The following is a 144,179-nucleotide window of genomic DNA, read 5'->3' as shown; positions in this document are numbered from 1 at the left end:
GTCTACCTTTTTTAGGTAGTTTGTGTGACATACATCCAGTCTTGGTCAATAAACTTGTCATAATTTTATTTATTACATCATACACATATATAAAAGATGGACATTGAAAGGAGAATCTACAAATACAAACTGACTGGGTAAAAATGAAGTGCAACAGATGGTATGTGGTCCCTTTAAGTATTTATATACAATGGAATGCACATGGATTAAGCTAATGCCAGAAAGGACCTCAGCATTGGAGTCCTTTTTACACCGTGTGTGGACATTAAATACACATAGCAATAGTATCAATAGCCGCTGAGGTATATATCATGATTGGCCACTAAGTTATACACATTGCCACAACAGCTCAAAGAAAGTGCTAGAAGTTTAAAGTTACCATGTGGTCCAATATATGTCTCCTATCCATTAAAGTAATAGCATTGATACACACACATTGGTGACTATAACAACATAGGTTCACATATATCCTATACCATTATATACAGGTTTAATAGCACTGTGGCTTACCCATGTTGACAATATAGGAGGTATACAAGTTGGGACAGGCACTCACTCCCCAGTACCTGATGCGCTTTTCGGCTTTGCAGCCTTCGTCAGGAGGTGTATTCATGAAGGGATTGTGGGTTATTTATATGCCGGCATATAGTCATTCAGTCCAATAGGATCGCACCACTCTATAATGGCTAACAGGGTCTGCAGCAGAGAGTAATGTGTGGCATCTGTTCGTGATGCACGAGTAATAGAGTCACATGACCTGTTCATAGCCTGTATTACTACCTCATGTTATACCATACTTGAGATTATCTGTATATATGCACTGTACAGTTTGTATTCTAAGTGCCAATTATTTCTTTCTATAGTTTCACCTTTCCTGTCTTTCCCGTCAACTTCCAATACAGAGGTTTACCACGTCACAAGCCTTTTTCTTAAGAAGACAGGGGGTTTAGCTACATGTCTATTACACACCTCAGTCATGTGTATGAGGACAGTATAGCTCATTCAGCATTAGGATTGCCCTTTAATCTAGCACTGTCTGTATTATCACTTAGGCTGGGTTCAGACCGCATCAAAATCCGGCTCAAAAAAACGCCTCCCATTGAATTCAATGGGTTCCTTTTTCCGCGAGCGGTTTGTTCCTGCTTCCGGGCATTTTTTGATTTTCATTTTTGACTCCCCCTTTCCCTTCCAAAGCCCATAATTTTTTTTATTTTTCTGCTCCCAGAGCCATATAAAATATTCAGAATGGGGTGGATTTGAAGAAAAGTGCATTTGTGCGACTGTTACGGGCTTCGTTTATTCAGGGTTCACTGTAAAGCCAAAATGTCATGTCACCTGGTATTCTGTGTTTCAGTATGATTCTGAGGATACCAAATTTATATGGTTTTATTTACATTTTAACACCTTAACAAAAATCCAAAACTGTGCCAAAATAAATTTTCTTCTAAAAGTCGCCAAATTCTGACACCCATAACTTTTTATACTTCCGTGTACAGGGATGCAAGATGCGTTATCTATTGCTAAAATTTTGGGCTATGTTTGACTTTCTCATCACTTTTTATTACATATTTTGTGAGTCAAGATGGCAAAAAAATTGTTAATTCTAAAGTTTTTTTTCAGGATTTTTTTTTTCCAACGTTCACCATGCAGGTTAAATGGTTTAATTTTATATAACAGTTTGCGATGAACGCGGCGATACAAAATATCTAGTGACATATGTAGTGTTTTATACTGTGTTTTATGTTTTTATACTGCATAAGGGAAAAGGGGCATGTTACTGGGGGTTATTTATTTTTTTTATATTTGTTAATTTTGAGAACAAAAGTAAATTTGTACAGAAGTATATCCCTAACCTGACAGCCTGCATAATTGTTCCGGCACACAGGATCAGAAGACTGAATAGGCAGACTGCTTCTGAGCAGGTGACATTTCCGTGATGTAATAGAGTGTCATGATATGGGAAGTTAGCCCTTTCCATGATGTACTGTTATGCCACTGTGTGGGAAGGGGTTTTAAAAAAAAAAAACATGTCAGGTGTTTTTTCCACCCTAAACTGATAGTCATGCACTAATTTGAACCCTCTGCATCATGACTGACATGTCCCTCACTGTCAGAAGTCAGACATGTCTAATAGCTGGTCGCAGAGGATATATTTAGCACAATGACTACATGACTAATTGACTAGTTAAGGTATACATATGCTGATCTAACTTGACTTTCCAACAATAGAAAGCTTAGTCAAGGCTACTGTAAGGTCATTATTTGACCTGTGTAGGTTGGAAAAACTGCCTGATAGATTCCATATAATTCGCAAGAAACACGTGAAACCAGCCTTAAGAACTGCATGCCTTTTATATTTGTAGTAATGACTATAACACATTATTATGCATTTCAACTGTAACTAACAGCCATTACATTGAAAACTCCTAGTTTTTAAATTAATGGTCATTTGCATAAAGTTAAAATGCATAGTAAGAAAGATTATGAATGATAATCTGTTTTCCCTTACAGAAACAGCAACAGCAGCACAACTGGGGTATTCCTGCCCCTATGAGCTGTTAGGACAGGTGGAATTTTTAATTACCTAACAGCTTTTGACCTCTATAAGAGGCCGGAAGACCTGCTCCTCCCTTGTGTTAGTAACAAGTATGATATACAGAGCAATCTATGCCAAGAGCTACACACACATACACAAAATCTGTACAATAGCACCTCTTAGGGAGGGAGCCTTGTGCTGCTGTTTGGGCTAAGGGAAAACAGATTATCATTCATAATCTTTCTTTCCCCCTACGCCCAACAGCAGCACAACTGGGGATTTAGCAAGTATTATCTCCCCTAGGGCGGGACCTCCTGGCAGGCTGATGCCAAGATGGAGTGCCCAAATGCTGTAGCATCGGCCGTACGCCAGTCCAATCTGTAGTGTTTGGCAAAAGTCAGCTGTGAGCTCCAAGAGGCTGCAGCACATATCTGCTCTAGAGAGAGGAACCGTGTCTCTGCCCATGACGTCGCCACTGATCGGGTGGCATGGGCTCGTAGGAAATCTGGAACAGGAAGATTCTGAGCCCGTAGGGAACAGCTGATAGCTTCTCTGATCCATCTAGACAGGGTTACCTTTGATGCTTTAGCGCCTCTATTGTGGCCAAACACATTAACCAGAAGATTCTCTGATCTTCGGAACGGTCTTGTACGATCCAGGTAGATACGTAGTGCTCTTACCAGATCCAGTGTGTGTAGCTTCTCCTCAGTGGCAGGGGAGGGAAAGAAGCCCGGTAGGGTGATCACTTGATTGGTGTTCTGAAGTGTGGGTACCTTCGGCAAGAATCCTGGGACGAACCTTAGCTGTACTCTGTCAGGAAAGAAAGTTATGAAAGGTTCGGAGGCTGCTAGAGCCTGCAATTCGCCAACCCTCTTGGCGGAGGTTATTGCCAACAGAAAAGTCACTTTAAATGACAGGTACTTCCAGTCCACTTCAGATAATGGTTCGAAGGGGGGCGCACATAGCCCTTGTAGAACCGCGGCCAGGTCCCACCTGGGGACAGGGGGCCGTACCTGGGGGCGGAGCCTGGCAGCCCCCCTAAGGAACTGTTTGACAAGAGGATCTTGTGATAACCGTGTCTCCAGGAGAGCAGATACAGCTGACACTTGAACCTTGAGGGTGGCAGGTGCTAGTCCTCTCTCCAAGCCGTTCTGTAAGAACTCTAGGACTGCATCTCTGTCTGGATCGCGGTGGCTGCCTGTACACCAATCTCGGAATATCCGGGCGATCCTTTGGTAGCTCTGATTGGTTGCCTCTGCTCTTGAATGGGCTAAGGTACTTAGCACTCCCTGGGACAATCCTCTGTCTGCACGTATGGCGCGGTTAGCCTCCAGGCAGTGAGGTTGAATTTGTCTAGGACCAGGCACGGCCGACTGTTCAGTGACACCAGGTTCCTGACTGGTGGAAGCCTCCAGTAGTTCCCCGACTCATAAGGATAAGGTCGGTGAACCATGCCCTTTTTGGCCAGAACGGCATGATCACTATTGCCGAAGTCTGGTCCTGCCTGAGTTTCGCCAATACCTTCGGTATCATCGGGATGGGAGGGAACACGTATGCCAGTTCGAACCTCCATGGTATTGACAGGGCATCCACAGCCAAAGGGTTGTCTTCCCGGTACAGGGAGCAAAACCTTTCTACTTTGGCATTGTGTTGGGTGGCCATCAGATCCACCTCGGGGAGACCCTACCTCCTGGTCAGGTAGTGGAAGATGTCCTGGTTCAGGGACCATTCGCCTGCGGTCGGCCGGCCTCTGCTGAGTTGATCCGCTAGGATGTTCAGGCGGCCCTGGATATGTACCGCGGCCAGCTGGGAGAGGTTTCGTTCTGCCCAGGAGAAGATCAGGTTGGTGACTTGCATGAGCGAGGGGGACCTGGTTCCTCCCTGCTTGTTGATATAGTGGACTGTCGTCAGATTGTCTGATCTTACTTTGACCGCTTTCCCTCGTAGAAGTGGTGCAAATGACAGAAGGGCTCGATGAACTGCGGTAAGCTCGCGCCAGTTGGATGAGTGCGTCCTCTCCCGCTGATTCCATGTACCTTGAACCGGGGTCTCCCCCAGATGAGCTCCCCAGCCTGTGAGGGAGGCATCTGTAGTCAACAGGGTCCAGGCGGGCTGGACCGAGGACTTCCCATCTCGCAGATGGGTCCACCAGGGCAAGGTTTGCCGGGTGCTGATGGTTAACTGGATTGGCTTCTGTAAACCTGAAGGACTGTGATTCCAGACTCTCAAGATCTCGTTCTGTAGAGGGCGCATATGCCATAGGGCCCAAGGAACTGCATCTAGGGCAGCGGACTTCAATCCGAGGACCTTCATCGCCGTCCTGATGGTGAACTTCCGTGTGGAAGACAAATGATGTGCCCCCCAAGCAATTTTCCTTTTGCGAGGAGAGGGTAGAGAGACCGTCATGTTGAGAGAGTCTAGAATAAGTCCCAGGAACTGAACTCGTGTTGATGGCACCATCACTGACTTCTGCCAGTTTACCAGCCACCCCAGCTTGTCTAGTAGAGCTACGACGGTCTGCACCTGCGTGGTAAGAACCTCCTTTGAATGAGCCTTCAGAAGCCAGTCGTCCAGGTACGGGACTATGAATATGCCTTGAAGGCGCAGGGCGGCAGCGACCGGAGCTATGACCTTTGTGAAGGTGTGGGGGGCGGAGGATATGCCGAACGGGAGGGCTGCGAACTGGAAGTGCGCCTCTTTCCCCTGTATGTCTACGGCAATCCTTAGGAACTTTCGGTGTGCCAGAAAGATGGGTACGTGGAGGTAGGCGTCCTTCAGGTCCAGAGTGACGAAGTGATCTCCAGGGTGCATGAAAGGTAGTACTGACCTTATGGTTTTCATGCGAAACCGCAGCCTGCGGATGAAGTGATTCAGATACCTGAGATCGATGATCATACGCCACTCGCCTGATGGCTTGGGGACCAAGAAGACTGGAGAGTAGACGCCTGTGCCTTGTTCTGCGCGAGGAATCATCTCTAGCACGGCCTTGTCCACGTACTCCTGAATCAATCTCTCCAGATGAAGTTGTTTGGGCCCTGAAGAGGGCGGGTTCTTACCATCTTCTCTGGCGGCTGGGAAACAAAATTAATTTTAGAACCTTCCTGGATCATCTGGATGACCCAGGGGTCCCGAATATTCTGCCGCCAGGCCTCCACATGGTGGGAAAGACGACCGCCCACCCCAGGGGAGTAGGGGGGGGGGAGTAGGAAGGGGGGTGTGTACTGAGAGGGAATTAGAAGGGGGCATTCTTAAGGCCACGAGATGAGCCCTGACCTCTTCCTTTCCCGGATCGCCGCTGGCCTCTTCGAGTGCCTCTTCCTCGAAAGGAGGTACTCCGACCTTCAAGGGGCTGTGGCAGGTTCTTGCTCTTAGAGTCGGCCCAGCCTTCCATGATGTGGTCGAGCTCCCTTCCGAACAGTCGTCCGGGCTCAAAGGAGAGACCACAGAGGCTATTTTTGGAAGTAAGGTCAGCCTTCCAGGGCTTCAGCCATAGGGGTCAGCGAGCCACAGTAGCCAGTGCCATGGATCTAGCCGCCAGACGGGTCTGAAAATGGGTAGCTTCTGTCAGGTGATCCACCAACAGTGTGATGTCGGACACTGCCGCAAGGAGATCATCACGATCCACGCCGGAATCGATGTCCTTGGCCAGGGATGACAGTTCTGCGCGTAAGCCAGTTGCTACCTCATTCGCGACCATGCCCAAAGAGGCCTGGGCAGAGGCGGACGAATATACACGCCTCAAAGATCCTTCGACTCGGCGATCCATGGGGTCCCTGAGGCCCGAGCCGTCCTCTGATGGAAGGATGGAGCGCCTTGATACCTTGGCCACGGCGACGTCCACCTTTGGCGGGGGACCCCTTTAGTTGACTCTCAGAGACGGGAAAAAGTGTCTTGAAGCGTGTGGATGGCGCAAAGGATCTCTCCGGGTGCCTCCATTCGCCCTCCATCAGGCGGAGCATCTCCGAAGAGGGCCTGAAGGTACGAGACCTACGGCTAGAGCCTTCCCCGCCTTCCCGGTCTCTGATTCTTAGGGTCTTGAATACTCTGGACATTTTGTCCAGGGGAAAAATCTCCTTCTCCTCCTCCGTACTAGAAGACGACTCCACATCCCTGAGGCGCAGCTTTTCCAGAGGCGGCAGGGACAATTCGCAATCCAGCCGTGGCCTCTTGGCCAGGGAGACGGCTTCCATTCTTTTCATGGAGTCCTGGACGTACCCCTTCACCCAGGACACCATCTCTCGCATGGGAGTTGTTTCAACAGAGGGGGCCCTGCACCCCTGACAGAAGCGATATTGGGAGTCATCAGGCAGCGGCACTCTACAAGAAGCGCACGCCAGATGCTTCCTTTTGGAAGTAGCCTTCCTTCTAGGCGGAACAGTGGAGGAAGAAGAAGACATTCTGAGGAGGAAGAAAAAGGATACACTAACTACTTACTGCACTCAGAGATGCAACTCTCCAACCTCCCCCCCCCCCGACCATGTCCACCAAACCTTAGTCAATGAAGACAGTTCTACAGCACAGAAATTGACCAGGGAGCTTCACCAACTGATGTGCTTGCAACCGGAGCGACAAGCACTAACTGAAGCTCTAAGGGGACTTAAATAGGCCAGGGGGCGGGGTTTTGCCCGGAGCCCCGCCCAAGGGGTAGGGGCTACAACGGAGCCAGAATCTCATGAAAAAAAAAAAGGGGAGGGGAGAAGACAGGGGGAGGGGGATCTGACCCAGGTATGGTCCCCAGGACCGGGGGACCCCCCTCCTGAACTACCGTGCAATGCTCGTGTCTAGGGGTTGTTCTCTTCCCGTCCGCCGCGAGGCACTGCGCATGTGCGGCGGACCCTGTTAGACGGCGGACCGGAGGAACCTGAGAAAGGTTCCTAGGTCTAGCGTTCCTAGGGGAAAGCCCCGACCCGGCGCCCCAGTCGGACAGGAGCGTGCACGAGCCGGCAGGGTCCCCACCGGGAGAAGAGGACCTCTGCTGAAAAAAGAGGATGTCCAGAAAAAGATCTTCTGCTGTCAGGTACCGGTGGGGGAGAGTAGTGGACCCCTATAGGAGGTCAGAACATCTGCTCCCCCCCTGACCACCTGTCCTGTCCCACAGGACAGAAAAAAACACAAGGGAGGAGCAGGTCTTCCGGCCTCTTATAGAGGTCAAAAGCTGTTAGGTAATTAAAAATTCCACCTGTCCTAACAGCTCATAGGGGCAGGAATACCCCAGTTGTGCTGCTGTTGGGCGTAGGGGGAAAAAATATACTAGTCATTACTGCGATTGAAAAAAAGTATATGCAGTTCTTAAGATGTGTTGATTTAAAAAAAAAAAAAAAAAAAGTAGAACAGAAATAAATAGTATCAAGAGAACATTAGGGCATAGCCACACAGTGTATCAGATTGTAGCTGTTAAGGTCAGTGGCGTAACTACCGTGGTAGGAGTGGTAGCAGCTGCCACAGGGCCCGGGACATTAGGGGCCCGGCGACAGCTGCTACCCCTGCAGGTTTTTTTTTCTTAACCCCTTAGAGACACAACCCAAAAGTGTGTTAAGAACCAGGCCTCTTTTTCAAAACTGACATGTGTCACTTTAAATGGCAATAACTTTGAGACGCTTTAACTTACACAAGTGATTTTGAAATTGTTTTCTCATAACACATTATACTTCATGTTAGTGGTAAACACTAATCAATATTTTTGTATTTATTTATAAAAAAAAATAGGAAATTTGATGGAAATTTGGAAAAAAATAGCAATTTTCAAAATGTGAAATTCTCTGCTTTTCAGGCAGATAGACATACCACCCAAATACATGAATAAATATTATCTGCCATATCTCTGCTTTATATCAGCATCATCTTGATTGTCTTTTAACTTATTTTGGACGTTACAAGGCTTACAAGTGTAACAGCGATTTTCAAGATTTCCAAGAAAATTCCCCAAACCAATTTTTTAGGGACCACTTCAGTTCTGAAAGGAATTGTAAAGACCTATATAATAGAAACCCCCATAAATCACCACATTTTCAAAACTGCACCCCTCAAATAATGCAAAACAGCATTTGGGATGTTTGCTAACCCTTTAAGCATTTCATAAGAATAAAAATAATATGGAGGTGAAATTTAGATATCTAACTTATTTTCACTAATACATTCATTTAGACCTAAAATTAACACATTCAGAAAGGGTTAAAGGAGAAAATGCATCTGGAATTTTATCATGCAATTTCTCCCGTGCACAGAAATACCCCACATGTGGGTGTAAACTGATTTTTGGGCAGACGGCAGTGCATGGAAGGATAGGAGCAACACTGGGTGTTTGAACAGCAGATTTTACTGGAATAGTTTTAATGCGCCATGTCTCATTTGCAGAGCCCTTAGAGTACCAAAACAATGGAAACCCCCCCTCCAAAAGTGACCCCATTTTAGAAACTACACCTCTCACAGAATCATCAAGGGGGATATTGAGTATTTTGACCCTACTGCCGTTTCACAGATTTTGCTAATATTGGAATGTGTAAATGAAAAATGACTAAAATGTCACTTTATCCCCAAAGTTTTCATTTTCACAAGGGGTTAAAGGAGTAAAAGCCCCCCAAAGTTTGTTAAACAATTTTTACTGAACACGGAAATACCCCATATGTGGCCATAATCTGCTGTGTGGGTACATGGCAGGTCTCAGAATGGAAAGAGCGCCATTTGGCTTTTGGAGGGTGGATTTTGCTGGAATAGTTTTCATGTGCCATTTTGAATTTGCAGAGCCCCTAGAGTATCAATACAATGGAAACCCCTCAAAAGTGACCCCATTTTAGAAACTACACCCGTCAAGGAATGTATCAAGGTGTAGAGTGAGCATTTTAACCTCACAGATGTTTCACAGATTTTATTAACACTGGGACGTAATAATGAAAAATTACTTTTTTTCCAATGAATCGTCCATTTAGCGCCATATTTAAAATTTTTACAAGTCGTTAAAGAGTTAAAAGCCCCCCCCACAGTTTGTTACACAATTTCTCCTGAACATGGCAATACCCCATATGTGGCCATAATCTGCTGTATGGGTACATGGTGGAGCTCAGAATGGAAAGAGCACTATTTGGCTTTTGGAGAGCAGATGTTGCTGGAATAGTTTTCAGGTGCCATTTTGAATTTGCAGAGCCCCTAGAGTATCAATACAATGGAAACCCCTCAAAAGTGACCCCATTTTAGAAACTGCACCCGTCAAGGAATGTATCAAGGGGTATTATGATTTTGAGACTAAAATGCTTCCCAAAAATTTAAAATTGAAATTTTTAAAGAAATATGCCATTTCGGTGCCCAATACATTGCACCCACTTTGTGTTGTCAGAGACCTGCACTCCTAAAACTATTAAGGGGCCATCCTGAGGGGCAAAAAATTATATATGTGGGTATAAACTGCTGCTTGGGCACACAACAGGGCTTCAAAAGGAAGGAGCACTGTGCTTTTTAGCTTTTGGGGTACAGAGTTAGAGGGACTTTCTGGGTGCCATGTTGTTTTTGCAGAACCCTGGAGGTGCCAGTGAACTGGAATTCCCCAAGAAGTGACCCCATTTTGTAAGGGCAATTTTAGGGTCTCTGCAAAAGGGTCATGACATCCAAAAACCAAACCGTCTAAGTCTGTGCTCTAAAAACCAAATAAGCCTTCTTTCCTTCTGTATCCGTCTGTGCCCCAATATCAGTTTATACCTTCATATGACATTACATACATTATCTTGGGTACACCAGTGTCATACATGTGGCATAAACTACAGTTTGGGCACACAGCAGGGCGCAGAAGGGAAGGAGCGCTATGCGACTTTTGGAGTACAGATTCAGATGTTTGGTATCTGGACGCCATGTCATGTTTATAGAGCTTGTAAGGTACCAGAAAAGTGGATTCCCCAAAGGAGTGACCCCATTTGAACCCACAAAGAATTTATCAGGGGGTGTAGTGAGTATTAGTACCCCAGACGTGACTGCACAGCGGATGGTGAAGAGGGAATATATAAGCGGTGCGGAGTATGTTGGGAACACCACATTCCCTACTATGTCCCGGTAGCTCCTATGATTGGGGGAGTCACTTTGGGGGTCACTTCTGGTGTATGTTCGCTCATAAGCTGTAAATCTGGGGTGTCTCCTGATATCCGCTTGCACAGTTTATATATTCCCTTCCTGCCGCATAGATGCTATATTTTCTTTATTTTTCTGGTGATGTGGACATATAAGGGCTTGTTGTTTGCAGGATGTGATGCATTTTGTAATGATACCATTTTTGGGTGCCTACAACTAAAAAACAAAACAAAAAACAAAACAAAAAAAAAACAAAACACAATTCTGGTATTGCGTTTTACCTTTTAGATTTTTCACCATGCAGCCTACAGTATAATTAACATGTGACCTTAATTCTGTGGGTCGGTACGATTACGGGGATACCTCATTTATATTATTTTTTTATGTGTTACTAGTTCTGCAGAACAAAAACACATTTGGGGACATGTTAAATATCTTGTATTTGCCGGTGAGACTTGTATCCACTGTTAAATATCCGTACCTGGCCTTGAAATTGTGGGATAGACTTGTGTCACGTGTTGAAGGCCTTATCCACGATAGGAAGAAGTCAGCTTGTTATAAAACAGTGTAGAGGTTTATTAATATCTTGAAGGAAAACACAGGAACAGGGAAAATGTCCAAAGAACACAAATATCAGTCAATTGTCAATAGCTTACATCTTCAGAGAAGTTAAATCATCTGGATATCTTGTAGTTACAGCTTGGTTCATGCTTGTCATCTGGTTGGTGGACTTGGGCTGGTTACGACGTCCATGGATGTCCATCTGCCTGGACCACCCACCCTGGTGTTCCCAAAGACAGACCTCCTGGTCTTCCCCTGGTCTTCCCAAAGACAGACCCAGACATGTGTATTTCTTACTCATTTATATTCATGAGAGTGGGTGTTACCTTCCATCTTGTAGCTATGTAAGGAGATTTCTAAAATAGTGTACTCTAACCGCACCCATGTTCCAAGAATATAAGACTATGATGTCAGTAGAGTGTTAACCCCATGTCTGCTAGAGAATATTGTAAATATATAATATTTAACAGGACATAAATCAATGTTTTTTGCATCGCCATTTTCTGAGAGGCGTAACATTTTTATTTTTTGGTTGACAGTGTTGATTGGGAGCTTATTTTTTGTGGGACAACTTATGCTTTTTATTGGTACTGTTGTGGGGTGCATATGACTTTTTGATCACTTTTTATAGCATATTTTGTAAGGTGAGATGGCAAAAAATCACTACTTCCAGCGGGTTTTTTCAGGTTTTTTTTCCCATCATTCATTGTGTGCATTAAATATTGTTTCCGTTTTATTGTACAGATTGTTACGGACGTGGCGATACCAATTATGCATTGTTTTTATTAATTTTTAGGTTTTTTTTATATAATTCATTTTCTATAGAAAGAAGGGAATTTTGGGGGCTTTATAACTTTATTAATTGGTTTACAACACTTTTTTTTTTTTCCACTTTTTTTTTTTTTTTTTTTTTACTTTTTGTCATCACTAATCCTGTATTATGCTCTGTGAGTCACAGCATGCACGTGTCTCACAGGGCATAACAGGAAGTGAGCTGTGCAGACGGCACAGACTCACTTCCAGAAGACCCAGCAAGGATGAAAGAGGTAAGGGGGGCTCAGGGCAGCCTGGGGTCACTAGCCAGACCACAGGCTTCATAGTATACATACCAGCACCCCCCGATCTTGCCGCAGGGGGTGCCGGGGGGGGGGGGGGGGTGTTGGAAAAGCGCAATACCCTTTGTTTGCGGTGGTTATGTGTGACCATCGCAATCAAAGGGATAAAACCTCCGATCGGTAAAAGCACTGACCGGAGGTTATGGAAAAGGGTGAGAGCTGTCAGTAACAGCTCTCACCCACTTCCGATTCTGCCCGCTCAGCTAGTGAGCGGGCGGAATTACCACGACGTAGTATTACTTCATGGTGCGCTAAGTACCTACTGCCCATGACGTAATACTACGTCATGAGTCACTAAGGAATTAATAGGCTCCTTAATATCCCCATACCCTCAAAGGCCCCATACCTTCCCTACCATAAGTAGAAGATCGGCAGCAGATGCAGGGCTGCAGATGCTTCTTGTAAAAGCTTCCACACACAGCAGCTTCCTGTTCCGCTCCTCCCCTTCCTCCGTATCGGAATGTGAAGGGAGACATCCTGTGCGATGTATCTGCTCTCTTCACTGCTAGACAGAGCTGCACATCCACATGTAAGTATATTTTTGGATAAAATATGTATAGATGTGTATATGTGTTTACATTATGTGTCTTATATACTGTGTGAGTCCTGTATGTGTGTAGATAGGTGTGTGTATATGTTGTATATGAATGTATGTGTGTGAGTAAATGTGTATATGTGTAAGTATATACAGCATATCAATGTCTGTCTATCTATATATATATATATATATATATATATATATATCTCTATCTCCTATCTATTAGAGATGAGCGAGTAGTGTTCGATCGAGTAGGTGTTCGATCGAATACTACGGTATTTGAGATACTCGTACTCGATCGAACACTACAAGCTGTTCGAAGTTTAATGTTCGATGCAGAACCAGCGTTGATTGGCAGAATGCTATACATTCTGCCAATCAACGCTGGTTCTTTACCGAGCACCCCTTTAAATCATGTTGCCCATGACAACCACAGATGGAATAGGCAATGGGAAATCCAACAGTACCCACCCTTAACTGTCATGGTGGATGTGTGTGTGTGTGTGTGTGTGATGTGGTAAGACCTTCCAAAATTCACTTTTTCTGGCCCTTAACGTGAACCCTTCCAAATTAAGTTAGAGGCCCATAAGCTGAGCTACCAGCAGAGATTGAGGCCCTTTAGGTAACTTCTACCTCTTACCAGCAGAGTTTCAGGCCCTTTAACTTAGTTCAGCCTTGGACCAGCAGAGTTTTTTGCCCTTTGGGTGAGTTGAGCCTTGCACCAGCAGAGTGTTAGCCCCTTTAAAATTGTTAGCCCCTGAACCGGTGGTTCCAAAACCATCACTCTCATTGTGTGGGATTGATGCAGTCGATTGGACTGAGGACCCAGACATTGACCTTGATTTTGATTGGGAAATTGATAACATTTTGGCATCAAGTCCTGGGGTAACTTTTATTTAGAGGACCACAAAGGTGGAGAATTGGCTGCAACCACTACTACCGGTAATGGTCCTCTAATATCGGACTCTACATTACCTCTACAAGGTTCTGATCAGGTGTTAATAGTCCAAACAACACGCTCTAGTCCTTTAGATGTAGATCAGAAACCACTTTCCCTTCTAACACCAGATTTAACCAAGCTTCTTCATCATCATCATCATCATCATCATCATCATCCTGCTGAGATGGAGCCACTAAAGGAAACCTTGCCTTCCAAGGCATGTTTTGGAGCTGTGACTGAGCCAAATCTAAACAGAGTCCTTTGGAACTGAAAAAAATTCACCAGCAGTGTTTTTGGCCTTTAGGGTGAGTTGAGCCTTGCACCAGCACGTGTCCCATAACATCAGGCGGGCCCTAAGTTCTGCGCTTTGCACAAAGTTCCACTTGACCCCTGACGCATGGACAAGTGCATGCGGCCAGGGACGCTACATCTCAATCACAACACACTGGCTGAATGTAGTTGAGGTTGGGACCGGGTCGCAAATTGTGGCGGTCTGCCTTGTCTCCCTGCCCAATATTCCTGGCAGGAGTGCTGAAACACCAGACTCCTTCTCCGCCGTTAAATCGACCCCAGCTATGAGCTGGAAATGCTGCAACACTGGCGTGGGGAGATGTCAGCAGTCCGTGCTGAAGCTCATCAGTTTGGGGGACAGACAGCACACTGCCTCCGAGGTGAGGGATGCCATCCTGGATGATATGGCAATGTAGTTTTTGCCGCTGCATCTGTGCCCAGGCATTTTTTCGTGTGTGATAATGACCGGAACTTTGTAGCGGCTCTGGAGCTTGCCAGCCTCCAACACGGTCCATGCCTGGCCCACGTTTTCAACTTATTGGTGCAACGCTCTTTAAAAACGTACCCCAATGTTTTTGAGCTACTGGTGAAAGTGCGGCGCTTGTGCACCCACTTTGGCAAGTCTACACTAGTTGCCTCAATACACTCCAGCCACGCCTACATCTGCCTGAAGCACCGGCTGTTGTGCGAGGTCACCACACGCTGAAACCCTAGATACCATATGTTGAGCAGGGTGTGTGAGCAGCAGAGACCTTTGATGGAGTTCCATCTCCAAAACCCAAGGGTTCATCAAAGTCAGCTCCCTCAGTTTCTCCACCATGAGTGCCCATGGGTGGCAGACTTATGTGAAATCCTATACCATGCTTTCCACTGGACACTTTACAAACTCACTAGAACCTCTATGACAGTGGATAAATAATTCAAAAACTTCTTTCCTCTACATTAATATGGACAGAAACATAACTTTAAAATGAAAGAAACATTAGCATGCGCTCATCACAATTCCTGATTTGACAGCTGTGTTAAGCAGGGTGCAACACAGACCAGGCCCGAGCACCAGAAACAGGTGTTACAATGGCTAGCGGATAATGCTTCCAGCTGCTTTTCCACCAGCCAGTCAGCCACTACTTGCAGTCATGTTCATACCCAAGAGTCTGCCCTTCCTTCCTCCCAACATGCCCAATCTTCTCAACAGAGTCATCCCACCCCTTCCCCCTGTCAGGATACGGAGTCGCCGCGGTCTCCTTGCTGCGCGGCGTCTCCCTGGGAGACGTGTTAGGAGTTCTATTGGGTGTGCTTAGGTCATTAAGGGTTAATCTTTTCCTTACCTTCAGTCTCCATGTCATTAGCCATCAGGTGTGTTCTCTGCTGCTCTTTAAACTCCACCCAGGCATGGATCCTTGCCAGCCATTCACTTTATGGTTCCTGGTCCCCCTGCTCTGTCTGATTCCCTGTCTGATAATATTCGGTCTGTTCTCTTGGTTAATCTGCCCGGCTTGTATTTTTGACTATCCCTTGTCTTTTGATTTGGTACCTTTATTATATCTCCTGGCTCGACCTCTTGCTCGTCTGACCTCGCCTTCTCTTCTGTGTCTTGCTGGGACTTGTGGTCCTCCCTGGTTCCATGCTGTTTTAGTCTTTTGTTTTGCATTACAGTTACACTGTGCTTTCTGTTTAGGTGTGACCCCCGTGACTCCAGTCCCTAGGACTTTCAGGGCCTCCTCTCCCCTTATCCTAGCCGCCGGATAGAAGTGTCAGGAGCCTTGGTAGGTGCACTTCAATTAGGAAGTGCATGGGTCTGCCTCATCTCAGATATTACAGCATAGTTATAGCTGCAGGGCCTGCGACCCCTTTTGTCATTAGTTGCACAGTGTTGCTTTCCCAGCTGTGTCACTTTGCACTGCCTGCCCCTGACTCCAATCCTTACACCCCCTCCCAGGATCTCTTTTCGGGTCCTTTTACTGTCTATCCCTCTGTTGAACCACTTCCCGAATCCCAGGAGCTACCAGACGACTTTGTGTGTCCTGATGCCCAAATACTGGAGCATCCGCCATTTCCTACTCGTTTTGTGGGCCCATTTCTGGGGATCAGTGATGGTGACGAGACACAGTTGCCATCAGGGCAAGCTGTGGTTATGTGTGGTTTGCAGTAAGAGGAGAGTGAGCAATTGGAAGAGAAGTTGGTGGACGACAAGGCCACCGACATGGACAAGGGTGATGTCTAGGGGGGAAAGCAGTGTAGATGTGGAGGCAAGCGCAGCAGCAAAAAAGGTGGCTAGAGGCAGAGGCATGTCCAGAGGCAGCAAGGCCAAAGATTTTCCATGTACTAGCCACTCGCGCAAAACTCGCCCATGTTGGCAGACTTATGCGAGATCTTGCATGTCTTTGAGGAGTCCAACAAGAGGGTCAGCTGTGACAATGTATTAGTGATGGTAACAATCCTGCTCCTGCGTGTGATGGAAGAATCCCTCATCGCCATCAGGGATAACGCATTGTACGTTGAGGAGTCAGGCATAGGAGCAGAACCATCCCAGCAGGATAGTCAGTGCACACTCCTGTCCACTTCACAGCGTATATTGATGGAGGAAGAGGAGGAGGAGGATGACGAAGTGGCAGATGATCTCATTGTCACACAGAAGCCTAGCGGCACCCCCTGGCCAAACTACCACCACTGAGGGGCCTAGTGTCACCAGGAGGGACAAGTATAGGCGCATGTTGCGGGAGTACCTGGCCGACCACAGCCCTGTCCTCTCCAATCTCTCTGCACCCTACACTTAGTGGGTCTAAAAGTTGGATTTGCGGATGGAACTTGCGCTATACGCCTTGGAGGTCCTTTCCTCAGAAAGGGTCTTCAGCACAGCCGATGGCATCATCACTTATAAGCACAGCCGGCTATCAGCTGACAGTGCTGACTTTCATCAAATGAAAAGCCAATGGATAGACCCATCATTTACATGTCCACCAGTGTTAAGCACCCCGACATGAAGTTTCATGTGTGTGCTCACCCTCTACAATTCCTCCTCCTCCTCATACTCCACCATGAGCATTGCACAATTCTGCTCCTACTAGGCTGATTCCCCCCAACTCTGCTTTTTAGAAGCTCATTAGAAGTCATGCCAAGTAACACACTGGCACACATGGCTGACTTCATGTTGGGTTGCCTTTCAAGAGATAAAGGCATAGTTCACATCATGGAGAGCAAACAATACTGGATTTTTGCAATCCTTGACCCCAGTACAAGTAAAAAAAATCTCATCCTTTGTTCTGGTAGGGGAGAGGAAAAAAATTGCAAAAATTATATGTAGATATGGAGGCAAGCTAAGCAGGAAAAAAGGTGGCTAGAGGCATGTCCAGAGGCACAGGAGAGCTGCTTCACAGAAGCCAGGCCTGAGGCAGCAAGGCCCAAGATGTTCCCTCTTCTAGCCACCCAAGAGAAACTTCCCCATCGAGGCCACTTTCCTCGATGGTGTGGAGATTTTTCAATGTATACGTGGAGGACAAATTTAGTGTGGTTTCCACACTTTGCAAGTCTAAACTGAGTAGGGGCTCTGAAAAGAGCAACCTTACCACCTCTGGCATGCGCTGTCATTTGGAAGGCAAGCCCTGGGTTCAGTGAGAGAGAGCAAACGCAGCACAATCATCGGCCAGCTTTGCCAACACTGACTCTTCTACAGTTTCCAGTGCTGGAGATGCAGTCCAGACCACCAGCCTGGACACCTCAATATCTGCCTCTGACACTTTGTGGAGTTCACCCTCATCTGCCCCTTTTCCTGCCTCTGCTCCTCTCGCCTGCACCATCATGCGCCTCTTTCCAGCAACTCCCCATCTCCCAGACCTTTCATCGCCGACAGAAGTAAAGCACAACCCCCCACATGCCCAAGCCTTCAACAGCCTCATATCAAAACTGCTGGCCCTGGAGATGTTGGTGTTCGTGCTAGTGGAGAATCATGTGTTCCGTGACCTGATGGCAGCTGCGGCACCTTGCTATGATGCCCCTAGCCATCACTACCTCACAATTGATAAAACCACACAACTAGGTACCCCCTTCTCCCAGACAGAACTGAAGCTGCGCATCCAGGGGGTAAGAGCCCAGGCCTAACAGCTACATGGGAAAATCTGGACAGCACACTGACCTTTCATATGGTCATCTGCAAGGGGCTTTATATTCAATGAGAGTCAGGAACAGCTCTCAATACACAATCAGGAAAAGAGTGAAAAAATGCAAGATTTCAAAGACAGGATACAAGATTTGTTAATTAAAGTCTATTAAAAAGTTTATTATTGACACAAATACTGCCAGAAATCAAAAGTTGTCTGAAAAGTTGTCTTTAATAGAGATGAGCGAACACCGTTCGATCAAATAGGTGTTTGATCGAATATCAGGCCGTTCGAGGTACTTGATTCCAATCGAATACCACGCGGCAAAGGCAGTAAAAATTCGTATCCCCTCCCACCTTCCCTGGTGCGTTTTTTGCACCAATAACTGTGCAAGGGAGGTGGGACAGGAACTACAACAACATAGGCATTGAAAAAAAATGAAAAAAACCCATTGGCTGCCGAAAACGAAAACGAAGATGGCGCTGACTTCTCTTATAAATTGTCACATGTTTTTCTTATTCTTATTCTTATTCTTATGGTAGAGTTGGAAGGGACCTCAAGGGCCATCGGGTCCAACCCCCTGCGAGTGCAGGTTTTCCTAAATCATCCCAGCTATATGTTTATCTTCAAGCGGAATCTGGATAAACATATAGCTGGGATGATTTAGGAAAACCTGCACTCGCAGGGGGTTGGACCCGATGGCCCTTGAGGTCCCTTCCAACTCTACCATAAGAATAAGAATAAGAAAAACATGTGACCTCCAATTTATAAGAGAAGTCAGCGCCATCTTCGTCACATTTGCGATGAGAGATAGGGAGAGAAAGATCTGCTGAAGGCTAGATAGGTATTACCTTCAAGTAGAAAGGGAAAAACGGAAGAAAAATAACAGCTCTTTTCAGAGCTATATGCTGCAGGGAGAGGAGTCAAGCTTTCCACGGGGTGTCCCCCCAAAACAGGGATACAGAGCAATTCAGTCCAGCTATATACGCTCAACCCAGCTTTGCAGGCAGTGTCCCCCCAAAACAGGGATACAGAGCAATTAGGTCTGGCTATGTATGCTCAATCCAGATATCCATGGTGTATACCCCCAAAACCTAAGTGGGATACACAGAAATTCAGTCAGGCTATATACGCTCAATCCAGATATCCACGGTGTGTACTCCCAAAACCTAGGTGGGATATACAGAAATTCAGTCAGGCTATATACACTCAATCCAGTTTTTCACGGTGTGTAACCCCAAAACCTACCTGGGATACACAGCAATTCAATCAGGCTATATAAGCGCAATCCAATTTTTAAGAGTCTAAGTCAAAGCTAAGTTACACAGCAATTCAGTCAGTCCATATACGTGAAATCCAGCTTTCCCATGCTGTACCCCCCAAAGCTAAGTGGGAGACACAGCCATTCAGTCAGGCCATGTGTGGTCAAACTTGTTTTTAACCCCTTCCCGCCAATGGCATTTTTTGATTTTCGTTTTTGACTCCCCTCCTTCCAAACCCCATAACTTTTTTATTTCTCCGCTCCCAGAGCCATATGAGGTCTTAATTTTTGCGGGACAATTTTTTCTTCATGATGCTACCATTAATTATTCTGTATAATGTACTGGAAAGCAGGAAAAAAATTCAGAATGGGGTGGATTTGAAGAAAAAATGCATTCCTGCGACTTTCTTACGGGCTTTGGTTTTACGGCGTACAATGTGCAGCCAAAATGACATGTCCCCTATATTCTGTGTTTTGGTACGGTTCCAGGGATACCAAATTTATATGGTTTTATTTACATTTTGACCCCTTAAAAAAAAAAAAATCCAAAACTGTGTTAAAAATTTTTTTTTTCTAAAAGTCGCCATATTCCGACGGCCGTAACTTTTTTATACGTAAGTGTACGGGGATGCATAGGGCGTCTTTTTTTGCGGGGCCGGGTGTACTTTTTAGTTCTACCATTTTCGGGAAATGTTATTGCTTTGATCACTTTTTATTCACATTTTTATCAGAATCAAAACAGTGAAAAAACGGCGGTTTGGCACTTTTGACTATTTTTCCCGCTACGGTGTTTACCGAACAGGAAAAACATTTTTATAGATTTGTAGAGCGGGCGATTTCGGACGCGGGGATACCTAACATGTATATGTTTCACAGTTTTTAACTACTTTTATATGTGTTCTAGGGAAAGGGGGGGTGATTTGAACTTTTAATACTTTTTATATTTTTTTACACTTTTTTTTTTTTTTGCATTTATTAGACCCCCTAGGGGTGCTGAACCCCAGGGGGTCTGATCACTAATGCAATGCATTGCAAAAAAAATCATCCTTTCTTTTGCAGGCTGCCTAGACCAGCCTGCAAAAGAGAGAATTTGCAGACAAGCCTGGGAGCCTTGTACAGGCTCCCGGCTGTCATGGCAATGGGACGTCGGCCCTGGAGCATGCTCCAGGACCCAGCGATCCCGGGCAAAATGGCGCCTTTGACCGCGGCGCTGGAGGGGTTAATGCCTCCGATCGGTCCGGGGACCGATCGGAGGCATTAGAGCCGGTTGTCTACTGCTTAAAGCAGTAGACACCCGACGGCTATGGCGGCCGCCCGACTCCCGGGCGGTCGCCATATTTACAGATCCGACATGCGCCGTACTATTACGGAGCATGTCAGGAAGGGGTTAATGCTGTACCCTCCAAAGCTAAGTGGGGACACAGCCATTCAGTCAATCCATATATGTGAAATCCAGCTTTCTCATGCTGTACCCCCCAAAGTTAAGTAGGAAACACAGCCATGTTAGGGGACACGTGCAGGCGCAAGTCGGGGATGGTGAAAAGCTGTGTCAGCAATGTAGTCAGTAAAAGTGAGAAGATAGGCAGGTTTCTCGTTGGCAGTGTGGGGTGAGGGTAAGGTATATAGAGATTTATGAAGTGGGAGACTCGGCCAGAGGGCTGCTTCATGGCCAAGAGATGCATGGCAGCTTGGCGATCTTGTACTGCATGTGCTAGAAGGCAACCTGCCTTATTACCCCATTTGTAAAGGGACCCATGAGCTTTTGCTTATGCTCAAGCAAAGCCTTGATCTTATGGCATGTTGCTATTAAGGTGGTGAGAGTAGAGTGTTGGAGTGATTGTTTATGTTGTGCTTTCAGAGATTTTAAAGTTTGGAGGAGAGATTTAAGTTTTAGGCCAGCCTCTCTCTTAAGTCTAGCATAATGTTTCATCAGGACCCCTTGCAAAACACACTTCAGGGCCTCCTATTGAACTAAAGGGGATGTGGCATTCAGAGTGGTCAATAACAAAATTGGACTTTTTAAGCTCCATAGGGCAGTGAGCATCATGCAAGAGCGATTTTTTGAGTCTCCAAGAGTCAGTGTGTTTCGTGGAAGTGAGTAGGTAAAGAGAGAAGAGCTACTGCTACGTGGTCAGAGAGGAGCATATTACCTATGTTGGCTGAGATAATCCAGTCTGTTGTACAAAGAGTGGGTGTGAGAGTAAAAGGAGTAGTTCTTTGTATCTGGATGTAGTGTGCCCTAGAAATCACACGGCACCATGGAGTTTAAGAGTTTGCAGAACTTAAGAGCACTGTAGGGAATTTGAGATTTACCTGAAGATGAGTCTACAAGTGGATTAATGGTTACGTTAAGGTCCCCATAGAGAATCAAGCGACCACAGGTGAAGGACTGGCGGGCACCCCTTGTGAAGAGGTGACTGAAGAAGGGATTTCTTTGTGGGGGTGGAGCCCAGTCAAAGTCTTCAGCTAGATTTGTTCTGGGGGTCCCCACAGACCTGAGTTGTGGTGGTGTTTGAAGGAGAGTAGGATTCCACTGTGCTTGATCCGTTGCCTTTGGGAGGGTTGGCAGGGAGGCTTAAAGGAGGAGGTACAGTAGGAGGGCTAAGATCGAGTGGGAGAGAGTTCAGAGCAGGTTTCTACACTGCTGCATGCCCAGACACGACCTCGACCTTTTCTTTTTTTAACTGTGAATTGGTTTGCGAGCCTGAGTGGTTAGTTTATGGAAATATTGCAAACCTTAGTCCAGATTGTGTTTACAGTGACTTGTAAAAGTACTCATACCCCTTGAACATTATGTCACCTTTTAATCACAACCTTAAATGTATTTTAAATGATAGACAAACCCAAAGTAGCAGATAATTGTGAAGTGGATGAAAATGATACATGGTTTTCAAAATTTTAATTGAATAAAAATCTGAAAAGCATGTTGTGCAAAAGTATTCACCCTCCCTTCCATATCAATACTTTGTAGAGCCACCTTTCACTGCAAGCCTTTTGGGGTATGTATCTACCAGCTTTGCAAATCTAGAAACTGATATTATGGCTCATTCTTCTTTGCAAAATTGGATGAAGAGCGTCTTTGAACAACAATTTTCATGTGTTGCCACACATGCTCAATGGGATTTAGGTCTGGACTTTGACTGGGCCATTCTATATAAAGGAAAATATCTTTGGACCGTGTTATCCAGTGGATATGAAATAAAAAAAAATTTGGAGAAGTCTTCAGTAGTTGATACCTTTATTAATGGCTAACGTAAAAAAAATTATGACATATCACAAGCTTTCGGGAACTACTAGAATGGTCCCTTCATCAGGCTGGGCCATTCTAACACAAAAATATACTTTGATCTAAAATATTGCACTGTAACTCTGGCTGCACAAATTAGGTTCATTGTCTTGCCATTGTTCCTTCCCAGTCTCAAGTCTTTTGTCCAACAGGTTTTCTTCCAGGATTGCCCTCTATTTAGCACCATCCATCTTCCCATTAACTATGAGCAGCTTCCCTGTCTCTGCTGAAGAAAAAGCATCCCAAACACCCTGCTCAACACCTTGAACACACCATCCCCTGTGAAACATGGTGGTGGCAGCATAATGCTGTGGGGAGACTTTTCTGCAGCAGGGACAGAGAAGCTGGTCATAGTTGATGGGAAGATGGATGGAGCTAAATACAGGGCAATCCTGGAAGAAAACATGTTGGAAGCTGCAAAAGACTTAAGACTGAAAAGGAGATTCACCTTCTAGAAGACAATGACCTTAAACATACAGCCAGAGCTACAATGGAAAGGTTTAAAGCAAAGAATTTTCATGTGTTATAATGGCCCAGTCAAAGTCCAGATCTAAATCCCATTGAGCACCTGTGGCAACATATGAAAATTGCTGTTCAAAGACGCTGTTCATTCAATCTGGCTGAGCTTGAGCTATTTTGCAAAGATGAACTGGCCATAATATCAGTTTCTAGATGTGCAAAGCTGATAGAGACATACCCCAAAAGACTTGCAGCTGTAATTGCAGCAAAAGGTGGCTCTACAAAGTATTGATATAGGGGGCAGAATACTCTTGCATGTCACACTTTTCAGATTTTTATTTGAATCAAATTTTGAAAACCATGTATCATTTACATTCCACTTTACAATTATCTGCTACTTTGTGTTGGTCTCACTTAAAATCTCAATAAAATACATTAATTTTGTGGTTGTAAGGAGACAAAATGTGAAAAAGTTCAGGGGGTATGAATTAGCTAACAGAAAAGAATCAGCCTCTGCTTCACATCTGAAATCCCTGAAGTTGAGGCAAATTGCAGAAATGCTGCTTTTTTGTTGCACATTTTGCAGGTTTTTTTTGTTTTTGTTTGTTTGTTTTTAAGAATAGCTACAAGAGGAAAATAGGAAAATGGAGGGAAATACTATGGGAAGTACTTATACTTTTATGTGCTGCTATCCATTCCTGGCTTTGGTCAAAAAAGCACAGCACAATCTGGGGCAAAGCTTTAAAAGACAATCCAAAAAACACATAAAATAGTTTCTGTCTATGAAACCTAGTTTTCTTTAGCCATTCATGTATTATAGTGATTCATATAGTATTTATCTCATGATTTTAACTGGTATAGTATGAGTAAATGAGTGTAATGTCAGAAAATGCCATTCAATACAAAAATAGTGTCATTTAATATTCTATAATGAATGTGTGAAAGGTTCTACTGAGCAAACGTCATGGAAAGTTTATCATGTAAACTGATAAAGAGATCTTTTGAAATGAAATACTTGGCTAACAGTCTATAACAAGTAGATATTCTTCTAAAATGTAGGAACATTTGCTTACACACTACAAAGTATTATGTGCACTTATATCACATACAGTACATTATCCCCTCCCCCATTTTCTTCACCGTGAGACTTCTGCAGGGAGGTGGCTAGGATATTGCGTTGGACTGCAAATAGCCATTGTGTGCTCAAACTGTAATCATAATACATCGTGAGAACTACTACAAGTTTGTTGTCGGCAACATCACATCTAAAAGACGACTAAATCTACAACTTAACATATTAACAAGTTAAAGTATTAAGTAGATAACAGCTTTCACATAGAGAGATAACCTGTTAATTGAAATTGTATAATGTAAATAAACCTAAGTAAACCTGCATGTTGAAAGCACTGAATGCTAACATATTAATGAGTATTAAATGGAATAACTGACAGGGGTTTATATAAAGCTACATATAGATATGTACCAAAATGCTGCAGATATGCATTGAACTTACATTTTGTGCGATGCCATACAAGACAGATAAGGCTGAGTTCACACAGAGGGAGGCTTTTTTTGGAGGCCGATTTTGAGGTGGATTCCTGACCAAATTCCTGGCCAAAAAACTCCGTGTGAACTCAGCCTAATAGGTGTTAACAGATTACTTTTACCATTTAACAAATTTGAAGTGAATGAACAAAAGAGAAATCTAAATCAAATATTTAATATTTAGTGTGACCATCCTTTGAAGGTGAAGTCCTGGAAGTGATCATATGCCCCTCCCCCATCTCAACATCATCAATTCTGTCTGGGATTAAATGAAAAGATTTGAGCAAGCCTACATCCACAAGAAATCTGTGGCTAGGTTTCCAAGATGATTGGAACAACCTCCTTGCTGAGTTCCTTCAAAAACTCTGTACGGTTGGGGCCCCACGTGGTGAAAACTCCATGGTTCGCCCATGGTGGAAATGCAGAGGTGAAAAATTCAGCGTTTTACAGACACAGCAAAGTGAATGGGATTCTAGCGAATCTCATCTCCACTTTGCAGAAAAATACGCGGTCCGGACACATGCCGATTTTCAAAACTGTTTCGGGTTTAGAAATTGCAGCAGTCACCATCCACCAGTCACATAGAAGTAAATGAAGCAGTGGCCATGCATGCACACCACCTCTCCACTAACATGGTGTATTAATGGCACCTTCGGGCCCCATTCATATCCCAAAGGTTGTATTCCAAGCAATTGGACATGTATCGATTATTCCGTGGATTGGAGATTATTTTTATTTAAGGGTTTTGTTTAAACATGGCAGTGATCGCCAACAAATGATCAAATGCATATTTCTCACCTGATCACATCTTTCATGCTAACATGATAATGACAACTTGTTGGCAATGTATCTCATGTAAATAGGGATGTGTTGTTAACAATATACAAACTGAATGAGAATGAATAATTGTATTAATGATCATTTTCCTCATAATTATTGCTCCATTTGAGTATGCAACCACATGCAGCAGCTCTAGACGCACGCTGAGCACAGCCATATGTAATTCCACTTAATAAAATATAGTTCAAATTGGTATAAAGCCTTTAGAGCAGTGGTGCCCAATACGTCGATCGCGATCTACCGGTTGATCGCAAAGGAAGTATGGGTTGATCGCGTGACATTTTTCTATTTTTAATTTTTTTTAAATTTTTTTTGTTTGAACCAACACAGGAGAGCTGCCGCTCTCCTTGCACTGGTTCAGACGTCTACGTTTGACCATAGGCGGCGTCATCACGCCGTCTACGTTGATACGCAGACGTCTGCCAGAAGAAAAAGTTGCTGCAGCGGGAGCAGCAGCAGCATCAAGGTCAGTAAGTATGAGAACTTTATGTTTGTTTGTTTTATGTTAGGCCCCTACCTGCTGGAGTATTCCCAGCAGATAGCGGCCTATTTACCAACCTCCCCGGACCTGTTCACTGCTGCCCCCGCTTCCCCTTGTACTATAGGCCGCAGCGGGCGGTAGTGAGTAGGCCCGGGCCAGGCCACGATCCCACTACCGCTATTATTATATTCAGGGGTCTTTTCAGACCCCCCAAGTATAATAATCGGAGCCCCGGGGGAGGTGAGAGAACATAATAAACAATGTTACTTACCTCTCCAGGATCCGATGTCAATCTGACAATGCTGCGGCTGAGGCCCTGCCCACAAGCCCCGCCCACAAGAAGTGGGTAGTAGATCTTTTGACTTGGTCATTTTATAAGTAGCTCGCATGCGGAAAAAGTGTGAGCACCCCTGCTCTAGAGGTAATTGTGCCAAGTAGTCTCTAAAAATGCCCATGAAGTGGATGCCCTGCACCTCTGGAAATCAACGATCCATGGGTTTATATCAGTGCATGACGTATAAAGACACCCTCAGAGCCATAAAGAAAGAGGGACATGACTTTGGGATGGGGAACCAATAACTCCTGCAGTTTTTTTCTTTATGCAGTAGTTGTGTCGATTTATACAGGCTGGTTTAGCTTTAAGAGTATATTGGTGTATATTCAGCCTTGGGAGGATATAGTGTTTAGTGTGATACTGTAGAGAGGGAGGAGTTTAAAAATAGATGTAACTTCCTGTCTCATCCATCTTCATCCTCTTTCTCTCACCACAAGGACTGGAGTAAACATGTCTGAAGTATCAGGGAGTATTATACTGGAGTTTCTCACCTCACACAACACTGGTGTGACCACATTCATTTTAGATCACACTACTAGTTTATTATCACTATTCTACATCATAATACCTCCAGATTTATGCAGTCACAGAGTCCCCTCTTGTATTTACCTCACACACTACAGAGATGGCTGATATATCATAGATGACTGTTCATGACTCCTGGGGACTGAGGGGCTTTGAGGGTTGCATGGATTCCACTCAGTATCAGCAGATTCTTGAGAATAATGTTCAAGAATCAGTGACGAAGTTGAAGTTACGCCGGGGATGGATATTTCAGCAAGACAATGATCCAAAACACCGCTCCAAATCGACTCAGGCATTCATGCAGAGGAACAATTACAATGTTCTGGAATGGCCATCCCAGTCCCCAGACCTGAATATCATTGAACATCTGTGGGATGATTTGAAGCGGGCTGTCCATGCTCGGCGACCATCAAACTTAACTGAACTTGAATTGTTTTGTAAAGAGGAATGGTCCAAAATACCTTCATCCAGGATCCAGGAACTGATTAAAAGCTACAGGAAGCGACTAGAGGCTGTTATCTTTGCAAAAGGAGGATCTACTAAATATTAATGTCGCTTTTCTGTTGAGGTGCCGATACTTTTGCATCGGTCAAATTTTGGTTTAATGCATATTGCACATTTTCTGTTAGTACAATAAACCTCATTTCAATCCTGAAATATTACTGTGTCCTTCAGTTATTAGATATATCAAACTGAAATGGCTGTTGCAAACACCAAAATATTTAGAACTAAAAATGATTAAGATTAATAGGGGTGCCCAAACTTTTTCATAGGACTGTAATAGAGAAGATGATATGGGACTTGTATATAACATTTCTAGAGGCTAGTGGATTCCTAATCGGTTTAGTGGCGGTCGAATCCATTTGAGCTATCAAATGGCCTTTTCTGTGGCGGTTGAGGAGTCAGGTGGAAGTTGCAGGAAAGTTATTATGGACTTTTTTTTAACTAATAGTGGAAGTTAAACCTCATAGTGGTGAACAGGATGAGCTTTGGAAATAGCTAGCCTGAAGAATGTCCAGGGGCAGGCACAGTGGTTAAGCATAGGGTTGTTGATGCCCTTAACACTTTAAGTTTTACCCTGTAGTTTTTACAAGTTTTCCCCTGTATGTTTATTTGGCAAAAATAAACAGGCCTTAACTTCAGGCAAAAAAAACACAAAGTCTGCTCGGTTGAGCTGCTAACTAAACACTGGTATTGGGGCACGGGATGGTGTATTTTGGTCCTATTTTTGATGCGGGAAGCCGCCTCAGAATAGGACCAAAATGTGCCTGCCACGACAGTTGCAGCTTCCAAAATGGGCCTAGTCTGTAGGGTGCTGCCGGGAGGCGGACGCCGTGGCTGAATCAGCCGTGGCATCCGCCTGAAGAAAGGGCAGCTCGCTTCTTTTTTCTTATAACAGAAAAAAGAATGCTAGCGGTCTGCATAGATCTCTATTGTGAGGGGGTGGATTTTGAGATGGATTCAATGTAAAAATCCGCCCCATGTGAACAAGCCCTCACTATACGTGTGGCTTGCTTCAGCCACATGGAAAAAACAACACAAACCAAGGGCTGTGATACACACAGGTCTCTTACCAGAGATCAGGCTGTAGAGCCAGAACCTGGCTTCTCCACTCTCCCTGAGGAACTGCCCAGGACTGAAGTCTTGCCAGGCTTTAAAGGCCAGTAATGAGGCCCAGCTCCCACCTGTGCTTGAGAGCTCCTTCCTGCTGTAGGATAAGAAGTGGTTAAAATCACAGCTGAGGTTTAGCTACAGCCCTGTAATAACCTCACTCACCATACATAAGAGAGGACTCTGGGAGAGATACAGCAAGCTTCCAGGACTTTACCTATGACTTTATCACAGTGGGTATAGGGTTGTCAATGGATATACATGGTCAGTTCTAGTTTTTTAGTGGCAGAGGTATTCCTTGAAGAGGTGTTATGCCATACATACTATATACATCTATGTCATGTGTATACAGTTACCATCATAAGTGGGACCCCACATCACATTAGTGGGAAGCTTTGCTAGAATTGCAAGCTGGAGTGTGCCGCCCCTTTATTGCTGTCTGGCCGGATGCTGTACGTCAGACAACTGGGGATCTCATAGTATTCGTGATTCCCAATGCTTTAGCACTTCACCTGACTCCTTTTAGGATTATTTTAGTTCTGTGATTTAAATAAAGTTGTGGCCATTTTGACACACAAAATAAAGTGTTTTGTGTGTTTATTCTAAAGTTAATATGTACTGTAGTTTGGGTGGTTTTAGGAAGGAATGAGGGTCCATCCCATATCCAAAAAGTCATGGGGCTCACCATCCAGTGAATTATTTCTTTTTTTTATAAATTCTTTATTTATGACACAAACTAAACACATGAAAAAACTGAGTGAAAACATTACTCAACAAAATACAAAGACGAAATGGGCTGAGAGAAACAGTAACGACCAGTGGCGTAACTAGGAATGGCGGGGCCCCGTGGCGAACTCTTGACATGGGGCCCCCCTGACACCGAAGATCTCGACTGAGTCCCTCCTACGCATTCCTGCGCGCTCTATTATGTCCCATAGTGTCCCCTGCACACAGTATTATGTCCCATAGTGTCCCCCGCACACAGTATTATGTCCCATAGTGGCCCCTGCACACAGTATTATACCCCATAGTGGCCCCTGCACACAGTATTATGTCCCATAGTGGCCCCTGCACACAGTATTATACCCCATAGTGGCCCCTGCACACAGTATTATGTCCCATAGTGGCCCCTGCACACAGTATTATGTCCCATAGTGGCCCCTGCACACAGTATTATACCCCATAGTGGCCCCTGCACACAGTATTATGTCCCATAGTGGCCCCTGCACACAGTATTATACCCCATAGTGGCCCCTGCACACAGTATTATGTCCCATAGTGGCCCCTGCACACAGTATTATGTCCCATAGTGGCCCCTGCACACAGTATTATACCCCATAGTGGCTCCTGCACACAGTATTATGTCCCATAGTGGCCCCTGCACACAGTATTATGTCCCATAGTGGCCCCTGCACACAGTATTATGTCCCATAGTGGCCCCTGCACACAGTATTATACCCCATAGTGGCCCCTGCACACCGTATTATGTCCCATAGTGGCCCCCACACACAGAATTATGTCCCTTAGAGGCCCCTGCACACAGTATTATACCCAATAGTGGCCCCTACACACAGTATTATGTCCCATAGTGGCCCCTACAGGACTAAATACTGACGTCACCTGCTGACCGCTATACCAGGACAATTGTGGATAAAAAAATCTGGTCATGTGCATTACAATTTAGTAACTCCATGTGCCTCATATTAATAGCAGTTAACCCCATCATGTCCCTCACATTAACCCTTGTGTACATCACCATAAGAGTTACTGATATGTGAGAGACATGGAGGTAATAATAAAGGATCTTCATTACTATTACCCCCATATGTCTCACATATCAATAACTCTTATGGTGAGGCACACAGGGGTTAATGTGAGGGACATGATAGGGTTAACTGCTATTAATATGAGGCACATGGAGTTACTAAAACAAAAGTAATCACCCCAAATGCCTGATATTAATAAGCCTAGTAACCCCAGTATGTACCTGTGTATCTTTAGTTTCATTTCCCTTCTTCCTCTTCTCCTCTTCAGTGCAGGATGGCAGGAGCTCGGCAGGGATAAGCCCCGCCTCCTGGGCTCTCCTCAGCCCTCTCATTGGTGGGCAGAGGACAGGCAGAGAAAGGGAGGGGGGGAGAGACGGGGGAGCGTCCTGAAGCGCTGAGAGGAGACAGACCTGCAGCTCCTGTGTGTCAGCCGTTGCTGCAGCTTCAGGGCCCCCTGTTGGTGGAAAGTATTCCACCAACAGGGGGCCCCGATCATTATACTCGGGGGTCCGAAAAGACCTCCGAGTATAATGATAGCAGCGGTAGCAGCTGTCACCGGGCCCCTGATGTCCCGGGCCCTGTGGCAGCTGCCTCTGCTGCCTCCGTGGTAGTTACGCCACTGGTAATGACATAATAATACAAGGTGAGCAGTACAGGAACAGAGCATCTCAAGTACAGATAAGTAAAGGGAAGTCCCAGCACTGCCCTACACAGGTACAAAAAGGGGAAGCAAGGGGAAACAGAGAGGGAGAAGAAAAAAAAAAAGGGGAGGGGGGGGGAGAGAGAACGCTAAAGAGACGGGGGACCCTGAGCCCAGGCAGCTAACAAACCCCAAACTGAGGCGAAGCCTCAGCCCATAATGTCTTTGTATGACTGAGACCCCTGGAAAAGGATTCAAGGTGTCCAAGCCTTTATGAACGCTTCACGAGTGTCTCTCAGAGACGCCGTGAGGTCCTCCATACACTGAATGTCTTCCACTTTTCGGAGCCAGTAGCGGAGAGAGGGCGGATTGGAAGACTTCCAGAGAGTAGGGATGCAAGCTCTGGCAGTGTTGATTATGTGCCTTATTGTTGATTTACGGTAGGCACGAAGGGAGATGTCCGAGAGGTAAAGTAGAAAGAAAGCCGGCATATGGGGAAGGGTAGTCTGAAAAATTTGGGAGAGCAAACGGTGTACACCATCCCAGAAATCACTCAACGCAGAACAGCTCCAGAAAATGTGTAAAATCGTCCCCTCCTCCAAGCCACAGTACAACACAGCGGAGAGGAAGATGGGAAGAGCCTGTGTAACTTAGATGGGACATGATACCATCTAGTAAGGATCTTGTAGCCCGCCTCCTGATATTTACATGCCACTGAGCTCTTGTGGGCAAGCTCGAAAATCTTAGCGCAGTTCGAGTCTGAGAAGGACAAGTTAAGGTCCGCCTTCTATTTACATAGGAAGGAGGGTCTGTGGCCCAGAAGGGGGGAGACCAAGAGTGTGTAGAACTCCAACAGAGAATGTCGGAACCAATGCAGGCCCTCTCAAAGCCCGTAAGGGGCCTATCAAAGGCTGCAGAGCTGGGCAGCGAGGAGAGGAAGTGGGAGATCTGCAGTACATGCCAAAGGCCCAGGGAAGGAAGGTTGGGATCAGCAAGGAGATCCCCGTGTGAGCACCAGGTATCCCCAGAACAGAAGTGGATAGCTCTTTGCAGTCCTGCCACACATCAGTGCCGAAGCGGACCTGGGGAGAGCCCTGCTGGGAAGGAACGGGAAACAGGGGAGAAGGGGAGGGGGAGAGGCGATCCTTATGGAAAAGCGCCCTGCACACCTTGAGGGTAGGGCAAATGGTGGGGTGAGCACTCAGAGATGGGAGACGAACAGAGTCCAGCCAGGGGAGTAGATGAAGAGGAAGGCTCGAAAAAGAACCGGGAGATCCACTGTTTAAAGGGGGAGTGACAGCACCAATCCATCACTCACTGTAGTAGGGAGGCCTCGTAGTAGCGGCAAGGATCAGGGAGGCCCAGGCCTCCCCATTGCTTCGGTAGAGTCAGGGTTGAGCGGGCTAACCTAGCCCGTTTGCCCTGCCAAACAAAATGCAGGAGATCACTGTACAACAGCTTAAAGAAACTAGGAGGGATATGAATTGGCAGAGTTTGCAGTAAGTAGAGCAAACTGGGCATGACATTCATCTTGTAGATGGCACAGCGACCAAACCAGGTGTAGGTGCCCTTAGACCACCGTTTCAGGTCAGACTGTACTACACGAAGCAGGGGCAAATAGTTCTTGGAGAAGACGTCACCTGGGTCCCCGGAGATCCACACCCCGAGGTACTGAATGGCCGACTGGGACCACCGGAAAGGGAAGGAAGATGCGAGCAAGGACTGGAGTCCAGGCGGGAGCGAGACATTAAGCGCTTCTGATTTGCGCCTCTGATTTCTGAAAATTTATTTTGAAATTGGTGAGGCGATTGAATTCACTGAGTTCAGACATCAAGACGGGGAGGGATGAGGCAGGGTCCCGCAAGAAATACAATAGATCGTCCGCATAAGTTGCGATCTTAAGATGCCCCATCTCGAGTCCTACTACAGCAGGATTGGCTCTAATTTTCCGTAGCAAGGGCTCCAGAGTCAGTACAAAAATTAGGGGAGAGAGGAGGCAGCCCTGACGCGTGCCATTACCTATCCGATAAGGCGAAGTCAAAACCCCATTGACCTTGGTGGACGTCGAGGGGTTGGAATATAAAGAAGAAATCCAAGATCTCAAAACCGGGCCTAGACCAATGTGTTCCAGAACCTCAAAAAGAAAGGGCCAACCAACCCAGTCAAATGCCTTCTCCACATCAGTGGAGAGAAGGCAGAGCGGGAGGTCACGGGAATGGGCAAAATAGACAGTATTGATGACCTTTATGGTATTGTCCCTTGCCTCCCGAGAGGGGATGAATCCAACTTGGTCAGGGTGCCCCAGGTCAAGGAGGAGGGGAGCCAACCTCATAGCCAGAACCTTGGAGAAAAGCTTCAAATCAACTTTAAGGAAGGAAATAGGCCTATAGCTCGAGCATAGCTTAGAATCCTTCCTCTCTTTGTGTATGACTGTGATGTGAGCTCTAGTCATGTCCGGGGGAAGGGAGCCACCCTCCGATAGCGAATTAAGGGCACACGTCAGGGGGCCCAACAAAACTGATGATAATTTCTTATAATAGGAAGTGGGGAGGCCGTCGGGACCGGGAGATTTGCTGGGTTGCATCGTCCATCCCCAGTAATCGGCGAATCCAACGCGGCCACAACCTTTTCAGGAAAATGAGGCAGACCCGAAGCCTTGAGGTATTGTTTGATCGCTGGTAATAATGAGGGGGCGGGGGAGGACACAGAGGAAGAAGAGAGATTATACAGCTAGCGATAGAAACTAGCAAACTCTTCCGCAATATGACTCACATCCGTGAGGCAAGCACCTGACTCCCCAGTGACAGACGGAACATAGTTATGGGAACGCTGTTCCCCGAGGGACCTGGCTAAAGTGCGGCTGCACTTGTTCCCGAACTCGTAAAAATGACGACGGCCCCTAGCTAGTAGGCATCTAGTCCTGATGTCAAGGCACTCCCGCAATCTCTTACGAGCCAGGAGAAGAGCGGAGCGTGCTTCCGTGGCATGCGAATGTTTGTGCGTCTGCTCCAGGGTGACCACGTCAGCAATCAGAGCCGCAATCTCGCAGGATCTGTCTTTCTTCAAACGGGTGCCATGCTGGACAAACACCCCCCTGATCACACATTTGTGTGCGGCCCAGAGCATAACCGGGGAGACATTGGTCCTGTCATTCTCCTGAAAGTAAAGGTCAAGGGCAGAGGAGACAGCTAGAGAGGTCGGAATATCCTGCAGGAGCGACTCATTAAGTCGCCTCTGCCAGGTCCGAGGTCTCGCGGAGGGGGATGCAAGTACAGCATGGACCATAGCGTGGTCAGCAAAGGTGATAGGATCGATCACCGAACCACGTAGCAAGGGGACATCCGCATGTGACAAAGAAGTAGTCCAACCTGGAGTAGACATCACGGGGATGGGAATAGAAAGAGTAGTCCCTAGCGTCCGGGTGGACCATATGCCAGACGTCAATCAGTTGGTGGGAGTGGAAGAGCCTACGAACCCAGCAAAGGACCCGGGCCGACAGGTATGATAGGCCTCTGGAGACATCAACAGATGGATCTTAGGCTAGATTGAAGTCTCCTCCCACCAAGAGAGTGCCCTTGGCAAAGTCCGCCAACTTGTCCAGGATACGCTCTAGGGTACCAACTTGGTTGGAGTTAGGAAGATACAAATTAGCAAGGGTGAACATGGTGCCAGCCAACTCCCGCTTAACAAAGAGGAATCTGCCTGAGACATCCGACAGGGCGGCTCTAAATTTCCAAGCAACAGAACGGCCAATCAAGATACTAACCCCCCTGGACTTGGACTCAGAAAAACAACTATGGTATGCATCGGGGTATCTCGGGGAAGAGAAGGAGGGAGACGCCCCCTCTCGGAAATGTGTCTCCTGCACAAGTAAAGAAATGGAATGGAGGAGTCAAGGCCAGGGACAGTAGCCCTCAACCCAAGACACAGCGACGTGCGACATGGCCAGCTAAGATTAGAGGCATGTTACGGTCTCAGCCAAGGTGTTGAGAAATATAAGGGCACCATGACAGGAGGTAGAGGACAGCGGGCCGCGGGGCGCCCCAATCCAGCAAGGGAGGGGGAGGGCGAAACACGCCACCAGCGAGCGGCGCAGAGTAAGGACCACACCGATCGCCAGGGCAACAGGCTTGGCAATAACGGAGAAATATCTAAGGAGAAAAAAACTCAAGCAACAGGAAGATCTCAGAAACAGTAAGGCATAGCATAAACAACAGTTCACATGAGACCCAAATAGGGCAACTTAGCTGACAAGGATACCGTCTCTCAGGTAGTAGTCGGGAGTAGTCTACCTTGCGACGCCTCTGTCGTGGCAAAGGGGAGGAAGAGGACTGATCAATAGGCAGAGCAGTCGGGATCACATAATCTAACCAGTCCAGCAGAGACAGATCAGAAACATCCAGAAATTGCGCCAGGGCCACCGCCTGATCCGGGGAGTGAAGGGTGAACACCGCTCCATTGCGATGGACTTGAAGGGGAAAGGGATGTCCCCATCTTTATGTGGCCCCCGAGTCCAAAATCAATTGAAGAATGAAGGTTTCAGGAGGTGCCCCATGGCCGAGGTGCGTCCGGAAACATCCGGAAGGAGAGAAGAATGTCCTCTTTTTCCTTGTAGAAATGGACATGGCAAAGAACATCACGAGACTCAGTAGAGGAGTTCCTCCTGGTGCCCAACACCCGGTGGATTCTGTCAATGTTAATCTCTGTGTGCCGTCTCAGTGTTGAAGACAGAGACGGCAATGGAGCAGGGCTCCACAGTTGGAACAGCATTTGAAATACCATGGAATTTAATATTATTACAGCGGCCTCTATTTTCCTGGTCATCCACTTGTAGGAACAGATGGCAGTTAAGCGCGCGTTGGGTAGACAGGGTTTGCTCCACCGCCGACAGGTGTTGGTCAATAGAGTCCATTCTCTGCTGTTGAGTTGAAACTTGAGTCGACAAGGATTGGAGGTCAGACATTTGAAGCCCGACAGAATCTTTTCCTGTCTCTCCTCAACTCTGCGGACCAAAGCCTCTAAGTCCGATTTAGTAAGCATGGAGAAGAGATCAGCCGCCGGAGCTGTTTTGGGAGCCACTGGAGGGAACAGCTGCGCCAGGGGAGCCAACTGCTGCGGAGGCGGGACCTCTGTCACTTCGTGGGCGCGCGCGCCATCATAAAGCCGCCGGGATGCGATGCAGACGGAGCCACAGCTATGAAGAATTTTGCCAGCTGTGGCTCTAGCCGGGCGGAGGAGGGAGGTTTACGGCCCAGGAGCTGTACCATGATGAAGCCAGGAGGAGGTGAGCGTCTTGATCTGATATATCGGGCTGAAATGCTGCCAGGGTCCGGGAGCTCTGATAATGTGCTTCTTCACGCCACCATTGCTTAGGCCATGCCCCCAGTGAATTATTTCATCATTTGTAACTACAGGTAAGTATTATGTCTTTTCATTTATTAAACACTCATTATTTTATCAAATTCTGGTATGATAATAGTATTTTTTTTGGCCATCTTTCAGTTAAAGGGGCTCTATCATTGGGAAAAGTCATTTTTAGCTAAGCACATACTTGCATAGCCTTTAGAAAGGCTATTTCACACATATCTTTTGTATGTAATTTGCCCCAGTAGTCTTTGAATAAGTCAGTTTTTATTGATATGCTAATTAGCCTTCTCTGTGCACTCTGGAAGTGTCTCTGTGCACTGTCTACTCGAGCAATAAATAGCATTAAATAAACCATTCACTGCCTCAAAGTTAGAGAAAACGATCGCCTCTCTTAAAATAGTCAAATCACAAGGCCCTGACAGTTATTCAAATGAATATCTATGTTTATTTAAACCCCAACTGCTCCCACATCTTGTTAACATGTGTAATTTAGCTATGTCCTCTGGTCAATTCCCTCCCAAAATGCTCAGAGCATTATTATTATCTAAACCACGAAAAGATCCCACCAGACCAGGTAACTTCCGTCCCTGGTTGACCCTTGTATCAGAGATGAATGCTCCAAAATGGGATACCAGTTTAAAAATAATCGCTTCCAGGGGCCCCACTGTGGCTCAGTGGTTAGCACTGCCACCTTGCAGCACTAGAGTCCTGGTGTTCAAATCCCAACAAGGGCAAAAAACCATCTGCAAGGAGTTTGTATGTTCTCCCTGTGTTTGCATGGATTTCCATTCCAAAGACATACTGATAGGGGAAAAAAAAAATACTCACTTCCCCATTTAATAAGTTCATTGAGGGGTGTAGTTTCCAAAGTGGGCTCACATGTCTGTGAATTCCACTTTACTGGCAATTCAGGGGCTCTGCAAAAGTGACATGGCGTCCAAAAACCATACTGTGCTCCGAAAAAAACAAAACATCACTGCTTCCCTTCTGTGCACAGGTTTATATTAGTTTATATTATTGGTTTTTGCACATCATGTTACATTAGCAGAAACCCTAAAATTCCCCCTACAAAAAGGGGTCACATCTAATTAATGAAGAACAGTCTGGTTTCATACTTGGGAGAGAGGGCAGGCACAATACTGCTAAGTTACTTCCGCTAATCCAACTTGTACGCCTTAGAGGAATCCCGTTGGCCCTTCTCAGCGTAGATGCTGAGAAGGCATTCGACAGGGTTGCGTGGGACTTTATGGTGGAGTCGCTACGCAGATTTGCCATTCCAGAACAGTTTATTCAAGCGATCCTGTCTTTGTACGCACAACCTACGGCAAAATTGAGGGTTAATGGCACGCTCTCGAGTAGCTTCCCAATTACCAATGGAACCCGTCAGGGTTGCCCACTCTCCCCCACGCTCTTTGTACTAGTATTGGAGTCGCTCCTACAGGCGGTACGGCAGAACGACTCTATCTCTGGTGTCCACGTAAATGGTCAGCTGTTTCAATCAACAGCGTATGCTGATGACGTGCTGTTTGTTGTCTCGAACCCTATTGACGGCTTACCTGCACTTATGAATGTTCTACAGACGTACGGCTGTTTGTCAGGTTATAGGGCAAACTTTTCAAAGTCGGAAGTTTTAAATATAACGCTCCCGTCTAATGTGGTATCAGCACTGAAGAGTTCTACCCCCTTCCAGTGGTCTAGAACACCACTCAAATACCTGGGAATCTATTTGACACCAAGGTTAGAAGACCTATACGCCGCAAATTTTCCACCTTTGATAGAGGAACTAAAGCGCTCTCTTGCCGGTTATGAAGACCTCCCCCTGTCGTGGTTCGGCAGGAAGAATTTAGTGAAAACTTATCTTCTTCCTAAGCTCATTTACAGAATGGCGATGCTCCCTATTGCCCTTCCAGAGGCGTTCTTTCAGTCTGTCCGACGTCTCCTCACTGGTTTTATATGGCGACACAGAACGCCTAGGATCTCGTGGCAACAACTGACTAAACGCAAACGACAAGGTGGAATAGGCTTACCGGACTTGCGGAAATATCACACATCTATTCGACTGAATTGGTGGGCTGATCTGGCATTCCCGCTCACGTCCTTGACCCCGACCTCGTTGCTGCAACAGGGCTTGGAGACCCCACTTGCTGTAGCCCTATGGTTTCCTAGTGTGATCAAATCCCAGAGGACAACTATTTGCTCGCTGTTACCAGACACGAATGTTTTGTGGTCAGATCTGATGGATAGGTTGCTTCCGCCTCCCTCTCCAGTTCTGCCCTTGAACTTGATGCCCTACCTACTTGGCATACATCCAGAAGCCTATAGGGACATGTGGCACAGACTCCGCGGCCTTTCACTCAAAGACGTTGTTACTTCTTCAGGTGTGATGTCGGTGGAAGACATTTGCGCCTTAGTACCGGACGAACACTTCACATTTTTACACAAGCAACATCTTCAAGTGGCATTTTCTAAATTGCAACATCAGTTCTTGCTTCGCACGACCTTGACGGACTTTGAGAAATTTCTTCTCTCATGAACGAAGATGTTGAGGAAAATATCACACTGTCTCACCCGATTTGTGGATCCACATAGACACTACAAACCTCCATTTGTTATAGAGTGGGAGAAGGAACTGCAATGCACCCTTACCGAAGAGGAGGTGGATACTGTTTTATCACACTCACATGGCTTTTCTCCATGCATCAGGCTACAGGAAAGTACTTACAAATTGGTCTCTCGGTGGTACAGAACCCCGGTTTGGCTACACAGAAAGGGCCTACAAGACTCTGATCGTTGCTGGAGGTGCCAGTCTGATGAAGGCTCTTATTTACATATATGGTGGAGCTGCCCGCTCATCCGCGATTATTGGGATAAGATACAAGACACAATCTGTGCTGTCAGCTACCCATATTTTCGACTTACACCCGAAACGGTCTTCCTTTTCTTGCCTTCTGGAGACTATCAACCTGGTAAAGATAGGTTGGTTACTCACCTGCTGACGATCGCGAAATCGCTCATACCTCTATACTGGCTAAATACTACTGCTCCCCCTCTTTCGTTGTGGATAGATAAGATCAATCAGGTGAAGCGTTTTGATGAACTGATGTGCTGGTCCACTCGTTCTCATGACCGATACGTAAAGACCTGGACTCCCTGGATTCTTCATAAACATTAGAGAGACTTGGGTTGGGACAATAGATTGATAGCGATCCTCCTAGGATACAGTTGTTTATCCGCTCTAATACTTCAGGATTCTGATTATGCTCTCTTATCTTACTACTCTCTCCTCTCTCTTCTTTTATGATTGTGGTATGTCTTATTTTCCCTCGTCCCTTTTTTTTTTTTTTTGTCTCTATTACTCTGTTTTGCCCTCTCCCCTCTTCCTCTTCCTTCCCATCCCCTCTTCTACTACTTCTCTTGACCTCTGACTCCCTCCTTCGCTTAGGCTCGATAATAGTCCCCTTATTGGACGTAAGTCTGCAGATTGACACAGATAGTGTTTGGACGCCTTGTATCTCAATATTCACAAGTTGAAACATTGTTGATGTTTGTGGTTTATTAACCATTTATTATGCCTATGTCTATCTTTCTTTTGGATATTTGTCCTCTCATGTAATTGGCAGTGATGATATTGGATTGATGATATCCTGATATTTTCTGTTTTGTTCTTTTACAAATGTCATGTAAAAAACCAAATAAATGTTGATTCAAAAAAAAAAGGGGTCACATCTTGAAGAATTCTAATTTACTGGCACCTTCTGGGCTCTGCAAAACAAAATGACATCCAGAAAGTTGTTCTAAATATACTGTATACTCCAAAAGCTAAAAAGCGCAGTTTTCCTTTCCTGACGAGCCCTGCTGTTTGACCAAAAAACACTTGACACCTATATATACAACTTAATACTTTTAGGAGTGACACAAAGTGGGTGCAACATATTGAGGACTGAAATTGCATATTTTTTTACATTTAAAATTTTCACTTTGTGTATTAATTTTTTGAAAGCAGTCTTTGGCTCAAAATGATAATACCCCTTGAGAAATTTCTTAAGTGGTGTAGTTTTTTAAAATGGAAGTCACTTTTTAAGCGTTTCTTTAGGGGGTCTGCAAATGCGACATAGCACCTCAAAATTATTCTACCAAAATATGCCCTCCAAAAGCCAAATAGCGCTCTTTCCATTCTGAGCCCCACCATATATGTACATATACAGCAGTTTACAACCACAGATGGGGCATTTCTGTGTGCAGGTGAAATTGTGTAAAAAACTGTAGTGTGACTTCTTCTTTAACCCCCTCTACAAATGAATAATTTTGTGCTAAATTGACAGTTTATTGGAAAAAAAGTAATTTTTAATTACCCTTGATAAATTCTATGAGGGGTGTAGTTTCCAAAATCTGGTTACTTTTGGGGAGCCCTAAAACTATTTTAAATAAATCTGTCCTCCAAAAGCCAAATAGCACTCTTTCTGAGCCCCGCCATGTACCTTATACAGCAGTTTTGCACCACATATGGGGTATTCCCGTTTTCAGGAGAAAATCTGTTCTGAACTTTTCCTCCTTTATCCTCTTGTGAAAATGGAAACTTTGGGGATAAAGTGACGTTTTAGTAATATTTTATTTTCACATTCCAATGTAAATAAAATCTGTAAAACACTTGATGAATTCTGTCAGGGGTGAAGTTTCCAAAATGGGGTAACTTTTTGGGGGTTTCCATTGTATTGATATTCTAGGGCTCTGCAAATTAGACATGGCACCTGAAAGCTCTTCCAGTCAAATCTCCTTTTCAAACTTCCAATGGCACTCATTCCCTTCAGCATACTGCCATGTGCCCAAACATCAGTTTACATTTACATGTGGGGTATGTTCAGGAGAACTTGTCCCTTGTGAATGTGTTAATTTTATGGCTAAATGAAAGTATTATTGAAAAAAAATGAAATGTCTAAATTTCACCTACATATTGTTTTAATTCCTGTGAAATACTTAAGGGGAAGTTAAAAAACTTCCCAAATACTGTTTTGAATTATTTGAGGGGGGAAGTTTTGAATACAGAATTATTTATGGAGATTTCTAATATATAGGCCTTTATAATCCTCTTCAGAACTGAAGTGGTCCCTAAAAAATTAGTTTGAGAAATTTTTTTGTAAATCTGGAAAATCTCTGGTGGCAACATGCTGGCTCAGTGGTCAGCACTGCAGCCCTGAAGTCCTGGGTACGAATCCCGCCAGGAACAACATCTGCAAGGAGTTTGTATGTTCTCCCTGTGTTTGCGTTGATTTCCTCCCCTTCTACAAAGACATACTGATAGGATAAAAAATGTAAATTGTTATCCCTGTATAGGGCTCACAATCTACATAAAAAAAAAAAAAATCTGGAAAATCGCTGTTACACTTGTAAACCTTCTAACATCCAAAATAAATTAAATAATAATCAAAAGATGATGCCAATATAAAGCAGAGATATGGTAGATAATATTTATTAATGTTTTTGGGTGGTATGATTATCTGTCTGAAAAGCAGAGCATTTCACATTTTGAAAATTGTGATTTTTTTTCCATATTTCCAACAAATTTCCTTTTTTTTTTATAAATAAATACAAAAACATTGATCAATGTTTACCACTAAAATGAAGTACAATGTGTCATGAAAAAAACAATCTCAAAATCACTAGTGTCAGGTCTCAAAATTATTACCATATAAAGTGACACATGTCAGTTTTGAAAAATGAGGCCAACTTCAACTCTTAAAATCCATCAGAAGCTTCTGCTCGATTGATATCAGTGCAGTTGGATTTTTTTTTTCTATCGCCCCCACCATTCCAGTCAGTGCTGTTATTTCCAGTACCCAATATTAAGGCTCTTTCTATCAGGTAGGTGGTCCTGAACTGGTCCAGAGATTCTGGGATCGCCAACCTGACAGTAGGAAACCTAATTAGCATATTGGGAGAAACTCCAGCTGCACCAGAATAAGTGGAACAACAGCTATTGAAGGATGCAAAAAGCTCAAGTTGGTGGAGGTGGTGAAAGATCCTTTTCAATAAGATATATTACAAAGTTTATTATATTCAGTATTATTATTCACTACTATCATTATTATCTGATTATCTTTATTTTTACAGATAGATACCAAGTAAAAAAAGAAACAAGTACAGATATTCCAAATATAAATGAAGTTGGTGAAACAATGATGAACATTTAAGATATTTTATTGTTGCTACATGAATCAAATAATTTCTAAGTACTTTAATTTATATTAAATAAAGGAAAAATTGATTGCTTTCATTAAGAAATCACATTTTTAGCAATATTTACCATTGCACTCTATATCTGTAGTCTGTACCTAGTAAACAATTTGAATAATTCAGCCATACACCCATATTGGAACTTTTTGAGTTGAATTAACTGGTTATGTTAGTACAATAAATAATGCTTAAAATACATATTACTTCATAGAGTTTTAAGAACTGACATTTATTCACATCATGCTTTGCTCTAATATTTAGGTGTTCTCTTATATAATAAGCTGTAATGCTTTTTGGTCACTTTGTCCTGCTTCTTTCCCACCTCCCATTGTCCTGTAAGGTCATCGAGTCCAGCACGTCTCACATCAGTGACTACCTCTAAAGCAAATAGGTAGTGAAGAAGACTGAGTAACTGCACAGATTATACTTTTTTTCATCATTTAATGTCTCTTGAAGCATTACATTTTGCAAAAAGCATATGTGTGATATGCACCAGGACTTGATCACTTTGGCAAAGAGCAGAATCTATTGCTATTTTTCACAGTCACTACAAGAATACGCCTGCTCTTCTAATTGCTTGGCACACTGGTATATTTTCTTTTTGCAATGTAAATAATCTTAGAATTCCTTATCTTCTTTTAAATCCTTGAATGTGTAGAGTTTATAGTGGTTGCACAAACTGATAAACAAGGCGTTGAGATACATCAGGCTTACGGATGATTCCCTTTTTGTAGTACTGTCGAATAGAACGGCTTAGTTTGTCGTAGTTCATTGCCGGGCGGTTCTTTCTGATTCCCCAAAGGCGTGCAACTTGAGCAGAATCTTCAATTTTAAAGATACCTAAGAAAAGTAGATTGACAATATGAGATGGTCAGTAGAAGAATATACAATAGAAACATCAGTCTATTTCTCAAGGGTTTATAATTCTTTTTAGATTTCATGTACACAGTTATATTAATCTACTGACCCATACTTTATGCCAGGGATAGGGAACGTACGGCTCTCCAGCTGTTGCCAAACTACAACTCCCAGCATGCATACTTGCTCTGCTGTTCTTGGGACTCCCATGGAAGTGAAAGGAGCATGAAGGGTGTTGTAGTTTCACAGCAGCTGGAGAGCTGAAGGTTCCCTACCCCTGCTTTATGCGCTGTAAAACCATTGCTCACTTCAAGAAGAATTATCTGATTTCTTAGCATACACTGACATAATGCTTATGTAGATACAGACATACATTGACAAAAAAAAAAAAAAATTCCCTGTAACATCCTTGCCCGTCCGGCCTTCAGCACCATACTCCATCTGCATGCTGCATCACAGGAGGTTTGTCCGACTGTGATTCCTTGTTTTGGGTTCTTCTTGTATTGTTTGAACACTGTCCTATTCCCTCACTTCTGTAATTGATTTTCCACAACACCCATCTCTTTCAACTTGGTGTCCCTCTGCTCCTCTAATAGTTAATCTTAGTCTTACCTGTGTGATTGACAGCCTATCTTCCTACCTATTTATTGTTTTCTCACATTATGCCTTATGCGTGCTGGCTATCTAATCTTTGCTGTTTATCTCTTTACATATTCCTGACCACTGGCTTTACCTTTGACTATTCTCTCGGATTTTGATTTCGTACTGCACTGCTCGAATAGTATTGACCACTTGGCTAGCTGGCCTCACTTTTGTTGTTGTTTTTCCCGTCTATGTTCTGTGTCATCATTTATATCTAAGAAGGGACTGTAACTCAGTTGTCTTCTGTCACCTAGGGCAGTGAGGCAAGTAGGCAGGGACAGGGGAGGGTTCATCTTAGGGCTCACTGTCTTGTTGTGCCCCTCCCCCCAGGGTTCACCAGCTGGGAAATTGCTCTTCTGGAAATTCCATTACACTTCCTTATTACAACTTACCTTGCTGCATAAGTAATGAGCAATGCTTGCTCTGAAATCAATTTGTCAATCAATTTGTCATCTGTACACCGACATGACGACTCCTTTGAATAGCGCTAAAGAAAAGCAAACACGTGACTCGCATCTCACGGTGTGAATGAATCTCAGTCACGTGTTAAGAGAAAAATCACATGATATAATGAGGAAAGTTTGAAAAACCCCTGATATCTTGTGCTAAAAAGCATAACAAATGAAAAGCTTTTCTTCCTACCATCATGAGCTATTGAATTTGAATTTTTATTGGACTATGTTAAGTTCCTGAATTTTATAAATCAAAGTTAAGTCTTAAAACAGGATTGATCGCTGGATATATCTTTCATTTCATTGGTTTTCGACCCTAGGCCGAGGGGCTTTCAAGATCCCTGCATCTCCCGTCTTAACCTACCAAAAATAGTGGACGTTTGTTTCATAGGGGACACGTGAGTGAGCTGTTACAAATACAAATTTTTTTGTGCTTTAAAAAGCATATCATACCAGGAAAGCACATAGCATGCACCTGAATCATACTTAACAACGTCGTTGAAATGAAAATATACAAGCATATGAAAGGGACTTCTATATAATAAACTAATAAATATAAGATAAATCTGTTCTAATAATTAACCCTTCGGGGCTCCTAGACTTTAATTTAAAGAATTCTGCTGCGACATTCGGATGGTAGGGTCAGAATTTGGCGTCAACAACATGAAAGCATGGATCCATCCTGCCTTGTATCAACGGTTCAGGCTGGTGGTGGTGGTGTCATGGTGTGGGGAATATTTTCTTGGCACTCTTTGGGCCCCTTGGTACCAATTGAGCATCGTTGCAACGCCAACGCCTACCTGAGTATTGTTGCTGACCATGTCCATCCCTTTATGACCACAATGTACCCAACATCCGATGGCTACTTTCAGCAGGATAATGCGCCATGTCATAAAGCTGGAATCATCTCAGACTGGTTTCTTGAACATGACAATGAGTTCACTGTACTCCAATGGCCTCCACAGTCACCAGATCTCAATCCAATAGAGCATCTTTGGGATGTGGTGGAACGGGAGATTTGCATCATGGATGCGCAGCCGACAAATCTGCGGCAACTGTGTGATGCCATTATGTCAATATGGACCAAAATCTCTGAGGAATGCTTCCAGCACCTTGTTGAATCTATGCCACGAAGAATTGAGGCAGTTCTGAAGGCAAAAGGGGATCCAACCCGTTACTAGCATGGTGTACCTAATAAAGTGGCCGGTGAGTGTATTTTGCCATTGCGACATTGTATAAAACAACGTGACACATTGGAAATATTATCTGCAGTCTGTTTTTCTGATCTACTAGATGTGCAATTTTACTGGCCTGATACTGCACCCTACATAAATCAGATCACAATTGATACAAGTGATAATGTATATCACGTGATCTGTATTACAATTCAAAAAGGAATAATTGTATAATTTTTATTTTCACATGGTGCTGGGAATTTCTCAACCTTTTTGGGAAATCTACAAACCATACACCTTGACATTCCACATTTGAGTATTGGAATCAGAGCTATATAGACTTGGAGACAAGATATTTTTTTAATGCTCCCAACATCTGGCTACATATTGTACACCATTATTTAAGATTGATTTTAAGACAGGATCCTGATATAAAATTGGGAGATGAGATGTTTGTATAATACAAACAATATCTTTATATTGAGTGCTATAAGGTGTTCAGAACGTGAGTTTACATGTTTTGTCCTTCTTAGTTGTTTCTGTATTGTGTAATAATGACAAACTATCTCTGTTCTCAACAATTTTCTTGGCCCTATCTAAGAACCTTCTACTATATCCTCTTACTTGCAACTTGTCACATGGCTTTGCTCTGAATTAAAAATAAAATCACTTTTTTAGTACTTGCACGTTTTGTTCTCATTAATTCTCCTACCGGTATAAATTTAGGGTGTGGTTTGGGTAACAACTTGTGGCAACTAAAATTTTGTTACCTGCTATCAGTTTCGTGTATAACGCAGTGCAGAATATACCATTAACAGGGTTACCAGATAAAGAGATATCCAAAAAATTAGATTCAATCTTTGATGAAAAATAACTTTAAGTTGTTATCATTCCTATTGTTAAACATTGTGGGAACGATGGAAAGGACGCCACATCGCCTGGTATGTCATTGATGTGTGCGGAAAAAAAAGGATTTTTCCTCCCATCATGCCATAAATAAATATGCCAAAGACAGAAAGAAGAAGGGATAGGGGCACCGTGTGTCTGTAAGTAAAATACCAAATCATACATAAAATAGTTTTTTTTAAAAAAAAAAAATCATAATTTGGAAGCTAGGAGTCAAGGTTTTTTTTTGTCTGGGCATCCAAGGAAAGTTTTTTTCATTGACAAGAAAGAGATCAACAAGGGTAAGCTGAAAGAATTATAGTATTTTGTTTGGTTACTACTTCACTTGCCTTAAGGACTACTCAGGTCTTTCACTTTTTGCGATCACTCGCCCCCACTCTACCCTGGTGGCTGATAGTAGTTCCCTTTCTTTATTTTATATATAGCATGCTGAAATTTCTGCCCTCTTAACTCAAACTGGACTTTATGACAGCCTAGGAAAAGGACTTGGACCAATTGTTGAATGTTCATCAGCAAGGGCAGTTGGCCAGTCACCCTTATGGAGCCCTCTTTAAAAATGTGACATAGCACATATCTGGTCCCTTCTAGACTGCATGGATTTTACCCTATGGTATCACCCCTCTGTTTCCAAGGCTGTAATGCTATGGGGGGTATTCCTACTTAGCATAAAGCAAACTACTCTATGGTATGTACAATATAAATTGCTTCAATATAAATAGCGGTGTTGACGCGATCATGCTTCATGAAAAAAAAAATCATTGCTACAGATACCCCCTTACATTTCGACAAGGTCTTGTCTCCCTGGTTTATAGGTTCAATACTCCATGTCTGTCATATTGTCTCCAGTTTAAATCTGTAACTGGGTGTCAGTGTTAAGTTTTTCTCTAGGCAGGATCACCTCCCCCACCCCATCCCCCCATCCCCCCAGCTATGCACTTTAGTGCAGTTAATCCCTTCCCTCCTTCTTTTGTTTTTGTTGCTGGCTATATCCTGCTTTATAGAACTTTTTTTTTTTTTTTTAATGTCCTTTTTCTGCCTGTTGCAAAAGTTTCTATCGAATAATGGTAAAAAAAAAATTATTTTACCATTATTCAATAAAAACTTTTGAAACAATTTTTTTTACCATGCAGTGTACAGTGTAAGTAACGTTACCTTTATTCTATTTGTCAGTATGATTATAGCAATACATAATTTATATTGTTGCTAATTTTACAAAACATAAATCCATTTGTGGACCAATTGTTTTTGTATCACCATCTTCTGAGAGGTGTAACATTTTTATTTTTCAGTTGAAAGAGAGCTTTTTTTTTTTTTTTTGCTATGCAAGCTATGCTTTTTATTGGTACTGTTTGGAGTTATTGGTACATTTTTCACTTTTTATAGCATAATATAGAATCATTACTTTTGTAGTTTTCTTTCCATTTTTTTTTTTTTTACAATGTTCAAAGTGCAGGTTAAATAATGTTTCAATAACCGCAAGTGTACCTCCATTACCATCTATGGTCATTTATCACCGTGACATGACCAGAAAACGCTCTAACACTTCTACTGCTCCCACCCGCACCTCAAGCCGCTCTCTCACCCACTCACCATCCATCTCTAGCTACCTCTCCCGCACCGGGACCCCAGCCGTAACATCTGACACTGAAGACATGGCACCCCGGTCCCCAACACTGCGCCAGTCACAACCGCCTCCCTCAGTGTCTACCATCACCCCTGGACCTGGCATACAACCCTCAGATTCAGCCCCACCACAGTGCTCAGCAGCCCACATAGTTCCTGCAGACTTTCAACTACTCCGGGACCTTATTCAAACTCTTCCTACCAAACAAGACTTGGATGATGTAGTTTCCCGACTAGAGCATTTCCAGGCTCAGGCTCTTGATGCTGTCAAATCTGATGTGTCTCAGCTTACCACCAGGGCGGACGCTGCAGATCAAACACTGCTCTCCTTGGAGCAATGCCTTTCTGCTGCAGAGAGGAATCAATCTCGCTCTGAGGTCCACATCCAGAATATTGCATTACTCCTGGATGACCAAGAAAATTGTGGTTGCAGAAACAATATTCGCCTATGTGGCATTCTGGAGAAGGGCCCTCAGGATGACCTGGTTGCCAGAATCAACACAATCTTCAATGTCGTGACTCAATGCCCCCTGGAGGCTACCTTCGTGATAGACAAGGTGCATAGAGTCCAGCGTTCTGGCCCAATTAACCTGGCTAACCCTAGAGACATCCTGTGCAGGCTTCATTACTTTACAGATAAGAAACACATCCTTAGGCACGCATAGGCTAGGGGTCCAGTGCCCTTTGAAGACACCTCGGTAAAGCTCTACCCTGATGTCTCGATGCGCACGTTAGCCATGCGCTGTGCCCTCCAACCGGTGCTTGCTCTCATCAAGGATAGAGGGGGATCCTATAGATGGGGTCACCCTTTTCATCTGAGTGCCGTGTTGGTTCATCCTCAGTGGTTGTCCGCACCCCGATGGACCTGCCTGATTTATTCACCTCACTGGATGTGGTCCCTACATCTATTTCGTACTGGCTTGCCTTGGACCCCCCAACCTGAGAGGTCCGGGCGTCATCGCGGCCCCAGACGACCCTCTTCAGCTGCCTCCCGCGAGAGAACCCAGCGAAGCCCAACTCCACGTCTTTCTTCCAGTGCCGGATCAGCCTGAGCCCCCCGTCACAAAAACAGGACCTGTTCAATCAGTTGCACCCTGAGGCACGATCACATACAACACTATCCCCTGCCTACAGGACAGTGATGCTGTTTTTATGGTGCTGAGAACAGGTCTAGACCCTGCTCTTTTGTTTGTAGAACATTTGCACTGTGCTCTCCCTACTCTCCAATTAACCTTTTGCTCCTGCTCCTGTCCCTGTTGGGCCTCCTAGATGGCCCTCGCGGTGGGTCTTACCTTAGTTTCTTGTTAGAACATTGACCCTTTGACTTTAGATTTATTTAAGGGCCCCATGCCTCCCACCCCCCTGTGGTTCCCACTGGGGTGGGGGTATGGGGTCTTCTCTACTTGGTACACTCGTGGTGCCTACAGGCCCATTCCCCCCATTTCTTCCCACTTCCCCTCTCCACCCCTGAAGCATCTTTAGGGGTAGTTAGATTTACTCTAGGCTTCCTTCCTCTTCCATCCCCCTGTTTTTTCCTTCACTCTTCCTCACACCTCTTTCATTCTCTCTCTCCTCCCCCCCCCTTTTTTTTTTTTTTTGGTGCATGCGATAGAGCCTCACCTTCCCATTATGCCAAAGCTAGATCACCTGTCCTCCATTGTGGTGGGCTCCCTCAATGTGAGAGGCCTTCATAGCCCAGAAAAGTGCTCCGTCCTCTTCAACCTACTCACAGGTAAGCGCCTTAACATTGTGTTCTTGCAGGAAACTTACTACTGCTCCAATAGACTGTATAAGCTGACAAATGCGTGGTTCCCCCATGCATATTACAGCTCTTCTCCCGACCCTAAATCCAGAGGGACTAGTATCCTGATCTCTCGCTCCCTCCCCTGGGAGCACTTGGAAACTCACACTGGCACTGAGGGGAGACTCATCATGGTTAAGGGCCGCATTTCCTCCCAACTTTTTGCTTTTGCCTCTTTGTATCTACCTAACTCGGGACAGGGCCGAGCCCTCAGCTCCTACTTGGAGTTGATAGACGAATTTGCGGAAGGCCTCCTGGTAGTGGGAGGTGACCTCAACCTGGTCCTAGACCCTTCCCTAGACTCCTCTACTGGCCTTTCCTCCCACTCTCACTCACTCCTCAGAGGGGTTAAGAGGGACCTTCACTCCCACCAACTCGTGGATTCCTGGAGACTGCTCCACCCCTCGGACAGAGATTACTCTTACTACTCCCCGGCTGATAATCACTATTCCCGCATCGATTAGCTCTTTATCCATCACCAACACCTCCATGCTTTGATGTCTGTGGAGATTGACAGTATTATCTTTTCTGACCACGCTCTGGTTACTCTATCAGTGTCCTATTCCCTTTCAGTGTCAATGGAAGCTTAACGCGTCACTACTTGATGACGCGACTATCTTGGCCGACATCAAGGCCCACTTGGAGGAGTTTTTTTTCGTGGGAGAGGAGACATCAGGGGTCGACCCCCCAAAGATGTGGGAGGCCCACAAGTTTGTGATCCGAGGCATTCTGATGCAGCATGGCTCCCGCTTGAAAAAAGAACGTCAAGCTCACATTGACTCCCTGCTCCAGTGGATCCGCTCTTTGGAGCTCCTCCACAAGTGCCAAGTCACTCCTGATGTTTACTCCCAGCTTGCCAGCATCTGGGAAGAACACACGTCACCGACAGGGCTAAGGGGGCCCTAACTAAATGCAGACGACACTTCTACGAATTTGGCTCATCTGCTCATCTGCCAATCTAAAATTGATGGTTTTTCTTAAGAAAAACTGGAAAAAGCACTTATTTAAGTAATATCTAGGAAAAATATTCCATACACTGCCGCTAACCCACTTGTGCACGATTACATGCAGCTGATAACTGAGTTATGTGTTGATCATCTGGCATGTTTATAAACTGAGATCTATCATTTTAGTTGTTAGCAGCTTATTGAAATTAAAGGAAGTTGGACAGGTCCAAAATTCCTCCCAAGCCAATAATATTACCATGTAGAGGGCTTTAATATGAGAAGAAACATAGATGTTTGGCACAAACTGAGAAGCACTGCCCAATGTTTCCCATTTAGCTGGCAATGCCATTTTCAACCTCCATGTGCATGGTAGGTGTCTGTAAGCAAATTTGATGAATTAGGCTCTTGCCTCCAATACTTTTGAAGGCTGATATGAATATAGATAAATAGATGAGGAACACAATGCATTTTTTCTGATTCTATTAAGCAAAGGCCCCAGCATGGCACTACTATTGCAAGTATTTTGAATTTGACAGACTAGCCTTAAGAAAACTGATTTTCCATGTCCATTTACATGCCATCTAAATTTCTTTAGTACGTTATACATACAAAAAAACACATGTACTTTTGGGAGGTCTGTTTGTCATAATGTAATTATAAGAAATATAACAGATTTCTTACCCTTTTCTTTATTGAGCCATCGTATGGAACGTCCATAACTGTGTGGTTTCAACAACAGTTCTTTTAAGAATTGCCACAAATGAATTGGTTGCCCAGAACTTGAGGAGTCGACCTCAGCATCAGTCCAGCACTCTCCACTAACTCCATTTCCTGCTGAACAGAGGAAATAACATAAAGACAGTTCACATGCATTCTGGCCAATCCCATCTACAAATGGCAGAAAAAAATCTGCAGTGGAAAAGCTTTTCAAAAACGCCCACGGTTTGGGATATCACAGAATGTCAATTAAACCTGCAGAAACGCTGCCGTTTTCCATATAGGTATAATAGAGGCAGAACGTTTGCAGAGGAAAACTCAATGAAAAATGCTGCAGAAAAAAATGCAATGCATTTCTGCCTCGTTTTTTTTCTGTAACATTTTTTCCTGCATCTTGGTATGAGGGGCTTTAGCCTTAAAGCTTTCCTCACTACCAAATAGAAGAGGAAAACATTTACAGGTGTCCACCTTATTTTGTCTGTATCAATTATTTATGTATAGGACAATTAATGGGATCATATAATCAGAAAATGATATATTTAAATAAGGTTTTTAATATGAACCTATGTACCGAAAAATGGCAAACAATGCCACGAGTTGCAGTCACATAAAAACAACCATTCTGCTGAGGTCTTAAAAGTCATAACCCCATCATCTAAAAGTGATGACTTTCTAAAATGGATAACCTCTTCTGGAGTAGATGGAAAAGTAGAAGGAGAAGGCAGCTCTGTTTACTGTATAAATCAAGGTGACAGAACCTCCTCCCATCTGATATTGATGACCTATGCTCTAGTGTCCTCCCAGTGCAGTCCGGTCCTGCTGACCTGGTGTCTTCTCAAAGTGAAACTGCTCGCCATCTGGGACGTCATGGATCCCTTCCGCTGAAGCTACTGATTAGCCTCAGCGGTGACCGATGAGGCCTATCAACGGCCTCAGCAGGTCTCAGGAACAGACTCGTGATAATACAGGCAGTAAAATTTCAGGCCCTTCACTGAAACCCCGGTTTGGCCTCAGCGGTCAGCTGGAACTTCCACCACACGACACTGTGAAGACTGGACATGCTGGGAGGTACCATAGCATCAGGGAGAAGTGAGTATAATTTTTTTTTATTTTTTTCACTGACCCTGGCCTATTTCAAGATTAAATTTAATGTCCAAATTTAATTTTTGCCTGGACAACCCCTTTAAGGCTGGACAAATCTTAATAGTGGTAGACACTGAGCCCTCATTTCTTACCACAATATCGCATTTCTCCAGGACCTGTCTTCTCTTTCATCCAGGCTGCTGCAAATAGAGGCATAATATTTAGAAAAAGAAAATAATTATACAAGGTTCCAATATTACATTCAACTTCTACTTGTCACTGAAAAAGTATTACCTGACTTCCAGATGTCCAGGTGAGCATATAAGACATCTCCACACAATGGAGACCTATCTCTAAAGCCATCTTCACTCAATGAACATAAGTCTCTTCCAGTTAAGTCTTGGAAGCTACGGCCCACTTGTGGCAGTCGATATTGGTGCTCTGTCCATAGTATCCACTTCTGAACATTACCTGAGGACCACTCCATAGGGTCTAATTTTAAAGAATAAAAATTAGAGTGAGAATATACATGTTTATGTGTGTTACAAGCAATTTTATTTTTATTCAATATTCTGGAAATAATTCATGAAGGTGTAATATAATTAGTAGAACCTGTTTGCTGTGTACGGGCTGGAGGACTGAACGTCAGTTTTAATAAATAGAGACTGATCCAAATGCAGCAATGTCCACAGGCATTTCTACAACAGTGATAGTGGAAATACAAAATTGACACAATTGACACAAAAAAATAACATACCCGGATAGAATGTGGAACTGCTGCAAAAGTCAGCATGCAATTATATCTCAGACAGATATCTAAATAACTATAGGTGCAGTCTATTTAGTCACTAGGTTTTGTCAAAAAGGGCCTAAAAGTTCCTCTTCCATTGACCTATAAAAAGGCTCCCATAGGAAACCTTTTAGTAAGAGATCATTGACCACTAGACATGTCTCTACACTGAAAGACATTTTGCCCAGTTGACAGACTTTGAAAGGTGGCACATCATTTGACTGAGAGAAGCAGAATTGTTGTTTTGACAAACATTTCTGCCATTTAGGTAATTTTGTCCTAGCATTTAGGAGGCAGTTTTGTGAAAATTTAGGGTGTGGAACCTACCAGGATCCATTTATCTCCTGGTATTTAGGTATATACACACTTTATATAATTCAGCCATCAGAGACATAGTGGGCAAGGCAAATACTTTATATTATTGGTGTGAATAAAAGCACCACATCACTATCTTGATCCCTCATCCAAAGTCTGGGATTAGCCATCACGGTGCCAATAACTACAACTCCCATCGGGAAGCTGCATGTGTTATCGGTTACCACAGGAAAGTTCACCATGGTTCATCTGCACCACTTCACCCTGAGTCATTTCTGCATTTACCATCAGGGCCCTTCTAAACACCATCTCACAGATCAAGGTGAGAGAGAAGCCCTGTCCCCCTGGAAGTGCCAAGGGGGAAAACTTTCACCACCATCAGGTATCTTGCAGGCTCCCCTCAACAGTGTCTGGGCTGGAAGGTGAGCTGGAGGAGTTTGGCATACCCACGACATCACCACCACAACTATCCCTTGCATCATTTGGTTCCCTACATTGGGTTGCAGCCCAAACAGCTCCCACAGTTTTCTTGCCCTACATCCAGACTCGGGTGGCACCTTCATCACAGACCCCCTCTCAGTTTTCCTAGCTAGCTCATTTTTAGACTTTCAGTTCTCACTCAATAACCTTCTCTTTTGGTTGTAATATTGTAATCACCTCCATATATCATCATTACAGTCACTCTGAGAAAGCTTTATTCAATTCTTGATGCTTTTCTGGCATTTGGTAAATAAATAAAGTATATTTACTAGAGATGAGCGAACACTAAAATGTTCGAGGTTCGAAATTCGATTCGAACAGCCGCTCAATGTTCGTGTGTTCGAACGGGTTTCGAACCCCATTATAGTCTATGGGGAACAGATACTCGTTAAGGGGGAAACCCAAATCCGTGTCTGGAGGGTCACCAAGTCCACTATGACACCCCAGGAAATGATGCCAACACCTCTGGAATGACACTGGGACAGCAGGGGAAGCATGTCTGGGGGCATCTAACACACCAAAGACCCTCTATTACCCCAACATCACAGCCTAACAACTACACACTTTACACACTCAATACCACCTCTCTGACAGTAGGAAAACACCTTGAAACATGTGTATTTGGCACTTGCAGTGAGGAGAGCTTGTCACCAGCAGTGAATTTGGCCCTTGTAGTAAGTTGAGGTTGGCACCAACATTTGTTTTGAAAATCAGGGTGGATTGAGCCTCTAACCAGCAGAGTTTGGGCAAATTCATGGTGGAGGGAGCCTCTAAAAACCCCAGTTTGGACCAATTCATGGTGGAGGGAGCCTCTAAAAACCCCAGTTTGGACCAATTCATGGTGGAGGGAGCCTCTAAAAACCCCAGTTTGGACCAATTCATGGTGGAGGGAGCCTCTAAAAACCCCAGTTTGGACCAATTCATGGTGGAGGGAGCCTCTAAACAGCCCAGTTTGGACCAATTCATGGTGGAGGGAGCCTCTAAAAACCCCAGTTTGGACCAATTCATGGTGGAGGGAGCCTCTAAACAGCCCAGTTTGGGCAAATTCATGGTGGAGGGAGCCTCTAAACAGCTCAGTTTGGACCAATTCATGGTGGAGGGAGCCTCTAAAAACCCCAGTTTGGACCAATTCATGGTGGAGGGAGCCTATAAACAGCCCAGTTTGGACCAATTCATGGTGGAGGGAGCCTCTAAAAACCCCAGTTTGGACCAATTCATGGTGGAGGGAGCCTCTAAACAGCCCAGTTTGGGCAAATTCATGGTGGAGGGAGCCTCTAAACAGCCCAGTTTGGGCAAATTCATGGTGGAGGGAGCCTCTAAAAACCCCAGTTTGGACCAATTCATGGTGGAGGGAGCCTCTAAAAACCCCAGTTTGGACCAATTCATGGTGGAGGGAGCCTCTAACTAGCCCAGTTTGGGCAAATTCATGGTGGAGGGAGCCTCTAAAAACCCCAGTTTGGACCAATTCATGGTGGAGGGAGCCTCTAAAAACCCCAGTTTGGACCAATTCATGGTGGAGGGAGCCTCTAAACAGCCCAGTTTGGACCAATTCATGGTGGAGGGAGCCTCTAAACAGCCCAGTTTGGGCAAATTCATGGTGGAGGGAGCCTCTAAAAACCCCAGTTTGGACCAATTCATGGTGGAGGGAGCCTCTAAAAACCCCAGTTTGGACCAATTCATGGTGGAGGGAGCCTCTAAGTAGCCCAGTTTGGGCAAATTCATGGTGGAGGGAGCCTCTAAAAACCCCAGTTTGGACCAATTCATGGTGGAGGGAGCCTCTAAAAACCCCAGTTTGGACCAATTCATGGTGGAGGGAGCCTCTAAACAGCCCAGTTTGGACCAATTCATGGTGGAGGGAGCCTCTAAAAACCCCAGTTTGGACCAATTCATGGTGGAGGGAGCCTCTAAACAGCCCAGTTTGGACCAATTCATGGTGGAGGGAGCCTCTAAAAACCCCAGTTTGGACCAATTCATGGTGGAGGGAACCTCTAAACAGCCCAGTTTGGGCAAATTCATGGTGGAGGGAGCCTCTAAACAGCCCAGTTTGGGCAAATTCATGGTGGAGGGAGCCTCTAACCAGCCCAGTTTGGACCAATTCATGGTGGAGGGAGCCTCTAAAAACCCCAGTTTGGACCAATTCATGGTGGAGGGAGCCTCTAAACAGCCCAGTTTGGACCAATTCATGGTGGAGGGAGCCTCTAAAAACCCCAGTTTGGACCAATTCATGGTGGAGGGAGCCTCTAAACAGCCCAGTTTGGACCAATTCATGGTGGAGGGAGCCTCTAACCAGCAGAGTTGGTGGAAATCAGGGTGGAGGGAGCCTCTAACCAGCAGAGTTGTGGGAAAGCAGGGTGGAGGGAGCCTCTAACCAGCAGAGTTGGTGGAAATCAGGGTGGAGGGAGCCTCTAACCAGCAGAGTTGGGGGAAATCAGGGTGGAGGGAGCCTAGTATTAGCAGAATTGTGCAACGCTTATGGTGGATGAGTATGAGGATGCGGAGGAATTGGAGAAGTTGAGTACAGACATGGAGTTTCATGTTGGGGTGCTTTACACAGGTGGGCACAAAAATGAAGGCTCTATCCAGTGGTGGTTCATTTTTATCAAAGTGAGCCGGTCGGCACTCTCAGCTGACAGACGGGTGCACTTGTCAGTGATGATGCCACCGGCTGCACTGAACACCCTCTCAGATAGGACGCTGGCGGCAGGACAGGACAGCACCTCCAAGGCATATAGGGCAAGTTCAAGCCACAGGTCCAACTTTGACACCCAATACGTGTAGGGCGCAGAGGGGTCGGAGAGGACAGGGCTGTGGTCGGAAAGGTATTCCCGCAACATGCGCCTATACTTCTCACGCCTGGTGACACTAGGACCCTCCGTGGCGGCACTTTGGCGAGGGGGTGCCATCAAGGTGTCCCAGACCTTAGACAGTGTGCCCCTCGTTTGTGTGGACCGGTGAGAACTTGGTTGCCTACTGGAGGAACTGCCCTCCCTGCCGCCAACGTCACATGCTGGAAACATCTCCATCATATTCTGCACCAATTGCCTGTGGCAAGCATTGATGCGATTGGCCCTCCCCTCTACCGGAATAAAAGACGAGATGTTGTTTTTATACCGGGGGTCAAGGATAGCAAAGATCCAGTACTGGTTGTCCTCCATGATTTTGACAATACGCTTGTCGGTTGTAAAGCACCCCAACATGAACTCAGCCATGTCTGCCACAGTGTTAGTTGGCATGACTCCTCTGGCCCCACCGGAAAGTTCAATCTCCATTTCCTCCTCATCCTCCATGTCTACCCATCCGCGCTGCAACAATGGGACGATTCGAAGTTGCCCGGAAGCCTCCTGTATCACCATCACATCATCGGACAACTCTTCTTCCTCCTCCTCCTCCTCCATTAAACGCAGTGAAGCGGACAGATGTGTGGACCTACTCTACAGCTGTGACGGATCGGATGCTATCCCTAACTCCTCTGTGTGATCTGAGTTATCCCTGATGTCAATCAGGGATTCTCTCAGAACACACAAGAGCGGGATTGTAAGGCTCACCATCGCATCCTCAGAGCTCACCCTCCTTGTGGACTCCTCAAAGACCCGTAGGATGTCACAAAGGTCTCTCATCCATGGCCACTCATGGATGTGAAACTGAGGCAGCTGACTTTGTGGCACCCTAGGGTTTTGTAGCTGGTATTCCATCAAAGGTCTCTGCTGCTCAACCACTCTATTCAACATCTGAAACGTTGAGTTCCAGCGTGTGGGGACGTCGCACAAAAGCCGGTGTTGTGGCACATGCAGGCGTTGCTGGAGAGATTTTAAGCTAGCAGCGGCTACTGTCGACTTGCGAAAGTGGGCGCACATGCGCCGCACTTTCACCAGTAGCTCTGGAACATTGGGGTAGCTCTTTAGGAAACGTTGCACCACTAGGTTGAAGACGTGGGCCAGGCATGGAACATGTTGGAGTCCGGCAAGCTCCAGAGCTGCTACCAGGTTCTGGCCGTTATCACAAACGACCATGCCTGGGCCCAGGTGCAGCGGCTCAAACCATATTGCCGTCTCATCGAGGAGGGCATCCCTCACCTCGGAGGCAGTGTGCTGTCTGTCCCCCAAGCTGATCAGCTTCAGCACAGCCTGCTGACGTCTACCAACGCTAGTGCTGCAACGTTTCCAACTCGTAGCTGGGGTCAATCTAACAGCGGAGGAGGAGGCGGTGGCGGAGGAGGAGGCGGTGGCGGAGGAGGAGGCGGTAGAGGAGGAGGAGGAGGGGGGTGTTCTTCTCGTGTCCCTGCCAGGAATGTTAGGCGGGGAGACGAGGTACACCGGGCCAGTTTGGGAAGCAGTCCCAGCCTCAACTACATTCACCCAGTGTGCCGTCAGTGAAATGTAGCGTCCCTGTCCGCATGCACTTGTCCACGCGTCGGTGGTCAAGTGGACCTTTGTGCAAAGCGCGGAACTAAGGGCCCGCCTGATGTTGAGTGACACGTGCTGGTGCAAGGCGGGGACGGCACACCGGGAGAAGTAGTGACGGCTAGGGACGGCATAGCGAGGTGCCGCAGTTGCCATCAGGTCCAGGAAGGCGGGAGTTTCAACAAGCCGGAACGCCAACATCTCCTGGGCCAGCAGTTTAGCGATGTTGGCGTTCAAGGCTTGCGCGTGTGGGTGGTTAGCAGTGTATTTCTGCCGCCGCTCCAATGTCTGAGAGATGGTGGGTTGTTGTAAAGAAGCGCCTGATGGTGCCTTTGATGGTGCAGGAGAAGGAGATAAGACAGGAACAGGGGAGGATGAGGGAGAAGTCAACAAAGTGGCGGAGGCAGATGAAGTGGTGTCCTGGCTCGTCCTCTGGAGTGCATCGCCAGCACAGTCAGCAGTGGCAGTGGCAGAGGCAGAGGCAGTGGCAGAGGCAGTGGCAGTGGCGTGAACGGCAGGCGGCCTTTGTCCTGCTGTTGCTGCCTGCCACTGATTCCAGTGCTTGGATTCCAAATGACGGCGCATTGAAGTGGTGGACAGGTTGCTCTTCTCAGAGCCCCTAATCAATTTCGAGAGGCAAATTGTGCAGACAACACTATATCTGTCCTCGGCGCATTCCTTGAAAAAACTCCACACCTTCGAGAAACGTGCCCTCGAGGTGGGAGTTTTTCGGGGCTGGGTACGAACTGGAACATCTTGGGAGATTCCGGGTGTGGCCTGGCTTCGCCTAAGCTGCTGACCTCTGCCTCTAGCTACCCTTTTTGGTGCTGCACCTGCCTCAACATCCACACTACTTTCCCCGCTTGACATCCCCCCTGTCCAGGTCGGGTCAGTGTCCTCATCATCCACCACTTCCTCTTCCAACTCCTGTCTCATCTCCTCCTCCCGCACAATGCGCCGGTCAACTGGATGCCCTGACGGCAACTGCGTCACATCATCGTCGATGAGGGTGGGTTGTTGGTCATCCACCACCAAATCGAACGGAGATGGAGGAGACTCTAGTGTTTGAGCATCTGGACACAGATGCTCCTCTGTTAGGTTCGTGGAATCGTGACGTGGAGAGGCAGGTTGAGGGACAATGAAAGGAGCGGAGAACAGCTCTGGGGAGCAGGGACAGTTGGGGTTATTGTTCTGTGAAGCTTGGGAATTTTGGGAGGAAGGAGGACAAGACTGTTGGGTAATAGGAGGAGAGGAGGCAGAGTCTGACTGGCTGCTGGACAATGTGCTGTAAGCGTTCTCTGACAGCCATTGCAAGACCTGTTCCTGGTTCTCGGGCCTACTAAGGTTTGTACCCTGCAGTTTAGTTAATGTGGCAAGCAACCCTGGCACTGTGGAGTGGCGCAATGCTTGCTGCCCCACAGGAGTAGGCACGGGACGCCCTGTGGCTTCACTGCTACTTTGCTCCCCAGAACCATTCCCCCGACCTCGCCCACGGCCTCGTCCACGTCCCTTTCCGGGAGCCTTGCGCATTTTGAATTCCCAGTTAGAAATTGGCACTATATACCAGTAGCAAAAATTGTAGGTGCACGTAACCCCAATATATTCTTTGAATTCCCAGTCAGACAATGGCACTATATACCAGTAGCAAGAAATGAGGGTATTTATAACCCCAATATATTCTTTGAATTCCCAGTCAGACAATGGCACTATATACCAGTAGCAAAAATTGTGGGTGCACGTAACCCCAATATATTCTTTGAATTACCAGTCAGAAACTGGCACTATATGGCAGTAGCAAGAAATGAGGGTATTTGTAACCCCAATATATTCTTTGAATTCCCAGTCAGACAATGGCACTATATACCAGTAGCAAAAATTGTGGGTGCACGTAACCCCAATATATTCTTTGAATTACCAGTCAGAAACTGGCACTATATGGCAGTAGCAAGAAATGAGGGTATTTGTAACCCCAATATATTCTTTGAATTCCCAGTCAGACAATGGCACTATATACCAGTAGCAAGAAATGAGGGTATTTATAACCCCAATATATTCTTTGAATTCCCAGTCAGACAATGGCACTATATACCAGTAGCAAGAAATGAGGGTATTTATAACCCCAATATATTCTTTGAATTCCCAGTCAGAAACTGGCACTATATGGCAGTAGCAAGAAATGAGGGTATTTGTAACCCCAATATATTCTTTGAATTCCCAGTCAGACAATGGCACTATATACCAGTAGCAAGAAATGAGGGTATTTATAACCCCAATATATTCTTTGAATTCCCAGTCAGACAATGGCACTATATACCAGCAGCAAGAAATGAGGGTATTTATAACCCCAATATATTCTTTGAATTACCAGTCAGAAACTGGCACTATATGGCAGTAGCAAGAAATGAGGGTATTTGTAACCCCAATATATTCTTTGAATTCCCAGTCAGACAATGGCACTATATACCAGTAGCAAGAAATGAGGGTATTTATAACCCCAATATATTCTTTGAATTCCCAGTCAGACAATGGCACTATATACCAGTAGCAAGAAATGAGGGTATTTATAACCCCAATATATTCTTTGAATTACCAGTCAGAAACTGGCACTATATGGCAGTAGCAAGAAATGAGGGTATTTGTAACCCCAATATATTCTTTGAATTCCCAGTCAGACAATGGCACTATATACCAGTAGCAAGAAATGAGGGTATTTGTAACCCCAATATATTCTTTGAATTCCCAGTCAGACAATGGCACTATATACCAGTAGCAAAAATTGTGGGTGCACGTAACCCCAATATATTCTTTGAATTCCCAGTGAGACAATGGCACTATATACCAGTAGCAAAAATTGTGGGTGCACGTAACCCCAATATATTCTTTGAATTCCCAGTCAGACAATGGCACTATATACCAGTAGCAAGAAATGAGGGTATTTATAACCCCAATATATTCTTTGAATTCCAAGTCAGACAATGGCACTATATACCAGTAGCAAGAAATGAGGGTATTTGTAACCCCAATATATTCTTTGAATTCCCAGTCAGACAATGGCACTATATACCAGTAGCAAGAAATGAGGGTATTTGTAACCCCAATATATTCTTTGAATTCCCAGTCAGACAATGGCACTATATACCAGTAGCAAAAATTGTGGGTGCACGTAACCCCAATATATTCTTTGAATTCCCAGTGAGACAATGGCACTATATACCAGTAGCAAAAATTGTGGGTGCACGTAACCCCAATATATTCTTTGAATTCCCAGTCAGACAATGGCACTATATACCAGTAGCAAGAAATGAGGGTATTTGTAACCCCAATATATTCTTTGAATTCCCAGTCAGACAATGGCACTATATACCAGTAGCAAGAAATGAGGGTATTTGTAACCCCAATATATTCTTTGAATTCCCAGTCAGACAATGGCACTATATACCAGTAGCAAAAATTGTGGGTGCACGTAACCCCAATATATTCTTTGAATTACCAGTCAGAAACTGGCACTATAAGGCAGTAGCAAGAAATGAGGGTATTTGTAACCCCAATATATTCTTTGAATTCCCAGTCAGACAATGGCACTATATACCAGTAGCAAAAATTGTGGGTGCACGTAACCCCAATATATTCTTTGAATTACCAGTCAGAAACTGGCACTATATGGCAGTAGCAAGAAATGAGGGTATTTGTAACCCCAATATATTCTTTGAATTCCCAGTCAGACAATGGCACTATATACCAGTAGCAAGAAATGAGGGTATTTATAACCCCAATATATTCTTTGAATTCCCAGTCAGACAATGGCACTATATACCAGTAGCAAGAAATGAGGGTATTTATAACCCCAATATATTCTTTGAATTACCAGTCAGAAACTGGCACTATATGGCAGTAGCAAGAAATGAGGGTATTTGTAACCCCAATATATTCTTTGAATTCCCAGTCAGACAATGGCACTATATACCAGTAGCAAGAAATGAGGGTATTTGTAACCCCAATATATTCTTTGAATTCCCAGTCAGACAATGGCACTATATACCAGTAGCAAAAATTGTGGGTGCACGTAACCCCAATATATTCTTTGAATTACCAGTCAGAAACTGGCACTATATGGCAGTAGCAAGAAATGAGGGTATTTGTAACCCCAATATATTCTTTGAATTCCCAGTCAGACAATGGCACTATATACCAGTAGCAAAAATTGTGGGTGCACGTAACCCCAATATATTCTTTGAATTCCCAGTGAGACAATGGCACTATATACCAGTAGCAAAAATTGTGGGTGCACGTAACCCCAATATATTCTTTGAATTCCCAGTCAGACAATGGCACTATATACCAGTAGCAAGAAATGAGGGTATTTATAACCCCAATATATTCTTTGAATTCCCAGTCAGACAATGGCACTATATACCAGTAGCAAGAAATGAGGGTATTTGTAACCCCAATATATTCTTTGAATTCCCAGTCAGACAATGGCACTATATACCAGTAGCAAAAATTGTGGGTGCACGTAACCCCAATATATTCTTTGAATTCCCAGTCAGACAATGGCACTATATACCAGTAGCAAAAATTGTGGGTGCACGTAACCCCAATATATTCTTTGAATTCCCAGTCAGACAATGGCACTATATACCAGTAGCAAAAATAGTGGGTGTATATAGCCCCAATTCTATTGCTAGGGGACTTGCAGGGTATTTCTGGGGTGAAGGTGGGGGGGCACACCGTTGGAACGGGTATCGGGGGTATATATCGGGTATACGGGAATACACTGACAGTGTATTCCATTCAGGATCCTGGGAAAGCTGGGTTGCGGCGATTGAGCCCGTCAGTGCCACGTTACACTGACAAGCTTCTCCCTGGAATTTAGCTCTTATAAGAGCTGTTGGTTGTCTTCTCCTTCCTATCCTAGCCTGTCCCTGCCTACCCAGAATCTAAGCCCTAGCTAACTGGACGGAAACCTCCGTCCCCGGTGAATTGCAAGCTCAGAATGACGCGAAGCTGGGCGTCGCTGTTCTTTTAAATTAGAGGTCACATGTTTTCGGCAGCCAATGGGTTTTGCCTACTTTTTTCAACGTCACCGGTGTCGTAGTTCCTGTCCCACCTACCCTGCGCTGTTATTGGAGCGAAAAAGGCGCCAGGGAAGGTGGGAGGGGAATCGAGTAATGGCGCACTTTATCACGCGGTGTTCGATTCGATTCGAACATGCCGAACAGCCTAATATCCGATCGAACATGAGTTCGATAGAACACTGTTCGCTCATCTCTAATATTTACACATACATACAAACAGTTTATTACTTCACAGTGTGCCACCCACAATAAAATATGCTCCACAGTGGCCCCTGAATGGTTTACTATGCTCCCCAGTGGCACCTGTATGGTATACTATGCTCCACAGTGGCCCCCGCATGGTATAATGCTCCATATTGGCACCTGCACAGTATAATATGCTCCACAGTGGAACCGCACAGGATAATATGCTCCACAGTAGCCCCTTCACAGTATAATGTTCCACACTGTCGATATGCTATGCTCCACAGTGGCATCAGCACAGTAAAATATGCTCCACATGGGCCCCAGCACAGTTTAATGCTCCCTAGTTGCCCCTGTTCAGTATAATGCTACACATTGGCCCCTGTACAGTATAATATCCTCCACACTGGTCCCAGTACAATATAATGCTCCATAGTAGCTCTGCATAGTATAATATGCTCCACAGTGGTCCTTCACAGTATTATATTCTCCACAGTGGCCCATGCACGGTATAATGCTCCATAGTGGTCCCTGCACAATATAATGCTCCACAGTGGTCCTTGCACAGTATAATATGCTCCACAGTGGCACCCACACAGTATAATATGCTCCACAGTGGCCCCGCACAGTATGATGCTCCACAGTAGCTTCGGCACAGTATAATATGCTCAACAGTGGTACTGCACAGTATATTATTCTCCACAGTGGCCCCTGTATGGTATACTATGCTCCACAGTGGTCCCTGCACAGTATAACACTCCGCAGTGTTCCTGCATGGTATAAAGATGTTCCACAGTGGTCCCTGCATGGTATAATGCTCCACAGTGGCCCCCGCACAATATAATGCTCCATGGTGGCCCCTGCACAGTACATTTACACAGTCCATATTATATGGCACTAAATGACTGCAGAATTTCCCTCTGTCCACTCCTCTTTGTAACATATATCAGCCGGCACCTCCTCTTTGACCTGCTCCCTAGCCCCATTACACTTACTTTACTTCCTTTCAGGTACGGACCTGGGACTTCATCAGCGCCCACACCTCCTCTTTGTGATGTGTTCTGGCCGCCCACTGTATTGTGCATGTATGGGCAGCCAGGACACGTGATGAAGAGGTAGTCTTCCAGTGATGACGTCCCAGGAGCTGGACATTCACAGGAGGAACAGGTAAGTATAATCAAGTTATGGGGTCGGGCATCTTTCCACTGACGTTCCCCAGTGTGGATATCTGTTTGACCGAAAACCTGAAACGTCAGCGGAAATGCAAAATATTTAATAGATGTAGGTCACATGACCTGCATATATTACAGTAACATTCATAATAAATGTAATTTAGAAGGTTGGAGTGGGGGTATGCGGGTCTCATGCTTAAAATATTAATAAAAATATTATTAAATATTAATTAATATTAATCCCAGTCAACCCCTTTAACAGCTCAATGAAATCCTGCAGCCGGATGTGTTGCCTCTAATGGTAGGGTTGCCAACTCCCCAAGAAGTTGTTGGGGGGGGAAAGCAAATTGGGCAATTGCCCAGGGCACTCGACCCCAAAGGGGCTCCTGCAGTGGCGTAACTAGGAATGGCGGGGCCCCGTGGCGAACTTTTGACATGGACCCCCCCCATCCCAACTGACACCGAAGACCTCGACCGACCCCCTCCTCCACACTCTATTATGTCCCTTACTGGCCCCTGCACACAGTATTAACCCCAATAGTGTCCCCTGCACACAGTATTAACCCCAATAGTGGCCCCTGCACACAGTATTAACCCCAATAGTGGCCCCTGCACACAGTATTAACCCCAATAGTGGCCCCTGCACACAGTATTAACCCCAATAGTGGCCCCTGCACACAGTATTAACCCCAATAGTGGCCCCTGCACACAGTATTAACCCCAATAGTGGCCCCTGCACACAGTATTAACCCCAATAGTGTCCCTCTGTGGACACCCATAAACAATTATTATACTCGGAAACCCGGGGAATAAAAACATAAAAAAAAAAAAAACCACTGTTGCTTCTTACCTGTTCCCCGGCTCCTGTGCTGTGCTGTCCTCCTGTGCTGACCACCGCTCGCATCCTTCGTTAATGACGTCGGACATCACATGACCCGGGAAGCATGCCGGGTTCATGTGACGTCAGACAACAGTAGGACGGAGGCCTGGCAAGATCGCGGAGAGGTAAGTAACAGTTTTTTATGTTTATTACCTCTCCCGATCCGCCGGTCATTATACTCGGGGGTCTGCAAAGACCCCCCGAGTATAATGATAGCCCCTGTGGGGCCCGCGGTGTCACTTGCCGATCCCGGCCCAGCCAGGATCGGCAAGTGAATAGGGCCCGTAACAGCCTATTTAAAAAAAACCGCAGCGGTAGCGGCTGTCACCGGGCCCCCTAATGGCCCGGGCCCTGTGGCAGCTGCTACTGCTGCTACCACAGTAGTTACGCCACTGGGCTCCTGGGATCCAGAGCCTCATGACTCCGGATCCCAGAGTTAGTCACGGCCATATCAATAACAGAAAGGGGCATGTGCCACAGGGCCCCTTTCTGAGGCAAGTAAAAATTAGAAACATTTTTACTCCCCTGTCCTAGACATTCACGTCATTCTCTGGTCTTTAGGTGACATCATGCATTCTGAACACCACTGCTGAGGCCGGACCCAATTGCAGGCCTCATTCTCAGAGAAGAGGAAGCCTGCGGCAGTGGCAGGGACAATGGAGCAGCGCAGCAACTTGAAGAGGTGCAGGAGAGGTAAGGAAAGGTGAGTATAACTGTTTGTTATTTTCCCTTACATCCCCTGGGCCTCCGATTATTATTCTGTGGGGTCTGAATAGGCTCCAGAGTGTAATATAATATCATTGAGGGAGTCTGTGGGGCCACTGTGGAGCATTATACTGGAAGGGTGCTGTGGGGGTGCATATTATACTGTTTGGAGCATATTATATTATGTGGGGCTGCTGGGGAGCATATTATACTGTCTGGGGCCACTAAGTGGTAGTATACTATGTGGGCCACTGTAGAGTATTACACTGTGTGGGGGCTCTGGGTAGCATATTATACTGCGTGGATCCTTATAAACCAGGTGCGGCCACTGTGGGGGGCTCAAGGGAGCATTTTATACTGTGTGGGGCCACTGTAGAGCATTATATACCATATGAGGAAACTGTGGAGGGCTCAGGGGAGCATTTTACACCATGTGGAGCATTATACTGTGGGGGAGGGGCTCAAAATCTGTGCTGGCAGCCCTGTGTAGTATCTCTGCATCACAGCTCCCTCACTATAGTCTTGCAGATACTCCATGGCCATGCCATTCCCCAGTACTGGGCATGAACTGGCCATGGAGCTCTTGTGGCCTGCACAGTACTATAGGGCCTGACTATACTGGGAACATACTCAGTAACACCAGATAGTCAGCACATATAAAGGACTTTAGTGAAGGAGTTGGGGTGTAAGCTATTAGCAGGAAGCAGTTGGGTGGCCCCAGAACAAGTTCCTCTGGTGGATCTAAGGCCTTTAAGTCCAACATTGCTATATAAAAGGGGGCTCTTATTTATAAGGGAACAATGATTTATAAGAGAACTATATAAACTATTATATATAAAGCATCTACTACATAAGGGAGCTATTGTTTATAAGAGGGGAACTATTTATAAGGGAGAGTATAATTGTTAAGTAGGCTTAGTTATAAAGGGGGCTATTTGTGATAATGGGCGACTTTTCCTTCTACCCCATAGATTGTAAGTTCTTGCGAGCAGGGCCCTCATTCCCATTGTGTGAAATGACTTTCTTTGTAATGTATCCTTCTGTCTGTATTCGAACCCTACAAATTGTATAGCGCTGCGGAATATGTTGACGCTATATAAATAAAATGTATTATTATTATTATTTATAAGGGTAATTATTACTTATGAAAGAGCTATTATTAATAAGGGGGAACTATTTATAAGGGAGCGCTATTATTTTTACGGGTTGACTGATAAGAGGGAAATAATATTCCTACAACAGTGTTTAAAAAAGAATAAACAAGGAAACCCACATGAAGTCTCACCAGGTGAGACTGTTGTAGGAATGTGATTTTCATACTATGTGCTTCTAGATTAACTTATGTGGGATTGTTTCTCCCTTATATATGATACTTTGGACATTGATAGCATTTATTCATAGTGTTGCCTTCCTTCTTCTGTGTTCACACTTTATTTGATATTACATACACTTACATGGTCCATCTGGCCTTATATCCAGGGCCGGTTGTAGACAAAATGGGGCCCTGAGCAAAATTAAAAGTGGGGCCCCATTTGTACACACAACATTCATACACACATTAACATTCTGTTAATTCAAAGTGCCGCAGTGCCTATCACTGATACTTACAGGGATGTTCTTAATGTAAATTTGTAAGGTTTTTTGCCTAGGCAAACTAGTTGCTTCTGTGCCTTATCTTTAAAGATCAGGCACATGTCCTTCCCCAGACTAAAAAATATTTATATATACAGAGTTATCAAATAGGACCACTATACCAGGACTTAAATACTGTCACATCACACCAGTGCCGCACCTCCCATGAGGCGACCTGAAGCGAGCGCTTCAGGCGGCACTATGCCAGGGCCTCAGGGAGGGCGGCATTTTTGCTAACCTAAGCCAGTCCAGGACAAGCTGTCCTGGACTGGCTTATCACCGAGCGGTGGTTTGGGGAGGCCACTGAAGCAGCGCTGCTCCGGCAGCCTCCCCTCACGCTCAGGCAGAGAGCAGGCAGTCTCTGGGCCTACTCTCTGCCGGCGAACGGGGCTAAGCACCGCCCCTTCACTCGGCCACGCCCCCAATCCACCGGCCACGCCCTGATCCGCCCCCTCCTCCCGGCGGGGGGGGGGGGGGCGGCTTTCTGCAGTTAGCTCGGGCGGCGAAAGGGGAAGGTTCACCCCTGCATCACACACAACCGCTATACCAGGACCAAATACTGTCACATTAGCCACTTACTACCAGATTCTCCTCTGCCCCCATAATACAATCCACAAATAGCTGTTTTTACTGTATAATGTTCCCCTTCCCGACTTCTAAAGGTAGGAGAGGAATAGCCTTTCTTAAGGCTATTCCGACGTGTGAACTAGAAAAAAATGATTTTTAATGGTAGAATCACTTTAAAGAGAACCTTTCATGTCCTCAGAGATGTGCGGTGTTATATACTGCTAGAAAGCCGACTGAAGTCAGTGCTGTGCCAGCTTTGCCGGTATTCGCACGTTAGTTGCGGGACTGATATCTTTCCACTGTTGGAAAGGTGAGCCTTCTAGCCTAGCAGCATCACTGGGCGGTAGAAAACGCCCCTCTGACAGTACAAGGCTATGGAAGAGTACAGTCAGGAGGGCAATCCTCACAGCCCAGGAATGACGCTGAGTTATAAGAACCGCTCTTCTGACAGTGGAAAGATATTGCTGCCGAAATTAATGTAACCGATATCTCCAGCACAGGGACACATACCTTGAAAGTTGGCAGTGTAGTGAATTCAGTGCACTGTCATCTTTGTAGTGGTATATAATACCACCCATTTCTGAGGACATGAAAGGTCTAGGTATAGGACAGCTATGGGACCTGCTCAATAACTTGCATTTCTTCAATTTGGCCCGGACACATGGCCGCAAAACAACGGCCGTATGTACGGGACCATTGAAATATAATAGCCAATATTTTATCCACAATTGAGGATAAAAAGTACTGTCCTATGCATTACAGTTTAGTAACTCCATGTGCCTCATAGTAATAGCAGTTAACCCTATCATGTCCCTCACATTTAACCCCCTGTGTACTTCACATAAGAGTTATTGTTATGTGAGAGACATGGAGGTAGTAATAAGTATATTCATTATTAGTACCCCATATATCTCACGCATCAGTAACCCTATGTGAAGCATACAAGGGTTAATGTGAGGGACATGATGGGGTTAACTGCCGTTAAAGTGAGGCAAATAGAGTTACTAAAACTAAATTAATAACCCCAAATGCCTGACATTAATAGGCAGAGTAACCTCATGTACCAGGTGGTTTCTTTTTTAACTTTCACTTTGATGAGCTCTCCTTCCCTCTTTCTCTTCTGTGCAGGATGTAATGGCTGGAGCTCGGCTGGGTCCATCTTCTGTATAGGGATAAGCCCCGCCTCCTGAGCTCTCCACACCCTCTCATTGGTGGGCAGAGGACAGCCAGAAAGGGTGGGGGGGGGGGGGGGTGAAGCCTCCTGAGCACGCTGAGTGGAGCGTCCTCGATCGTAGCTGCAGCTCCTGCGCTGTTGCCGGGCCCCCAATGTCCCAGGCCCTGTGGCAGCTGCTACCCCTGCTACCCCAGTAGTTACACCACGGATCTCTCATAACAACAGCTGTATGTGCCTGAAAGCTTTAGACACCCTTTGTCAGTAATTTGCATGTGCATCAATTAACAGTTAGTGTTAATAGTAGCCTGGTTTTAAGGGTAAGGGTGTATTCACACGGCTATGTTCTGGCATGAAAACATGAGGCTACTGTATCATAGTAAGTTATGATGCCTTGAGCTCCCAAACTGACAGATTGCTACTGTACATGTCGGGTTTTGTTGTTCGCTTGAAAAATCGGACATCTTTGTGAACGGATAGTTAAGGACACCCACAGACAGTAAAAGAATGCACCCAATGTCCATTTAAGTCAATGCAAAATGTCACGGACACAGCTAGTGTCCGATGCTAATGTCCGTGCATCGGACACTAGCTGTTGGACACTGACGGTAGTGTGAAATTTTTTTCTAAAAGTCGCCCATAACTTTTATATACTTCTGTGTCCGGGGATACATAGGGTGTTTGTTTTTTTTTGCGGGGCTGGGTGTACTTTTTAGTTATACCATTTGGGGGAATTATTATTGCTTTGATCACTTTTTATTAAAATTTTTATCAAAGGCAAAACAATGAAAAAAAGTGCGGTTTGGCACTTTTGACTTTTTCCTGCTACGGCATTTTTATAGCGTAGATACACTATGACTAAGGGGTAGAACACCCCGAAACGCCTCAGCGAGCAGCTTTTAACCACTTTTTGTATGTTTTTCCTACTGCCACTTTCTTGTTTTTTTGTGATTTTATCTTAAAATGTTGGATTAAAAGTTAAATTTTACGGAATTCGGATGCAGTGTGGACTATTTCATCATTTCTTCATATTTATCTTCACTCATTGAGTCCAGAGGAGTTTGGTTGTGCATCCCGAAGGTCCGGATACATCTATATGGTGAACTACAGTCTATACGCATTTTTATATTGTATTGTTGATCCTATTATAGTCTATGGAGTCCGCAGTTAACCACTGTTTAAGTGGTGCACAGATGTGGACCTAATCTTACTTTGCTGATTTGAATATTCAATATTTATGGAGGAGTGAGGGGAAATCACAGAGTGACAACAGATCTGCCGCACAGACAAGTCTAGTTCCATTGAGTTTTACTCATGTCAACTCATCTGTATGCCAGCTGTGGCAGCTCATTGTTTCCTTGCACAGGTTGCAGCTACCTACCAAGGTAGAATTTTAATATACTGTATTTTACAAAGTGTCAAAACAGACAGACTATTTTTCCCCCACCCAGTAAAACTTGCTTCCCTGCTTTACTGCTTTGAATATTCTGTGCCTGGAGGGGAATATTATGGATTGAACAGTTTATACCCCGAAGAGATAACTGCCATGATGTACATATATACCAATAATGTGACCAAAACAGCATCTAGAAATACCTCTAAACTTTTAATAAAACTCAAAACATAGAAAAAGTCTCAGTAATGAGGTGAATGTAAGTTATAATGTAAATGAACATGTAACATGAAATGAGAAGGTTTTAATTGTTTTGTAGTAAAAAGGCAAAATATGAATTAGCAAACTGGTATATTTTCTATTTATAATTATATTTCTTTTTATAAAGTAAGCTTTAAGTAAATAAAGCTTTACGCTATAAGGGAATTTTAAGGGGGAATTTTTGGTTCATGTGTATTGTAAATAAATTTGAATATCAGATTTTTTTACTAACACAACTTTTTTTTCAAAACTGTACCAAGCTATAATACTGTGCAGCAAGTGAAGGCATACAGTATGTTAAAGGAAAAATAGAGTACCCTTATATACTTCCAGTTGTAGAGCTAATTTGATAAAATGTCACTGGCAGAGTAGCTATATTTGGTTCATATCCTACTAATATTATAAATGTGAAAGTTTGTGTGTTTGGATGTTTGTGAGATTGTGAGTTTGTGAGCAAAAATGGCTTAACGGATTTGCATGAAATTTGCCACATACATAGATAGGCACCCCGATTAAAACATACGGTACTTTTTATCCCGGTAAATGATGTCACTACACGATCGCAGTGAAGGAATTTAGGTTTACACAACACTAAAGGACCTGTGATGATGTCATCACAGGTCCTTGAGCCATTCTCAGATAGGATCATGCTAGGCAGTGGGCGGAGCTACATGCTGTCTTGTGGGCGAGCTATATAAGATGAAGCTGGTCAGTGTGAAAGCTGAACAAAATGGAGTCTCATAGAAGATCAGGAGACTACAGAACATGCAGGCTGTGTGTGGGGAAGAGGACTATATCGGGTGTAGAGTTTCAGTGAGTACTAAAGGGAATGTGTTGTTCTGCCTCTGATTGGGGAAGGGGGAGAACTTTGGCACATTTCAGCAACATCCGTTCAGCCCTTTGTAACAGAAGTTGCTCAGTCACATAACCAAACCCCTGTAATCACAATTGCCTGATGTAGCAGAGTTTAGGCAGTGCTGTAGCACACCTCTATAGGCTCTCCATATGCAAACATGTACATACAGCTGGGTATCCTATGCATATGCAGTGATGTAGCAGAGCTGAGACGCAGGAGCAGGTTGATTGAACTGTGGCAAATTTCTGCAACATCCGTTCAGCTGTTTCCAAAACAGAAGCTGCTCAGACACTGACATAAGAACACCCCTCTAATCTAAATGGCCAGATGTAGCAGAGCTTAGGCAGCGCTGTAGCACAGCTGTGTACGCTCTCCATATGCACAGATGTACATACCACTGAGTATGCTGCGCATATGCAGTGATGTAGCAGTGCCGAGACGCGGGAGCAGGCTGATCATCCACAATAGCAATTGGTTAAATATAAGCGGCTCAGCGCCAACACCAACCCGCAGACGAAGTCGCGGGCAGATGCTAGTATTTTATATATGTATGATGTTTTGGTTTGTTTATATATATATTTAATATAAAAATTAATTTCTGTCTGTCTGTCTGTCTGTTCTCTATGCGCGACCAAACCACTAGACCGATCTTCACCAAATTTGGCACACAGATACTTCAGGTGTCAAGGAAGGTTTAAGATGAGAACCCAACTCACTCGGATGTACTGTTTTGTTGATACAGCTTTCCCAAAACCCTGACCCCCCATTAGCCAAAACAAACCTGCAAGTCTTTCACTCTTATTCCAACTGCCATACACACGGTCACTCCACATGTACAAATCCAACACTGATTTCCAAGCTGAGATACATGCATCAGAGGATTAGATACACAGGTCTGCACACAGTTTCACATGCCAGAAGATTAGATACATGCATCTGCACACAGTTCTACACACCAAAAGATTAGATGCACGCATTTGCAAAAGTAACACTTTCCAAAAGATTAGATACGCGCGTCTGCACACAGTTCCACATGCCAGAGAATTAGATACATGTGTCTGCACAAAGTACCACACGCTGGAGGATTAGATACACAGGTCAGCACACAATATCACATGCAATGACACCTATAGGGGCAAATGGATTTGGCTGAAATTGCGCACATACATACCTTGGGTCCCGGATTGAACAATAGGCTACATGGAATTCCCGTACACCACCGCAATTCACTCCCGTGACCGGTGCTTTTCACTTTTCAATTCGCTGTAAGACTTGGGACGCTGTAGGACCTGGGATGACGTCATCCCAGCCCCATCAGCATCTCACCTGGATGAGTGCCGCTTCTCTATGCGGGAGCTATCGGCCGGCCGGCGTCCACAAGAACATGGCGGCTCTCAGAGGTCCAGAGCGTCCTGAACCAGCGCCCTTACTCTGGGGCAGCGAGAAGTGCGTACGCTGCCCCGCCTGTGTGGGCTTACCAGAGGACCGCAGTGCTCTGCCGTGGCCGGACAGGGGGTCGGCTGCGCCACGGTCTGGAACGCCGGTTCAGCCTGCTGTCCCGTGGCGGCTGTGGCCTCTGGACTCTGCATGTCCGTCGGGGATGTCGCCGATGTCTGCTCAGGGCTATCTACAGTGTCATTCGGCCACAGGAGAAGGGTTGTGACGACAGGCGAGTTAGGGGACTTTGCGAAGGGAGAGGGGTGGGGTGTTGGGAGTGAGGAGGTTGCCGGTCCAGTGGGGGACGCGAGAATGGGGGGGCCTGGGCAGGTAAACCCGGGGGCCCCTGGAAGGGGGACGGGGACAGGGCCACCACAGCTCCCACAGATGGAATGGGGGCACATGGCTTGCCGCAGAAGGGGGGCCCTCATAGGCACCCCTGTAACATCGGTGTACGGGTAGCCCGGGGTTTGGTGCAGCCGTGGGCACAGGTTGGTGGGGGGAAAGGTGACACAGTGTCTTGGGGGGGGGAAGGGGCACGGGGTAGGAGAAAGAAGCGAGCACATGAGGGAGTGGGTAGGAAAAAAGGGGGTTGGCAGGTGCCATGGGGGAGATGAGGAAAAGGGAGCCGCTGTGGACACAAGGCAAAGGAAGAAGCCTGCGCGGTGCTACAGGTGGGTCGTGCGGGGGGGGTGTCAAGGTTCAGTGGACGAAGTCGTGGGTACTGCTAGTTGAACATAATACAAAGAGGGGATAGACAGACAATATATAGAAGAACAATAAACAATCAGTAATCTAAAGTCGTTGCCATAAAATGTGAACATGTGAAAAAATGTGAAATGTGAAGTCAAGTGAGGCACTAATGACCTAAGAAAACACAGACATGAGGCAATAGGAACCCTGTTTCTGTCCATCTCAGGTCCTCAACATACAAGGGGAAACACAAGAAGGACTCCAAGGCACAAATGTGTGATTGTCCAATCCTGGAGCCACTGGTGACAACAGAGTACAAAAGGGTTAACTTGAGGGGCCACACGGTGGCTCAGTGGTTAGCACTGCAGCCTTGCAGCACTGGAGTCCCTGTGTTCAAATCCCGCCAAGGGCATAAAACCATCTGCAAGGAGTTTGTATGTTCCCATATTCCAAAGACATACTGATAGGGAAAAATGTACGTTGTGAGCTCTATATGGGGCTCACAATCTATATTTAAAAAAAAGGGTTAACTTGAGCAGTGTCCAAAGTTCACACTGTATAAAACAAGTTGAGAGTATCCATAACAGGGTACTTATAAATAAATCAACTGGGGATGTGTCCATCAGTTTATACTTGTAAAAACAAAGGGGCAAGCAACTTGGTGGCTATATACATACGTATTAGTGCAGGGAGATAATTCAATGTGCAAAATTTAAGGGATCACTCCAGTCGGCTGGACTGGAGCAGTGGCGTAACTAGGAATGGCAGGGCCCCGTGGCAAACTTTTGAAATGGGCCATCCCCCCGCAACCGACACCGAAGACCTTGACCACCCCCCTCCTCCGCATTCCTGTGAGCTCTATTATGCCCCATAGTGGCCCCTGCACACAGTATTATACCCCATAGTCAGGGGTGAACCTGCCCCTTTCGCCGCCCGAGGCGAAGTGCAGAAAGCCGCCCCCCCCACTGCCCCCCACAGGGGGCGGAGAAGGGGGCGTGGCTTAATGGAGGAGCGTGGCTTAGCAGAGGGGGCGGTGCTTAGCGCCGTTCGCCGGCAGAGAGCAGGCCCGGAGACTGCCTGCGCTCTGCCTGAGCGTGCGGGGAGGCTGCTGGAGCAGCGCTTCTCCAGTGGCCTCCCCAAACCACCGCTCCGTGCTAAGCCAGTCCAGGACAGCTTGTCCTGGACTGGCTTAGGTTAGCAAAAATGCCGCCCTCCCTGAGGCCCTGGCATAGCGCCGCCTGAAGCGCTCGCTTCAGGTCACCTCATGGGAGGTGCGGCACTGCCCATAGTGGCCCCTGCAGACAGTATTATTCCCCATAGTGGCCCCTGCACACAGTATTATGTCCCTTAGTGGCCCCTGCACACAGTATTATGTCCCTTAGTGGCCCCTGCACACAGTATTATGTCCCTCAGTGGCCCCTGCACACAGTATTATGTCCCTTAGTGGCCCCTACACACAGTATTATGTCTCTCAGTGGCCCCTACACACAGTACTATCCCCCATAGTGGCCCCTGCACACAGTATTATGTCCCTTAGTGGCCCCTACACACAGTATTATGTCCCTTAGTGGCCCCTGCACACAGTGTTATGTGCCTTAGTGGCCCCTGCACACAGTATTATATCCCTCAGTGGCCCCTGCACACAGTATTATGTCCCTCAGTGGCCCCTGCACACAGTATTATGTCTCTCAGTGGCCCCTGCACACAGTATTATGTCTCTCAGTGGCCCCTACACACAGTACTATCCCCCATAGTGGCCCCTGCACACAGTATTATGTCCCTTAGTGGCCCCTACACACAGTATTATGTAACTTAGTGGCCCCTGCACACAGTGTTATATACCTTAGTGGCCCCTACACACAGTATTATGTCCCTCAGTCGCCCCTGCACACAGTATTATGTCCCTTACTGGCCCCTACACACAGCATTATGCCCCACTGTGGACACCCATAAACAATTATTATACTCTGGGGTCTGAAAAGATCGGAGACCCAGGGGGGATTAAAAAAAACAAAAAAACACTGTTACTCACCTATCTCCCGGCTCCGCTGCAGTCCTCCACTGTCGGCCTCCGCTGTAGTCCATCTTCTATGACATCAGACGTCACATGACCTGGGACGCAGGCTGGGGTCATGTGACGTCAGAGACATCAGACGTCAGACGACTAGGCCTGAAGCCTGCCCGGATCGTGGAAAGGTAACAGTGTTTTTTATGTTTCTTACTAGAGATGAGCGAACACTATTCGAAACAGCCGTTTCGAATAGCACACTCCCATAGAAGTGAAGGGAAGCGGCCGGCTGCAGGCAAAGTCTGCCAGCTACGTCCGTTCATTTCTATGAGAGCGTGCTATTCGAAACGGCTGTTTCGAATAGTGTTCGCTTATCTTTATCCTATCCCTGGCCTCCGATCATTATACTCGGGGGTCTGAAAAGGACTCTGCTTCTTAATGTCACCAGTCTATGTTTGGAAGAATACTACCTTTCCAATGAGGCAAGACATCCAAACTGCCTTCTCCACTTACTGTCTGTTCCCTGCTGTCCTGCACGTATACTTTCTGATGGATCTATCCATTGATGGCCCTTATAATCCATAAAATAATCAATGGAGCATTTTCACAGCACAGCAGCTAAACCAAGGTAGTGTGAAATTGACTTTAGCAGAGCAAACTTATTTCCTTATGTGTCACTGTAAATAAAACATATTAGCTTGGAGTCCAAATTGCTTTGTCCACAGACAGAATACAATTATCTCTATGAGGACAGGAATAATAAAACCAGTTTCACACTACTTCAGAACAGTGAGCATTAAAACTTACATAATGGATAAGATAGAATGAAGACTTAGCTTCATTAAGTCTTAGGGCCTATTCACACGGAGTAAATGCGGCATGCAATGTGCCGCGTTTACGGGACGTTTGCACCGCGATTTTGACGGTGCATGTTTGCTAACGCGACCGCAAACATGCATTGTCAAAATCGCAGCGAAACGTCCCGTAAACGCGGCGCATTGCGCACCCATTTACTCCGTGTGAATAGGCCCTTACATATAACCCAACAGTGTTGATTCACAAAAAGGCAAAAAACTCCATGAGGCTGATGCCAATTGACCCCATGATAGAGAAAATATACCTTCCAGACTTCAACTCTGGCAATCAGTATAAAACCTTGGATATCTTGTCTTCAAAAGTCAAAAACCCTTCACCTAAAATATTTTTGCATTCAAGAAAGACTTCCATGGCCCTTGAACTTGCACAGGAAATGCACTACACATCCTGTGGCAGTGAGTTCTATAGCCTCACTGATCTTCCAGTAAAGAATCCCTGCTTATGATGCTGGTAAAATGTTCTTTCTTTTAAGACACCCCCTTGTCACAGTTGTAGAAGTAATAAGATCATTAGTAAGGTCTTTGTACTGTTCCTTCATGTATTTGTATATTGTGATTAGGTCTTTTTTCTAAACTGAATAACCTCAAATTTGTTAATCTGGTTCTGTACTACAATCTACTCATTCCCATAATTATCTTGGTCGCCCTCTCTATCTATATCTAGATCAGATATTTCATGTCTGTACTCAAAGGCCCAAAATTGTATACAAAACTTTGTTTGGTCATACTAGTGATTTGTATGGAGACGGGTTCTTTTCATGAGCATCTATACCTCCATATCTTTTGATAATTTTGTTTGCTGTGCCAGAAGCTGACTAGCACTGGTCACTAAAGGTTACTATCCACCACAAAGTCCCATGTCTATTTCAGTGGTGGTTTTACCTAGTAATTTACAACACATAATCATTCATTTTAATTCTTTGACCAAAATGCATGAACTTACTTTTGTGTGCATTAATCTTAATTTGCCAAGTCCCTGTTCATGGTTCTAGTTTCTCTAAATCTTCCTGTAATATTCACGTTCCAACTCATTTGTTTCATTTGTGCTATCCCATTGGGATCTATATAAATTGCTTTGCAGATTATATCATTACTACTATGACCCATTGCAAGAGATTGCAGCTCACACTAATCAAAGACTTTTCACACGCACATTGGTGGCAGAATAGTCAAAGGAAACCTAAATCTGCTGTGTCTACAAGTACATGCATAGTCAGCAAGTAAAGTTAGAGCTGTCCACCATCTGAGGCTGGGTTCACATGGGGGTTTTTGGTCTGGATTTTGATGCGGAATCCGCGTCAAAATCCGTCTCAAAATACTGCCTCCCATTGAATTCAATGTGTTCCTTTTTCCGCCGGCGCTTTGTTCCCACTCACGGAAAAAAAGAAGCAATACGCCCTTTCTTGCAGACGTCTGCGGCGCAAACACTCCCTCCCGACAAGGCCCATTCATTTGGGCCTGATCCAGAGTGGAATGCTGCGACTGGATGCCGGTGCACTGTATACACTGCATCCAATTGCAGCTAGCCGTTTTTTGGACAAGATTTTGAGGTGGCTTCCACCTCAAAATCCGGTCCAAAAAACCCCCTTGTGAACCCAGCCTGAGAGAAACTTCATAGCCACATACAGTCCTATGAAAAAGTTTGGGCACCCCTATTAATCTTACTCATTTTTAGTTCTAAATATTTTGGTGTTTGCAGCAGCCATTTCAGTTTGATATATCTAATAACTGATGGACACAGTAATATTTCAGGATTGAAATGAGGTTTATTGTACTAACAGAAAATGTGCAATATGCATTAAACCAAAATTTGACCGGTGCAAAAGTATGGGCACCTCAACAGAAAAGTGACATTAATATTTAGTAGATCCTCCTTTTGCAAAGATAACAGCCTCTAGTCGCTTCCTGTAGCTTTTAATCAGTTCCTGGATCCTGGATAAAGGTATTTTGGACAAACAATTCAAGTTCAGTTAAGTTAGATGGTCGCCGAGCATGGACAGCCCGCTTCAGATCATCCCACAGATGTTCAATGATATTCAGGTCTGGGGACTGGGATGGCCATTCCAGAACATTGTAATTGTTCCTCTGCATGAATGCCTGAGTCGATTTGGAGCGGTGTTTTGGATCATTGTCTTGCTGAAATATCCATCCCCGGCGTAACTTCAACTTCGTCACTGATTCTTGAACATTATTCTCAAGAATCTGCTGATACTGAGTGGAATCCATGCGACTCTCAACTTTAACAAGATTCCCGATGCCGGCATTGGCCACACAGCCCCAAAGCATGATGGAACCTCCACCAAATTTTACAGTGGGTAGCATGTGTTTTTCTTGGAATGCTGTTTCTTTTTGGACGCCATGCATAACGCCTTTTTTTTATAACCAAACAACTCAATTTTTGTTTCCAAAATGAAGCTGCCTTGTCCAAATGTGCTTTTTCATACCTCAGGCAACTCTATTTGTGGCGTACGTGCAGAAACGGCTTCTTTCTCATCACTCTCCCATACAGCTTCTATTTGTGCAAAGTGCGCTGTATAGTTGACCGATGCACAGTGACACCATCTGCAGCAAGATGATGCTGCAGCTCTTTGGAGGTGGTCTGTGGATTGTCCTTGACTGTTCTCACCATTCTTCTTCTCTGCCTTTCTGATATTTTTCTTGGCCTGCCACTTCTGGGCTTAACAAGAACTGTCCCTGTGGTCTTCCATTTCCTTACTATGTTCCTCACAGTGGAAACTGACAGGTTAAATCTCTGAGACAACGTTTTGTATCCTTCCCCTGAACAACTATGTTGAACAATCTTTGTTTTCAGATCATTTGAGAGCGGGCTGTCCATGTTCGGCGACCATCAAACTTAACTGAACTTGAATTGTTTTGTAGAAAGAAATGGTCCAAAATACCTTCATCCAGGATCCAGGAACTGATTAAAAGCTACAGGAAGCGACTAGAGGCTGTTATCTTTGCAAAAGGAGGATGTACTAAATATTAATGTCACTTTTCTGTTGAGGTGCCCATATTTTTGCACCGGTCAAATTTTGGTTTAATGCATATTGCGCATTTTCTGTTAGTACAATAAACCTCATTTCAATCCTGAAATATTACTGTGTCCATCAGTTATTAGATATATCAAACTGAAATGGCTGTTGCAAACACCAAAATATTTAGAACTAAAAATGATTAAGATTAATAGGGGTGCCCAAACTTTTTCATAGGACTGTATACTTCCTTAACACAGTTCTATAACTAAAGAGCATCCTAAAGAGACAGTACACTTCTGATCAAAAAGCACAACATGTCAACAAAAGGCTCTGTGGATTCCTGTGTTGCTGCATCAATGCAAGTGCATCATGTTTCTGACAACTCAAATGCACTGGAAGCAAAGTCTACATTTATAGGGGAATAAACAGTACTGCCTAAATGTCGGAGTAAACCTACTGAAAAGGTCAGAAAGAAGTCTGAGGCAACCGACATGAGTAGCTCTTCCAAAATGACACAGCACAGTTGACATAAGCTTTGAGCCAATTATCTTCTGCCTATGATTGCTACCAGCAACTGTCAGCAAAGTATACCACTTTCCTGAGTGAGGCTTGGTTCACACATCAGTATGCCATCCGTCCGTTAGAATTCAGTTTGAGACTTTAAAACGGACTGATGCACATACTGATTGTATACTGACACCTTTTTATGCTGATAGCAAATGCTGTCTGTCCCCTAGAGCAGTGATTTTCAACCAGTGTGCCGCGGCACACTAGTGTGCCGCGACACATGGTCAGGTGTGCCGCGGGGAAAGTTCCTCAAACACGTGCCACGATTGGCACGGGAGACCTATTTTGCTGGCACAGCAGCCAGTCCCCGACGTTCGTGTACTTGTAAATGTAGATGGAGCGTCCCTTCACTGCTCTGCTAGAGCTGAGGTGTAGGACACGCCCCCTTCTCTCCCTGCCCACCAATCAGAGATGAGCCTCTCACTGCACAGGATAAGGGCTCCTTGGACCTGCTGCTACACGTGAGGAGCTCCTGCCGTCTGCAGCCGTGAGGAGGAGAGGAAGCTGAACAAAGTGAAAGTAAAAAAAACCCACCAGGTTAGTAACTATTCTTATGAATGTCAGGCATTTGGGGTTATTACTTTAGTTTTAGTAACTCCATGTGCCTCACATTAATAGCAATTAACCCCATCATGTCCCTCATATTAACCCCTGTGTGGCTCACATAAGAGTTAATAACATGTGTGACATATGGGGGTACTATATAATGAAGATATTTACTTAATTATTACCTCCATATGTCTCACATATCAGTGTCCCTTATGTAAAGCACACAGGGGGTTAATGTGGGGGACATGATGGGGTTCACTGCTATTAATATGAGGCACACTGAGTTGTAACCTGTAATATACATGACCAGACTTTTTATACACAACTGTGGATAAAAGTACAGACCTATACATTTCTAAGGACCCATATATACAGCCATTCTTTTTGTGGCTGTGTATCTGGGCCAAATTGAAGAGCTGAAAATTATAGAGCAGGTCCTATATCTGTCCTATACGTACCCTATATCTGTCCTATACATACCCTATATCTGTCCTATACCTACCCTATATCTGTCCTATATATACCCTATATCTGTCTGCATTTGTAGCCCTGTCAATTAATTTTTAAGGTTTATATCAGTGAAAACCACATGTGTGCCACTTGTATGCAGGAGGCGTAAGGCTGAGGCCCCACGTTGCATAAACGCAGCGTTTTTGTTGCAGATTTTGCTGCAGTTTATTTCAACCAAAGAATCAACCATTTAGAATCTATATTATTAACTATATGTATAATATATACTGTTTTAGTGTCATTTTGTGCCATTTTGGTTGGTGGTGTGCCCCGGGATTTTTTAAGTGTAAAAAGTGTGCCGCGGATCAAAAAAGGTTGAAAATCACTGCCCTAGAGGACAGATAAGGGGATTAAAAGTAGAACATTGTAAACAGAGTAGAGATAAGGACATTTATTATATGTTCTTATCTCTACGCTAGGTTCACACCTGCGTTCTGGTCTCCGTTCTGTGCTTTCCGTCTTCTGCATGCAGGAAGACGGAAAGCACAGACCGGGTCTGGCCGTGAGCGGCGGTGAGCGTTTTATGTTCTCCGCCGCGAAACCGCTTTTTTTAATTCAGACACAGAGTACTGCATGTCCGACTCTGTGTCCGGATTAAAAAACCCGGTTTTGCGGCGGAGAGCATAAAACGCTCACCGCCGCTCACGGCCGGACAACTGTCTCACCCATTCAAATGAATGGGTGAGAAAGAATCCTGCAGGTTTCCGTCTCCTGCCTCTGTTTTATGCAGGAAACGTAAACCTGCATAACGGAGTGCCGGGCGCAGATGTGAACGAGCCCTACTCTGTTTACAATTGCTACGTTTAACTGCTACTTATCTGTCCTCTAGGGGACGGACAGCATTTGCTATCAGCATAAAAAGGTGTCAGTATACAATCAGTATGTGCATCAGTCCGTTTTTAGTCTCAAACTGAATTCAAATGGACGGATGGCATACTGATGTGTGAACCAAGCCTTAGCTGATAGAGAGAAAGAAAGAAAAGACACCGTAGAGCAAGATGCCAAAGATAAGCAGAGCTCTGCATTGCACACTTGCAAGAAGTTAGGTGATATAGATCATCTTCAAACAAACTCACATCTTCATCTTACAGATCATCTTGTTCCAGAAGGTCATTATGTGGCAAATTGATGGAAATTCATGCAAATGTAGAAAAAGCTAAATATCCATTGTTTTATCCCAGAAGTGGAAGACTCAGCTGATTGCACTGGATTGCACAGCATTACATGCTGAAGTGATCATCACCTATATCTTCTGATAGAAGTTCAGTGAGCACTGTCTGCTATGTGTACACAGGGAGAGGTGAGAGCAGGGAGGCTGATGAGTTATCATTATCAGCAGCAGCAGCCTCCACTGCTCAATAAAAGTGGGCTAATTCAAAAACTGCTGAGAGGATTAACAGACTAAAGATATGTCTGGAATAGCCTTTCTAAGACTGAAACTCCTAAGGTACATACAAGTACCAATGCCAGATCCAATCTACTACATGGATGTACCCACACAGAAACAGATGTTGCACTTTATTAATGACAAAGTAACCTGCAGCATCAAGTTTGCAGATCTTCCAGAGAATAAACTTTGTCTTAACCCCTATGTGACATCCTTTTTTCCTGACATATCTCAGCTTTACATGCCAGAGAACTTACACACTCCAGGGACTTGACAAGTCAATCCAGCAACAAGGATTGAGAGATCAGACTTGTATAACTTAGCCAGATACATGGTATGCAGGGGTTTAATAAACATCAGTCTCTCAAAGTTTGATGATGAATTATAGAATTCAGCTGTTCCTCAGACCCGGTAGAGCTGTGAAGAAGGGAATATTTATTCCCGAAACGCGTTGCCTATATTAACGATGTCCCCTGCATAGTTACCATGTAACTTTTTTAAGAGTTGACACAATAAAAGTTAAATTTTAATTCTACCGTGGATATCTACTTGACATCTCTTGGACGTAGCTGGCTATATTTAACTGTTGTATTCCTCTTGATGTGGCGGGTTAAGAGTCACCTGCATGCCGGGCTCCCTTGAGATTCCTTTTCATACGTCTATATGGTGAGCTGATTTATAATTGAACTTTGTTACACTAAAAATTCGTATCAACTCCCACCTTCCCTGGCGCTTTTTTTGCACCAATAACTGTGCAGGGGAGATGGGACAGGAACTACGACAACGGAGGCATCGAAAAAAAATCGGAAAAAGTAATTGGCTGGCTAATTCAAGTTACCTCCAATTTATACGAACAGTGGATTTAACATTCGGTTAATTTGAGACTGTGAACCATGTGACTGTGAGACAGGGATAGATGTACAGGCAGGGTTAGCTAGGGATTACCTTTATTTAGGTGGGAATGTTACTCACCCAGCTCTTTGGGGCTCTATCTGGTCGGGATCCCTGTCAGCTTGCGATATGCGCGAGCTGACTTTTTCCCATAGGAATGCATTGACCAGCATTGATTGGCCGAATGCCACACAGAGTACAGCATTCGGCCAAACAACGCTGGTTCTGCCGGAGGCTCGTCTGTGAGGAGGTGGAGTCTAATATCGAACCAGAATGGAGACTGCTGTGGACGGATCTTAGACTCTGCCTCCTTCGGCAGAACCAGCGTTGATTGGCCGAATGCTGTACTTTGTATGGCATTCGGCCAATCAACGGTGGTCAATGCATTCCTATGCTGAGATGTAGCAGTGCTGGCCGTGTGCTCAGCTCGACTACACCGGAGATGCAGCCGAGCTGAGCGCACGGCCAGAACTGCTACACCGGAGATATGAACCCTGCTGCACACTCAGCTCTGCTGCATCAGAGATGATCAATGATCTTATTGGGCATCTGGCTGATGGTCTCTTTATTTGCCACTATGACTACAGGTAATTTGTGACACTAATGTAATTAGTTGGCTCTGTGTAGTACCATGGTTACCCTATGATCTATGTATTATACTATTTAAATGGGGATTGACCTCCATGGTTACTCTTTATCTTCTATGTCACTCTTTGAGTAGTCCCTGTGTGTTTTTATTATTGCCATTGTAGCATAATCACTAGTTTATATGCACTAGTTCACACCTGTGGGATTTTTTCATCTAAGGTCATTTAGAAGTGCATGCTATATGTTGTAGCATAGCACTTTCTTTCATTCATCATTAGGAGTACTGAGCCTGATATATAATATGTGATATGTTATCTGTAATGGTTAATACTATTGAATGACTTTTTTGACCATCTAGCTATATGTCTTATATTTTCTAGTCTTTTGTGTCACTATTTGTGTCGTCTTTTTTGGCTATGTTCATCTGCCCTGCTGCATTATTTGTTTTTATGGTATTTTTGTTTACCTGATACAATAAAACATTTTGATACTTTTTATAGATATGTTGTGATTGTTATTGGCTTGTGCTTTTTCCGTGTTGTATGCTGAGCTATATATCTGAGCCAGTATTGTTTATATTATGAGGAAAACTGTGTTTAAGCTATCCCTGTTCTAGCCACCCCAGAGAAGCCATGTTCCTCGATGTTGTGGAGATTTTTCAATGTATATGCAGAGGACAAATTTAGTGCGGTTTGCACACTTTGCAAGTCTAAACTGAGTAGGGGCTCTGAAAAGAGCAACCTTACCACCTCTGGCATGCGCCGTCATTTGGTAGGCAAGCCCTGGGCTCAGTGAGAGAGAGTAAACGCAGGACAATCGTCCTAGCCATCACTACCTCTGTTGGTGTGCCGTCCCCGATTTGCGCCAGCACGTGTTCCCTAACATTAGTCGGACCCTGAGTTCCGCGCTTTGCTGTAAGGTCCAATTGACCACCGATGCATGGACAAGCGCCTGCGGTCAGAGACACTGCTTCTCTGTAATGACAGGCCAGGTGAATGTAGTTGAGGATGGACCAGGGGGTGCAAACTGGTGTGGCCTATCTCCTCTCCCAGCCCAAAATTCCTGGCAGAGCCTCTCTGAAAGCCTACTCCTCTGCTGTAACCTCGACCACACCTGTGATCTTTAAGTGCTTCAGCACTGGATTGTGGAGATGTCAGCAGGTCATGCTGAAGCTCATCAGCTTGGCCAACAGAAAACACACTTCCCTCAAGGTTAGAGATGCCATCCTCAATGCGACGGCAATGTGTTTTTCCCCGCTACAGCTGGGCCCAGGCATGTTGGCGTATGTGATAATGGCCGGAACCTGGTAGCAGATCTGGAGCTTGCTAGACTCAAACACGGTTCACACATGGCCCACGTTTTCAACTTGTTGGTGCAAAGGTTCTTTGAAACCTACACCATTGTGCCTGATACACTGGTGAAAGTGCGTGTCAGGATACGGAGTCGCCGCGGTCTCCTTGCTGCGCGGCGTCTCCCTGGGAGACATGTTAGAAGTTCTATTGGGTGTGCTTAGGTCATTAAGGGTTAATCTTTTCCTTGCCTTCAGTCTCCATGCCGTTAGCCATCAGGTGTGTTCCCTGCTGCTATTTAAACCCCACCCAGGCATGGATCCTTGCCAGCCATTCACTTTGTGTTTCCTGGTCCTCTGCTCAGTCAGATTCCTGTCTGTTCGTCTTCTGTCTGTTTCCTTGGTTTATTTACCTGGCTTGTATTTTTGACTATCCCTTGTCTTTTGATTTGGTACCTTTATTATATCTCCTGGCTCGACCTCTTGCTCGTCTGACCTCGCCTTCTCTTCTGTGTCTTGCTGGGACTTGTGGTCCTCCCTGGTTCCATGCGGTTTAGTCTTTTGTTTTGCATTGCATTGACACTGTGCTTTCTGTTTAGGTGTGACCCCCGTGACTCCAGTCCCTAGCACTTTCAGGGCCTCCTCTCCCCTTATCCTAGCTGCCGGATAGAAGGTTAGGAGCCGTGGTAGGCGCACTTCAATTAGGAAGTGCATTGGTCTGCCTCATCTCAGATATTACAGCATAGTTATAGCTGCAGGGCCTGCGACCCCTTTTGTCTTTAGTTGCACAGTGTTGCTTTCCCAGCTGTGTCACTTTGCACTGCCTGACCCTGACTCCAATCCTTACAGTGCAGCCATTTTCGTAAGTGAAAAGTAACCTCTGCTAGGCTGAAAACATTCAGAGCACACTCCTGTCATTTTCGCACTATTTGCTTCACGGATGGTGTGAAGGGGAGTGGAAAATGGAGGAAATGGAGAGTGACCCTTACATTTGGGGGCAGCGAAGTCATGCCAAGTAACACTCTGGCTGACTTCATGTTGGGTTGTTTTGCTCAAGAGACAAAGGCATAGTTCACATCATGGAGAGCAAACAATACTGGATTTTTGAAATCCTCGATCCCTGGTATATAAAAAAAATCTCGTCCTTCGTTCTGATAGGGGAGAGGAAAAATCACATAAATGATTGCCACAAGCAACTGGTGCAGAATATGATGGAAATGTTTTGTGTTCTGTAAACCCTCGCTGGTGGCAGAGAGGAGATTTCCTCCAAGAGGCTAACACTCTCCAAGGTCTGGGACACGTTAATGCCCCCCCTTCCCCCGACCAAACTACTGCCACTCAGGGGCCTAGTGTCATCAGGAGGGAAAAGTATAGGCACATGTTACGTGAGTACCTTGCCAACCACAGCCCTGTCCTCTCCGATCCCTCTGCGCCTTACACGTATTGGGTGTAGAAGTTGGACCTGTGGCCCTTGGGATGAGTGGAGGCTTCCCCCAGCTGAGGTTTGGGTGAGTTTGGTGAGGGGGTGCAAGTACTCTCCGCAGTTAGCCTTTTTGGTTACATAGTTACATAGTAGATGAGGCTGGATAAAGACATTAGTCCATCAAGTCCAACCTATAACCCTACAATCCCTACAGTGTTGATCCAGGGGAAGTCAAAAAACCCCATGAAGCTTATGCCAATTTCCCCATTTCAGGGGAAAAAATTCCTTCCCGACTCCAAATCTGGCAGTCAGTATAAAAACTCAATGTCTCCTTAAAATCATGGTGGCATAGAGTTTACACAATGAACCCCAACTGTCACCTGCAGAGTCACTCTTCTACTTGTAACTACATGATAGAACCTGCGTGTCTATGCTCTCTTGAGTTAGAGACAGATTGGGGCCCCTGCATTTTAAGTTTATGCCCCATTCTGTTGCTTCAGCCCATAAACAGAGATGTTATTTTGTGCCCATTAGTGTCAATTCAGCCGTGCCACCCCAGAATTAATTCCTTTACCCCTCTTTTGGAGTTGTCACTTGCCCCAGCAGGGTATACAGTGTCAGGCCCACCATTCAGCTTCAGCCGATAAACAGAGATTCTATTTCATATTTAGCTGTATACCACTTTTATTTGGGAGTGTAATACAACCAGTAAAGCTGGATTCAGTGTTTATATACTATACACAGATTGTCTGTATACCACTTTTTGGGGGTACACATCGTTAAAAACTGGATTGAACGTATATAACCTGACAATTCCTTTGTATCCCCTTTAGGTTTGGAGGGGGGGGGGACACACCTTTAATAACTGGATTGAGTGTATACAGTATGACAATTGCTGTGCATCCCCCTTGGTTTGGGGGGACACACACCGTTAAAAACAGCATTGAGCGTATACAGCCTGACAATTGCTGTGTAACCCAGTTAGGTTTGGGGGTACGCACCATGGAAAGCTGGGTTGATCCTATATAGCCTGACTTAATTGCTGTGTATCCCACTTTGGCGTTTGGGGGTGCACACACCATGGATATCTGGATTGAGCGTCTATCGACTCCTCTCCCTGCAGTATAGCTTTGAAAAGAGCTTTTGTTGTTCTTCAGTTTTTCCCTGCCTAACAGAATCTAATCCCTCTCTAGCCCTCAGCAGCACGTCTGTCCCTACCTCTCACCAAGCCACAAAATGAGACAGAGAAGACTGTTCTTATAAATCCGAGGTCACCTGAATTTGGCAACCAATGACTTTTTCCAATTTTTTTTCAATGCCTACGTTTGTCATATTTTCTGTCCCACCTCCCCTGCACAGTTATTGGTGCATAAAAAGGCGCCAGGGAAGGTGAGAGGGGATACGAATTTTTACTGCGTTTGCCGTGTGTTATTCGATTGAATATATCGAACGAATATATTGAACAGCCTGATATTCGATCGAATAAAAATTCTATCAAACGCCGTTCACTCATCTCTAAATCCTATCGTATTAGCGAAGCTATAGGCAACACAACTCAGAATTAAAAAGTGAACAATAGTTATATGAGTACTTAGAGAGAATCAAGCAGTGGTATAACAGTTGTGGTTGCAGGTGGTGCGACCAGGCCCAGCGGGGTACGGGACCTGTGTCTAGCTGGGGAGGGGGCGAAGCCCTGGACGACTATTATAGCAGTCGTGGAAAGTCTGGTTTCCCGATCATAAAACATATTGTAAATGAAAAGGGGCCCTGGCATGCAGGGGAGGTGATTTAAAATAATAAATAGTTATACTCACCTCTCCTGGGCTCATTGTCCTCTCCACAGACCTTCTATCATGTGAATGAGGCCTAAGATTAGGCCCCACTATCAAATGGGGAGTAATGGTGTAATGACGTTAGTGTCCCCCCCCCCCACGTGACCACTGAGGATCACAGGCCTTAGCAGTGATGACGGGAATATGGCGGAAGATGCTGAAGACAGAAGGATGAAGCAAGGAAACCCAGGAAAGTTGAGGCAAGGTATTATTTTTGTTATTTTTATTCACCTTCCCTGAGCCTCCGATTATTATACTTTGGGGTCTGAGGAGATCCCAGAGTATAATAATAGCACCGGAGTGGAGGGGGGGCTGTTGAGAGCATATAATACTGTGTAGAACCCACTGCTGGGCATATAATACTGTGGGGGGACACAGGTAGGCATATAATACTGTGAAGGGGGGGCACTGCGTGGCATATAATACTGTGAAGAGCGGGACACTGCGTGGTTCTAATACTGTGGGGGAGAAACTGCAGGGCATATAATACTATTAAGGGGGAACACTGCTGGGCATATAATACTGTGGGGGGACATAGGTGGGCATATAATACTGTGGGCCCACAAGACTTTTGTTACACCACTGCATGTCTATGGTAGACTAAAAACCACGAACGGTAAACTTATATACTCCGTGAGTCATCAGTGTGCCACCCATATTTGTGGACAAGCTAGGGACATCATTAGATGTCTCCTGTTTTTTTTTCTTTTCTGATACGCAAACTAAGATGACACAGTGATGACACACTGTCCGTAAACAAGGAACAATGATTACTAGTTTACCAATCGTAAAATACACACAGTTGTCTACAACCAGCCTAAGGGCTAATTCACATGGGGCAAGAGGGTGTGGATTTTGGCACAGAATCCTCCTCAAAACCCTTCACAATAGAGGTCTATGTAGGCCACTAGCGATCTTTTTTCCGCGAGCGGAAAAAGCGAGCTGCCCTTTCTTGAGGTGGATGCCGTCTCGGAAATCTCCGTGGCACGTCCGTGTCAAGACAATCCCTCCGGACTAGGCCCATTCGTTTGGGCCTACTCCGGAAAGGGAAGCCGCGACAGGTGCATTTTGGTCCTGATTATGACACACTTGCCGCGTCAAAATCAGGACCAAAATACGTGGTCACTAGCGCTAAGGTCTCTTGCAGCTGACTGTGGGTGAGATCATTGTGCTATCTGTGTTTTTTACAGACTGCACACTGAACATTTATTTCTATGGAAACATGCACATGACCATGACCATGATTTCCATGATCAGTGTGTGAGCCATGAGTCCATGCTGCAAAATATAGAGCAGGTCCTATTCTGTTCAGTGTTTGCGGAACGGACTCACCCATAGAACCTTATTGTAGACGATAAACTATGGATGACACACTGGTGTACTCTGTGTGTAATCAGAGTGCCGTCCGTTTGCTAGACGAGCTATGGACATCATTAGATATTTCCTGTGGATTTTATTTTTGCAGAGCCGATCACATACTGATGACACTCTGTCAGCAAAAATGAACACTGATTACTAATTAGCAGACCACAAAATACACACGGTCATCTGCAAACGGGGTGGTCCTTCCTTGTCAGTGATCTTATTGGGCATCTGGCTGATGGTCTCTATGACTACAGGTAATTTGTGACACTAATGTAATTAGTTGGCTCTGTGTAGTACCATGGTTACCCTATGATCTATGTATTATACTATTTAAATGGGGATTGACCTCCATGGTTACTCTTTATCTTCTATGTCACTCTTTGAGTAGTCCCTGTGTGTTCTTATTATTGCCATTGTAGCATAATCACTAGTTTATATGCACTAGTTCACACCTGTGGGATTTTTTCATCTAAGGTCATTTAGAAGTGCATGCTATATGTTGTAGCATAGCACTTTCTTTCATTCATCATTAGGAGTACTGAGCCTGATATATAATATGTGATATGTTACCTGTAATGGTTAATACTATTGAATGACTTTTTTGACCATCTAGCTATATGTCTTATATTTTCTAGTCTTTTGTGTCACTATTTGTGTCGTCTTTTTTGGCTATGTTCATCTGCCCTGCTGTATTATTTGTTTTTATGGTATTTTTGTTTACCTGATACAATAAAACATTTTGATACTTTTTATAGATATGTTGTGATTGTTATTGGCTTGTGGCTAGAACAGGGAACATCTTGGGCCTTGCTGCCTCAGACCTGGCTTCTGTGAAGCATCTGTCCTGTGCCTCTGGACATGCCCCTCCCTCTAGCCACCTTTTTTGCTGCTGCGCTTGCCTCCACATCTACACTGCTTTCTCCCCTAGATATCACCCCTGTCCATGTTGGGTCAGTGGCCTTGTCGTCCACCAACTCCTCTTCCAATTGCTCACTCTCCTCTTACTGCAAACCACACATAACCACAGCTTGCCCTGATGGCAACTGTGTCTCATCATCATCACTGAGGCCCAGAAACACTGCTTGCGGGTCCACAACCACAAATTTGGCAGGAAATGGTGGGTGCTCCAGTATTTGGGCATCAGGACACACATTTGGGAAGTGGTTCAACAGAGGGAGAGACAGTAAAAGGACCTGAAAAGAGATCCTGGGAGGGGGAAGGGGTGGGATGAGTCTGTTGGGAAGATTGGGCATGTTGGGAGGAAGGAGGGGCAGACTCTTGGGTATGAATACGACTGCATTATCCGCTAGCCATTGTAACACCTGTTCCTGGTGCTCGGGCCTGGTCTGCGTTGTACGATGAACCCTGCTTAACGCAGCTTCCATATCCGGAATTGTGATGAGTGCGTGCTAATGTTTCTTGCGGTTTAAAGTTATGTTTCTGTCCATATTAATGTAGAGGAAAGAAGGTTTCAAATTATTTATCCACTTTCATAGAGGTTCTAGTGAGTTGGTAAAGTGTCCAGTGGAAAGGATAGGATAGAGTTTCACAAAAGTCTGCCATCCATGGGCACTCATGGTGCAGAAACTGCGGGAGCTGACTTTGATGAACCCTTGGGTTTTGGAGATTGAACTCCATCAAAGATCTCTGCTGCTCACACACCCTGCTCAACATGTGGTATCTAGGGTTTCAACATGTGGTGACCTCGCACAAAAGCTGGTGCTTCAGGCAGATGTAGGCATTGCTGGAGTGTATTGAGGCTAGCAGCAGCTACTGTAGACTTGCCAAAGTGGACGCACAAGTGCTGCACTTTCACCAGTAGCTCGAGAACATTGTGGTATGTTTTTAAAGACCATTGCACCAATAAGTTGAAAACATGGGCGAGGCATGGACTGTGCTGGAGGCTGGCAAGCTCCAGAGCCGCTACTAGGTTCTGGCCATTATCACACACAAAAAAATGCCTGGACCCAGGTGCAGCGGCGAAAATCACATTGCCGACTCATCCAGGATGGCATCCCTCACCTTGGAGGCAGTGTGCTGCCTGTCCCCCTAGCTGATGAGCAGGCCGCCACAGTTTGCGATCCGGTCCCAGCCTCAACTACATTCAGCCAGTGTGCCGTGATTGAGATGTAGCGTCCCTGGCCGCAAGCACTTGTCCACGCGTCGGTGGTCAAGTGGAACTTTGTGCAAAGCGCAGAACTTAGGGCCCGCCTGATGTTACGGGACACGTGCTGGTGTAAGGCTCAACTCACCCCAAGGGCCAAAAACACTGCTGGTGAATTTTGTTCAATTCCAAAGGACTGTGTTTAGATTTGGCTCAGTCACAGCTACAAAACATGCCTTAGAAGGCAAGGTGTCCTTTAGTGGCTCCATCTCAGCAGGATGATGATGATGATGATGATGATGATGAAGCTTGGTTAAATCTGGTGTCGGAAGGGAAAGTGGTTTCTGATCTACATCTAAAGTACTGGAGCATGTTTGGACTATTAACACCTGATGAGAACCCTGTAGAGGTAATGTAGAGAGATATTAGAGGACCATTACCGGTAGTAGCGGTTGCAGCCAATTCTTCACTTTTGCGGTCCTCTAAATAAAAGTTACCCCCAGGACTTGATGCCAAAATGTTATCAATTTCCCAATCACAATCAAGGTCAATGTCAGGATCCTCACTCCAATCCACTGCATCAATGCCACAAATTGAGAGTGAAGGTTCTGGAACCACCGTTTTAGGAGCTAATAATTTTAAAGGGGCTAACACTCTGCTGGTGCAAGGCTCAACTCACCCAAAGGGCAAAAAACTCTGCTGGTGCAAGGCTGAACTAAGTTAAAGGGCCTGAAACTCTGCTGGTAAAGCTTGAAGTCACCTAAAGGGCTTCAATCTCTGCTGGTAGCTCAGCTTATGGGCCTCTAACTTAATTTGGAAGGGCTCACGTTAAAGGCCAGAAAAGTGAATTTTTGAAGGTCTTACCACATCACATACATACACACACACACACACACACACACACACACACACATATCCACAATGACAGTTAAGGGTGGGTACTGTTGGATTTCCCATTGCCTATTCCATCTGTGGTTGTCATGGGCAACGTGAGTTAAAGGGGTACTTGTTAAGGTTTCATTAGCGTAAAATTTGGGTTTCTGTCCATACAATTGTGGAGGAAAGAAAGTTTCCAAGTATTTTTCCACTTTCATAGTGGTTCTATTGAGTTTGTAAAGTGTCTAGTTGATAGGCTGTGATATTTGGGGTAATACTGGGACTTGGGCATGTTAGATGCCCCCAGGCATGTTTCCCCTGCTGTCCCAGTTGCATTCCAGAGGTGTTGTCATCATTTGTTGAGGTGCTATAGTGGACTTGGAGACCCTCTTGAGTCGAATTTGGGTTTCCCCTGAAACTAACTTTTTTTCCCCGTAATGGGATTCGATATTCGTTCGAATAGTCGAATATTGAGGGGCTATTCGAAACGAATAACGAATATTTTACTGTTCGCTCATCTCTAATAGCATTAGCTATGAGATGCATTGAAATATATGTTTGTGCATTTCCACCATTACAGCAAATAAAGGTTGAGATCACGAGCACAGGTGGTGACCATTTTCTTGTAACGAACATTTTTGTTCATCCAAACCAAATTGCTGTTTGGTGTAATTAAAAACCAAATCATTCAGAATATTTGGGACAAACGCAGCTTGCTATGAGCAGTCGCCTATATGAAGGCAATAGACTCTGGATTATCTCCTAAACCTAGGCATACCATCCCTTGACTTGAACTTTGTGGAACAGTACTAGTTGTTGTGATTATTATTATTATTATTATTATTATTATTATTTATTTATATAGCACCATTAATTCCATGGTGCTTTACATTTGGGGGTTACATACAATACACAGAATACACAGGTAGATATAATACTAACAATGACCGACTGGCACAGTGGGGTAGAGGGCCCTGCCCGCGAGGGCTTACAATCTATGTGATTTCAGATGTAATACAGCATGAGCTAGATATTCATGTAAACAACATGAAATTCTACACAGATAAATTATTATGGGTTAAATATACATCCAGTCAAAACAGTTCTATGTCTATGTCAGTAACACACTGAAAGGATCAGGAAGTTCTCTAAAGGCTAGTTCACACAGAGTTTTTATTTATAAAAAAGGCTCCCATTGACTTTAATGGGAGCCGCTCGCTTTTTTTTCCCTCTAGCTAGCGGAAAAAAGAAGCAACATGCCCTACCATCTGCAACTCGAGACTCACTCCCGATTAGGCCCTTTTATTCGCACCTAATCAGGAGCGGGATTCCTTGATGGCATGCTGATGCACTGCATCAACATTTCGTTGCGGCTAGCCGTGCGGAGAGTTCATGCGGTGAAATAGCTTTCCGGCATGTGACCATACCCTAAGCATGAAGAATGACAATATGTTACATCATATCTCAACTATGCTGATTGTGCCATCGGACCAGCATCTGTTAGTGCTTTTGCAATTCTTTTTGGTTGACAAATCCAGAGTTCAGCCTCCAAGACCCTGTCAGCGATCCAGAGATTCGTCCTGAAGTTAGTGCCCTTGTCATCAGATTCAAGATGGTGAGAGCTTTGGCTTCGGTTGTTAGCGCTTTAAACAATTCTCCAGATGGATAAAGCCTGTACACACCATTGTAAGATTAGTCCACATTGTACAGTGCTATCATACTGAGAACACTAATATTGGTTGTTTTGGGTGGCTTATGTGTCAAAAGCCTTTATCTGCATAGGACATTGCCCAAAGTGATTGTGATACGTAATCTGCAGTAAAGTGCGTTTGACAAGGAAGTGAAATGTCTATGAGAAAAGTGAGATAGTCCTAAAAACAGCTCTATTGTCAACTTAAAACCTATAATTGACAGTTATGGCATGCAAAGGGTAGGTGATCGCTTAAACAGAACCAAGCTGCAGAGCTTAGAAAGATTTTTACTACCAGCTGCCACCATGTTACCACCCTTCTAATATGGCATTATCATGAAAGGGTTAAGCACCAAGGCAGGTATTTCACTGCGGGTGCTTTAAGAGCTGCTGATCTTTGGATAATAGGAGACAAAAGAGAGATTGCCCACTTAATTCAACATTGTGTTCTGTGTCACAAATTAAAGCGTAACTAAACTTTCAGACAACTTTTGTTGTATTTGTGTCATTAATAAATTTTGTTATGTACTTTATTAAGAAATCTTGGATCATTTCTGTGATGGCATTTTTTCACCCTTTCCCTTGGTTCTGTATTGAGAGTTGTTCCTGCCTCTCACTAAATGTTAGGCTGCATTCACACAGAGTAACGCCGGCGTGTACGGCTCGGCATGAGCAGAGCTTGCCGTATACGCCGGCACATCCCATTCACTTCAATGGTACTGCTCGCAGTGAAAGAAGCAGCCCATTCATTTCTATGGGGAGCGCTCGCATGCCGGCTCCCATAGAAATGAATGGGAAGTGTTCGACAGCCCTGCTGTAACGCCGGCGTGTACGGCTGTGATACACGCTGGCGTTACTCCGTGTGAATGCAGCCTTACTGTGTACAGGCTGTAAAATGTACAGAAAATGTGGGGGTCAACTCAATTATATCTCGGACATTGTAAAACGTACAAATTTGCTTTTTATGTCATATGAAAGAAGAGATTATTGAAGTGCTATCTAAATTATTTCCAGAGTTTAGGCATGCAATCTCTTCAATGTCAAAAGTTTACATTTTATCACTCTTCCTGTCCTATCCATATCTGATCTTTATAGAGTAAAATACACTGACCGCCTCTCAAGTGATATCTGTTGCTTGAGATAAAAACACCTCTGGCAGGCTGTAAAGGACCATCAGTCAGATAATACATTTTCACTCATTGAATGCCACCATTTAAAGTCCCAGTTTTTGGCAGCTTTCAGGTATAATAAGATAAGATAAGATAATACTTTAATAGTCCCACAGTGGGGAAATTTCAGCATGTTACAGCAGCACAGTAATACAGATACAGGATAATACACAGTAGTATATTACAGGACACACATAAGCTGAGAAGACAAGATATACAAGGAGTCCATAGCAGCTAAGGAACAGAATAAGAAAGAAGGAAGACTTCATAACCATAATCATTCAGTTTTCTGTGCGGAGTGTCTTCGCTTGGTCTGATGTAGATTATACAGCCTGATCGCGGTTGGAAGGAAGGACTTGCGATAGCTTTCCTTCTCACACTTGGGGTGAAGCAGACGGTCACTCACAGTGCTGCCAAGTGCCATCAAGGTCTCATACATGGGGTGGGATTTGTTCTCCCACATGGAGGTCACCACGGACAGTATCCTTCTGTCACCCACCACCTGTACTGGGTCCAGGGGGCTCCCCAGGACAGAGCTGGCCCTTCTGATCAGCCTGTCAATTCTATTTCTGTCCCTGGTTGATATACTGCCCACTTAATAGTGGGTGGGAGAGGGGGCACTTATGAAACCTTTGCACTGGGCACACCAGTGTGTTAAAACAGCCCTGTATGCAGCTCCCTCCTTTGTTATTTCCCTATTAGTTTCACCATTGTTCACTCCCTTAATTTGGTACAGCCATGGTCTATCATAGGCCACTGGGTGGGGTCTGGGAGATGAAAGTCTCCAGGGAACCGTAGGAATCTCAGTCTAGTTTGTAGTGACAGGGTATTCTAGCTCTGCAGACTGAGTCCTGTTCCCAATACAGCCCCCGAGATATGCATGTATCACATTGAAAGCAATAGGTAAAAAAGCCTCCCATTGATTTCAATAGGTAGCGCGCGTATGCCGGCACCCATAGAAATCAATGGGATCTGTTTTAATGCCGCTCATTCTGAATGAGTTTCCGTTCAGAATGAGCGAAGCGTAAACTCCGTGTGAAGGCTCCCAAACAGTTATATTGCTTCCTTATCAACTAGATGTAAGAACGGTTTTCTTATCACTTAATCTCTACTTAAGGAACCATAGGGATGAAAATAAATTGTTTCAGTGGAATTACAGTCTTATGGTAACTTTGGTAAAGTACAGACTTTACATTTAATTACACTTTAGCCTATAGGGATTTAAAGAAGATTGATGTGACTCAAATTGTAGTGTAACTGGTGCTAGTTTATATACTCAATTACTTATTAATCTGTGATATAGTATGTAGAAGTAACATTCTAATAACGTGTTTTCCTCATATTTATAATATCTAACTACTTTAAAACTGCAATTGCTAAGGATGCTATTATGTTATTTATAGTAAAATATTTTTAGTAACAATAAACATATTGCATATCACTCACCTGCTGAAATATTGAGAAGTTTACAAGCTGTCTCAATATCTTTTAAAACTTCTCCCACTACCATGGTTTGCATTTGTTCAAGAGAATGGTCCTCAAGATGTAGTGATGTTTGGTACTCCAATTCATGGTGAAGTCCTTGACTGTCTATAACAGGGCATTGTTCCGGTTCTTTTTGCCCTTCACCTCTGGGTCCACATGGCAACAGATTTTTCGGAGTCCAGTTTCCTCCATCACCACTGTATAGAATGTCACAAAATGGCAGGTAGTACCCAGTTGCCCCCTCTTCATGAGGTTTGTCAAGACTAGTAAGGGAAGAATCTTGTAGTTCCAAGTGTGTGTGAGTAACATTGGGAAGGTTTGTCCCACTGCTGCCCATTCCGTAAGATTTCTATGCAGATAAACCTAAAGAGAGAACATTTAAAGAAATGTGAGTATTAACAAAAATTTGGCACTTGTCTATCCCTTCAATTAACTTCTTTTCTCTTTTAACTTCCAATGATGAGCATATATAAGTTAATATATAGTGTAAATGAATATGACTAGTGTAAGTTATTGCCAAATCAGAAATTAAAGACATCAGGTTTCACAACTGTCTCAAAAAAGTTAGTCTGGTTAGCAATAGCAAATAATTGCCTTATCCCTGTTTCCCATTTGATGTTCTGTAGATTTGATTAGACAAGATTTGTATGTACGTTACAGAACTAGTCCATGTTCATGTCAAAATTTACCCAAAATAAGTCCTTTATCTGTTTTTCATGAAAATGAACATTTGCATAATCATTTCGTCTCTTCATGTATATACATTATACAGCTAGCTCAAAAATTAATTGAATTATACCTCTTACATGTTTCCTATTGCTGCTTGACTACATGTAACTTCTGTCTATTACAGCAGAGTGGTGGTGACTACAGTATGGCTGCAATGCTTACAGGGAGTCTGTGGTAAACAGAGAATCAGAATCCTGTCTTATTACTGATTCATCCTTCCTGTAGCTCTGACTCCTGACTATGTATAGACATACTAGCTGGTACCCGCGACTTCGTCTGCAGTGATTGTAGCACTGGGTATATACAGGCGCGGGTAAGGTTTTCGTACTGTGTATAAGGGATGGGATATGAAATGTAACTTTGTATCTTGTTTTTGCTGTAATTCAGACAATACATGAGACTTTTGTGTTGAAGTTACTTTGTATTAGAGCCGCTATACGGCTTTGGGACAGAAGTATTTGAAGTTCCCGCCGATGGCATTTTTTGATTTTTGTTTTTGACTCCCCTCCCTGATTCTGGGGATACCAAATTTATATGGTTTTATTTACATTTTGACCCCTTAAAAAAAAATCCAAAACTGTGTTTAAAAATTTATTTTTGAAAAGTCGCCATATTCCGACAGCCGTAACTTTTTTATACGTGCGTGTACGGGGATGTATAGGGCATCTTTTTTTGCGTGACCGGGTGTACTTTGTAGTTCTACCATTTTCGGGAAATGTTATTGCTTTGATCACTTTTTATTCAAATTTTTATCAGAATCAAAACAGTGAAAAAACCGGTTTGGCACTTTTGACCATTTTTCCCGCTACAGCGTTTACCGAACAGGAAAAATATTTGTATAGCTTTGTAGAGCGGGCGATTTCGGATGTGGGGATACCTAACATGTATGTGTTTCACAGTGTTTAAGTACTTTTATATGTGTTCTAGGGAAAGGGGGGTGATTTGAATTTTTAATCCTTTTTATTTATTTTTTTATATTTTTTTTACTTTTTTTTAAAAAAATTTTTTGCATTTTTTAGACCGCCTAGGGGTATTGACATGGGTGGGGGGTGTCGCGGATTGTCAGAGCGGTGGGGGTCGGCAAACATGGCTGCTCCGGAGCGTTAAAGAGCGCCTCCTGGAGTATCGTTAAGGTGAGGGGCAAAGTGGTAAAGTATATGTATATGAGATTGTGTGGGGTTAGGGGCGAGGCTGTAGAGGGCAATATGAATTTTGTGGCTTGCTATGGTCCAAAGTGTGTGAGATTGCAGAGATGGTGGTGTGAGTTTGGGGTTTGTGGGGGTCCTGGCACAAACATATTCGCGCTATTGTGACGAAAAGTAGCCTATTGTTTAATCGGGTGTATTAACTATGTTTGTGGAAAATTTCAGCCGAATCGGTCGAGCGGTTTTTCCGTGATTGAGGAACAAACATCCGAACATGCAAACATCCAAACACACAAACCCACAAACCCACAAACTCACAAACTTTCACATTTATAATATTAATAGGATACCGGTATGTTTCACAGGTTCAGAGCTGGTTTTAGACAAACTGTGGCCCTGGGCAAAATTAAAAGTGAGGCTCCAAATGCTGATATACAAACAACGTCATCCTATTTCCAGTGGCAGCCCCTTTAACCCCTTCCCGCCGATGGCATTTTTTGATTTTCGTTTTTCGTTTTTGACTCCCCTCCTTCTAAACCCCATAACTTTTTTATTTCTCCGCTCCCAGAGTCATATGAGGTCTTAATTTTTGCGGGACAATTTTTTCTTCATGATGCCACCATTAATTATTCTATATAATGTACTGGGAAGCAGGAAAAAAATTCAGAATGGGGTGGATTTGAAGAAAAAATGCATTTCTGCGACTTTCTTAGGGGCTTTGGTTTTACGGCGTTCACTGTGCAGCCAAAATGACATGTCCCCTATATTCTGTGTTTCGGTACGGTTCCAGGGATACCAAATTTATATGGTTTTATTTACATTTTGACCCCTAAAAAAAATTCCAAAACTGTGTTAAAAAATTTTTTTCTAAAAGTCGCCATATTCCGACAGCCGTAACTTTTTTATACGTGCGTGTACTGGGATGTATAGGGCGTCTTTTTTTGTGGGGCCGGGTGTACTTTTTAGTTCTACCATTTTCGGGAAATGTTATTGCTTTGATCACTTTTTATTCAAATTTTTATCAGAATTAAAACAGTGAAAAAACGGCGGTTTGGCAATATTGACTATTTTTCCTGCTACGGCGTTTACCGAACAGGAAAAATATTTTTATAGATTTGTAGAGCGGGCGATTTCGGACGCGGCGATACCTAATATGTATATGTTTCACAGTTTTTAACTACTTTTATATGTGTTCTAGGGAAAGGGGGGTGATTTGAACTTTTAATACTTTTTATATTTTTTTATATTTTTTTTACTTTTTTTTTAATTTTTTTTTTGCATTTATTAGACCCCCTAGGGGTGTTGAACCCCAGGGGGTCTGATCACTAATGCAATGCATTACAATGCTAATGCATTGCAATGCATTGCAAAAAATCATCATCTCTTTTGCAGGCTGTATACACCAGCCTGCAAAAGAGAGAATTTGCAGACCGGCTGGGAGCCTTTAACAAGGCTCCCGGCTGTCATGGCAACGGGGGGTCGGCCCTGGAGCATGCTCCAGGAGCCGGCGATCCCTGCCAAAATGGCGGCGCCCATGCGCCGCCGGGAAAATGGCGCCTCCGGCGCCTTTGACAGCAGCGCCGGAGGGGTTAATGCCTCTGATCAGTCCGGGGACCGATCGGAGGCATCAGAGCCGGTTGTCTACTGCTTAAAGCAGTAGACACCCGGCGGCTATGACGGCCGCCCGGCTCCCGGGCGGTCGCCATAGTTACAGACCCGACACGCGCCGTACTATTACGGCGCATGTCGGGAAGGGGTTAATAACGCCCCCTTTCTTCCCCCAAAACAGTAACAACCACCCACCCCCTTATGCCCACACACAATTCAAATAACCACCTTTGTACCATCTAATAGATTTACGCACCTACTCATCAGTTATTATAGCGCCTCCATATAAATAAGTCCCTGCTTATAAACAGTGCCTCATATCAGTAATAGCCCCCCTCATAAATAATAGTGCTCCCTTATAAAGAGTACCTCCTTATTAATAATAGCCCTCTCAAATAGTTCACCTTATAAATAATAGTCCACATTATCAATATTAGCCCTCTTATATATAACTAGCTGTTACCCGCGACTTCGTCTGCGGTGATTGTAGAAGTGGGTATATACAGGCATGGGTAAGGTTTTCGTACTGTGTATAAGGTATGGGATATGAAATGTAACGTTGTATCTTGTTTTTGCTGTAATTCAGAGAATACGTGAGACTTTTGTGTTGAAGTTAATTTGTATTTGAGCTGCTATACAGTGTTGTGAGAAACTTTACATAGTGACTTTGGGACAGAGGTATTTGAAGTTAACCCTTTCCCGCCGATGGCATTTTTTGATTTTCGTTTTTGACTCCCCTCCTTCTAAACCCCATAACTTTTTTATTTCTCCGCTCCCAGAGCCATACGAGGTCTTAATTTTTCCTGGGACAAATTTTTCTTCATGATGCCACCATTAGTTATTCTATATAATGTACTGGGAAGCAGGGGAAAAATTCAGAATGGGGTGGATTTGAAGAAAAAATGCATTTCTGCGACTTTCTTACGGGCTTTGGTTTTACGGCGTTCACTGTGCAACCAAAATTACATGTCCCCTGTATTCTGTGTTTCGTGACGATTCTGGGGATACCAAATTTATATGGTTTTATTTACATTTTGACCCCTTAAAAAAAATCCAAAACTGAATTAAAAAATTATTTTTTGAAAAGTCGCCATATTCCGACAGCCGTAACTTTTTTATACGTGTGTGTACGGGTATGTATAGGGCGTCTTTTTTTGCGGGACCGGGTGTACTTTGTAGTTCTACCATTTTCGGGAAATGTTATTGCTTTGATCACTTTTTATTCAATTTTTTATCAGAATCAAAAATGGAGGTTTGGCACTTTTGACCTTTTTTCCCGCTACGGCGTTTGCCGAACAGGAAAAATATTTGTATAGCTTTGTAGAGCGGGCAATTTCGGACGTGGGGATACCTAACATGTATGTGTTTCACAGTTTTTAACTACTTTTATATTTTATATTTTATACTTTTGTGTTCTAGGGAAAGGGGGGTGATTTGAATTTTTAATCCTTTTTATTATTTTTTTTAGATTTTTTTTTTTGCATTTATTAGACCGCCTAGGGTTATTGACATGGGTGGGCGGTGTCGCGGATTGTCAGAGCGGTGGGGGTCGGCAAACATGGCTGCTCCGGAGCGTTAAAGAGAGCCTCCTGGAGTATCGTTAAGGTGAGGGGCAAAGTGGTAAAGTATATGTATATGTAATTGTGTGGGGTTAGGGGCGAGGCTGTAGAGGGCAATATGAATTTTGTGGCTTGCTATGGTCCAAAGTGTGTGAGATTGCAGAGATGGTGGTGTGAGTTTGGGTTTTGTGGGGGTCCTGGCACAAACGTATGTGCGCTATTGTGACGAAAAGTAGCCTATTGTTTAATCGGGTGTATTAACTATGTTTGTGGAAAATTTCAGCCAAATCGGTGGAGCGGTTTTTCCGTGATTGAGGAACAAACATCCGAACATGCAAACATCCAAACACACAAACACACAAACCCACAAACTCACAAACTTTCACATTTATAATATTAATAGGATAGTTCCTCTCCTATAATAGCCCTCTTACTGTATATATAATAGCCTCTTTAACAATACCCTCCTTATAAAGTTTCCCTCTTATAAATAAAAGCGACCATATTATAATACCCACCTCTATATCTATAATATGTCCCCTTATTATAAGCCTATTATAAATAGTTCTTCCCTTATAAATAATAGCCCACCTTATATTTTTTCCCCTTATAATAGCCCCCTTATATAATAATAATTTCTAAGGGTGTATTCACACTGAGCATACGCTCAGCTCATTCTGAACGTAAAACACGTTCAGAATGAGCGCGTACAAAGCAGATCCCGTTCGTTTTTATGGGAGCCGGCATACATGCGCTCCCCATTGAAATGAATGGGTTGCTTTTTTCCCCTATTGCTTTCAATGTGATACGCGCATCAATGTTATATATAACAGTTCCCCCTTATATACATAGTACCCCCATATATATAATAGATACACCTTATAAATAATACTTCACCCTTACAATAGCCCCCTTTATATTTAAGAGTTCACCCAGTTTAAATATTAGCTCCCTATAAATAATAGTTTACCTCCTTAGCAGGTGATCCCTTTTTCCCTTACCAAAAAACAAATCTTGTACTCACCTTACCGCGCTCCCATGAAGCCGAAGGCTTTCTGTGTAGTTGTGGAACAGGCGTGATGCAGTGACGTCATCACGCCTCCTGTGTGTGCCATGACCAGTGGTGTAACTAAGAATGGCGGGGCCTCAAGGTGAAAATTTGACATGGGGCCCCCCGACCGTCCACCGCCTTCCCCCCACGTGCACACACAATCCCACTTCCCTTCACACACTATTATGCCCCATAGTGGCCCCTGCACACAGTATTCTGCCTCATTATGGCATCTGCACAAAATATTATGCATCATAATGGCCCCTGCACACAGTATTATGCCCCATAGTGGCCCTTGCACACAGTATAATTGAACAATTATTATACTCTGGGGTCTTTTCAGACCCCAGAGTATAATAGTTGGAGACCCAGGGGAGGATACAAACATAAAAAACAATGTTACTTATCTCTCCTGGGCTCCGGCACACTCCCTGCTGATGTCAGCCATCGTCAATGATAGACCAGACGTCACATGAGCCAGCCTGTGTCGCAATGCATAAGGACTTAAGCCCGGCTCACGTGACGTCTGGGACATCACCAAGTAGGCCCGAAGCCTTCCGTGTCGCAGGAGAGGTAATTAACAGTATTTTTTATGTTACCTCACCCCTCCGTTCATTATACTTGGGGGTCTGAAAAGACTACCCCCTCCCCCTCAAGTATAATGATAGTGGTGGTTGTGGGGTTCGCAGGCCCATGGCCTTACTTACTTAGCCCAGATCCTGCTCACAGCCGCTTCCACAGAAGGTGAAGCACCGGCGACGGTGAGCAGGAGCGAAGATCGGTAAATAATTAGGCCACCTAATGTTTCGGGTCCTGTGGCAGCTGCCACTGCTGCTACCGCGGTAGTTATGCCCTGGCCACGGTGTCCTGTGAATTTCCGCAGGTCCTCTATGGCAGAGCAGGGACTTTTAAGCTCCCTACTCTGTCATAGCATTACACTGTATCAGCGTGCACAGTACAGTACGCCAATACAGTGGGAGCTCCTGGGATTCAAGCCATCAGGTTGAAAGCCTGATGCTCTGGATCCCAGGGGCCTCTTTGGGGATGGGGTCCCTGCACAATTGCCCAGTTTGCCCCCTCCAATGTCGGCCCTGCACAGGCTCACCAGTAAATCAGCGCATAGAGACCTAGTTTCTATTACAGCAATAACAGAATATTTATTAAATACAGATTACTATTAGAGATGAGAGAACACTAAAATGTTCGAGGTTCGAAATTCGATTCGAACAGCCGCTCACTGTTCGAGTGTTCGAATGGGTTTCGAACCCCATTATAGTCTATGGGGAACATAAACTCGTTAAGGGGGAAACCCAAATTCGTGTCTGGAGGGTCACCAAGTCCACTATGACACCCCAGGAAATGATACCAACACCCTGGAATGACACTGGGACAGCAGGGGAAGCATGTCTGGGGGCATAAAAGTCACTTTATTTCATGGAAATCCCTGTCAGTTTGCGATTTTCGCAAGCTAACTTTTCCCCATAGAAATGCATTGGCCAGTGCTGATTGGCCAGAGTACGGAACTCGACCAATCAGCGCTGGCTCTGCTGGAGGAGGCGGAGTCTAAGATCGCTCCACACCAGTCTCCATTCAGGTCCGACCTTAGACTCCGCCTCCTCCGGCAGAGCCAGCGCTGATTGGCTGAAGGCTGGCCAATGCATTCCTATGCGAATGCAGAGACTTAGCAGTGCTGAGTCAGTTTTGCTCAACTACACATCTGATGCACACTCGGCACTGCTACATCAGATGTAGCAATCTGATGTAGCAGAGCCGAGGGTGCACTAGAACCCCTGTGCAAACTCAGTTCACGCTAATAGAATGCATTGGCCAGCGCTGATTGGCCAATGCATTCTATTAGCCCGATGAAGTAGAGCTGAATGTGTGTGCTAAGCACACACATTCAGCACTGCTTCATCACGCCAATACAATGCATTAGCCAGTGCTGATTGGCCAGAGTACGGAATTCGGCCAATCAGCGCTGGCTCTGCTGGAGGAGGCGGAGTCTAAGGTCGGACCTGAATGGAGACTGGTGTGGAGCGATCTTAGACTCCGCCTCCTCCAGCAGAGCCAGCGCTAATTGGCCGAATTCCATACTCTGGCCAATCAGCGCTGGCCAATGCATTCTATTAGCCCGATGAAGTAGAGCTGAATGTGTGTGCTAAGCACACACATTCAGCACTGCTTCATCACGCCAATACAATGCATTAGCCAGTGCTGATTGGCCAGAGTACGGAATTCGGCCAATCAGCGCTGGCTCTGCTGGAGGAGGCGGAGTCTAAGGTCGGACCTGAATGGAGACTGGTGTGGAGCGATCTTAGACTCCGCCTCCTCCAGCAGAGCCAGCGCTGATTGGCCGAATTCCGTACTCTGGCCAATCAGCGCTGGCCAATGCATTCTATTAGCTTGATGAAGCAGAGTGTGCACAAGGGTTCAAGCGCACCCTCGGCTCTGATGTAGCAGAGCCGAGGGTGCACAAGGGTTCAAGTGCACCCTCAGCTCTCCTACATCAGAGCCGAGGGTGCGCTTGAACCCTTGTGCAGCCTCGGCTCTGCTACATCAGAGCCGAGGGTGCGCTTGAACCCTTGTGCACACTCTGCTTCATCAAGCTAATAGAATGCATTGGCCAGCACTGATTGGCCAGAGTACGGAATTCGGCCAATCAGCGCTGGCCAATGCATCCCTATGGGAAAAATTTTATCTCACAAAAATCATAATTACACACCCGATAGAGCCCCAAAAAGTTATTTTTAATAACATTCCCCCCTAAATAAAGGTTATCCCTAGCTATCCCTGCCTGTACAGCATATGACCCGGATTTGAAATCCACTATTCGTCTAAAATGGAGGTCACCTGATTTCGGCAGCCAATGACTTTTTCCAATTTTTTTCAATGCCCCCGGTGTCGTAGTTCCTGTCCCACCTCCCCTGCGCTGTTATTGGTGCAAAAAAGGCGCCAGGGAAGGTGGGAGGGGAACCGAATTTTGGCGCACTTTACCACGCGGTGTTCGATTCGAACATGGCGAACACCCTGATATCCGATCGAACATGTGTTCGATAGAACACTGTTCGCTCATCTCTACTTACTATTACTGATGATAAAGATATGGTTATCAGGTAACTGCCATATATATACTGAGACAAAAAGTAGCACATGGCAAAGGTATGCTGTTTGCCATTGTACTGTGCTTCATAACATGGTTGTGACCATAGATCATGCTTGGGGGAGGTGGTAAACTTCTTTTAGGTCTAGGCCTAGATATTGTGGGAACGCAGTGTTTTTTGTTGCAGATTTTGCTGCGTTTTTTGAGCCAAAGTCAGAAGTGGATTTAACAGAAGGGAAACATAGGTACTTTCATTATATTTCCCATTCCTTTTCAAGCCATTCTTGATCTTGGCTCAAAAAAAACGCAGCAAAATCTACAACAACATGCAAAATCTTCCTCAACATGAGGCCTTAGTCTTAAGAAGATTTGCACTTATAATGATTCTGGACTAGCCTATCTAAAGCAAACAATACAATTCCATACTTTTTTTTTTTGCTGTTGTTTTTAATGTTCTTGTATTATCTTTTCTTTTGACAGTTTCCTTCAGTTCTAGGAAAAGTAGCCTAAAATTTAACAAAATAAAAATAAAAACTGCCAGAATTTGTGGGTAATATTTAATTACAATTTGATACAAGCTGTAATATTGAAAATATAAATTTCTTGTGGTAGCTTTAATACAGCATGGGTCAGTTAAATGCAGTGGCATAACTACTGCTGCTATGATTGCTACGGGTCCGCGATCGTAGGAGGCCTGATGGGCCCTGCTGTTTTTTTTTGTTTTAATAGGCTGTTACCCGCTGGAGCAATTCCTGTAGGTAACGGCCCCTATTAACTTACTGATCTCTGTTCATACTCACAACCCCCTCCACTTCGCCTTCTGCCCTCCATGAGGCACTACATGTCCCAGCATCAAGAAGTCACTGACAACGATGTAATACAGGATCTTCTGGAGGGCAGAAGGGAAAGTGGAGTTGGCTGTGAGGAAGAACGGGGATCGGTAAATAAGGCTGCGGGCCCATAGCAAGAGTATTTGTTGGGCAAATCACACAAGATTCATCTCACAAGGTTCGCCTGGAGGCTCTGATCAGACTGAACTTAAACTGCTATTATATTTTGTGAGGTCTCTTAAGACCCCTGAGTATAATGATCCAAGACCCAGAAAAAAACTGTGTTATCTACCTCTCCTGGGCTCTGGTGGGCCTCTTTAGTGTTGTCAAAGACATCACGTGGGTCAGGCCGGCATCAAGATGCACGTCAGTGTAACCCTTTTCTGTAAACACGTGTCAAAGTGACCGCTGTAAAACAGAATCCCATAGACTTCAATGTGAGCCGGTCTTACGCGCGCTACACATTGAAATCAATGGGAGGTTTTTAAACCCACCAAAGCCCACTAGAGGTGAATAACACTGGTTTTTATGTTTGTCACCTCCCATGGGCCTCCGATCATTATACTCTATAGTTTCTGGGTGGTGTAACACAAAAATTTTGGGCTATGTTGAACCCAAAAATTTTGCGAGATCTGTAACAAAAACCATAGGAGCTGCTATGCAGTCTGGACAAGGCAAAAGTATGTGGAGGGACGACTGTAGAACATTATACTGTGTGCAGGAGCCACTATGGAACATTCTACTATGTGCAGGTACCGTCATGTGACATTATATTGTATGGAGGGGCCGCTAATGGACATTATACTGTTTGGAGGGGCCGCTATGGAATATTTTACGGTGTGGAGGGGCCGCTGTGGAACACTTTTCTGTATACACGGGCCACTATTGTGTATAATCTGTGTATTAATCTGTGACATTATACTATGTGTTGGGGCCGCTATGGCAACATAGTATAGTAACATAGTAACATATATATATAGTAACATAGCAACAGAAATAGTAGGTTAGCCAGTTATATCTAAAGTTCTTGTATGTCCCCTTTCCTTTACTAGGTTCAGCCAATCACATATTTTTGCCGGACTGGATTCTCTTTCATTGAATCACCAAGAATTAGGGTGCTTTCACACAGAGTTTACGCTCCGCTCATTCAGACACGTAAACACGTGTCAAAGTGACCGCTGTAAAACAGAATCCCATAGACTTCAATGTGAGCCGGTCTTACGCGCGCTACACATTGAAATCAATGGGAGGCTTTTAAACCCATTGATTTCAATGTGTAGCGTGCGTAAGACCGGCTCACATTGAAGTCTATGGGATTCTGTTTTACAGCGGTCACTTTGACATGTGTTTATGTGTCTGAATGAGCGGAGCGTAAACTCCGTGTGAAAGCACCCTTACACAAATGTCAGTGAGATCGAGTAGCAGTAAATCTAAAGCAAGATGCAAATCAATCACTGATCAAAATCACAATCTTTATTCAAACAACTAATAACTTCATAGTGTAGCCTCCCACTGCTACTTTCTTGAGTTTTCAAACATACATACTCGTATGTAATCATAGTGAGCTGGTGGAGGGGTAATTCAATATTTAAGAACAACCAATAGAAAAAAAGCAGCTGACTTCTGTTTACTCAAATTGCAAACAAAGAACCACACATGTGAGAAATATGCAAAGAATACAAAGGTAAACACAAAAAAACCAGAGAAGATTCACACAATTGAAGAAAATATATGATTGCAAGTTCTTTTTATCTCAAAGGTACTAAAGAGCAGGAGTTGAGCAACTGAGAGAACAATAGAAGAGAAACAGTGTGAGGTGCCACATCAGCAATGAGTAGGAAAAAAGTTAAGTATACAACTTAGAAGTCTGGGCAAGGCAATAGTTATGTGGGGGTGTGGGAGGGGGAAGGGCTATTACCTGTGTGGGGCAATAGCAAGGTACTTTTTACCTATGTGAGGACTTTCACTTATGGGGGAAACAATAAAGGCTTATGTTGTGGGTACTGCTACCTGCATGGTGGCACCATTACCTATATGGGTGGAGCTATTACCTGTGGGGTCTGGCACTATTGAGGAATTTTACAAATGTGGGGCAGACTATTATCTGTGGGAGGAGGGTACTATTAGCGACTATGACATATGTGCAGGGTCGGACTGGCCCGCCGGTGTACCGGGGAATCCCCCGGTGGGCCCCGACTCCCGGTGTGCATTTTTTCAGATACATTGGTCAGGGGCCCTGACCAATGCATCTGCATACCTCCCGCGCCCACACATCACTCACTAACCGGGAATCCAGTACAGGAATCCTTGTTAGTGAGTGATAGCTGCTTTCAGCGGTATGTACAAATGTACTTACCGCTGAAAGCTGTCAGTCGGGCTGCGGTCGCGCGGACCACAATCTACACTGACTGCAGAGTGACCTCTGCCCCGACGCCCGACGTAGACACTGATGACTGACGTCATCAGCACTTGCTGCCAGAAGATGGAGGAGGACGCGCAGCTGCTCTTCGTGGGACGTGAGACTTAAGGTAAGTTTAATACTCGGGGTGTGGGGGGCCTACTGTGGGGCAAACAATACTGTGTGTGGGGGCCCCTACTGTGGTGCATATAATACTCTGTGGGGGCCCAAAATGTATTATTTAATACTGCATGGGGGGGGGGCCCTGTGAAGCATATAATACTGAAGGTGTGGGGGTATGAAACTGGGGGCAGAGATGGATGGGTACATGAAACTGGGGGAAGAGATGGAGGTCGGCGGATGAAAGGGGGGCAGAGATGGAGGGGTATATGAAACTGGGGAAAGAGATGGAGGGGTACATGAAACTGGGGGAAGAGATGGAGGTCGGCGGATGAAAGGGGGCAGAGATGGAGTGGTATATGAAACTGGGGAAAGAGATGGAGGGGTATATGAAACTGGGGAAAGAGATGGAGTGGTATATGAAACTGGGGAAAGAGATGGAGGGGTATATGAAACTGGGGAAAGAGATGGAGGGGTACATGAAACTGGGGAAAGAGATGGAGGGGTACATGAAACTGGGGAAATAGATGGAGGGGTACATGAAACTGGGGGAACTGATGGGTTCACCTCCCTTAGGCTAATTGTAAAAAAAAAAAAAAGAAAAAGATTATACTGGACAACCTCTTTAAAGTGTCGCACATTAGCAGGTGTATATTAAAGGGGTCGTCCAGGCATATTTTTTATGGTTTATCCTCAGGATAGGCCAGAGATACCTGATCTGTACAGGGCCGATACCCAGTCCTTGGACTGATAAGCTGTACAGAGCCACTTCTGGCACCAGTCCTATACACAAAATGGGGCCAGAAGCAGAAAGTTCAGTCTACTGTATATCAGCCGGCACCTTCTCTGCATCTCAGCATTTATTGAAGTCAGTGGGAGCTGAGCTGCAGTGAAGGCGCTGGGTGACTAAACAGCGGATGGAGTTTTCTGCTTCTAGGCCTGCATTGTGTAAAGAACAGGGGCCAGAAGTGGTTCCATACAGCTGATGGGACCATGTGTCAGCCCCCTACTGATCAGGCATTTATGCCCTATACTGAACAAAGGACATAAAAAAGATTGACATTGATTTGGACAAATCGCACATTTTAATGTTCAGTCTCATGGCGACGCCTCATTTCTGGAAATCCTGTACCTAATTGGTCTTTACAGTTACATGAGGTGCAGGACTCCCAGCAAGAAGGCGCTGGCACAAGACTGAATGGACATTAGCAGTGGACAACAGTGTGACGGGGACAGATGAGTATGCTTTTTATTTATTTTACACCTCATGCCTGCCACATCGGTTGCTCCTCTGCAGATCAGCTTTCCAGGACAGAGCAGCTACAGGTAATGGTAACAATTCTAGGAGTCACGCTGTTCACTTGCCATCCAGGGTGTTGCAGTAGGTTTAGGTAGTGCGTTGTTCCACATGGTATAATGGGTGAGCAGCATGGCTGCCGACCTGTTATTACCTTTAGCTGCCCTGTCTCGGTACCGCTGGTCAGCAGGGGTCTAGATGGTGGGCCCCTAGAAACAATTCCACTGGTGGGCCCTAGACATACCAGTCCGACCCTGCATATGCGTGTGTGTGTGTGGGGGGGGGGGGGGTTGGAATAATACCTGTAGGTGGCAATGTTAGGGTGCTATTATTATTATTATTATTGTTTATTTATATAGCACCATTAATTCCATGGTGCTTTACACTTATGTGGGCCACAAGGTGGGCTCCATAGCTTTGCTGTATCAATGGGTCAATTAAGACACCCAGCAATGCAGTGAAAATGATGGAGCTATATGGCGATGGAAGTAACTCCTTTTCTATGACGGTGGTAATGACGGTGTTTGTTATGATTCCACTGTACAGTAGGGTGTAGGTGTTTTGCTTTGTGCCTGAAGCCTGGTTCACATCTGCGTTCAGTAATCCGTTTGGGGAGTCCGCATGGGGATCCCCCCGAACGGAATACCAAACGCATTGGCAAGTGGAAAGTTTATGAAAGCACACGTACCCCATAGACTATAATGGGGCCCGAGTACTTTCCGCGCGGTATTCGCATGGAACATGCAGACAGAAAAGTACTTCATGATCTACTTTCCTGTCCGCATGACTCGTGCGGACAGTCCTTGGAAAGTACACGGGCCCAATTATAGTCTATCGGGTCCGTGTGCTTTCACTGCTCACCGCTTGTCAATGCGTTCGGTATTCCATTCGGGGGGATCCCCATGCGGACTCCCCGAACGGATTACCAAACGCCACAGTTGAACCTTAACACTTACCTACCCATGTACTGTACTTCACCTGTACATTCAGGGCCATGTGTATCCATCTTCACTAGTTATTGGCTTGTTGATGGTATACTGGCCAGTTTTCCTCCTTTGATATGTAAAGGTCAGTGTGTGTATTTATTTTACATCTTTTGAAGGAAGTTTATATACGTCTTACTTGCTGTGAGTTGATTGCTGTGAGAGTACGTTCCCTTAGGGGACTATGCATTATTCTTATCTTTAACCAGTTAGCCACCCTTATAGGAGGAATGGGATATATTTTGTTAAGTGAGTGAGTTTAAACAATACTTTCCCTACTCCTGAGCCCATAAGCAATCCCAGGGCATTCAGGAAAGTTTGGGATTCTAGCTAATTACTAGCTGTGTGTTTGCTATCCCCTCTGATTTTAATCTTATTTATTAAAGGTTATGTTTTATTTTATGTTTTGGAAACCCCACTCTGGGACGATCTCAATACCGAATAGCGCTTTCAACAGTGAATCACTCCAGATCTATAAGGGCTATGAAGATGATCTAAACCTGAGAAATCAGCATTTGTAGTAAGGTCATATTAGATACATCCTTCATTTGAAAAGTGCCACCTTTGGAAGGACATATAAATACGTGAATGTGTTACTTTTAGTGCTTAACCACTTCCGGACTGCCCATAGACTATAAATGTCCGGGAAGTGGTTGCCTAGTTCTGACAGGACGTATCAGTACGTCCAATCAGAACACAGCAGCTGCACGGAGATCATACAGCTGCTGAAGCTGGGAGCTGGCTGTAACTTCAGCCAGAGCTCCCAGAGAGATGGCAGGGAAGGTTTGTTCCCTTCCCTGCCTTCACGATCGCTGTGTATACAGCGCTCAATGAGCGCTGTATACACGGCTATGGGCGCCGTCATGATGCGGCCGCTCTCTGACCCGGCGGTTACGTGATCCGTCGGGCTCAGTTTCTTACAAGAGCTGCTGGGTCCTACAGGACCCCAGATCAGCTCTGTAAGTGTAAAGAACAGTGTGCAGGAGGTTGGATTCCTCCTGCAATTGAGGCTAAATGTAGCAGCCTCAGTTTCAGGGGGAATCAGCCTCCCTAACCAAAAAAAAAAAGTGAACAGATGTCTCCAAAGGTCTCTTATGACCTTATGAGGATACAATCTGAAAAAAAATATAATAAAAAAGTTTAAAAAAAATGAAAATAAAATAATAAAAATAAATAAAATAATACACTAATAAAACGCAGTTATTAAAGATTATAGCCCCACCCCCGACAACACCATACAAAATAAAAATTACCGTAACGGAGAGGAAAAACTATTTTATAAAGTTTTTCAGTAGCACTTTGTGTTATTAAATAAAAAAAAAAAATTAAAAAAAAGTGAAAACCAGACACAATTTCCCTCCTATTATGTTTATATTTTCCTGGATATAAAAAAAATTAAAACACATTTGAAAATAAAAACAACATAAAAATAAAGCCCTATGTGTCCCTGAAAAAAACGCAAAAAATAGTTGAATGAGACATACGAGAAAAATGTTACAGCCCTCAAAACCGCACATACAAAAAAAACGAAAATGTGTCTGGTCCTGGACCACAAAGTGGCCCAGTACTGAAGTGGCTAAAGGGGTTGGCCACTTTCATTCCAATATTGAGAGATAAATGTTATTGTTTGTACAATAAAAATATATACAATTTCCCAATATACTTTCTGTATCAATTCCTCACGGTTTTCTAGCTTTCGGCTTGCTGTCATTCATTCTGTTACTTCTAGAGGATGAAACTCTGACCATGGTCATGTGATTTACGGTCCATGGTCATGTGATGAGGACACAGGTTATAGTCCCAGCACAGTAATCAGACATCTGCCTGGTAACGAGCTGTGCACCTGTGTGCTCACATGACCATGGACCGTAAATCACATGACCATGGTCAGAGTTTTATCCACTAGAAGTAACAGAATGAATGACAGCAAGCAGAGATCTAGAAATCCGTGAGGAATTGATACAGAAAGTATATTGGGAAATTGTATATCTTTTTATTGTACAAACAATAACATTTATCTCTCAATATTGGTCTGAAAGTGGCCAATCCCTTTTTATTATTTTAGGTCAGAGATAAAAATGTGGAGAAGTTTAAAGCAGGGTTAGGTTATAAAAATATATTCCAAGCTTTGAGCATCCCAAGGAGTAGTGTTCAATCCACCATCCAAAAATGGAAAAAGTATTCTACAACTGCAAACCTACCAACCTAAGGAGAGCATTGGGCAGAGAAGCAGCCATTGTCACTCTGGAGGAGCTGCAGAAATCCACAGTTCAGGTGGGAGAATCTGTCCACAGATCATGCACTCCACAAATCTGGTCATTTGTTGAGAAAAACATTATGGAAAGAAAAACATAAGAAGTGCCATTTGCAATTTGCCACAAGCCATATAGGGGACAGAGCAAACATGTGGAAGAAGGCGCTCTGGTCAGAGGAGACCAAAGTTGAACTTTTTGGCCTAAATGCAAAGCACTATGTGTGGTGAAAAAGTAACACTGCTCACCCTCCTGAACAGGAAATGTACAAATGTATGTACATCTCCATTGTGAAACATGGTGGTGGCAGCATCATGCTGTGGGGAGGCTTTTCTTCAGCAGAGACAGGGAAGCTGGTCAGAGTTCATGGGAGGAGCTAAATACAGGGCAATCCTGGAAGAGTTGCCATGTTAGAGCCTGCAAAAGAATTGAGACTGGGAACGAGATTCCCCTACCAGCAAGACAATGACCTTAAACTTACAGCCATAGCTACAGTTGAATGGTTTAGATCAAAGAATGTGTAAGGATGGCACATGGAAGGTAATAAACCTTCCCTGCCTTCTCTATGGGACCTCTGGCTGAAGTTACAGCGGGTTCCTTGTTTCAGCAGCTGCACAATTTTGCGTACAGCTGTTGAAGCCACACTATGTAACTATTTGTGTTGCATAATCTACTTGCTTCTGACACTACCAGTGGCGTAACTACCACCATAGCAGCGGAGGCAGATGCCACAGGGCCCGGGACATTGGGGGCCCGGTGACAGCCGCTATCGCTGCTATCATTATACTCGGGGGTCTTTTCGGACCTCCGAGTATAATGATTGCCGGACTACGAGAGGTAAGAAACATAAAAAACATGTTACTTACCTCTCCATGATAATGCCAGGCCTCCTTCCTGACGTCCTTTCTGACGTCTCTGACGTCACATGAACCCGGCCTGCGTCCCGGGTCATGTGACGTCTGACGTCATTGAACAAGGACAGCAGTGGAGAAGGCAGCCTAGAAGACTGCGTAGGAGCCGGGGGATAGGTAAGTAACAGTAGTTTTTTGTTTTTCTCCCCCCGGGTCTCCGATTATTATACTCTGGGGTCTGAAGACCCCAAAGTATAATAATTATTTATGGGTGTCCACAGTGGGACATAATACTGTGTGCAGGGGCCACTATGGGGGATAATACTGTGTGCAGCGGCCACTATGGGGGATAATACTGTGTGCAGGGGCCACTATCGGGCATAAGAGAACGCGCAGAAATGCGTAGGAGCGGGTCGGTCGAGGTCTTCGGTGTCGGTCGTGGGGGGGGCATGTCAAAAGTTCGCCACGGGCCCCGCCACTCCTAGTTACGCCACTGGACACTACTATTATCCCCACACAGCCTCAAATCTCCTGCCCTGAACATCATGTTCCATATTGTACTACTGCTGCAGGGAACCCTCCCCTGCATAGGGTAAATATAACAAACCTGAAACTATTCTCAAGAAAGGGGTAATGTTTACAATTTCTGTAAAAAGCTTTTGTGTCTTTTTTTCTCAGAGCGATTAGACGTAGTGTCACTGGCACATGTAATTTTTAGGCCACTTATTAAAAACCCTTAGCAGGCACCTGCCACTAAAGGCAAATAATATTGGATTGTTTCTTAAATGCAAATCCATACAAAAAATATGTGCAGTGTATTTTTATACGTGCTATTTATTGCCACAAGGAACCATCAGTTTATCCATACCCATCCTATTACCCCATTGCTGTCACATTGACATTACTAATATTGTCTTAGCATTAACCCCTCCCCACCCTAGGCATTTTCCAATTTTTGTATTTAAGTCCCCGTCTTCCAAACCTCATAACTTTTTTATTTGTACGCTCACAGAACCATATGAGAGCTTAGCATTTGCGGAACAAAGTGTTCTTCATAATGGTACCATTTAATATTCTGTATGTATTCTAAGTTTCATTATGTTTCTGAGGATTCCAAATCTATATAGTTTTATTTTCATTTTACCCCTGAAAAAAATCCAAAAATTTCTTAGAGTTGCCAGATTCTGACATAAACTTTTTTATATTTTTTTGTATGGGGATGCATAGGGTGTCTTTTTTTGAAGGGCCAGATGTATTTTTTAGTTATACCATTTTGGGGATTGTCTATTGCTTACTTTTTATTCATATTTTTATCACAGGCGAAAAAGCAAAAAAAAAACGTGGTTTGGCGCTTTTTTCCTGCTACAGTGTTCACCATATTTTTATGTTTGTAAATCAGGCATTTTTGGACACATGGATATCTCCTGTGTATGTGTTTCGCAATATTTTTTTTATTTTATATGTATTCTAGGGAATGGGGGGAGGGTTCAAATTTTTAGTTCACTTTCAATTTTTTTTTTCCTTTTTTTTCTTTTATACTGTCATCATTAGACCCCTTGGGGTCTGATCACTAGAGCAAAGCATTGCAAAATACCGGCACTAATATATGCCGGACAAGCCTGGTAGCCGGCTGTCATGACAATGCATCACCAGCCCTGGATCTCATTTTGCACACTGGCAAACCTCCCCAAAATGGTTGGCACTCATGCGCCGCCTTACTATCCGCTATCAGTGCGAGCAATTAGCTGTATATTGCTTCTTTTCTGTGTACTGCACACAAAAGTGACGTGTGTGACACACAAATACATACACTTTACATTACATGTTTGTATGACTTAAGCCCTAATCCATTAAATGCTTACTTAGTCATGTTAAACAGTTTTTTCTTTGTGTGTGTCATGGAAACATAGGTTCACAAATCATACAGTCTATGTTTTTATTATATAATATCCTGGATCCATTACATTTAATTGAAACTATTTCTTGGACATATCATTAAAATGCTATCAGACTATTGCATGTGTCATTATTGTCCTTTCCTTGTGAAATTGGTTTTGTGGGTCATTGCTATATACGTTGCTAAGCTGTGTTTAAAACATTAAAATCCCATATATTCCAGTGGTTGAACAGAGATAAAGACACTTTTAAGCCTGTTAAAAGGCACCATGCTCTGCATAATGAAAACCTTTTCTTCTAGGACTAATATATGGGGAAGGGCAACCATGGCTATTCTGAGGTCAGATGGTTTATCCCTACAGTATATTTCATCTTTAACACCATTTTGATAACCTTGTGCAGGGTAATTCTGTATAAAACTGTAAACTAAACTTTATTCTAAAAGTATTAGCAGCGAAAATGCTGAACAATACTATAACCGTATTACTAGATGTAGTGTATAGTTATAAAAAAATAGATGCGATTTAAAAACTTGTAGAAAAAATGCCAGCACTGCAAATGTTACCCATAAACATACATGCAGATAAACAGTAGATATGAAGTTTATAGTTGTAGAGGGTAAGTTGCACTTTATAAGTTTTTACCTTAAATAAGCAGAAAAGTCTTGGAAATGCTACAAAAACAAAATTTGGAACATAGCGTTCTACACACAAGAACACAATGACATAAAATAGCAATGCACAAATAGTGACACATTAAACTCGTGACTATCATCTTTACTGTGCTATGTATTGTCCATTATAAGTTTGCAACAGAGAAATTTTAAAGCTTTTCTCCATTTCCCAAACAATATGGTTTGGACGGAGTAACATTTAATGATAGGAGCACACTGAAAAACAAGATACGTGAATAAAGAAAATCCCTACGTGATCTCTGCCTTGTATCCCCTAATAGCATTATGTATTATAATGTAGTATGATCTCAGAAATGGATCCAATTGTACAGAAACACGTTCTACAACCAAACCTATATACTATCATTTATTACGCATAAAATCTATGTAAAAACAGCACATTTCCAAAACATGACAGCATCCACTAACACGGTATATCAGACCAACCAGTATCAAAGTGCATTCATGAGATCTCTAGGTCTGCTCTTAGAACTGAAATCAATTGGGCATTCTTACATTATCATATCATAAATTATAGTTCAAAATTTACCTTTCAAAAATGAATGTCACTTGCAGAATTTTACAGTGTCATTTGTGTCAACTCTTTGACACCTCCCGATTACCTCTGTATTATCTCCTTCTCTTAGGCAGTGTTTATTTCAGCCCTCTCCTTTCCCTCCTCTTTTTCTCTAATTCTCTATCTCCTCCCTCTGTCTCTCGCTGACGATGCTTTAAATCCTGGAAGAGACACGTGTCCCTGGTGTAAGGGATGTCTCTCCCACTTTTCTTCCTTCTTAAATTACTTTGAATTTCTTATTGTACACCTGTCCTGTTTTGGCTTCTTTTTAACAGCAAAACTCTTCATCTTATCCTTGGCTTTTGTTCCTTCATTATCTCCTTATGTTTAGTGCTTCTTAACTCTTCTCTAATTTCCTTTTTGTTGATGTATACTACCGAACTCTCTATATGTTAGTGTGTCAATTGTTTTTACCTCAATTTCCTTTCCCTTTTTTCTTTTCGTTGATTCGCAATCCTTTTTTTTCCTTCCTTCTTCTTTCTCTGTCTGCTTTCTTAGTCTTTTCCTTCCTCTCTCCCATGGAATCATCTTAGTTTATATAGTGCTGTCCCGTACCTGAGTAAACACACCCTGTGTGCTTACATTTAACAGGTGCAGGACCTGCCCGCTTAACCCTTCAGTGAAACATTTAATCTGTCTTACATTTCTGAAAACAAATGACATGCCTATCAAATATATATATATATATATATATATATATATATATATATATGTGAATTTATGTTACCCGAAAGAGTCATGTCAGTGCTGTTTGTTTAAACATTTTAGAACGTTAATGTCATGTGACTCTAGAAAGCAAGAGCATTTGCTTTTCTCCTTGTTGGTTGTTTAAAAAGAAAACTGTCACTCTTTCCTGGGTTACCATAACAGTTTTATCAAAGTGTATTCACATTAGATGAATATATTAGTTTCCAATGTATATGACCATGTATCCATAGATTTTTCTGGCCAAACATATACCAGTATATGTTTTTTTGCAGACAGTATATTGTTTGTTGCACCCACAGCCCTAGTTGTATAGTGTAGTTAACTGCACTGTTCAAACAATCCAATCCATTTAAATCTACATAACAAATGTTGTGCGATCTTAGCCCTTTTTCAAGTTTATGGATTTTTACCTGCCTTTACCCTTGGTTCACATCTGCGTTTGGTAATCTGTTCAGGGAGTCCACAGACTACCAAACACATTTGCAAGCGCTATGCAGTGAAAGCACACGTTTCCTATAGACTATAATGGGGTCCGTGTGCTGGCTGCGCACTGCGCATGTGGACAGGAAAGTAGATTGTGATGTACTTTCCTGTCCCCATGTTCCCTGCGGAGATCTCGCAGCAAGAACATGGACCCCATTATAGTCTATGGGGTACATGTGCTTTGACTGCACACCGCTTGCAAATGCATTCGGTAGTCTGCTTGGGGGGGGTCCCCATACGGACTCCCCCGAACGGATTACCAACGCAGATGTGACCGAGGCCTTAGTTAGCCATACACATTAGACTTTAGATGTAAAATCTGATAGATAACAAGAACTTTCATAACAATGATCCCGCCATTACCATTAACAACTAAATCGACTAATTTGGGGGATAGTTTAATTGTTTAAAAAGAAAAAAAAGGACAGTAAGTTTGCATAAGTTGGCTTATAATTGGCCAAAAGTTAGCAAACATGCCAAACAATGATATATTCGGCCAACTGTCAGCTGAAAATATCCAGAATGGCTGATCTGCTTTCACCATTGATATTTTTGGTCGACTGCTGGATGAAAATATCCAGCTCAGCTGATCTTCTTTTGGCAAACTAAAGTCTTCCATTGGCAAATGTGTATGGCCAGCTTTTAAATTACTCTTAAGGCCAGTGCCCCTTGTAGCGTAAATGCCTCAATTTGAATCTGTACCTAAAAGTGGATGAGATCCTGGCTAATCCAATCCACACATTGCAGAAAAAAATCTAGAGCGGAAATGCTGCGATTTCAAAAACGCTTTTGTAAATCGCAGCATGACAATTATACCTACGGAAATGCTAGCATTTTCCTTATAGGCATAATAGGGACAGAAAGTCTGCAGAGGAAAATTGTGTGGACTTTTGCTCGCTATGTGGGCCCTTAGCCTTAAGCTATAGTTATGTGCAGATCATTGGTTGTTCCAGTTTATCTTAGTAGAATCTGCTGATTATATATATATATATATATATATATATATATATATATATATATATACATATATATACATATATATATATATATAGTGGGGAAGTTAGCTCGGTAGAAGCAGTGGTGCGGACCTAAACAGTCAAAACGGGGACACAAAAAATGCAGCAAACTGCAGCAAATATTTCGTTAATTTTATGTTTTTAGAAAAAAAAAACCCAGAAACATATGTAAACCTTGACTTCAGGCACAAAATTAACAAAACAAAAGCTTTAACTTCAGGCAAAAACAAAATTAAAAAAACCTGCTCGTCTGAGCAACTAATTAAAGGGGCTCTATCATAGGGAAAAGTCAATTTTAACTAAACACATCCTTGCATAGGCTTTAGAAATGCTATTCCACACCTACCTTTAGTATGTAAATTGTCTCAGTGATTTGTGAATAAGTCTGTTTTTATTCATATGATAATTAGCTTCAGCCAGCACAAGAAGTTCCCAGCAGCAGTCGTCTCTCCTATCTCCTATGTGTGTGTGCAAACAGGAAGCTGAGTCATCAGCAGCAGCAGTCCCATATCAATCATCTAGGCCTATTGTTGAAGTGAGGAGATTTTAGAAAGCTTCCAATTAAGTTTTCTTCACATAGAAAAGTAGTAGCCTATATAACTCCCTGACATATCTGGGGAGACACAGGATCTTTCATTACTTCCAACAGGCTAACCTCTGGGGGTGCAAATCCTGGGAAAACCCAAAATGTTACCTATAAAGTTATGAACTTCCTATCAGAATGACTATATAACAATAGAATCCATGCCATGTATGTACAGTATATATATATATATATATATATATATATATATATATATATATATATATATATATATACACTCACCGGCCACTTTATTAGGTACACCATGCTAGTAACGGGTTGGACCCCCTTTTGCCTTCAGAACTGCCTCAATTCTTCGTGGCATAGATTCAACAAGGTGCTGGAAGCATTCCTCAGAGATTTTGGTCCATATTGACATGATGGCATCACACAGTTGCACACTGAAAAATTCCCTAGTAGAAATAAAATATAACTTTTATTTTAGACAATATAAAACGTAGACCCAAGTAAAAACAAGGGGTGTAGGGAAAACAGATAGCACTATGTTACATGCTTTGTTGAGCAGTATAGTGGCAATGGGCAGCAACCCTCACTAGACAAATCTTGCCCTCTTTGCCCTAAATATCATTAAATAATGCTCATATAGCGTTCCACATATGCTACCACTCCCAACCTAGATATAACATGAGGAAGTTCAGCAGGGGTTAATAAGAGGAGATCAGTCGTCAGACCTATGTAACTATACAGCTCTACCCCGTCGATCCCTGGGGAGAGAATGTCCGCCTGAAGACACTACTAACATCCCCCTCCTCCTCACTAAATATGACCTCAACGCATTTCCGCTATGGTTCATCAGGAGGTATAGTAAATAAGCCTAATAGCTAATGATTTCGTTGTGCGGTAAAAACCGCAGTTCACGGGACCATGAGGGTTGGCCCCGCTACTTCAGAAGGATCGACGCTGCCCGCTGTTCAACTCAGGCTCTATATAGTTACGAGAGCCCGAGTCCCCGCCTCCCATGCTCACGCCCCCTTCCCCCATGCTCCAATCACTGAGCGCCTGGGAGACCAACCTTTCAAGGGGCGTGGTTCATGGCACGGGACGGCAGGATGCCGAGCCTCGCGCAAGCGCGAGAACTTAAAGAAACACAGACTGAGTCCGCCGAACATCGGAGCTCTCTTTGGACATCCGCGATCTTTATGAAAAACCATTTGGACCACCTATGACACGGGTTGCCCCACCGTAGCAGGGTTGTCACATCATGACAGCAGTGATGATCAAAGCAGACTAAATATTTAAGAGACTAGCTCCCTATCTCATTAACTACGTTCCACTGGCTGTGACAGGGGAGTGAGTGAGTGAACCATGGGCTGTAGATTCTTTGATCCACTCGATACATCAGTATCCATAATCCTCAACTTGTATCAATATTTGTACTTATACTACATTCAACCCTAATATTCAGTTACCTCTACCCTCATGTAGCAGGGAGACAAATAAATAAGCCTTGATACCTATATAACATTAAACTGACCACAGTCATACAAAACCAGGTATGTGACATTTCTTAACCCTATGTTGTTCAAAAGAATGTGAGTCCTCCACTATTCGAACCTATGGCCTTTAATAACCCTGTATAGTTTGAAGATAATATATGTCATTTCGGTCCTCAGGGGGCAATAATACCAGAGACAATTCCTCTAGCTCTGAGCTAATATAGCACTGATCACCGTGGAAAACGCATAACAACTCACGCGTGTCAGTGAAAAAGCGCACAGCCAGATTAATAACTTCTTCTGTGATGTTTTATAGGAAGGGCAGAAAAGATAAGGATTCATTCAGACCCCCGGGACTTAGGGACCTGAATCGAAAGATCCACTGCGTCTCTTTCTTCAGGATGAGTTTGTCCCAATCCCCCCGTCTAATGGATCGGGGAACTTTTTCTACTCCTTGGAACTTTAATGAGAAGGGGTCCCCTGCATGTTTAGCCCACACATGGTTCGCCACTGGGGTATCTCGTCTATGTACTATGTCCCCAATGTGTTCTAGTATGCGTCGGCGGAACTCCTGCTTTGTTTTGCCTATGTAATTGAGCTTGCAAGAGCACGTAGATGCATAAATGATGCCTTCGCTTCGGCAGTTAATGAACTGTCGAACAGTTAATGAACTGTCGCGCCTATGTAGACCTACAGAGATCAAGTTATGTTGGGTCTGTGTCGTCTTCCGAATATGATACATCAGACAGCGAGAGGGTCACTAGAAGCAGAGAGAGGAATAGAGGGAGGGGACGTGGTTATACCCAAAGCAGTCGGGGAAGATGGAGAAAAGATGTTCCTCAGTTGGGTACTGATAAGACCCTGGGACAGAGTGGAATGGGGGTCAACAATCCAAGTGGGGTTTTTTTTTTAGGTCAAACCCCAACCATTACGAATTACTTGTTGAGAACGAGAACAGATCAGTTGCCCCATTAACCTATCCCAACCAGGTACATACGGAGTCTCAGCCGAATACACTGCAATCTAACAGGGAACTCCAAATAATTAACTTGTCCAAACGTACACTGAGTAAGGTTGAAGAAAGGGTACTGGGAAAGGGTTTATCGTTTGTCCCGAGTGTCAGTTTCAATCATTTTGAATGGGTCAAGGACACAGTCCTGTTTACCAGGAAACTGAGGTGGTCCAAGTACACCAACATCATGGAAAGGGCTCAAGCTCGTGACCTGGGTTTGGAACAATCAGACTTAGCCGGGGTCAGGACCCTTGAAAGCTTGCATCTTGAGGGTCAAGGTGAAACGGAACCACTTCAGTTGACCAAGCTTCGGCTAAAAAATAAGAAAAATCCCCCACCTTGTGATACTAAACTTATAGACACTTTTGAGAAATTAGTACTGGACGGCTTGGACAAGTTGTCCAAAAATCTTGGGTACAAACGGGACAACCTCTCAAAAAGTGAAATGATAGCTCTACAAAATCTTGGAGCTGACAAATCCGTTGAGATCAAGGCAGCGGACAAGGGGGGGAATTTGGTGGTACTTGACAGGGAACATTATGTGGAAATCTGTAGTAACATCTTGTCTGACACTGAAAGCTATGACACACTTCCCAATGACCCCACTGAAGAATACTGCCTTGAGTTGATTGACATCTTGGATAGAGCCAAGGCCAGAGGCCTAATTACACACCAAGAATGGCAATATATGTTTCCCACGTGTCCCCGGGTCCCTACTTTCTACATCCTACCCAAAGTCCACAAAGGGTTAACACCATTAAAAGGCCGCCCCATTGTCTCGGGCATAGGGGGGATTACACAGGGGGCGAGTGAGTATGTGGACGAGGTGTTGCGTCCGTTTGTCCTTGCACTTCCCTCCTATGTCCGGGACACAATGGATGTCCTCCGACATCTGGAGGGCATCCAGATACCATCGGGGGCGGTCTTGGCTTCGTTGGATGTGGAGGCGCTCTACAGCTCCATCCCCCATACCTTGGGGTGTGGGGCTGTGGGGCGCTTCCTTGGGACCCGGGGTTCACGTTTTAAGGAACATGGGGAATTCATCATGGAGTTGCTCCAGTTTATTTTGTCACATAACATCTTCCTCTTCAATGGCAAGGTATACCATCAGCGGCGGGGCACCGCGATGGGGTGCCCCGCCGCACCTACCTATGCCAACCTATACCTGGGGTATTGGGAGGAGACGGTCGTTTTTAGCGACAACTGTGAGCAATGGGTGGAGTACATTGTGTTATGGCTTCCCTATATTGATGACGTCATGATCGTCTGGTCGGGTTCCCATGAGCAATTCGGTCAGTTTGTTGCACATCTTAATATGAATGATCTAAACCTTCGCTTTACATCAGTGATACATGACACTCAAATATCGTTTCTGGATGTTACTGTAAAAATCACGGAACAGGGCACATTGGAGACAAGCTTGTATAGGAAGGATACGGCTACTAATTCCTTACTGGCCTGGGACAGCCATCATCCAAAGGCTTTAAAACAAGGCATACCAAAGGGACAATTCCTTAGGGTGCGAAGGAACTGCTCCTCGGTGGATGAGTTCGAAAAGCATAGTGAAGCCCTGGCTCAGAGATTTGCGTGTAGGGGATATCCATACGGTCTCCTTAAAAAGTCTAGAGATCTAGCCAGGGAAACCCCGAGAGACACATTGTTAACCCCAAGGAAAAGGGATGAGACCAGACAAATCACACGACTGATAGGTACTTATAACAAGCACTCGCATGAGATCAGTCAAATTTTCAATACCTTTTGGGGGATCTTGTTACAAGATGAGGATATCAAAAAGATCATCACGCCATATCCTTCCATTACCCATAGGAGGGGCAGAAACATAGGGGACTGGGTCACCAGGAGTCATTTGCCACCTAGCCCATCAGATGCAACATGGTTATCCAGAATGCAGTCGGTGGGCACCTTTAAATGTGGTTCATGTAGGGCCTGCGCCTATGTGAAGAAAGGCACGGAAGTACTAGCCCATGGTACTGGCAAAGTCTATCAAACTCGACAGTTCATTAACTGCCGAAGCGAAGGCATCATTTATGCATCTACGTGCTCTTGCAAGCTCAATTACATAGGCAAAACAAAGCGGGAGTTCCGCCGACGCATACTAGAACACATTGGGGACATAGTACATAGACGAGATACCCCAGTGGCGAACCATGTGTGGGCTAAACATGCAGGGGACCCCTTCTCATTAAAGTTCCAAGGAGTAGAAAAAGTTCCCCGATCCATTAGACGGGGGGATTGGGACAAACTCATCCTGAAGAAAGAGACGCAGTGGATCTTTCGATTCAGGTCCCTAAGTCCCGGGGGTCTGAATGAATCCTTATCTTTTCTGCCCTTCCTATAAAACATCACAGAAGAAGTTATTAATCTGGCTGTGCGCTTTTTCACTGACACGCGTGAGTTGTTATGCGTTTTCCACGGTGATCAGTGCTATATTAGCTCAGAGCTAGAGGAATTGTCTCTGGTATTATTGCCCCCTGAGGACCGAAATGACATATATTATCTTCAAACTATACAGGGTTATTAAAGGCCATAGGTTCGAATAATGGAGGACTCACATCCTTTTGAACAACATAGGGTTAAGAAATGTCACATACCTGGTTTTGTATGACTGTGGTCAGTTTAATGTTATATAGGTATCAAGGCTTATTTATTTGTCTCCCTGCTACATGAGGGTAGAGGTAACTGAATATTAGGGTTGAATGTAGTATAAGTACAAATATTGATACAAGTTGAGGATTATGGATACTGATGTATCGAGTGGATCAAAGAATCTACAGCCCATGGTTCACTCACTCACTCCCCTGTCACAGCCAGTGGAACGTAGTTAATGAGATAGGGAGCTAGTCTCTTAAATATTTAGTCTGCTTTGATCATCACTGCTGTCATGATGTGACAACCCTGCTACGGTGGGGCAACCCGTGTCATAGGTGGTCCAAATGGTTTTTCATAAAGATCGCGGATGTCCAAAGAGAGCTCCGATGTTCGGCGGACTCAGTCTGTGTTTCTTTAAGTTCTCGCACTTGCGCGAGGCTCGGCATCCTGCCGTCCCGTGCCATGAACCACGCCCCTTGAAAGGTTGGTCTCCCAGGCGCTCAGTGATTGGAGCATGGGGGAAGGGGGCGTGAGCATGGGAGGCGGGGACTCGGGCTCTCGTAACTATATAGAACCTGAGTTGAACAGCGGGCAGCGTCGATCCTTCTGAAGTAGCGGGGCCAACCCTCATGGTCCCGTGAACTGCGGTTTTTACCGCACAACGAAATCATTAGCTATTAGGCTTATTTACTATACCTACTGATGAACCATAGGGGAAACGCGTTGAGGTCATATTTAGTGAGGAGGAGGGGGATGTTAGTAGTGTCTTCAGGCGGACATTCTCTCCCCAGGGATCGACGGGGTAGAGCTGTATAGTTACATAGGTCTGACGACTGATCTCCTCTTATTAACCCCTGCTGAACTTCCTCATGTTATATCTAGGGTGGGAGTGGTAGCATATGTGGAACGCTATATGAGCATTATTTAATGATATTTAGGGCAAAGAGGGCAAGATTTGTCTAGTGAGGGTTGCTGCCCATTGCCACTATACTGCTCAACAAAGCATGTAACATAGTGCTATCTGTTTTCCCTACACCCCTTGTTTTTACTTGGGTCTACGTTTTATATTGTCTAAAATAAAAGTTATATTTTATTTCTACTAGGGAATTTTTCAGTGTACATTATTTAGTCTAGTCCCTATACCCTGTGTATGTTGTTTCATCACACAGTTGCCGCAGATTTGTCGGCTGCACATCCATGATGCGAATCTCCCGTTCCACCACATCCCAAAGATGCTCTATTGGATTGAGATCTGGTGACTGTGGAGGCCATTGGAGTACAGTGAACTCATTGTCATGTTCAAGAAACCAGTCTGAGATGATTCCAGCTTTATGACATGGCATTGCATTATCCTGCTGAAAGTAGCCATCAGATGTTGGGTACATTGTGGTCATAAAGGGATGGACATGGTCAGCAACAATACTCAGGTAGGCTTTGGCGTTGCAACGATGCTCAATTGGTACCAAGGGGCCCAAAGAGTGCCAAGAAAATATTCCCCACACCATGACACCACCACCACCAGCCTGAACCGTTGATACAAGGCAGGATGGATCCATGCTTTCATGTTGTTGACGCCAAATTCTGACCCTACCATCCGAATGTCGCAGCAGAAATAGAGACTCATCAGACCAGGCAACGTTTTTCCAATCTTCAATTGTCCAATTTCGATGAGCTTGTGCAAATTGTAGCCTCAGTTTCCTGTTCTTAGCTGAAAGGAGTGGCACCCGGTGTGGTCTTCTGCTGCTGTAGCCCATCTGCCTCAAAGTTCGACGTACTGTGCGTTCAGAGATGCTCTTCTGGCTACCTTGGTTGTAATGGGTGGCTATTTGAGTCACTGTTGCCTTTCTATCAGCTCGAACCAGTCTGGCCATTCTCCTCTGACCTCTGGCATCAACAACACATTTCCGCCCACAGAACTACCGCTCACTGGATGTTTTTTCTTTTTCGGACCATTCTCTGTAAACCCTAGAGATGGTTGTGCGTGAAAATCCCAGTAGATCAGCAGTTTCTGAAATACTCAGACCAGCCCTTCTGGCACCAACAACCATGCCACGTTCAAAGGCACTCAAATCACCTTTCTTCCCCATACTGATGCTCGGTTTGAACTGCAGGAGATTGTCTTGACCATGTCTACATGCCTAAATGCACTGAGTTGCCGCCATGTGATTGGCTGATTAGAAATTAAGTGTTAACGAGCCGTTGGACAGGTGTACCTAATAAAGTGGCCGGTGAGTGTATATATATATATATATATATATATATATATATATATATATATATGACCCCCTTGTGCATCTGGACCAACCTGACCTGTGTCATGTAGACTCTGTGCAGCCATTTAACTTGCATGAATGCTGTACTCTGTATGGCATTTGGCCAAGCAACGCTGGTCAATGCATTCCTATGGGAAAAAGTCAGCTCCCACATATCACAAGCTGACAGGGATCCCGATGTAATACAGAGACTTGGGCATGTTAGATGCCTCCAGGCATGCTTCTCCTGCTGTCCCAGTTGCATTCCAGGGTGTTGGCATCATTTCCTGGGGTGTCATAGTGGACTTGGTGACTCTTCTGAGTCGAAGAGTGGGATCCCCTGAAACGAGCATTTTTTCCCCTAGACTATAATGGTGTTCAATATTCGTTCAAATAGTCGAATATTGAGGGGCTATTCAAAACGAATATCGAATATTTTACTGTTTGCTCATCTCTAGTAGTGACTAGTATTAGACAACATTCTTGTTGAATACTCACCTACGAATAAAAGAAAGAAACCTTAAATCTTCGTATAATTGGATAAGGTACTTCGGGCCTCTCATAATCAGCTATATTGGTGAACAGATTATGCATTACAGACTGGAAGGGAAAATAGGATGAAAGTTCTGTCTGTTCTGAACATTTGCCCTGTTATTTCTGAATACAACATTTATTATATTCTTTATTCAATAATTCTATTTGGTTTTATCTTTGGACTTTAAATATACTATTTCCTTTGCAGTTATAGAAGTATATTTTAGAATGTAAAGGACAGAACCACTAAAAAATCTACACTGAAATTTTCTGGTCTATTTTTTTGACACTATATTCACTTGAGGCAGTCCCACCCCTTCTATTGTCTCAGTACTTTTCCCAGGCCCTTCCATCTACACCTTATTCCCTTATGCTACAGTGGAAAGTTATCTTCTCAGCTTCTAGAAAATGCAAGTTAATGTTTTTAAAAGATTATCCCCTTCAACAATGATATATATAAACTTTTATTTTAACATGTTTCGAAATGTATAAAAAACTAGAGGGAGGACCCGGCTTCGCACGGGTATATTACATTATATGTTTGTGTAGTGGCCCCATAAGAATTGTCCAGTTTTGCAATGATGTATTTTGTATATTGTTTGTGTGTATGTCCATAAGCGCCATGTGATTATGTGTATCTCATTTTGAATGTCAGTGAAAAACCTGTGATCAGTTGTTATGGATACCTGGAGTAAAGCTGTATCTATTCCTTCCCCGTGTAGTACTGTGTTTAGATGCAAGTATCCAATCCTTGTTGGTGTGGTACTGTGTGCAGAAGCGCGAATCTAATCCTACGGAATTTGGAAATGTGTGCAGACGCGCTTATCTAATACTCTGGCATGTGGAACTGTGTGCAGATGCGCGTATTTAATCCTCCCCTGTGTGGTATTATGTGAAGAGGCGTGTATCTAATCCTATGGCGTGTGGAACTGTGTGTAGAAGCAAGTATATAATCCTACGGCATGTGGTACTGTGTGCAGACACGCGTATCCAATCCCCCGGCATGTGGTACTGTGTGCAGACGCACGTATCTAATCCTACGGCATGTGGTACTGTGTGTAGATGCACGTATCTAATCCTCCCCCGTGTGGTACTGTGTGCAGACGTACGTATCTAATCCTCCCCCCGTGTGATACTGTGTGCTGAGATGCGTATCTAATTCTCTGGCTTGTGGTACTGTGTGCAGAGGCATGTATCTAATCCTCCAAAGTGTGATACTGTATGCACACACACGTATCTAATCCTCCCCTGTGTGGTATTGTGTGAAGAGGCGTGTATCTAATCCTTCGGTGTGTGGAACTATGTGTAGACGCGCGTATCTAATCCTACTGCATGTGTTACTGTGTGCAGACACGTGTATCTAATCCTATGGCATGTACAACTGTGTGCAGACGCGTGTATCTAATCCTCTGGAGTGTGGAACTGTGTGTAGACGCGTGTCTATCTAATCCTCTGGAGTGTGGAACTGTGTGTAGACGCGCGTATATAATCCTCTGGAGTGTGAAACCCGGTGTAGACGCGTGTATCTAATCCTATGGCATGTACAACTGTGTGCAGACGCGTGTATCTAATCCTATGGCATGTACAAATGTGTGCAGACGTGCATATCTAATCCTCTGGAGTGTGGAACTGTGTGTAGACGCGTGTATCTAATCCTACGGCATGTGGTACTGTGTGTAGACGCGCGTATCTAATCCTACGGCATGTGGTACTGTGTGCAGACGCGTGTATCTAATCCTATGGCATGTACAACTGTGTGAAGACACGTGTATCTAATCCTATGGCATGTACAAATGTGTGCAGACGTGCATATCTAATCCTCTGGAGTGTGGTACTGTGTGTAGACACGCGTATCTAATCCTACGGCATGTGGTACTGTGTGCAGACGCGTGTATCTAATCCTATGGCATGTACAACTGTGTGAAGACACGTGTATCTAATCCTCCCCTGTGTGGTATTGTGTGAAGAGACGTGTATCTAATCCTACGGCGTGTGGAACTGTGTGTAGACACGCGTATCCAATCCCCCAGCATGCGGTACTGTGTGCAGAAGCGTGTATCTAATCCTATGGCATCTGGTACTGTGTGCAGACGCGCGTATCTAATCCTACTGCATGTGGTACTGTGTGCAGACACGTGTATCTAATCCTATGGCGTGTACAACTGTGTGCAGACGCGTGTATCTAATCCTCTGGAGTGTGGAACTGTGTGTAGACGCGTGTATCTAATCCTACGGCATGTGGTACTCTGTGCAGACTTCTGTATCTAATCCTATGGTGTGTACAAATGTGTGCAGACGTGCATATCTAATCCTCTGGAGTGTGGTACTGTGTGTAGACACGTGTATCTAATCCTACGGCATGTGGTACTGTGTGCAGACGCGTGTATCTAATCCTATGGCATGTACAACTGTGTGAAGACACGTGTATCTAATCCTCCCCTGTGTGGTATTGTGTGAAGAGACGCGTATCTAATCCTACGGCGTGTGGAACTGTGTGTAGACACACGTATCAATTCCCCCAGCATGCGGTACTGTGTGCAGAAGCGCGTATCTAATCCTATGGCATCTGGTACTGTGTGCAGACGCGCGTATCTAATCCTACTGCATGTGGTACTGTGTGCACACGTGTATCTAATCCTATGGCGTGTACAACTGTGTGCACACGCGTGTATCTAATCCTCTGGCGTGTGGAACTGTGTGTAGACGCGTGTATCTAATCCTACGGCATGTGGTACTGTGTGCAGACTTGTGTATCTAATCCTATGGTGTGTACAAATGTGTGCAGACGTGCATATCTAATCCTCTGGAGTGTGGAACTGTGTGTAGATGCACGTATCTAATCCTACGGCATGTGGTACTGTGTGCAGACACGCATATCTAATCCTACGGCATGTGGTACTGTGTGTAGACGCATGTATCTAATCCTATGGCATGTGGTACTCTGTGCAGACGTGTGTATCTAATCCTATGGCGTGTACAAATGTGTGCAGACGCGCGTATCTAATCCTCTGGAGTGTGGAACTGTGTGTAGACGTGCGTATCTAATCCTACGGCATGTGGTACTGTGTGCAGACACGCGTATCTAATCCTACGGCATGTGGTACTGTGTGTAGACGCGTGTATCTAATCCTACGGCATGTGGTACTGTGTGCAGACGCGTGTATCTAATCCTATGGCATGTACAACTGTGTGAAGACACGTGTATCTAATCCTCCCCTGTGTGGTATTGTGTGAAGAGGCGCGTATCTAATCCTATGGCGTGTGGAACTGTGTGTAGACACGTGTATCCAATCCCCCAGCATGTGGTACTGTGTGCAGACGCACGTATCTAATCCTACTGCATGTGGTACTGTATGCAGACACGTGTATCTAATCCTACTGCATGTGGTACTGTGTGCAGACACGTGTATCTAATCCTATGGCGTGTACAACTGTGTGCAGACGCGCGTATCTAATCCTCTGGAGTGTGGAACTATGTGTAGATGCCTGTATCTAATCCTTCGGCAAGTGGAACCGTAGGCAGACACATGGATCAAATCCTTCAGTGTGTGGAACTGTGTGCAGAAGTGCGTATTTAATCCTCTGGTGTGTGGGACTGTGTGCAGACCCGTGTATCTAATCCTCTGGCGTGTGATACTGTGTGCTGATCTGTGTATCTAATCCTCTGATGCGTGTATCTCAGTTTGGATATCAGTGTTGTATTGTGCATGTGTGTATTGCAATTGGAATATGAGTGAAAGTCTTGCAGGTTTGTATTGGCTAAGGGGGGGCACTGTGTTTGGAATGCTGTATCTCAGCAACGGTACGTCCGAGCGAGTTGGAGTCTCGTCTTAAACCTTCCCGGATACCTAAAGTATCTCTGTGCCAAATTTGGTGAAGATTGGTCCAGTCGTTTGGTTCGCATTAGAGCACAGACAGACAGACAGACGGACAGACAGACAGAAATTCATTTTTATAATATAGGGAGATATAAATTAAAATCCAGTGTACAATCAAAGTGTGAAATCTAAGTGTGGTTATCAGAATTAGGCCAGAATGGAAGTAGACTGCCATCCACCACCCATTTTTGTCATCTGACCCTGCTCCATCCTCCATCCACAGGTATGTTTCTACCACGTGAACCCAACATCTAACTCCTGCTACAATCAACTCTCCTACTTCAACCTCACTCATGCTTCCAGAATAACTGTATTCCTGCTTGCTATTATCAATTATTCTGTTGGTATGTTTGTGACTACTTTGTAGCAATTATATTAGTTGTGATACCTCTGTCTGTACACCCTGCTGTGCCCCCCCCCCCCCCCCTCACTTCCCTATCTCTGATTCTGGCTTGATTCTGTCTGCATATATCCACACCCCCATTCACACCTGATGATCATTTTACAGTCCTTGGTTTGCATAAATGTAAGTGCCTAGGCCTAGGTCATTTGTGCAATCCAGCGTGCAATCAAAGTGTGAAATCTAAGTGTGGTTATCAGAATTAGGCCAGAATGGGACCAGAAGGGAACAGAAGGTAACACAAATCAACTGCTACAAACTGATCACTTGTCTAACAGAAATGCTTCTCACTTTAATCACTGTTGTTCTCCCATTCCTTTTCAAAACCACTTTTCCACCCCAAACCAGCCTTGTCAGTAACGAATCCTCATCTCTCCCTCTCTCCTACCCCACCATATAACTTTCTCTGCACAGCTACTCACAAACCTGCAGGCTTTCCGCCCCAGACACATACAACCCCCTGCACCCTCTCCTACCTGCACCTGCTGTCCCTCTCCCTGCTACTTCTTACTTCTGGTGACATATCTCCTAATCCTGGTCCTCCCTAGCAAATCTCCACTGTCGGCCTTTTCCCCACACCTCGCGTTAGCACATGGAATCCCCAAAATCTCAAACCAATCTCACCGGCTCCTACCCCTCCCCCTGTCCTCTCTGGTGCACTATGGAATGCCCACTCTGTATGCAATAAACTAGACTACATCCACGACCTTTTCATTCTTAATGAATTTACATTTCTCGGTCTCACAGAAATATGGCTGATACCCTCAGACACCGCCTCCCCCGCCGCCCTCTCCTATGTAGGTCTGCAATTCTCACATACTCCCCGCCCCAACAATAAACCTGGTGGAGGTGTAGGCGTCCTCCTGTCAGACAATTGCTCATTCGCTCCTATTCAAACGCTACCTGCCCTCACCCCCCCCCCTCCTTTGAAGTACACTCTGTTCGTATCTACTCACCCTCCAACCTCCAACTGGCCATCATATATCGACCTCCAGGACCTACTGCTGCCTTCATCGACCACTTCACCACCTGGTTTACACACTTCCTATCCACAGACACCCCCACCATCATCACCGTCCTTCGACCCATCCTCTCCAGCCAACTACCGCCCCATCTCACTGCTCCTGTATGCCTCAAAACTGCTTGAGCAACACATACACTCAGAACTCTCCTCCTATCTCTCATCCAATCTGCTCTTTGACAGACTACAGTCAGGCTTCAGACACCGTCACTCCACTGAAACTGCCCTAACAAAAGTCGCTAATGACCTTCTAACCACCAGCCAAGTGCCATTACTCTGTCCTCCTTCCTCCTTGATCTCTCCTCTGCCTTTGACACAGTCAACCGCTCCCTCTTGTTAGAAATTTTCTCATCCCTTGGTATCTCAGACCTGGCCCTTTCCTGGATCTCCTCATACCTCACCAACCGCACATTCATCGTCTCCCACTCACACATCACCTCCTCACCACGCCCTCTCTCTGTAGTATCTGTCCTAGGACCCCTCCTGTTCTCCATCTACACCCTTGGCCTGGGTCAACTCATAGAATCTCATAGAATCTCATGGTTTTCAATACCATTGCTATGCCAATGACACCCAAATATACATCTCTGGACCAGACCTTACCTCCCTGCTGGCCAGAGTTCCAGATTGCTTAGCGGCCGTAGCCTCCTTCCTCTCCTCCCACTTTCTCAAACTCAACATGGAGAAAACGGAGTTCATCATCTTCGCCCCACCCCGTATGGCCCCTCCAACTGACCCATCTATCAAAGTTAACAGAACCACACTTACCCCAAGAACATACATCGAATCCACTCCTTCCTCACCCCTGAAACTACTGAAATGCTCGTCCAGGCCCTCATAATCTCCCACTTAGACTACTGCAACACCCTTCTCTATGGACTTCCAGCAAACACCCTCGCCCCCCTCCAATCCACCTTAAACTGCGCTGCTCGCTTAATTCACCTCACCCCCCAATCTTCATCGGCTGCTCCTCTCTGCCAGTCCCTCCACTGGCTACCCATAGCCCAACAAATTGCGTTCAAGCTACTAACGTTAATATACAAAGCGATCCACAACCTATCCCATCCATATATCTCCGAACTAATCTCCCGCCTACACATAATCTCAGATCCTCCAATGACCTCCTACTTCGCTCTGCTCTCATCCGTTCCTTACATAACCGTCTCTAAGATTTCTCCTGTGCATCCCCCATACTCTGGAACTCCTTGCCAAGACACATAAGATTGACCCCCACAATCACAGGATTCAAGAAGGCCCTGAAGACTCACCTATTCAGGAAGGCCTACAACCTCCAATAACACTACCACCACACCACTAAACAGTCTCCTCCTCTCCTTCTGTCTCTATCCCCCTTCCCTCATAGATTGTAAGCCCTCGCGGGCAGGGCCCTGTACCCCACTGTGCCAGTCGGTTATTGTTAGTATTATATCTACCTGTATATTTTGTGTACTGTATGTAAACCCCAAATGTAAAGCACCATGGAATTAATGGTGCTATATAAATAAACAATAATAATAATAATAATTAATAATAATAATACTTAGGGAGTGTTCACACTACCGTTGGTGTCCAACAGCTAGTGTCTGCTGCTGATGTCCGTGAAAAATCTTGTGCGGACATTAGCATTGGACACTAGGTGTGTCCGTGACATTTTGCATTGATTTAAATGGACATCGGGTGCGTTCTTTTACTGTCCGTGGGTGTCCTTAAGTGTCCGTTCCCAAAGATGTCCGACTTTTCAAGCGGACAGCAAAAACCTACATGTCGGGTTTTGCTTATGTCTTAAACATGTCTCTGGGTATGTGCTATTGATTTACTATTTACTCTACTAGTAGAATATGTTGTATTTTTTGCATATATATATATATATATATATATATATATATATATATATATATATATATACACTCACCGGCCACTTTATTAGGTACACCATGCTAGTAACGGGTTGGACCCCCTTTTGCCTTCAGAACTGCCTCAATTCTTCGTGGCATAGATTCAACAAGGTGTTGGAAGCATTCCTCAGAGATTTTGGTCCATATTGACATGATGGCATCACACAGTTGCCGCAGATTTGTCGGCTGCACATCCATGATGCGAATCTCCCGTTCCACCACATCCCAAAGATGCTCTATTGGATTGAGATCTGGTGACTGTGGAGGCCATTGGAGTACAGTGAACTCATTGTCATGTTCAATAAACCAGTCTGAGATGATTCCAGCTTTATGACATGGCGCATTATCCTGCTGAAAGTAGCCATCAGATGTTGGGTACATTGTGGTCATAAAGGGATGGACATGGTCAGCAACAATACTCAGGTAGGCTTTGGCGTTGCAACGATGCTCAATTGGTACCAAGGGGCCCAAAGAGTGCCAAGAAAATATTCCCCACACCATGACACCACCACCACCACCAGCCTGAACCGTTGATACAAGGCAGGATGGATCCATGCTTTCATGTTGTTGACGTCAAATTCTGACCCTACCATCCGAATGTCGCAGCAGAAATCGAGACTCATCAGACCAGGCAACGTTTTTCCAATCTTCAATTGTCCAATTTCGATGAGCTTGTGCAAATTGTAGCCTCAGTTTCCTGTTCTTAGCTGAAAGGAGTGGCACCCGGTGTGGTCTTCTGCTGCTGTAGCCCATCTGCCTCAAAGTTCGACGTACTGTGCGTTCAGAGATGCTCTTCTGGCTACCTTGGTTGTAACGGGTGGCTATTTGAGTCACTGTTGCCTTTCTATCAGCTCTAACCAGTCTGGCCATTCTCCTCTAACCTCTGGCATCAACAACGTATTTCCGCCCACAGAACTGCCGCTCACTGGATGTTTTTTCTTTTTCGGACCATTCTCTGTAAACCCTAGAGATGGTTGTGCGTGAAAATCCCAGTAGATCAGCAGTTTCTGAAATACTCAGACCAGCCCTTCTGGCACCAACAACCATGCCACGTTCAAAGGCACTCAAATCACCTTTCTTCCCCATACTGATGCTCGGTTTGAACTGCAGGAGATTGTCTTGACCATGTCTACATGCCTAAATGCACTGAGTTGCCGCCATGTGATCGGCTGATTAGAAATTAAGTGTTAACGAGCAGTTGGACAGGTGTACCTAATAAAGTGGCCGGTGAGTGTATATATTATATATATATATATATATATATATATATATATATATATATATATATATATATATTTGTAGCATTTCCCTTAGATGAATTTTTGTTCTGCTCACTCATCTGTGAGAGGATTCTGGTATTTGTTTACCACTGCGTGGGGAACTATCTTTTTTTTGTTTCCCCTTGTCATGTATATGTGTTTTATTTATTGTAATTTAATAAATATTTCTATTTTTAGTAGTAGATTCTTTGTAGGGTCTCTATGTTTTTTGGTGTATGTTTGTCATACAGTTTTACATTCCTCCTGATGAAGCCTTGCATGAGGTGAAACTCGTTGAGGGTGTCCCTGGTCTCAGTGTGTTTACAGGTGCCAAGCCAATTTTGTTACCATGACTGCAGGTATTTATTATTTGGTTCTATCTATTTAGTGTGTGTCTTTTAACGCCCCATTTTTTTGCTGTATATTAGTACGAGCATCTATTTCTACCATCCAAAGACTTGTGGATGTATGTTTGTGGGGTATTTTACTTGTTCGTAGGCTGTATATAACGGGGCATATGCATGGTACATACACTATTTTATACTGGTCTAATATTTTTCCTGCTGTCATTTATTATCCACAATTGGGGTATAAAGGATACATGTATTTATAACTGCATTCTTTTTATTTTTCTACCCCTCTGTATCTATGTGGATATTGATGTCTTACATATTGGTTTCTGTGCACCTGTAAGTGTCTTGGTCCTTCTCTTTGGCTTATTGTAACATCTGCCCTGATGCTACACTTTTTCTATTTTATATTATTTACCAATAAATATTTATGTATTTTATTTTGGATTGACTGATTTATGCTATTTGCGTTATTGGTCCCCATTTTTTATTGTTTGTTGTATGTGCTTCTGTATCCTTTTGGGGTTCGCATACTATGATAGTTGAGGCTTCTTCTTTTCATATGATTGGTATCTAGTATGCCTCTCGTATTGAGAGCTCCTGGTCCAAACGCCAGGAAGCACAGATTGTATTTGGAGGCGATATCAGCTCTCCTGGACTTCAACCATAAAGGCCTTCTCACTGCTATTGCGAGGGCCATAGATTTTGTAGCTAACCTAATCTGATGTAAGGAGGCTTCTGTTAAAAAATGTGCCACCAAGGAGAGCAAAAGATAATAAGTCATCTCTGCAGACTCTGGAGTCGATATCTCTCTACAGCTGGGCCAAATTAGCACGTAGCATGCTTGCAACCTCATTAGAGGAGATGGCATGGAGGCTTGAGCAGAAGCCGGAGAATAGGCCCTTCTGAGCTTGAATTGTTTTCGCCTATCCATAGGGTTTTGGAGATTTGAGCTGCCCTCAGCTGGCACCACTGTACAGTGGGATAATTTGGCTACCGTCATACCTACCTTAGGGTGCAGGGCCCAACTTTCTGCTAAGATTCCACTCTGAGGAGTAAGGTTTTAAATCTTTTGGATAATATAGGTACTTTCTCAGGATGCTCCTTTCCAACACCATCGCCTTATCCAGAGATTCTTCCACATGGAAGGCCCTAGGCCCCCTATTGGTGGAACTGGAGGCTTCTCCAATTTCAACATCTTGGTCCTTTACCTTGATCTTCTCCAATTGAAAGAGATGTCTGCTGGAAATGTCCGAGGCCTCTTCCTCAGATAAATGCATCTCATCAAGTAACTGAAAATCCTCCTCTGACGATACTGAGCATGTATTCTTCTCAGTACTGGATCTCTTGGGAATTTGGAAGATGGAATCCCAGATTACTTTCATGGAATCCTCCATGTATTCTTTGACCCAAACCACAACTTCAAATATGGTTCTTCAACTGAGGGTCTGTGGAACTGGCAACAAGTGAAGTCATGCCCATTGGGCAGAGAGCTATTACACTCAAGTAAGCAGAGTGCACCTGCAACATCCTTTCCCCCCTAACCCAAGCAGAATTGAGAAGGCCACTTTTACAAAAAGGCCAACACTTATATGGATGTGAGGGTCCTTTCCAGTACATGCGACACTAGTAGAAAGGTCGCAGAAGTAAAAAATGGCATCAGTAGCGGATTCGCTGTTACTGGAAGTAGGCCACAAGAGCGAAACTGGTAAAGGTGTCCCCGGGAAACCAGACCCTGTAACAAAAGTTCCAGAGCTAAAAGTGTGTGACATCACTTCCGGTTTTCTTTCCCCCTCTGAGAAAGGGGGAAAGAAAAAAAGAAAAGGAGAAACTAGAAAAAATGTCCCCCCATCAGTACAGCTTAGGGGGAGATAAAAAAAAAACATCAGGGAAGACAAGAGAAACCTCCATCCACATGTCCCACCACACAGAACAGAAAAAACACAGGGAGTAAAAGTCTCTCTCATCCTCTTATAAGATACTATAGTCATGCATTAATTAAAAAGTTCCGCCTGTCCTGCCTTCACACAGGGGCAGAACCCTCATATTGTGCTGCTGTAGGATGTAAGGGAATTATAATTTTTATGAAGATTTATTGAGTGCCCCCCTTTTCTTCCTTCTTTATATTTTGAATACAGAGTTGGGTTTAACATTAGGTTCATGTCACCTACAGTGTTGGCCAAAAGTATTGGCACCCCTGCAATTCTGTCAGATAATACTCATTTTCTTCCAGAAAATGATTGCAATCACAAATTCTTTGGTATTATTATCTTAGTTTAATTTGTCTTCAATGAAAAACCACAAAAAGAATTGTCAAAAAGCCAAATTGGATATAATTCCACAGCAAACATAAAAAAGGGGGTGAACAAAAGTACTGGCACTGTTTGAAAAATCATGTGATGCTTCTCTAATTTGTGTAATTAACAGCACCTGTTACTTACCTGAGGCACCTAACAGGTTGTGGCAATAACTAAATCACACTTGCAGCCAGTTGAAATGGATTAAAGTTGACTCAACCTCTGTCCTGTGTCCTTGTGTGTACCACATTGAGCATGGAGAATAGAAAGAAGACCAAAGAACTGTCTGAGGACTTGAGGAAGCATGAGCAATCTCAAGGCTACAAGTCCATCTCCAAAGACCTGAATGTTCCTGTGTCTACCGTGCGCAGTGTCATCAAGAAGTTTAAAGCCTATGGCACTGTGGCTAACCTCCCTAGATGTGGACGGAAAAGAAAAATTGACAAGAGATTTCAACGCAAGATTGTGCGGATGATGGATAAAGAACCTTGACTAACATCCAAACAAATTCAAGCTGCCCTGCAGTCCAAGGGTACAACAGTGTCAACCCGTACTATCCGTCGGCATCTTAATTAAAAGGGACTGTATAGTAGGATACCCAGGAAGACCCCACTTCTTACCCAGAGACATAAAAAAGCCAGGCTGGAGTTTGCCAAAACTTACCTGAGAAAGCCAAAAACGTTTTGGAAGAATGTTCTCTGGTCAGATGAGACAAAAGTAGAGCTTTTTGGGAAAAGGCATCAACATAGAGTTTACAGGAAAAAAAAGAGGCCTTCAAAGAAAAGAACACTGTCCCTACAGTCAAACATGGCAGAGGTTCCCTGATGTTTTGGGGTTGCTTTGCTGCCTCTAGCACTGGACTGCTTGACCGTGTGCATGGCATTATGAAGTCTGAAGACTACCAACAAATTTTGCAGCATAATGTAGGGTCCAGTGTGAGAAATCTGGGTCTCCCTCAAAGGTCATGGGTCTTCCAGCAAGACAATGACCCAAAACACACTTCAAAAAACACTAGAAAATGGTTTGAGAGAAAGCACTGGAGACTTCTAAAGTGGCCAGCAATGAGTCCAGACCTGAAACCCATAGAACACCTGTGGAGAGATCTCAAAATGGCAGTTTGGAGAAGGCACCCTTCAGATCTCAGGGACCTGGAGCAGTTTGCCAAAGAAGAATGGTCTAAAATTCCAGCAGAGCATTGTAAGAAACTCATTGATGATTACCGGAAGCGGTTGTTCGCAGTTATTTTGTCTAAAGGTTGTGCTACAAAGTTTTAGGCTGAGGGTGCCAATACTTTTGTCTGGCCCATTTTTGGAGTTTTGTGTAAAATGATCAATGATTTGACTTTTTTTTCATTCTCTTTTGTGTTTTTTCATTGCAAGCAAAATAAATGAAGATATTAATACCAAAGAGTTTGTGCTTGTAATCATTTTCTGGAAGAAACAGAGTATTATCTGACAGAATTGCAGGGGTGCCAATACTTTTCATGCCTTTCACACTGAAGATAGTTACAATTAATGACGATAAAGTGAGGTCCTGTTCAGTTAATAATTGTGAAGTATGCTAACCTGTGGTAAGGACGTAGGAAAGAGGGTGAGGTTAGGGTAAACTTCTTTGTGTCTGTATGTGTGTGCGTGTGTGTCTCAGTAATCTAGGGGCCGAGATGGAAGGGGAATGTTATACTGGGAAGAGATGGAGGGGGAACATGAAACTGGGGGCAGATGGAGGGGGGACATGAAACTGGGGGCAGATGGAGAGGGGGACATGAAACTGGGGGAGAGATGGAGGGGGGACATGAAATGAGGCAGATGAAGGGGGATATGAAACTGGGGGAGAAATGGAGGGCGACATGAAACTGGGGGTAATTGAAGGGGGGCACTTAAACTGGGAGGACATTAAACTGGGGACAACTGGAGGGGGCATTAAACCATGGAGGTAGCTGGAGGGGGACCTGTCTGCTTCTAGTTGCCCTCAGTTTAATGTCACCCTCCAGCTACCCCTACAGTTTAATGTCTGCTTCCAGCTGCCTGAGTTTAATGTCCCCCTCTAGTTTCCCCCAGTTTAATGTCCCACTTTATCTACCATTAATTTATTGTTCCCCTCCAACTACCTCCCCTCTAGTTTCCCCAGTTCAAATTGGGGCACCAGGAGAGGGACTTAATACTGTGGGGCAGTTAGAAGGGAAAATTATAATTTGGGGACAAATAGTGTACAGGTGACTGTAGGAGGATTATACTTTGTGGAGGCACATGGAAAGATTATTGAGAATTGGCAGAGTCAACATAAAGTGGGTGGAGCTAAATGTGCCAAGGGCGCTTCAAAATGGGCGTTCATAGCCCTCTAGAATAGTTTCAATTTCTTATGCAGCCCAGTGGGAAAATGAATTGCCCAACCCTAGTCTATCTGGTCTGGAGCCAGAAATCTTAATGGTTGGTAGGGGATCAAATACTTACTTCTCTATGCAAAAGGCAAATAAATTTATATAATTTATACATTGTGAATTTCTGGATTTTATTTTTAATATTCTATCTCTCACTGTTAAAATTATTCCTACCCTTAAAGTTATAGACTGTTCAAGTCTTTGTCAGTGGGGAAACTTACAAAATCAGCAAGAGATCAATTATTTAATTCACTGTATATAGCCGGCATTCACACCAGACACAACCAAAGATACATCAGTGGCAGGGTGAGCAATGGAGCAGGATTTTCTGTGAAACGCTCTGCTGGAAAAACAGTGATGCGTTGCCACCACATTTTTTCACTACATGGGGGCTTAGCCTATTGGAGTATAAGAATATGCTTTTATATTTTATAACACTGGTGCAGCTATTGTGACCGGCTTTCTGACGTCCGCCTCAGGCGGCACAAACCCTAGGTTCACCCCTGCATACCAGGTTGCATAAAAGTCTATGGATAGGTGAGCAGAGTGGAGGAGCTAAGTCAGTAACAACCACAGACACAAGCTTCTACAGGAAACAGCAGTACTGAGTAGTATATGTTAATTCAAATTCTATGAACTGCAGTATGTAGTATGCAATTCCTATAGGGCTTTGTCCAGTGATTTGAATAGCTTAGCAAGCAGG

The 144,179-nt window shown here is 44.4% G+C and overlaps 1 protein-coding gene across 1 annotated transcript; it reads right to left on the bottom strand.

Annotated features, from left to right (window-relative positions):
- Positions 1-42,614: 42,614 nt before the first annotated feature.
- On the bottom strand, positions 42,615-119,817 carry SPDEF (SAM pointed domain containing ETS transcription factor). Its single transcript, XM_075264350.1, has 6 exons — positions 119,759-119,817; positions 98,237-98,638; positions 52,975-53,172; positions 52,833-52,880; positions 51,562-51,714; positions 42,615-43,316 (listed from the first exon to the last, which is right to left on the bottom strand). Exons 2-6 carry the CDS (start codon positions 98,610-98,612, stop codon positions 43,138-43,140), a joined length of 954 nt encoding a protein of 317 aa, XP_075120451.1. The 5' UTR covers positions 98,613-98,638; positions 119,759-119,817; the 3' UTR covers positions 42,615-43,137.
- Positions 119,818-144,179: the final 24,362 nt, after the last annotated feature.

This window comes from Leptodactylus fuscus, chromosome 2 (assembly GCF_031893055.1).
Source record: "Leptodactylus fuscus isolate aLepFus1 chromosome 2, aLepFus1.hap2, whole genome shotgun sequence".
In the NCBI taxonomy this organism is placed as follows: Eukaryota; Metazoa; Chordata; class Amphibia; order Anura; family Leptodactylidae; genus Leptodactylus; species Leptodactylus fuscus.
Note: the sequence above shows the minus strand (reverse complement) of the source record. Positions and strands in the feature narration are given on the sequence as shown.

Bases quoted from the DNA above. Each gene is read 5' to 3' on its own strand.
- SPDEF (XM_075264350.1), bottom strand. From the start codon at position 98,612: ATGGGCAGCAGTGGGACAAACCTTCCCAATGTTACTCACACACACTTG. The intron at 52,881-52,974 runs GTAATACTTTTT...CTCTATTTGCAG, and splicing joins CCTGGACATCTGGAAGTCAG to CAGCCTGGATGAAAGAGAAG. The intron at 51,715-52,832 runs GTAAGAAATGAG...TCCTCTGTTCAG, and splicing joins TGGAGAAATGCGATATTGTG to CAGGAAATGGAGTTAGTGGA.